Source organism: Anguilla anguilla, chromosome 11 (genome assembly GCF_013347855.1).
Source record: "Anguilla anguilla isolate fAngAng1 chromosome 11, fAngAng1.pri, whole genome shotgun sequence".
NCBI classification, from domain to species: Eukaryota; Metazoa; Chordata; class Actinopteri; order Anguilliformes; family Anguillidae; genus Anguilla; species Anguilla anguilla.
The window spans coordinates 42,496,085-42,638,142 of record NC_049211.1 but is presented as its reverse complement, the minus strand read 5'-3'; the positions used below and the strand labels follow the sequence as shown (position 1 = coordinate 42,638,142).

Here is a 142,058-nt window from a genome sequence, read left to right as displayed (position 1 = left end):
TATTTTAAGGCCTACCTTCAAACTCAGTGTCTGTTTGCTTGACATCATGGGAAAATCAAAAGAAATCAGCCAAGATCTCAGAAAGAAAATTGTAGACCTCCACAAGTCTGGTTCTTCCATGGGAGCAATTTCCAAACGCCTGAAGGTTCGTCTGTACAAACAATAGTACATAAGTATAAACACCATGAGACCACACAGCCGTCATACCGCTCAGGAAGGAGACGCTGTCTCCTGGAGATGAACGTGCTTTGGTGCAGAAAGTGCAAATCAATCCCAGAACAACATCAAAGGACCTTGTGAAGATGCTGGAGGGAACAGGTACAAAAGTATCTATATCCACAGTAAAATTGAGTCCTATATCGATATAACCTGAAAGGCTGCTCAGCAAGGAAGAAGCCACTACTCCAAAACTGCCATAAAAAAGCCAGACTACAGTTTGCAACTGCACGTGGGGACAAAGATTTTACTTTTTGGAGAAATGTCCTCTGGTCTGATGAAACGAAAATTGAACTGTTTGGCCATAATGACCAACGTTAAGTTTGGAGGAACAAGGGTGAGGCTTGCAAGCTGAAGAACACCATCCCAACCGTGAAGCACGGGGGTGGCAGCATCATGTTGTGGGGATGCTTTGCTGCAGGAGGGACTGGTGCACTTCATAACATAGATGGCATCATGAGGAAGGAAAATTGTGAATATATTGAAGCAACATCTCAAGACATCAGCCAGGAAGTTAAAGCTTGGTCGCAAGTGGCTCTTCCAAATGGACAATGACCCAAAGCATACTTCCAAAGTTGTGGCAAAATGGCTTAAGGACAACAAAGTCAAGGTATTGGAGTGGCCATCACAAAGTCCTGACCTCAGTCCAATCAAATATTTGTGGGCAGAACTGAAAAACGTGTGCGAGCAAGGAGGCCTACAAACCTGACTCAGTTACACCAGTTCTGTCAGGAGGAATGGGCCAAAATTCCAGAATTCCAGAGTGTATGTAAACTTCTGACGCACTGGAAATGCGATGAACGAAATAAAAGCTAAAATAAATCATTCTCTCTACTATTATTCTGACATTTCACATTCTTAAAATAAAGTTGTGATCCTAAATGACCTAAGACAGGGAATGTTTACCAGGATTAAGTGTCAGGAATTGTGCAAAACAGAATTTAAATGGATTTGGCTATGGTGTATGTAAACTTTCGACTTCAACTGTACGTTTGTACAATGTTGAAACCTTGCGTAGAGGGTGAAGCTCTACGAAGTTGCAGAGATGGCAGTCCAACTGAGTCTGCAACGTTGCATAAGATGGATGCCGTCTGCGTGCGGCTAGTCTGACTCACAGGATATAGACCGTGGGTATAAGCCTGCCATTGGCCGACTATTTCAGTCGGAGTTCTCCTCCCCTTGTGCTATCTGCGTGTTACCGTTTTTGCAAGGGCACCGTCGCTGCATCCTGGGCTTAGCGCCGCCCAAGACGATTGTGATTGGTTTTTAAAGAAATACAAACAAGCCAGAGCGTTTTTTCCCCCCTATAGCGCAGTGATAATGGGTTGAGCCAGACCTTTCTCCAGCGCTGGCACAATGCTGAAACAAAAGTGTGGAGATGGGTCTGGCTATGCGAGACTAGTGTGCGGCTACATTTTAAAATGGTCAGCGACACAAATCCGTGGCAAATCCCTTTAATAAGTTCATGGAATGTAAACTTGCTGCATTGAGCGAGCTGGGCCTCTTTGTGAGCGGTGTCCTGTACTGAGCTGCCCTGGTAAAATTGAAATAAAGATTAACGACGGCACCGATGCTTGCTCTCACTTAAAAGCACCGGTCAGTCGCACTGTCATCTCACATTTTACTCCTTTTTGAATCGGCCTCTTTAAAATAGCGCCGTTAAAATACCGAATTGATCCGGACCGCCTGGTTTTTGGTCCGGGTTCGTCAGTGTTTCGCCAGCTGCGTTTGCCAAAATGACCAAAATTAGGGCCATCTGACGTGCCTCTTGACCCCAGCGATTGGGAAGCGCGAGGATTAGCCACGGCGGCTAACGTGTCGCTTCCATGTCCACGTGTGCAACGCTGCTTTCCCTGCACGCGTGAGAAGTGAATTTTGAATGGTGAATGAACTCAATGTGAATGTCTGAATCACATTTCACCGTCTGCATTCAGAAGTTGTACTTTTAAAGTAGAGTAAACTCAAGTGGGATTACAGCCTACGTGTATCAGTGCCAAATCTTTGTGCACGTATTTGTAGTTGAATTTCTCATTCCATCTTTGGCTTGTGCGCACGGGGCGGTGTGCGTGAAAGCGTTTTAATGATCTATCGCAGCAAGGAGCGCGTTGAGAGGTTTGAGATGAGATCTGTATTGATATTTCAAAGGACGTATGAGGACTGCGATTGGAACTCGTCACCAATTGAGAATTCGGGAGATATAAGAAGTGGTGTTCTAGTACCAGGAGTTCCAGCTTGTATGGCCTAAAATACATGGTCTGCTGCATTGCCTTTGCTCCTGAAGAAGCTTGCCAGGCAATCTGTTCATTTCATTGTAACACTAGTGAATCTCTACACTTTTTGTTGATGAAGGTAGATTCTGCTCGAGGAAAGTAAAAAAACATTTAAAAAAATTAAATTGCACTGAGAACCGAATAGCACTTTCTCAAAACCCTCAACTCTGACGTCACCTCATATCGAACAAAACGAAGAAGGGCGAACTAGCGCTACACTTTTAACTTCATTAGCTCAGGTGTTACTGTAAGAACACTCGAGAAAAACCTATCTTTAAGAAAGAGGCTTAATGGAAGAGATTGTGTATCCTGTATGAAATACACTAAACTTACACTGATTGTTATAATCAGTGTAAGTTTATATGGTGGCTGTTCACCAATAAGAGTTATAACTCTTTTCCCATTCGATGAAATTGCAGGGTTATATTAAGTACATGATTTGGCTTAAAATGTGATCTCAACTTCCTGGTCTGACAGGTATTCTTTTTTTTGTCCTCTTTCAATGTATTGTTGTGCATTAAAAAAAAACTATTTTCTGCTGAATATGATCAAAAGACCTCTGGGAAATGTAGTCTACTGGCCTCCATTTGATGCTCTGCGGTATCAATAATGCAGACTCTTACACCTGACAGTTCCTGATTCAGTGAGGGAAAGAAAAGCCTGTGTTTTCAAATTAATTTCCTCCTTTTGGGACAGATTGAAACAGAGAATGTGACATTGGCTCACTTTTTAACTTTTATCTGAAATTGAGGTTATGGGCCACATTATATTAACCCACGTGTATGTTAGCACTTGTTTGCCTTTAACATTTACTTATTGCCAACTGCTCTTCATTGGATATACATGATTGTATTCAAATAATTTTTGTGAACAAATGACAAACCAATTTCATTGTGGAATGTCACTGACTTTGGAATCTGAACGAATGTGCTCTTCATATGCCAAAACATATTGTCACAGTCATGGAGGGTGTGTGTGTTGTACTTATAAGCAGTGGTGGATAGGCAGTAATAGCAAAGATGTAATCCACTGCATTGGAACAGAGTTAGAATTCTGCTTTTCAGCGATGCATGCGGGGACAGTTGGTGCAATAAGAGGTGGGGTTTACTCCATTTTGTTAATAGGACAGGAAAGCCTGTCGAGCAGCAGGAGTGTGCTGTGGTACTGCAGAGAGCTGTAGTGACCCAGCGTTGGAACGTACAGTAACTGAAAGTAACCCGCTATGGCCAATTGGTTGTTGTGCAATATTAAGCCAGGGGCCAATATGACTTGTGAGCAAGAACAAATATCATGACAATCAAAGAAGGCACAGCAGTTTTAACCAAGAATGTGGTTCCTGTTCTCTAATTCGCTCCCAGAACCACCACTGCTTATGAATATAGGCACAGCCAATAAAGTGAATCGTGATTACAACACATTTCATTTGATTTTATAAAATGTACAGCTGTTTGGTAATGTATTTTTTTTTTTTGTTTGTTTTTTGTTTGTTTACTAGTAAAGCACTTAGAACATAAAATATGCAGTGTTATTTTCGGCTGTTGGAGTGGAATTCCAAGAATGGCAGTTAAATATAAATTGTGTATTGAAATAACCGCACGTCATGCTGCCATTCGAAATATAAAGGCGCAGATAACCTGAGTTTTCTAACACTTTTCCTGACCTTCATTTATTCTGAAGACTCCATTCATTTATTCATTCCAGTGGATAAAATTCTTGTACTTTTGCTTTTGCCTCAATCACTGTCTTCAGAGTTAAACTATGCACAGTGCGCAAACACATTTGGCATGTATGGGATTTCATGATAAAAATCCTTTTGTAATTTTATGATTTTGGACCTCTTGATGATGTAGTAGCACTCATTGTTTTCAACACACGACAACATCTGTAGTGTCAAAAAACCAGCAAACGCAATAAGACCATATAAATGACTGCGATGAAAAAAGCTATTTTAAACTTTAGTGTTTGTATGGCTTTTTGTTGTCCTTTTTTAAATGGGTGGATGAATAAACTATTTTAAACATTTCTGCTGTCTTCTTTTTGTGTTTGAACATTTTGGTTGCTCAAAAGCATGTGTGGTACTTGGAATTGTATGAGAAATGTGTGTAACCGTGTACATTTACAGTGTATCTCAGAAAATCCATAAAAATATTTTTAAATTGTAAAAAAACGGGGAAAGGTGGGCAAAGATGCACTGTCCATGTACTGCTTAATTAGAACATATATGTGGATCAGGTCAGTATTTTCATAATGTGCTCGCTTAAACCAGTACAATTTGGGGGAAGTAAATCGTAACGGTGGGCAACTTTGTTGTTATAGCACAAAAAATTATTTAAAAGGACTTTTTGCCCCATTATTGGGGCAAGATGCCCCATTACCCGCTGCAAGAAGCCCTGAGGGGACAACTTGCTCTAATTGCCCCCTACTTTTTACAAACTTTATTGCTGATATTTAAAATATTTTTATCAACTGCAGTTGTGCATATCCCACTTGCATCTTTGTTTGATTATTAGTTTATAGCATAAATGTACTGTATGTATGGCAAACAAATACATAAAACATGAGGCCAGAGTAAAGAAAATAAGCCTAAGTAATACAAATTAAAATTAGTGTAATTTGACTTTGAACACTTGAAAATTTAGTCCTACCTCCATTCCTGAAGGGGATGTATCTCTGGTTACTATAATACTGCTTGCTTACTTAGCTGAGCTGTCTTCTGAGCCGTTTTGGGATAAGGCATGTTTGCTTTCTTGATTTGGCTCTGTACTAAATTTTATATTTATAATCAAAAGATGCACATGTGGTTAAAGTGCAGATTCTCAGCTTTTATTAAATGGTATTTTTATACATTTTGGTTTTACCATGTAGAAACGACAACACTTTTATACATAGTCCACCCTTCTTGGTACCATAATGTTTGGGATAAATGGCTTCACAGGTGTTTCTGATTAGCCAGGTGTGATCAGTTGCTTCCTTAGTGCAGGTATAAGAGAGCTTTTGGTATCTAGTCTTGATTCTAGGCTTTTGATTGCCTTTGGAGTCAGTTATCAGCGTTTCTCAACATGAGGATGAGAGTTGAGCCAATGAAGGTCAAGGAAGCCATTATGAGGCAAAGGAATAACAACAACAACAACAAAGAAGTCATGAACATAGGCCAAACCTTTGGCTTACCAAAAGCAACTGTGGAACATCATTAAGAGGAAAGATAGCACTGATGAGCTCAGTAATCCTAAAGGGTCTGGTAGGTTAAGGAAGACTTCTACAGTTGGTGCCCAAAGAATTCTCACCATAATGAAAAAAAACCCAAAACACCTCTCAGAAACGCTCAGATCAGAAACACTCTTCTGGAGGCAGGCGTAGATGTGTCAGTGACTACTGTCCACAGACGACTTCACAACGGAAGTACAGAGGATATACTGCAAGATGCAAGCCACTAGTTAGCAGCAAAACCAGGATGACCAGGTTACAGTTTGCTAAGAAGTACATAAAAGTGCCTGTGGATAGATGAGACACTTGAGACTTGTTTCGGAGTGATGGCAATATAAAAGTGTGGAAGCCAAAAAGAACAGTCCAAGATCCAAAGCACACACCCGCCCCCCCCCCCCCCCCAATCTGTGTGGCTGCTACAGGTAACTTGATGATGTAACTGCTGGTAGCAGCAGCTGAATTAATTCTGCTGTGAACAGAAGCATGTTATCTGCTGAAGTACAACCAAATGCCTCAAAACGCATCAGACGGTGCTTTATCCTACTGCAAGCAATGATCCCAATCATACTTCTAAAATAACAAAGGGGTTTTTTAAAGTCAGTCACCGGATCTGAATCCATTTGAACATGTGTTTCATATGCTGAAGAGAAAACTAAAGGCAACTAGCCTATGAAACAAGCAGGAGCTGAAGATGGCTGCAGTACAAGCCTGGTAGAGCATCACTAGAGAAAATACTTGCACCTGGTGATGTCTATGGGTCACAGACGTCAAGCAGTCATTGCATGAGAATGTTCGCTTGTGACATGTGAATTGTCTAAGTGGACTACAGAGTCAAATAAAAGAAAAAAATGAAAATAAAAATAATATATATATAGAGTCTGCAGCATCTGGTATGGTAAGGGCTGGCACTAGGGTTGCTCAGAGAGACAATTATAAAAATCATTTTTTTATATAATAGCTTATCATTTAGAACATCTAGGTTAATGTTGTTTGTAAAATACAGATCTAAAAATAAATGGTTTATCATATCATTGGTGATATGTGATCACCAAAGTGTAAATGGATGGTTCATTTTAGGTTGTATATATTATTTAAATTTAAGTATATATTTTGAAGAATATTTTAGATTACATACGTTTCTCAATAAACACTAAAAGTGTCAAATTTCAGTAATGAACAATTAGTTATGATTTATGATTTATGCATTATTTCAACTACCATACAAATAACTCACTTTGGAAAGCCCTGTCTATCCACCGTGTATACGGACAGAAATAATCGTCAACGCTGAGAGCGGGGGTAATATTTTTGTGTAGGACAGGCTTGAGCCAATCAGAACAATTGTGTTGCATTCTCAGGAAATTATCAAGACGTGTGACCGTGCAGTTTTCAATTAGAAACAAGAAGGTGAGAAAACAGTGAACAGTTTGTGAATGTGACTATTGCATGCTGTTAACTTTCTACAAACATGGGGCAGTTTTTAAAATCCTATTCTCAACCTTTCGAATTATCTGGCGATAACTGACTAGCTTCACTTTCCGTTTACTGCCTCAGTTAGCTAGCTAGCAGGTTTGAAATAACGTTTACGTACATTTAGTTTAGAAAACCGCTGAACAACTTCGGTAGCTTGGTCAGTTGGGTAGCTAGGTCCAGTTGGCTACATTTCGTTAGCTGGCTTTTGCTAAGCCATAATATGGTTGCTCGTTTGCCAAGTGACATGGTTAGCTGACAGAACGTGGTTAGACTAGCTACTTTGGTCGAAAAACGTATGACGTGATGTATATCAACTCGATAAATAGCGATTATGTGTGGGGATTATAGATTAACAGGATGTACCCTTCCTACTGATTGAGTAAACGTTTTAGTCAGTGATATAATGCAGCTACCTTGATGGCATGTTTACAGTTTTACGACTCCGAGTTTCAAAATGCTCCTGTCGCTGTAGCGAGCGAACTGAAATGCTAAGATGTTTCCAGTACAAGGAAGGCCAAATAAAAAACATGTATAATTAACAGGCGTAATTCAATAATGATCCCACTGCTGTAAAGTTCCCAGCGTCTCACATCCTCTGGCCACCTCAGACTGGCAATTTCTCCTAACAGAAACCTGTCTGAGTTCAGAACACAATACAAATAGGTTACAGATTCTATGGCTCAGATTCAGTTTATCTAGTCGAAGCCACCCCTCCTCCCTATTCCCTCTAACACGCATCAAGGCAACAAGAGAAGTAGTCTAATGGCATTGCAAGCAATTGCAAACAAGTCTTTTGTCATGGGCCTAAATCATATGTAACTAGTGAAAAAATCGCTTCCCTAATACTCCCATTAATATGTAAATAATCTATAATTCTGTAAAATCAGAATATGAGGAGCCAAAGGCCTTGTCCTGTAGGGTTACCTAGATACTGTACACACTGATTCTCTTGTCCTGGCACTTTTCACAGAACTTGAGTCTTACTGTTGTGGTAAACAAGCATTTGTGAAAGTTCGAACACAACTGTACAACTTGCTGCAGCAGACTTCATGGTGACAGTATTAGCGAGTGGGGTACCAGTCCTGCCACCCTGGGTGACCTGACGGTTGAGGTCATGGAGAAAGACACTCTCCATTTTGCCAGTGAAACTGGTGGAAACATCGTCAGTAGACCGCAGCTAGAATCTCGCTTAGACATGTGCAGTGTTAAACAAGCCAAGAAATCAAATCGAAAAAAAAATATATATATATAATAATTTAAAGCCCTAATTTTTCGGTAAATTTGCTGAACTCCTCTCTATAATGTCATTTGATTGTGATATTTTGAGGATTTAAGCCTGCAGGTTGGGAATGTGTTAGATATCATTAATCTGCTGTAGTCTTGATTTTTTCAGCAATAACGTGCCGACCATATAATAAAGGCCATAAACTGTGTCTGAATTTCCAGTAGTTTTAGCATTGCTGGTCCTCCAGTAAACTGCTTTGTCAGACTGCTTGTGTATATTCTTGGAATATTCTTTGCATGTCCAAAATAGATCTGTTGTATGTACTGCCAAGAAACAGTAATAAACCTCAGAAACTGAAAAATTGTGAACCTTTTAAGTGCTTCTGCAGTTTAACTTCAGTGTCTATCTTGTGATGAAATGGCTGACTTGTTCAACAGCATCCTTAGATCTACCCAGTGAAACCAGAGGCTTTCTCCAGGAAGAGGAGACTTGGCTAAATGCTGAAATAAGTTAGCTGCAGAGGAGCTGCTGCAAAGCTCCATATACTATGATATGAATGAATGAATAATTGCATTTAGCACTTTTCCAAACGCTCAAAGTGCTTTACAGTGATGAAGGGGAACTCACCTCACCCACCACCAATGTGTAGAACCCACCTGGATGATGCACGGCAGCCATTTTGCTCACCACACATTAGCGATATGCTGAAAGAACAGTTATTAATCAGTAATAATGACATCGAAACTGCATGAAAGCCCTGTCAGTCAAAAGTGATCATTGATCACAAGGATGCTCTAGAATGCCTTATTTCAATTATTGTCTTCATAATTTAAAACCAATAGTTTATTTTGTTTAGTTAATGTCACATATTTTCAATGTAAGACGGCTGCCATTTCATCAAATATAAAACGAGAAATTTCACCTTTACATCTAGTCAGTCATCATGAGATGTTGTCATGAAGTCTTTTTCACCAGTCAGTGCAGCCAGTCACGCTATCTAAATAGTGAAATCCTAAGGCTGTTTACTTGACCCTGTTCCTGCTAAATAATTCAAAGTATTTTATTTCTTGTCAGATAGCATATTAACTATTGTAAATTGTTTGCCAGCGATTAGGCTGGGCCATATATATTGCAGGATGGGGCTAGGGAAGTGTACTGCAGGATGAGGCTAGCGCAGTGTACTGCAGGATGGGGCTGGCGCAGTGTACTGCAGGATGGGGCTAGCGCAGTGTACTGCAGGATGGGGCTGGCGCAGTGTACTGCAGGATGGGGCTGGCGCAGTGTACTGCAGGATGGGGCTAGCGTAGTGTACTGCAGGATGGGGCTAGCGCAGTGTACTGCAGGATGGGGCTAGCCCAGTATACTGCAGGATGGGGTTAGCGCAGTGTACTGCAGGATGGGGCTAGCACAGTGTACTGCAGGATGGGGCTAGCGCAGTGTACTGCAGGATGGGGCTAGCCCAGTGTACTGCAGGATGGGGCTAGCGCAGTGTACTGCAGGATGGGGCTAGCGCAGTGTACTGCAGGATGGGGCTAGCCCAGTGTACTGCAGGATGAGGCTAGCCCAGTGTACTGCAGGATGAGGCTAGCACAGTGTACTGCAGGATGGGGCTAGCGCAGTTTACTGCAGGATGGGGCTAGCGCAGTGTACTGCAGGATGGGGCCAGCGCAGTGTACTGCAGGATGGGGCCAGCGCAGTGTACTGCAGGATGGGGCTAGCGCAGTGTACTGCAGGATGGAGCTAGCGCAGTGTACTGCAGGATGAGGCTAGCGCAGTGTACTGCAGGATGGGGCTAGCGCAGTGTACTGCAGGATGGGGCTAGCGCAGTGTACTGCAGGATGGGGCTAGCGCAGTGTACTGCAGGATGGGGCTAGCGCAGTGTACTGCAGGATGGGGCTAGCGCAGTGTACTGCAGGATGGGGCTGGCACAGTGTACTGCAGGATGGGGCTAGCGCAGTGTACTGCAGGATGGGGCTAGCGCAGTGTACTGCAGGATGGGGCTAGCGCAGTGTACTGCAGGATGGGGCTAGCGCAGTGTACTGCAGGATGGGGCTAGCGCAGTGTACTGCAGGATGGGGCTAGCGCAGTGTACTGCAGGATGGGGCTAGCGCAGTGTACTGCAGGATGGGGCTGGCACAGTGTACTGCAGGATGGGGCTAGCGCAGTGTACTGCAGGATGGGGCTAGCGCAGTGTACTGCAGGATGGGGCTAGCCCAGCGTAATGCAGGATGGGACTAGCGCAGTGTACTGCAGGATGGGGCTAGCACAGTGTACTGCAGGATGGGGCTAGCGCAGTGTACTGCAGGATGGGGCTAGCGCAGTGTACTGCAGGATGGGGCTAGCCCAGTGTACTGCAGGATGGGGCTAGCGCAGTGTACTGCAGGATGGGGCTAGCGCAGTGTACTGCAGGATGGGGCTAGCCCAGCGTAATGCAGGATGGGACTAGCGCAGTGTACTGCAGGATGGGGCTAGCCCAGCGTAATGCAGGATGGGACTAGCGCAGTGTACTGCAGGATGGGGCTAGCACAGTGTACTGCAGGATGGGGCTAGCGCAGTGTACTGCAGGATGGGGCTAGCGCAGTGTACTGCAGGATGGGGCTAGCGCAGTGTACTGCAGGATGGGGCTAGCGCAGTGTACTGCAGGATGGGGCTAGCGCAGTGTACTGCAGGATGGGACTAGCGCAGTGTACTGCAGGATGGGGCTATCGCAGTGTACTGCAGGATGGGGCTAGCGCAGTATACTGCAGGGCTGGCTAGAGCTGTATGTAAGCGTGCTGTCACATGCGCGTTCACCCTGCAGAGCGGCAGCGGGGTCGCCATGCCCTACTTGGGCTCGGAGGAGACGGCGAGGGAGCTGAAGAGGGCGCTCTCCAACCCCAACGTGCAGTCGGACCGGCTGCGCTACCGCAACGTCATCCTCCGCGTCATCCGGTGAGCCTTCGCCCCGCCCCGCCCCGCTGCGGACGAAAAGCCACGTTCCTTCTGAAATGCAGCCGGGGGGGCATTTTCAGTCTGAATATCTTTGGCACAGTGTACTCGTTTGAGCTGAACCCAGTTTTTGTGTCAGAAGCCACTTGCTGGAGTACATCATCTTGACACGCTGAATGTTATTACTAAAAGCCACTATTTACATATCTCAGCGGCATGTATTTGGCGTGTTTGCCACACGCAACTTTCTCGTGTCCAGAAAGGCTGGACAGGAAGCATCGATTTTGACGTGTGCGTGTCAAAATTTAGTACTTGCAGACTGTGTAAGTAGCTCTGGATAAGAGTGTCTGCTAAATAGCCAACATGCAGAAATGTAAACGTAGCCTGTTATGTGTGTCAGCAGGCAAGTGTGGGTGTTCAATTTTCACCTTATCTTGTTAATGTAATTATAGCTTGTCTTCAGACTGGTGTTGGCGCTGCTATCTCTGCGCGTGTGCTAACGCTCAGACACCCTGAGGAACGCGCGTTTCATTCCTCCCTCTGCGCTGACTGAGACTCTGCCCCCCCCCCCCCCCCCCCCCTCTTTACGGGCAGGTTCATGACCCAGGGGCTGGACATGTCTCCGCTCTACATGGAGATGGTGAAGGCCAGTGCCACGGTGGACATTGTGCAGAAGAAGCTGGTCTATCTGTACATGTGCACCTACGCAGGCCTGAAGCCTGACCTGGCCCTGCTGGCCATCAACACCCTGCGCAAGGACTGCGCCGACCCCAACCCCATGGTGCGCGGCCTGGCTCTGAGGAACATGTGCAACCTCAGGTCTGTCCGTCCGTCTGTCCATCCGTCTGTGTGTCTGTCCGTCCGTCCGTCCGTCTGTCTGTCTGTGTCTTTCATCAGGAACATGTGCAACCTCAGGTCTGTCTGTCTGTCTGTCTGTCCGTCCGTCCATCCTTCTCTTTGTCTGTATCTTTCAACAGAAACATGTGCAACCTCAGGTCTGTCTGTCCGTCTGTCTGTCTGTCTGTCTGTATCTTTCAACAGAAACATGTGCAACCTCAGGTCTGTCTGTCCGTCTGTCTGTCTGTCTGTCTGTATCACTCATCAGGAACATGTGCAACCTCAGGTCTGTCTGTCCATCTGTCCGTCTGTCTGTCTGTCTATCTGTCTGTACATCTCATCAGGAACATGTGCAACCAAAGGTCATGTGCAGTCTGACTCAGCAGATACTCAGCTCCTACATTCATTCCATCCCCTGGTTTCTCTGCCTGCAGGAGGTTCTGCTGGGAACCAGACCTTCTGGTGCTACTCTGCATTACACAGCTTCAGTGCTGCCCTGCATTACACAGCTTCAGTGCTGCTCTGCATTACACAGCTTCAGTGATACCCTGCATTACACAGCTTCAGTGATACCCTGCATTACACAGCTTCAGTGTTGCCCTGCATTACACAGCTTCAGCGCTACCCTGCATTACACAGCTTCAGTGCTGCCCTGCATTACACAGCTTCAGTGCTACCCTGCATTACACAGCTTCAGTGCTGCCCTGCATTACACAGCTTCAGTGCTGCTCTGCATTATACAGCTTCAGTGCTACCCTGCATTACACAGCTTCAGTGATATCCTGCATTACACAGCTTCAGCGCTGCTCTGCATTATACAGCTTCAGTGATACTTTGCATTACACAGCTTCAGTGATATCCTGCATTACACAACTTCAGTGCTACCCTGCATTGCACAGCATCCATTGGCACACTGCTGCTCTTGGGCAATCGCTCTTACTGAGTTTTCAGAGGATGCAGCACATTATAATGGACTGCTTTGTCTCCTGTGGGTTCAGTAATGATGTGGGTTGTGTGTAAAGACAGTTGAATGCAGTGTCAGTAGGTCCCAGGGAAACTGAGAGCAAAGAGTGGTGGAAAAGTGAGAAACTGTATGTTGCAGCACTATTTAAAATTAATGTTTAGAAAACCGTTATTTACAGTTAAATGCAGAAGTACTGGGACCATAACTATTTTTAGGCTCTGTACTCCAGTTCATTGGATTTGAAATGGATTTGGGTTTTGGATTAAAGGTTGTGACCTTATGAGGTAAAAGTGCAGACTGTCGGTATTCATTTGAGGGTATTGTCATCCATATCAGGTGATCCGTGTAGAAATTGGAGCCTTTTTTATACATAGTCCCCCTATTTTAGGGGAGCAAAAGTATTTTTATTTAGACATACAGGTGCACCTATTCCAGAAATGATTGAAAATAAGTAAGCCGTCATTATGCATTTCAAATATACACATTTTATTTGCTTTCAGTAAAAATTTAACACCGCTGTTTTATAAAACAGCCGTTGAAAGTTAACAGGTCCTTATGCAGTTTGAAGACAGGCGTTAACAGAACTATTTCCCTTGAGCATAAACACTGTTTCACAGCCGCGAAGGTTAAAAGCAGCTGGTTGAAGCCTGTGAATTCGGCTGCGGTTGGAGCTAGCCGTGAGCGACGTGCTACGTCCTACATCTCGCGTCTGGAGCCAGCGCACCCCCCCGCCTGGCTGGAAACGGCGCAGATCTGAAAATGCGAATGCGTTCTGAGCGTCGGAGGGAACGGAGTTTGACAGACGAACCCAGCGACAGGTCTCCAGGGGAGACGACGGGGCCCGCCCAATTAAAAGCTCCGTTTAGAGCATCATGGTGGAAGTCTGAAAATTAACATTTTCAAGTTCTGCATTAACACAGTTTTTTTTTCTCAGTATCACTGAAAAAAATCTACTGTAACGAAGGAAGTCTTGTAACAGGCACGGATGTGGTTACATTATTAGCCCACGATGCGTTTCTTTCTCTGGCAGCTGTGCAGCACAGTTTTTTGGGGGTTTTTCCAGGGAAGTCTTTACATCTCGGTGCACCTTTTGTCAAATAGCCGAATGAGAACTTGTATATAGTGATATCTTAAGTTAGAAAAAATGCTAGATTTGAGAGGGAAGATGAGCTAATGAGGTATCAGATAGTGATGGGTAAGGAGAAGGCCTCGTGTTTTTACATTACATTACAGGCATTTAGCAGACGCTCTTATCCAGAGCGACTTACACAACTTTTTACATAGCACTTTACATTGTATCCATTTATACAGCTGGATATATACTGAAGCAATGCAGGTTAAGTACCTTGCTCAAGGGTACAACAGCAGTGTCCTTACCCGGGAATCGAACCTGCGACCTTTCGGTTACAAGCCCAGTTCCTTACCCACTGTGCCACACTCCGTCCTACACACTCCCGTTTTGCTGGGTTTCTGACTGCATAGCTATGTGGGTCAAGAATTAGGAGGAAAAGACTTTGCCTGCAGAATAGAACAGGCCCCATGTTACAGTCACAGGGTGGAACAGGCCTCATGTTAAAGTCACAGACTGGAACAGGCCTCATGTTAAAGTCACAGGGTGGAACAGGCTCCATGTTACAGTCACAGGCTGGAACAGGCCTCATGTTAAAGTCACAGACTGGAACAGGCCCCATGTTACAGTCACAGACTGGAACAGGCCCCATGTTACAGTCACAGGCTGGAACAGGCCCCATGTTACAGTCACAGACTGGAACAGGCCCCATGTTAAAGTCACAGGCTGGAACAGGCTCCGTTTACAGTCACAGGCTGGAACAGGCTTCATGTTAAAGTCACAGGGTGGAACAGGCCTCATGTTAAAGTCACAGGGTGGAACAGGCTCCGTGTTAAAGTCACAGACTGGAACAGGCCTCATGTTAAAGTCACAGGCTGGAACAGGCCTCATATTAAAGCCACAGGCTGGAACAGGCTCCATGTTAAAGTCACAACCTGGAACAGGCCTCATATTAAAGTCACAGGCTGGAACAGGCTCCACGTTAAAGTCACAGGGTGGAACAGGCTCCGTTTACAGTCACAGGGTGGAACAGGCCTCATGTTAAAGTCACAGGGTGGAACAGGCCCCATGTTAAAGTCACAAGGTGGAACAGGCCCCATGTTAAAGTCACAGGGTGGAACAGGCCCCATGTTAAAGTCACAGGGTGGAACAGGCCCCATGTTACAGTCACAGGGTGGAACAGGCCCCATGTTAAAGTCACAGGCTGGAACAGGCCCCGTGTTAAAGTCACAGGCTGGAACAGGCTCCGTTTACAGTCACAGGGTGGAACAGGCCTCATGTTAAAGTCACAGGCTGGAACAGGCTTCGTTTACAGTCACAGGGTGGAACAGGCTCCATGTTAAAGTCACAGACTGGAACAGGCCCCATGTTAAAGTCACAGGCTGGAACAGGCTCCATGTTAAAGTCACAGACTGGAACAGGCTCCATGTTAAAGTCACAGGGTGGAACAGGCCCCGTGTTAAAGGTCACAGGGTGGAACAGGCTCCATGTTAAAGGGCTGCTCTCTCTGCAGAATGCCTGGGATCACAGAATACATCCAGCAGCCGGTGCTGAATGGCCTGCGGGACAAAGCGTCCTACGTCCGCAGAGTGGCCGTGCTGGGCTGCGCCAAGATGCAAAACCTGCAGCCCGACGCAGAGATAGGTAACGTTCCGTTTCCACCGTTCCCATTGCGCCCTGCGTTCCCATTTCCACCGTTCCACTCTCCCATCACGCTTTAGTAAGGCATTCTCCATTCATAAGGCAAGCTGCCTGAATGGAGCGTGTAATATGAGTGTTGGAAGTTACCTGATGTCGCAGTGCCTGTGCTAATGCTGTGCTAATGCCACGCTGTGCCTTGAAGTAGGCCTGTGCCTCCGCCCGAGCGGGTTTCTCTCGGGTGCCGGCTTGATGAAGCGGCTGTCACAGTGCATTATGTTATCAGGAAAGCAGAGTTTTGATCGAACCTGAAATTTGAAGCCGGGTAACCAAGACAAGTTCCAGGACTTCATACATGAAACTTGAGCCCATCACCTAAGTTGGATTCATATTACTCAGTTATCCACAGAATCATATGTACATGTGTCAAAATTAAAATTATTGAGGATAGAAAAACCAAAAATGTAGACATCTGTCCTGACCATGGAGTGTAGCACAGTGGGTAAGGAACTGGGCTTGTAACCGAAAGGTCGCAGGTTCGATTCCCGGGTAGGACACTGCCGTTGTACCCTTGAGCAAGGTACTTAACCGAAATTGCTTCAGTATATATCCAGCTGTATAAATGGATACAATGTAAAAAAAAATGCTATGTAAAAGTTGTGTAAGTCGCTCTGGATAAGAGCGTCTGCTAAATGCCTGTAATGTAATGTAATGTAATGACCTAACAGGGTAACTAGTTTTCAAACTATATAACTATTTTTAGCTCTCAGTCTTTAGCAAGCAGGGAGCCAAGCAGACTTAAATAACACTCCAAGCTTTTTTAACTGATACCCCAAATTACTGCAGTACATATTTGAGTTAGTTGTGTTCTCATATCCCCTTTGGTGCCTGGATTCTGTATTCCTGCCGGACGTTACAGTGTGTGTATGTGCACTGCCTCCACCAGATGGCGCCGTGGTGAACGAGCTGTACAGCATGCTGAGAGACCAGGACCCGGTGGTGATGGTGAACTGTCTCAGGGCCTTGGAGGAGGTGCTGAAGGAGGAAGGGGGCGTGGTCATAAACAAACCCATCGCCCACCACCTCCTCAACAGGTGACATTATTCACCGGCCCGGGACGTGATTTTATTATGACATTATTTGTAGGAGCAGACTGTGTCGTCACGGTTTCTAATTGAACCTGTGCAGTGAAGTTATAAACCGTGATATTATCCATGGTTGTAAACCGTATGTGAGTGGAAATGAATACTCATTATTGATAAATATAAATGATGCAGCTGCAGGGCGGTTACAGTGTGTGTGTGTGTGTGTGTGAGTGTGTGTGTGACACTCCTCGGTGTGTGTGTGTGTGTGTGTGAAAGAGACACTCCCCAGTGTGTGTGTGTGTGTGTGTGTGATACGACCCCATGTGTGTGTGTGTGTGTGTGATACTACCCTGTGTGTGTGTGTGTGACACTGCCCAGTGTGTGCGTGAGTGTGTGTGTGTGACACTCCCCTGTGTGTGTGTGTGTGAGTGTGTGTGTGACACTCCCCAGTGTGTGCGTGAGTGTGTGTGACACTCCCCTGTGTGTGTGTGTGAGTGTGTGTGTGACACTCCCCAGTGTGTGTGTGAGTGTGTGTGTATAACACTCCCCTGTGTGTGTGTGTGTGTGAGTGTGAGTGTGTGACACTCCCCATGTGTGTGACGCTCTCCAGTGTCAGTTGCCTCAACTGTACATGAGGCCCGTTCCTTTGACAAAATGTGTGAGAAAAAAACTAAATCTGGGATAAAAATAAATAAATAGCAGAAATGGGTTCCAAAACCATGGATTTTTTAATTTGTAAAGCAGTGCACATCTCAGTCAATTTACATAAGCGTACGCATCAAGTTGAAGTGATGAGTTGGATAAACACCAGTCATAATGTGCTTGGAGCAATGGAACCAATGACCATGGTAACTGAATGGATGAGGCGGCAGATTCCTGGCACTCAAATATCACATCTAAATATTTTCTTCAAGAAACATTTGCAGTAATACCCGGCAGTCTATTGAGATAGCTCTCATTGATTTTTTTTGTACTAGCTGCAATTTGTCACAGTGTCAATCTATGACTGAGAACCGACTTGACTAAATGATCATTGCCAGATCTAATGCGCAAGTTTTCTCACAATATGTGACAGTAATTGTACCTTTTATCATTCATTATATCAACTTCGGATGAATTAGAGGCACCGCACAGCTGGTAATTATGATGCTGAGGATGTGGGAAAAAAATCAGCTTAATGAGACTTATTAATAACCATTATGACAAAATGCGGAATAGTTGTAACGAGACAGCCAGAATTACATTTCATGCTGTTTTTTTTGAGTTTATGTTTTGACTAATACAGTGCAGTGTTTGAAATATTTAGGGTCTGTGCTGGGTCATCTTGAGTTTAGCAGGTGACTGTGTACCCCTGTCAGACTGAAGGACAAGGGCTGCTGTGGGGTATCTGTCTGAGTTTGGGGGTGAATGTTTGAGTGGGGTATCTGAGTTTGGGGGGGGGGGGGGGGGGGGGGTGTTTGAGTGGGGTATCTGAGTTTGGGGGTGGGTGTTTGAGTGGGGTATCTGAGTTTTGGGGTGGGTGTTTGAGTGGGGTATCTGAGTTTTGGGGTGGGTGTTTGAGTGGGATATCTGAGTTTTGGGGTGGGTGCTTGATCTGGTTGCTGTGTTCCCCTGACAGGCTGAATGACCTGGACAGCTGGGGGCAGAGCGAGGTCCTGACCTTCCTCCTGCGGTACCGCCCGAGGGACGAGGACGAGCTCTTCGACGTCCTCAACCTGCTGGACGGCTTCCTGCAGAGCGGGGACAGCGCCGTCATGGCCGCCACGCTCCGCCTCTTCCTGCAGCTGGCCGCCGCCCACCCCGCCGTGCAGGCCGACGCCCTGGGGCGGGGCCGGGGCCCGCTGCTGGCCGCCTGCACCGCCCACTCGCGGGAGCTGCGATTCGCCGGCCTGTGCCACGTCCAGCAGGTCCTGCGCAGCCTCCCCGCCCACTTCGCCGCCCACTACAAGAAGTTCTTCTGCAGCTACTCCGAGCCCAGCTACATCAAGTTCCGCAAGATGGAGATCCTGGTGGAGCTGGTGAATGACGAGAACGTGCCGCTGGTGCTGGAGGAGCTGCAGGCCTACTGCACCGACGTCTCCCCCGAGCTGGCTCAGGCCGCCATCTTCGCCGTCGGTAAAGACCCGCATGTGCTTCTGGGAAATGTAGTTGTTTTAGCTTTGTTCACTGTTGCAGGTTCTCACGCTGCTGTGATCTGTCATGATTTTAACTGCATTCACTAGCACTTGCACTAAAAATACTGCAAGCACAGTTTGTTTATTTGGAGCTCCACTTCCTGTTTCACACAGGACATATGCACCTGCTTCATACTGAGTATTAGTCGGTTGGTGCATTTTTCAGAAAAACAAGATAGAGAGAAATTCTCGAGGATGGGTTCTTTAGTTGATCATTTGTTTCATAAGGAACACATAATTATGTTCAAATTGCTTATTTATGTCAGCCTTTTCATAGTTAAATACTAAAACTGTTAGTAGATCCCAGAACAGAATAATTGTACATTAAAACATCACTTTGAAGCTATAGTATGTGCTGAGATATACAGGTATAGAATGACGTAGTCTGAGTGGATGCAAGTGTATTCTGCAGAATAATATGCAGTTTAAGTAGAGAACAGAAATAATTCTCAGTTCTGGCACAGGGTGATGAATATTCATGAGTTGTGATGTTCTTGGCCGCTCCCATTAGGCCGGATTGGTCGGACGTACAGCGAGAGGTGCCTGGGCATCCTCACAGGTCTGCTTGGCCTGAGGCAGGATCACATCACTTCAGGTGAGCGCCTTGTTCACACTGGCCATTTAGAACCGGTTTGACTCCGCATTGTCTGCTGTGTGTGGACACAGATGTGGTCTCAGCTCATTTATCTTAAAGTGTCTTAGTATAGGGGAGATTTGTGATTTTTAAACAACCATGAGTCAATGAAGTATGCATAGGTCCAAAGCCTATGAGAGCATCTTTGCCTTCATTTATAAATTAGGAACATGAACTGCTGCCCCAGCGACTGGCTTTTTTTTTTTTTTGCTTAATAAGCATATGATTTCAGAAAGCAGCTTTCCTATTTGCAACCGTGTGGTTTGGCTTGGACCAGTGAAATTGGGTTGCCCTGCAGAGACTACTTCAATTCCAGGGTGGCCACTAGGGGGCGTCTGCTGTCTCTTGGCATATGTGCCAGTGATGCTGGAAGCTTCACATCAGTGATGAAAAATGTGCCCCACACCCTTGAGGCAGAATGTAGTTTTTATTTCTTTAAGTGACTTGCAGCATATTACTTCCGTGTGTCACTGTGACATTAGTCAACTTTTAATATTAATTTGTACTATCGGTGGCACCATCAGTAAATACATTTAACGCACATGCATACCACAGGCTGCAGCTGCAAGCCATAAGGATTTGAGTAGGATGTTCATATTATTTTTGAATATTCTCTTTAGAAAGACGGCAGGTGTACTGTGAATGTAGCATTGCTCAGATTTAGATTTGTTGTTTAAATTTTGTTTTCGGCTTTGAAGTACACTTCACATTTAAATATGCCAGTATGTGCTCAGTGGCCACTTTAGCAGGTACAACTGCTCAGTAACACAAATAGACTGCTCTTCCTGCTCTTCAAAGTGAACCATGTGGCTGCAACTCAGTACATAAGGCAAGCAGACATGGGGAAGAGGTTTAGTTGTCGTTAGCCCAAACATTACAATGGGAAAGATGTGTGATCTCAGCTACTTTGACTGTGGTATGATTGTTGGTTCCAGCATGAGATTTTCACACATTGCCGCCTCTAACACCTTGGTAAAGAGATGGTCAGCGGCGAATGGGCAGTCTCGTTTAAGCTAACGGAAAGGCCACAAATGCTCGAACAACAGCTGTTTACAACAGTGGTGTGCAGAAGGGCATCTCTGAACGCACAATGCGTCACAGTGGCTGGTGGTGGTGGTGTAATGGTGTGGGGAAGGTTTTCTTGGCTCACATGGTCCATTAATAGCTACTGAGCATCATTTGAATGCCACAGCGCACCTAACTGTTGTTGCTGACCATGTGCATCCTTCTATGACCACAGTCTACCATTTATCAAGTGGATACTTCCAGCAGGATAATGCACCATGTCACAAAGCACACATTTATCTCAAGCTGGTTCAGAGAACATGAGCAACCTCAGATTACTCCAGTGGTCTGCACAGTCGCCAGATCACAATCCAGCAGAGCACCTTTGGGATGAGGTGGAACGGGAGGTTCACAGCATGAATATGTGGTCACTGCGTGATTCTGTCGAGCAGAGCTGCCTACTGGCATGAATGGTCTGTGCTGTCTTTTGGAGCCAGGAGCACAAGGTTTTAAATGTTTTTGTTGTTTTTTTTTTGTTTGTTTTTTTTTGTGAAAACTTTTAAATTGAGCTTTGTTCACAGAGTGCAAATAGTGTTTTTGGTACTATTGTTCCCCGGCCCAAGATCGCCAACAAATCCCACTTCCAAGTCTGCAATTGGTTGTCTCCGGGTTGTAGGGCCACCAAGCTCCTTGAACTGGCTCTGCTGTCGAGTCAGCAAGGACCAAATTCCCTAAAGAATGTTTCCAGCACCTTATTGAGACCATGCTGCAAAGAATTCAGTTCTGCAGGTAAAAGGGGGTCCTATTTGATATTGGATAGGTGCACCTAATAAAATAGCCACTGAGTGTAAATTGGCATATCAGAATAAATGCAATAGGATGTGTTTATGTAGAAAATGAAATTCTTTTGCGCATTCAGGGAGGTGATGGCCCCCAGTATGCCAGTCCTGCAATGCAGGAACCCTCCAGAGCAGTAGGCCAGCTGGGCCAGCAGAGTTATCCGAGGAAGTCCCCTGACCCTGAATATGAGCAGCAGTAGGCCAGCTGGGCCAGCAGAGTTATCCCAGGAAGTCCCCTGACCCTGAATGTGAGCAGCAGTAGGCCAGCGGAGGCTGTGGGACGGCCGCGGGCTGACGCTCTGTGTCCCCGCAGCTGTGGTGCAGACGTTTCGGGACCTGGTGTGGCTCTGTCCCCAGAGCTCTCCCTCCGTGTGCACGGCAGTGGCGGGCTGTGAGGACTGCATTCAGGACAGCGAGGTGGGTGCAGCCAGGGCCCCGTCTCATTCCCTTTTTAAAAATGCTTTCTCTGGTTTGGTCAGTTTCCTCATTTACTGTCATTTTCTGCAGTTGATACGCTGTATATTTCACTCTAAATCCCCCCCCCCCCCCCACTTGTTACATGTTTCCCCATCCCAGCACTTCTTGGTAATTTGTATTTGTCCTAATACTGTAGCTTATTCTTCTGCCTAGTTGGCTTTGCAGAGGTTAGGTCTGAATAGAATTCACTGTGTGAACTAAACTGTGTTCTTGGCTAGAAATAGCTGTACAAAATAAGTATTGTACCTTACTGAACCTGTGTTTAGCAGTTGTCTATGACCATGAAATGCACTTTTTGTACGTCGCTTTGGATAAAAGCGTCTGCCAAATAAATGTAATGTAATGTAATGATACAGCCAAATGCTCAGTTACTGACTTGATGCTGGCCGCCTATATTTATAGTTGTCATACAGAGAATATACAAAAAAGAAAGTCCCTTCTGGCTGGTGTCACTGCACACACTGTGTGTGTGTGTGTGTGTGTGTGTGTGTTCTAACATTTTCTTTGGGGCTGTGAATAAGGCCTTTGTGTGTGTGGATGTTCATGTTGATTTCTCAACAGAAAGCGTATTGCCAAACTGTTTTCATCCGAAGGTTTATTGCTGTGGTCACGTCTGGATGTTGTCTGAATGGGGAAGTGGTTAGCTTTTGAAATGCTCCTGTGCCTGCTGTGAACTCCCCTTCAGGGTCACTGATTCTCAAATGCTGGACCATGTGGAAGAGCCAATGAATAATATTCCAAATAAATTTGATGGTTTTCATTTACTCTCTGCCCAGGGGAAGCAGGCATTGATCTGGCTGCTGGGAGCCCACGGGGACCAGATCTCCAGCGCCCCCTACGTGCTGGAGGAGTACATCGACGGGCTGAAGACTGAGCTGTCTCCGGCGGTGAGGCAGGAGCTCCTGACCGCCACGGTGCGGCTGTTCCTGGCCCGTCCCGCGGAGACCCAGGACATGCTGGGAAGGCTGCTGCATTACTGCATAGGTACGAGCGGCTGGCTCCGTACAGGAAGTGCTGTGACATCACCGTGTGTGGGTGACAGCTGTGGTGAGCGGTTGTGCGGTTGCTCGCCGGTCGGAATGTGTGCTTCCGCTCGACCGTTAACCATCGCTGACGACGCCTTTCCCTCCCTGCTGACATCACCCTAGACGCTGTTACCCCGGAAACATAAGGAAGTTTGACCATTTTTGTCATTGATGTTCCCGCTCAAAAAAAAATTGTAATATCCACATTTTTAGAACGCAGTCTATTACCTTCCTACACTTAGGCTCTTTCTTCTGCAGTAAAACCACAGAATCTGGTGTTAACGTGGCCGCTGCAAAGCAGTGGTTGTCGTGCCCAGCTCTGGTCTTTGGCGTGGGTTTAGTTTTATAGCTGATTTTTAAAAAATTAGTGTTTCATACAAGTACGGTAACCCGAATACGAGAACGGGGGCGGAAACACAGAAGGTGACAGAACAGTGAGGGAGAACGTTCCAGGCCTAAACACAGCCGCTCGTTCAGCTAGACACTTCCTCCATTTGCCGCCGCTCCCTCTTAACTCCTCCCACCACCAGTCTACGCCCAATCAGAAGGGGGTGTTCCCAGTCATGCTCCATCATCTCCCCTCCATCATCTCACTTCAACCTGCCGTAGGCACTATCAATCGTAATTAAATAACCGAGTAAAACAGAATACGAGAAAAAAATATGTAAGGGAGAGATTGTCTCTTTCTGTAAGGCATAATGTTGCCGTGACAACGGCAAATTCCCGTATAAACTAATGAACGCCCATAAATGGTCGTGAATTAAATGAGTGGACCATGGCCTGTGAATGAGCTGGGGGCGTGCTCAGAAGAGTCTCCTCGCAGGAAGTGCTCGAACCGCGTAGCACGCACTGTGTTATCAGGGAGGAAGCAGCGTTGCTCAAGCACACATCCTCAGCAGCAGTGACGAGAATGAAGAAAATGTTCTAGAAAAATGTTCTAAATTTTTTGTGTTGCATAGTGCAGTATGTCTTGTATTCAGAGTGGACGTGTTTTAATTATTTGGGCAAATAACAAAGGTCTGAATAAATATATACACAGATGTTTAAAACTTTTAAGCATTAAACACGCATTTAAAAAAAAATAATTTTAATCCCCGTACATAGACTGGCCATATTTCATCCAGTTTGAGCCGCAGGCTGTAGAAAAGCCAGCATGGAAACTGTCTGCAGCTCGACTGTAACTTGCTACATCTTACAGGGATCAGTGTGTGTAAGGAATCTCAGGGCCAGTGGGATTAGGAGTGCTTTATTAGCCAGATGAGGGAATTTTTCCAGCACACCCGGGTGAGAGGAACACGCGGGCTCTTTCCGAAAGATCGCTGGGTGAGGACCTCGGTTTGGTCCCGGTCTGCAGCGGGGAGCCGTGGAGACGGTGAGTGCCCCACCGTCCCCTGTGAGTGACGGTTGTTGGGTGTCCGTTCGCAGAGGAGGAGAGCGACATGTGCGTGCGCGACCGCGCCCTGATGTGCTACCGGCTGCTCCGCTGCGGGGCGGAGGAGGCCCGGCGCGTCCTGGGGGGCCCCACGTCCGACCCCTCCCTGGGCGTGATCTCGGGGCGCCCCGACGAGCCGCTGGACCGCTGGCTCCCCCACTTCAACACCCTGCAGCCCCTCTCCAGCGCCGCCGCCGCCGCCGCCAGGGGGGGCGCCGAGCCCACGCCCAAAAGCTCCGCGGAGCCCCCACCGACAGGTGAGCCCCGCCCTGGTCTGAACTCCGGACTCTAGCCGCTTTTCCACCGCATGGTACCGGCTCGGCTCGACTCTACTCGCTTTTGGTACCAGGTACTTCGTTTTCCACTGCAGATAGTAACCCCGTCAATGTAGCTGGTCGTCATAGCGACGGCGCACGAAACTGCCGTTTCTGACCAATCAGTGGTCTGCGGTGTTTCACGTCACCTTTTGGTATCGCCTCAGCTCCCTTGGAACCTCGACGGAGGTGATACCAAAAAAAGGTACCAGGTACCAGGTGCTATCCACAACTTTTGCCCGATGGAAAAACCACAAAAGGCGAGTGGAGTCGAGTCGAGTTGAGTCGGTACCATGCGGTGGAAAAGCGACTTCTGTCTCTGGTCACGCTGTCATGTGACCACGGACTAGTAAAAACATGGACGAAGTGACTGTGATGTCACCCGTTGACTTTCCATGGGCTTGGTGAAAAGTGTTTTGAAATCGCAGAAGTGCAGTTTTCGTCCGACCGTGTTGTACAGACTGGAGCCATGGACTGTGCAGTAGGGAAAAGCGAGAGTCCTTATATGGTCATGAAGTCCGGTCGAGTCCGTGTCGTCTCCTAAGCGCATGAGATACAGTGACGCGGCAGTGACACAAACTGTCCCCGATTCATCCGCAGTATATTAAAATACTGCCCAAATTCCACTATAGCTTAAGACATCAGACGAAGAAATAAACACCCGTTGCAACATACTGCATTTTCTTGTGGGGAAAGAATTATTGACTTTAGAAATGAAGTCCGGTTTTGGCCGCCTGGTTGTGACGTCAGCCATCTCGGTTCTGAATGCTTACAGTTTCTGGCGTCTACTTCCCTTTGGTTCCTGTTGCTCTGCCTTTTGTAGAAAAGCCAGCCATCGCATCTTGCTCTGAAGAAAAATGCTTCATTGGATAAACGTAAGGTTTTACTTCAGTCCATTCAGCCCAGTGTTTTAGGTTAATTCAGATTTGGCAAAACAATTAAATTCAGAAAACCTAAAAAAAAAAAAAAAATAGGTGTAAGAAATTGAAATGCAAATTCTGGGTTTATTGAAGAAGCATTTTTTCAGTGAAGGGCTTGGCAGATATTGCCGTGGTTGGGCCTTGGTCCTGGAGCACGTTTTCCTTCTCCTGAGAGTTGAAGCTGCTTTCTGGAGACGTGAGCAAGGGGTCTCGCAGTCCTTGAAAACACTTGAAAATATTACCATCCTGCAGCCTTGGACCGTGGACAAATGTCCCACTATCCTAATTAAAAAGAGAAATGTGGCTCCATCTTGCTTGCCAGCTCGGTAGCTCGGTGCCACTTCATAAATCTTGCGAGCCTTGCAGTGTCAGAGTGCTGAAAGTTGAGAGTGGTTCCAGAAGGTACAGGGCACTGCTTTGTCAGTTAATCTCTTGAACAAAAGTCAGTGGTCACACAAAGTAGTTTTGAGCTGGCGTAGCCAAATAATTCAAAGCAGCCCTGACTTCTGGACTTTTGGACTATAGTGCATACATTTATCCATCCATCCATCCGTGATCTATGCCCACTTATTGCTGGTCGGGCTCAAGGGAGGCGCTGGAACCTATCCCAGCATGCATTGAGCCAGAGGCAGGAATACACCCTGGGCAGTTCGCCAGTCTGTCGTGGTTGTACATTTATCTTGCCTAAATTTCCAAATCGAGCCTTGTTTGAATGTGATTTGAGTAGGACCCCTCTGTGAAGGACTCATTTTGGGTGCTGTTCTGGGGCCCTAACCGTGCAGGCAATGTTCTCCTCTCTGTACAGGGGCAGGGGCCGGGGAGGTGGTTGCGTCGGACTCTGCGGACGGAGGGGAGGCCTTCTCCCTGACCCTGGAGCCCGTCCTGTCCCCCGAGGCCTTCGAGAGGCACTGGCTGCGGCTGGAGCCTTCGCTCACCCAGGCCCTGCCCTGCCCGGGGCCCGGCTCTCCCCCAGAGAGCCTGCAGGCCGCCCTGCAGCTGGTCCAAATCCAGGCCCTGGCTTTCAGCAGGCCCGGCGCCGAGCCCTGGAAGGCCTACCTGTGCACCCACGGCCGAGGCTCGCTCCTGCTAGCCGAGCTGGAGCGCGACGCCGCCGCCGCCGACCCCCCCGGGCTCCGGCTGACCGTCAAACAGGAGCCGGGGGACGAGCGGGCCCTGGGCGGGTTTGTGTCGGTCCTGCGGACCGTGCTGCAGACCGTGCTCCAGACCGCCCCTGCCGACCGCTCCTGATCTCTGCACCTCCTCCTCTTAGACCCGCAGGTTCACCTCCATCCGGACGCAGGAGCGTCAAACGCGAGGCTGCCCCCCCCCCCCCCGTAGGTCCCTCTCACAGAGTTCAGTGAGGTCCGCCGTAGAATTTTACTGGAAATGACTTCAGTCCACACTTAAGGATGTTTTAAATCTGCCGTTTGTTCTCATGTGCTTACTATCAGCTTGATAATTGTGATGCCCTTGTGTTTTACATGTGAGCCACATACATGCATTTATGATTAAGAATTTTGAATCATTCTTTGTAAGCCTTAAACCAAGCCGTGATTGAGTGAAACTGAGCACATACACAAGGGTTGCTCTCTCAGCACCTTATCCCCCCGTTCAGGGGGATTAAGCCTGCTGTTGGGACCCACCCCACAGGATTACATGGCCAGCCATGCTCCACCCCTGCAGATTACAGACTCCTGTCGTTTAACCCTCAGTACTGATGTAAATCATGTAAATTAACACTGTATTATTCCTGTATTGTCTTGAAATTGCATAATACATGTAGATTGTATATCTGGTATTATTTTATGGGAATTTATCAAACAGGCCAAGAAAGTTTTTTTCTCTGGGCAACATATTTTATTTGCTAATTGGCTTAAAACTTTCTGTGTCTAAAAAAAAAGGTTGTCAGCCAGTGTAATTATGGACATATTTAGTTTGCTTCGTGTGGACTTGGGCCTACATACAAATAGCGTTTGACTGTTCCTTGTTGTTTTGTGGTATCGTACCTAGGATGTAGGGTACGCTATGCGAATTGGGAAAATCTTGCTGCACTGAAAGCAGAGATGAATTTTCTAATTAAGTAGGCAGTATCTGGCTGGACATTAGCTAAATCGCCAAATGCAGTAGATAGACAAGTGTAGACAGATTATGCAGTTGGGCTCTTTACAACACCACAAGTGTAATGGGGAAAATAAAGGGCTATCCCTACCCCGCTATTCAGGAACATAGTCATGTGCACCTGACATAGGCAACTGACCTCCATATCAGCAGGCTTCTAGGCAACTGACCTCCATATCAGTAGGCTTCTAGGCAACTGACCTCCATATCAGCAGGCTTCGGGTTCTAGGCAACTGACCTCCATATCAGCAGGCTTCTAGGCAACTGACCTCCATATCAGCAGGCTTCTAGGCAACTGACCTCCATATCAGCAGGCTTCTAGGCAACTGACCTCCATATCAGCAGGCTTCTAGGCAACTGACCTCCATACCAGCAGGCTTCTAGGCAACTGACCTCCATATCAGCAGGCTTCTAGGCAACTGACCTCCATATCAGCAGGCTTCTAGGCAACTGACCTCCATATCAGCAGGCTTCTAGGTAACTGACCTCCATATCAGCAGGCTTCTAGGCAACTGACCTCCATACCAGCAGGCTTCTAGGCAACTGACCTCCATATCAGCAGGTTTCTAGGCAACTGACCTCCATATCAGCAGGTTTCTAGGCAACTGACATCCATATCAGCAGGCTTCTAGGCAACTGACATCCATATCAGCAGGCTTCTAGGCAACTGACCTCCATATCAGCAGGCTTCTAGGCAACTGACCTCCATATCAGCAGGCTTCTAGGCAACTGACCTCCATACCAGCAGGCTTCTAGGCAACTGACCTCCATATCAGCAGGCTTCTAGGCAACTGACCTCCATTTCATCAGGCTTGTAGGCAACTGACCTCCATATCAGCAGGCTACTTTATCAAACTGTATCACCCTTCCAGGATCATATTGAAATTATGAGTTTGGAATCGGTTTTATTTATTTATTTTTTGTTTAATTTATTTATTTAGTACAAGAAATAAAAAGAAAAAAAAAATAAATGTAAATAAGTGGACCTATAAATTTGAAAAGTAATCTTGAGTGGTTATGGTCTTGACGAGCTGTGCAAGGAAGACCAAGTTATCCCTGCGTGGCCCCCTTAATGAGACAGACATGGGTTTATGGGTTACACTGCAGACATTACAGTTACGGTATGCAATATGCAAATCAGTTCTGAATTAAGTGACACATTTAATCTAATATTTAATCCATTAAACATATCATTTTTAACTCTTTTTTTTTTCCCCTGTCCATGTTCTATTAGAGAGGCCTAAGGGCTTCCCCATATCATATATTAAATGCATTTCATTTTTGCAAAGTTTTATTGTTCCGTATTTTTTTATTTTAAAAAACTGGGGGAAAGAAAATGATTCAGTTACTGACGTTTATGTTCTCATGTCCATATTGTATCAAACAGGACTTAAAGGTCCAGGCAACTCGAGTCAAATTGTGGTTATATTCCCCAGAACTGACAATTGATTGTCTTCTTAATATTTCTTTATATATTTCTTCTTTTTAACCCAATTATAACCATTAAATTGTAATAAACGCTATTAGATTATTGTGAACTGTTCAGCAGAGAAGGCAGGTTAGGCATGTATTCTGCGCTAATTAACATTCATATCCGTAAGACACGTCACATGTAAACCATTCCTTATCGCTAGCTAGATTAGACCCGTAGCATTGCGCTAGCAGACAAAACGAAAGAACGCAACATAAAGTACAATAACGTTGTAACGCTGAGCTACTGTACACCACCATTAGACTCTATAGCAAACTCCAGACGTTACACCCAAATAACAAAAAGTCTGATTTCACATATCACGTATAGCTATTTAATTGTCACTAGTAAACAGTAGGCCTACTGACCGATTCACCACATTCAGTGACAACTTCCAGGTGAAAATGGGCTCTGCAAATATTATTATTATATTGTAATATTGGTGTGCCCGTGGGCTCCAGAAATAAAACCCATTTCCTGTAGGTCTCTTCAATTTTGTGAAAGGAAAAAAGCGTATTGCTTTCTCTGCGTCCAGAGAAGGGGCAATGCTAAGGCATTTTCAGCATAGCTTGGCTTACCTGCACAAAAGTGGCAAGATATTTACATATTACGTAGAAAAACGGCAGTTATGTAGAAAAGATTAAGCCCGCCCTCTGAAAATCAGGCGTTTAGCCAAGGAGGAAACCAAGCCAATTTTGGCACAGGCTTGTACTTGAGTTGCAAAACAAGCTGTGTTATTCTCTATTGTTTTTAATGAAGTGAGAAATAGGTGGATACTAAATTATTCAGTTATTTTTAAGTTTCCTTTTGAATGGTCATAGTGTAACGACGTAAAGAAGAGAATGGGCCATTCAGCCCAACAATGCTCGCCATTTTCCCAACACTAAATTGTACCTAGTGCTCAGTTCACCTACAGACTAGTATCTAGCACCATATGAAGCCTGGTCTTGGAAAAAACCCTGGAGTTTCTGCCTCCACTGCATGACCTGGCGAGCTGTTCCACACAGTGACTACTCTGTGTGAAAAAATTCTTCCTCATGTCTGTGATAACTTACCTTTTTGCTCATCCTAAATCTATCCTCATTCCTCATTTATCTTTCATACCAGGAACCAATTTAGGTGACTTTCTTTGAACCTTTTGCATATCTTCTATATATCTGTCTTGTAGTACAGGTCCCAGAACTGCACGCAATATTAAGTACAGCTACCTGATAAAGGTAGTGCTTAAGATAAGTATGTTTCTTTGATTTATACTTGATACATTCGGCTATATATCCAGTTGGCCTTCTTTTTTTTGTTTTGTTTACTCTTACAGCACAGTACCTAGAACCTGAAAGCTTTCCATCAAATATGACCTCAACCAGGGTCATATTGTTCATTGTACAATACTTGGAATAAGGTTATAAAAAGCGGAGAATCCAAGTTATCCAGTAACAGTTTTTTTTTTTTGCTTCCTGTTTAAAAAGTGGAAACTAAATCATTCAGTTTGATTGCTTAAGTTTCTCTGTCCATATTCTGTTAAACAGGACAGTGTGATGAGGGTCATATTTTGCCATTAAATCTGTCTCAGTTCTGGGCAGTCTGAACTTATATTTTATGCAAAACATGCTGGGAGACCAACAAAAAAATTGTTTCCCCCTATTTTTCATTTCATTCAAAATAATAGAGAATAATGAAACTAGTCTGGCACTGAGGTGACACTGGGCAGTATGAAGTCATATTTCATGCAATATGGACATGGACACGAAGAAGTCAGACACTGGAGAATTTGGTTTCCCCGTTTTCATTTCATTAAAAATAATACCGAATCATACAACCTTTTTATCCACTTGGGTTTGTCAGATTAAAGAGTGACTTTTGATTTTGATTCCAACCCTGTTTTGGCACATCTGATTATACTGATTAGCAGCTCAACGAGATCCCTAGCTGTTGTTGAGGTGTACATTGTTAGGGTTGGAGTGAAAACCTACAGGACGGTCGATCTCCGGTCTAACTCCTTGCCCCTCCTCGTCGGTTCGAGTGTCTACTCGTGTTCTTTTGATGCTGCGTCACGTCCTCCCGTGGGAAGTTTACAAGTGAAGTTTGCGAGCGCGGAGCATTTAACGGATTGTGGACCGCGGAATTAGGCACGGCACCCACTTTTACTTGATCTGCGGCTTTATCTGTGATGGAGATTCAAGAGCCCCGGTCCTAACAGGTGAGCAAAGACTCTTGAATATTCAATTCAGTTTTATTTGTATAGTTCTTTTTACAGAGACACCGTTACAAAGATGTTTTACGGAGAAAGCTTGAAAAACAAAAAAGATATATATTTTTTGTGGAAACCCCTAGCCTATCCATTACAGTCTAGCGTAACGTAGTCTCTATATATAACAATATTTAATCGGATAATGCATCAGTTTGCGATTATATAGATTTGTCACTGATGTATTCGATGAATGGTTAAAGATGTATTTCTGCTTTGTTTCCAGTTCCCCTTCACTTCCGAGCAATTTGGTTTACAAACTTCCACCTGAGGAAAAAAAAAAGACTACACATAGTTTGTTCTATGTTAAACACATTTTGTTAATTTTAGTCGCTCCCAGTTGATTTATAGCCTGTTTTGCTTTTGTGTGTAACCAACCAACTGTAGACCGGTATGCAGCGAGTCTTCATTCACGCGTAGGCTACCCTATTTGCGCTACCATCGGATAATGCATCAGTTTGCGATTATATAGATTTGTCACTGATGTATTCGATGAATGGTTAAAGATGTATTTCTGCTTTGTTTCCAGTTCCCCTTCACTTCCGAGCAATTTGGTTTACAAACTTCCACCTGAGGAAAAAAAAAGACTACACATAGTCTGTTCTATGTTAAACACATTTTGTTAATTTTAGTCGCTCCCAGTTGATTTATAGCCTGTTTTGCTTTTGTGTGTAACCAACCAACTGTAGACGGGTATGCAGCGAGTCTTCATTCACGCGTAGGCTACCCTATTTGCGCTACCATCGCAGGCTAGACATCGTGGTAAAGTTAGTTTCATTTTGGATGTTCGCCAAACTGCGGCTTTACAAATCTCAAAAGTATGCTAAGGATGGGTACAAAAATAGACTTAAATTAGACTCATTGAAAAAAAGGGGGGAAACTGTATTTTACTCCCATTGTTTTACAGTTGGGACACACGCAATTAGATTTAATAAATAAATGAATAAAAACAACTGAAAGCTTGCCTGGCTGGGGACCACCTCGACCAATTGCAATAAAATGTTAAAGGGACGCAGTCATGAGCAAATTTGCAAAGCCTTTGCTTTCGCAAAGCAAAGGCTTAATTTCTTAATTTCAGTAAAATATCTTAAACCTTCATTGGCACGTTTTCTACATCCGGCCATAGTTAGAGATCTGAAACCTATTTGCGTTCTGACACTCATTTGTAAGGTTCCAGTGTTTGTTTTCCACCAAAAGGCATTCTCCAATTTTATATGAATTTTTATTTTTAACAAATGTTTTTAAAAGCTTTTATTCATGTGTTATTGAGAGCTGAAACCAACTGCAGTGTACTCTGGGTCGTATGCGCACGATTGCTGTTTGTTATCCACAAAAAGTCATTTCTTAATTTTATATGAATTTTAAAAATGCTTAAAATGTAAACATTTTGTTACATAAGACGGAGATAAACAATTCATTGTGCACTCATTAGCCAAGTGTTTTTGTTTCCCTAAAATGCATTCTCCAAATATGTTTGAGTTTCTTTTGTTGGAGACGATAGGCTGTGTGCATCCTTACTAATGAGTCCCAGAGGACGTGAGCATTGGTTTCAGCTCTGCACCTGTAGCATGTGGATAAAACACTACTGAAGTTTGGTGTTGGAGAACACAGACATGGGTACCCTTGGTAATGAGTCCTGACACATTACAGTTGGTTTCAGGTCTCTAGCCTACATCATGCAGGTAAAATGTTACTGAACCTCTGAATGGTGTTCAGTGTAGGACATGCTGTAGAGCGATGAATGCAGTCCTGCATGCTCCCAGCACTGACGTGACAGCGGCAGGCGGGGGTTGTCAGCTGTAGTTTTATTGGCTTAGTGGGTTAGTGTGATTTCAGAATCACAGGAGTTTATGGTTATGACCATGGCTTGTGACGTAAAAATCCTTTGACATTGTAACAGTGCTGCTCTGTACTGTTTTTTTTTTAATTGAAGGGAAAAACTGAACCAGGGTGGCGTTCCCCTGTCCAAAACGCACTCCCGTTTCAGCACAGTGACAGTGGTGGAAATTCCAGCTTGGTTCCAAAGGTGGTTCTTAGCTGATCCTGCAGGTTTGAAGCTGGTCCAGCGGGTTTGACAATGATCTGGCAGGTTTGAAGCTGGTCCAGCGGGTTTGAAGCTGGTTTGGAGATGGTTAAGCTGGCAACAAGAGGTGTGAGATGGCAGCCGTGCTGGCAGGATCATGCCCAGCAGCTGGGCCAGCTTGGTACAGACAACAGACCGTCACCAAATTCCAGATGGTAACTAGCTGGAGCAGAAGCAGATTCCAGCGAAATTGCATTTTAGGCTGGTAGCCCAAGTTTCCACGAGGAAGCATTGCATTGACACTACTTTTCCAAATGTATGTGGACACCTGAACATCACTCCCATATGTACTTGTTGAACATCTCAAGTACATATACATCCCATGGGCATTAATATGGAGTTGGACCCCCCTTTGCTGCTGTAACAGCCTCCACTCTTCTGGGAAGGTTTTCCAGTAGATTTTGGAACATGGCTAGAGGGATTCGCTTCCATTCAGTCTCAAGAGCATTAGTGAGGTTGGGCACTGATATTGGGCGTAAGGCCTGGCTCACAGTCAGCATTCCAGTTCATCCCAAAGGTGTTTGATGGGGTAGAGGTCAGGGCTCTGTGCAGGCCAGTCAAGTTCTTCCCCACTGAACTCAGCAAACCATTTGTTTATGGACCTTTTTTTGTGCGCGGGAGCATTGTCAGACCGAAACAGGAAAGGACCCTCCCCAAACTGTTGCCAAATTTGGAAGTGCACACTTCCTTAGAATGTCATTGTGTACTGTAGCATTGAGGTTTCACCCTTCACTGGAACTAAGGGGCATAGCCCAAACAATGGAAAACAGCCCCAGACCATTAGTCCTCCTCCACCAAACTTTATAGTTGGCACTATTCAGGCCAGTACAGTAGGCCCTATGCATTTTGCCAAACCCAGATTCATCTGTCAGACTGCCAGAGAGTGAAGCGTGATTCATCACCCCAGAGAAGGTGTTTCCAGAGTCCAAAGGCGGTGTGCTTTACACCACTCCAGCCGATGCGTGGCAGTGCGCATGGTGATCTTGGGCTTGTGTACGGCTGCTTGCCCATGGAAACCCATTTCATGAAGCTCTTGACGAACAGTTGTTGTGCTGACGTTGTTTCCAGACGTAGTTTGGAACTGTGCAGTGAGTGTTGAAACCGAGGACAGATGATTTTTATGCGCTACACACTTCGGCGCTCTGTGGTCTCGTTCTGTGAGCTTGAGCTGGAGCGTTTCGACCTACCACTTCACGGCTGAGCGGTTGTCGCTCCTATAAGTTTCCACTTGATAATAACAGCACTTACAGTTGACTGGGGCATCTCTAGTAGGACAGAAATTTGACAGACTGACTTGTTGGAAAGGTGGCAGTGCCACGTCGAAAGCCACTGAGCTCTTCAGTACAACCCATTTTACTTCCAGTGTTTGTCAGTGGAGATTGCATGGCTGTATGCTTGTATTTATTCAAGTGTTATCAATGGGTGTGGCTGAAATAGCCAAAACCACTAATTAGGAGGGGTGTTTGGAAATGTAGTGCAACTCATCTAATAGTCTACTTGGGTAAACACTTGCTATAGCTAATGATGTTACCACAAACAAACGCTAGCACATGTCAACTGGTCATCATTTGATGACATCTTTTTCATGAATGAATAACAGTACTCCTGGGTCATATCAATTTTGGTATGAATAATTATTTCTGGCCAGCTTATAAACTTAAATGAAAATGTAAACAAGTATTGCCTGAGTTTGCGTTTATACGACATCAGCGAATCACTTTACTCAGTCCAAAAATTCAAATTAGATTTTACTTATAACTAAGCAGCTTTAGCCTACACAGCTTTGTTTGGTCGACTTGAGGTAGCCGTGCGAAACATCTTCATATTGATCATTGTTGCTACACTGGGTGGCCTACACACCCGGAGTGGTGAGGTGTGTTGGATTACACCCCCCTTCAGATGATATACGCTGCATATGACATTATAGATGCATTCGGTATTATAGATGCGTCTCGTGCATTGTGGTGGTCAGATTATTTTTCGGAAGTTTGTATTGGGTGGTGTCAGTAATCACATTAAAATGTGTTTCGGGGGGATTTATGTTACCGTGGCACAGTAAGTCTTGCTGTGACGCAGCACCACAGCTGCTTATAACCAGTGGAAACCCTGCATGTTAAAAAAAACCAAAATTCACGTAAAATGTAACATTTTTTGGAGGAAAACAATGACCGTCTAATCTAGCCCGTCCCTGCTCGTGGAAATGTTATTTCTAGCATTTTTTTTGGGGGCGTGAACCTGAACATTTCTTAGTTCCCAACCCGCCAGAATCCCAGTGGAACCTCACCCCCCTATCTGAGGTTACGCACCTGGACAGCCCCTTGGGCCCACTCTCTCAAGCACCACAGGTATCGACAGGGTGATGCTCTCCGCCAAGCAGCTGACTGGAATTTTCCTAATAAAGGAGCGCTTGGCACCTCGTTCACCTGAAGAGGTCGCCGCCTGGCCCCTGCCTTGGAATTCGCAGGTGAGACAGGTTCCGCTTGTGCCACGGCCTTCCGTCCCACTGCGACAGGTGGTCTGAGGTGACACAAGCGGAGAGGAAAGCACATTCCGTAGTGCACTGTGCCATCTCTCACCGCTGATGTGTGCTCTGATCGGCCATCTTGCGTGCGCCTGCACAGTAAAGCAGTGAGACTGTAGTCCTGTGTTTTTATTGACACAGAAGTGAGCGCACTGAGAGAAAGCAGATCCTCAGGGACCTGAGGGACCTGGAACAACATACGCCTCTGCCCGGTTGTCTACGCACTGCCCTCCCATACAAATGCCAAACCGTTTTAATTATGTACATGCTCACTGCTCACTTATTCCTTATGGAGGACATGACATGTCCGCCTTGCTAGCTAACGTACATTCATTTTATAATTGTACAAGATGTCACTTGAGAAATCTATAACTGACTAGTAAGCTGTATATAGAACATGAAGATTTACTTAATTTATGAGCCCAAAGTTCAACCTGGACTCTTTTACCTTTCTCGCAAATGCTCGATTTTTTTGTTAATGAGTTCAAAATGAAGAGAATGGTAAATTGAGAATATTTTTCATTTGGTTTACACTCTGGGAGAGCTGGCTGGTGGCTGTCTGTTTGCAGCATCTAGGGGTGTGGCTGTAGTGGTCACTGATTTGCCTTAATGTTTGAATATTCAGCCTCCATTTCAAGTGATGGAGCTAGCTGCTGTGCCTGCTCCGGCAGTTGGAAATCAACATATTGAGAAGCTCTGCTTCCAAACTAAATATTTGGATTAAAAAATAAATAGATTTTTTAAGGAATCGTACCTTCCCGATACGAACAACAGTGCTCTGTGGCCTGGCCTCCGGGAGGAAGAAGCAGTAGGAAGCCACCGGAGAAAGAATATTTGCTGCTTTTTTTTTCAGAAAAAAGTGCTTTTTTCTGCTTCCCTTGCAGTTTAACCGTGTCAAAGAAACGGTGTTAACTTCCACATAACCATGGCCCTTTGTATTGTGACATTGGAGTGGCTATGTTTTAGTTTGAGATTATGTACCTGTAGATAAGATGTATTTGCATGGGGCACCAAATATAGTTGACATTTTCCAGTTAGTTTTCACCTTGGCAGCCTGAGTAGTTAGCTGAGTACAGGCAGACGTTATTTTCATTGAGAGAAAGCCTTTCCCAGAAGGTTTCATTTCCTAATGCATTTTGCAATTTACAAATTCTTTCCCGTGGACAGCGTGATAATTTCTGTGATGGCTGGATGTTTTAGGTAACTTTTGCTTTTCACATGAAATTGTCAAATCTTGAAATGAGTCCAACTGTCCTACCTTTTTGGCAATCTTTTTGTTTTATTTAAATCAATTAGACATAAGACTAAAATACTTGTCAAAATCAACTTTTTTTTTTTTTTGGTTTTTGCAGTGTAGTTTTGTTGTTGACTCTTAAGCTAGTTGTGTTCTAGAGCATTCAAGCACAGTGCCAGTATTTCCTGTCTACACAAACCATTTTACTCAGAATTGCTTTGAGTAGGTGGCGAAATATTGTGAAGAATTGATTCTAGGTTATACAAATTTAGGAAATTCAGATCACACTCCACACCAGAAAACTGTGGACCAGGTAATAACATTTCTGTGTCCTGGTGATAATGTCAGTCTTGTATACAGTGCTCAGACATAAAACACTACAAATGATTTTGTTAAACTTAAGTAGAACTTCCTCTTGGCTTGTTACTTGACCGAGGAGCATTTTCACGAACGGTGAAGTGTTCCATTTAGCTTCAATGTGATTTTCATATTACAGGCATTTTCACTAATGCTACGAAGAAACCTGCGTGAACCACATCCTTTCAAGGCCTTGACCACGATATTTAGTTTCGTTTCTCTGGGATGCCAGTCGACTCCGTGCCGACTGAATTATTGATAAATGGCGTTGAATCAGTCAGAAGGGGGGGGGGGGGGGCTGCCTCTCCGCGAGAGCAGATCCGAGCCGTGCAGTCAGCGGAGAGCGCCTTGATTATATGGCTGATATGCTGCCGCTTTCAGGTCCTGTTCACTACGTTTCCCTTAACAGGTTTCGCCCGCCATCTCCATCGGCGACCCGCGAGTCATGGTGCACTCGCAGTACGCGCCTTTGCCCTTGATGTTGTGTTGCCGTGGCGTTGAGCAGCGATGAGAATTTACTGGAAAAGGACCTTGACCGCCGCGACGCTATTCTTCACCTTCGTCTTCGCCTACCTCACCATCAGCCATGACAACTCTAAGCCAGACGTGAGTAATAGCAGCACTGCTCTTTCTCCCTTGGTAATACGAGTGTGGGGTGGTTATTGGAGATGAATTACTGATGGGTCAGGGAGTGGGTACTTTTTGTTCGCACACTGTTGTCCTGGGCCCTTGCTTGTTCTGTTCTCACCAGATTTCACTTTTGGTCCAAATTTAATTCTGTTTGCGTTTTCATTGGTAACCCAAGTACAATTTTTATATCCACCACAGGTGGTGGCTTAACACTTAATTCTCAATTTTATGGAATCAGGATTAATTCATAGTTTACTTTCTGGGGTTTATGAACAAAGAAATTTGATCATTTTTATAATTCACAAGTATAAAAATAAATATCCGTTTTCTTGGAAAAAAGTATACTCGTACAACCTCTAGAGGTGTAGCGCTACTATACAAGCTGCTTTGGTGTTATTTGAAATGCTTTATTATGTATGTATTTATTTATTTATTTATTTTGCTTTATTTTGAATACCCCTATACCAGCCACTGTAGTGCTGGCAGATCATGATAAACAGGCTAAAATGGTCTTTGTTGTACCTAAAAACTGCCTGAGCCAACAGAGAACTCACGTTAAACTGGAATTATATTTGGAAAAAACTGTAGGAAGTGAACTATCACTTCATTCAGAATGGGAGCAGCATTTTTCATGTTACAAGTTGATTTAACTCTAGGAGTAAAGTCTGATTGTTCAGATGCAATAAGAGTTACTTCATTGCACTAGCAGTCTGGAATTCGTTATTTTTTCAGTGAGTCTGGGTGTGTTTAGGCCACCGTGGACTTTAGACTGTAATACTGAATGAACTATTGTTTCAAAGACATCAGCTGTTCCCTCCCTTGGTTCACAGCTGAACCTGTTACACTACGGTATTCTCAATGTAACACTGTTGGGAAAGTAAACTGGATAATATTTTAATGTCAGTCATCTCCATTCAGCAGTCATTATTGTGTCACGACCTTGTGGATTTAGCTGAAGGTCAGACTGTAGCATCTCATTATGACATAAGTGAATGCAAATGGACTTCCGTGATGGCAAACACGTGAGCTATAGGATTCCAGAATCTGCTTGTGAAGTAGGTCAAGGGTCTGCACTTCCTGATAAGCAGGAAGGAACTCGTGTTACGGCTGCCATTGCGTGCGCTGGAGCATGTCGTCCTATTAGGTGACAGTGTAAGGTGGTGTCCTGGAGACTGGTCTGGCTCCTCCCACACAGAAACATGTAGAAGTGAACCGCAGAGCTGTAAGTAACGGGTTGTGGGGCATCTCTTCTTGCAGGAGGTGCAGTTGTTGGCCAGGGCGACTGTCTTACAGCAGTGGAATTCAGCCAGGAGCCAGCAGGTGTTCCAGGACCTCCAGAACGACTCCGTGCCATTCAATGTGACCTACCGTTTTCTGGCAGGCTCTACTACACAGACCCGAAGTAAGGGCCCCCAGTATATCCCTGAAAATAGGCCCTTTATGAATGTTCCTTTTGGAAATCATGGATTCTTCTAGTAACTTTGACATTATTCAGGAGTATAAGCACTGCCCGCTGTGTTAAAGATTCTAATTAATAAAGGTATTGATTATGTGAAGTATTCATTAGCTTAGTTCCATTACAATTGCTGGAATATACAGTATGAGGATTTTTGAATCATTAATTGAATTTCATTTGAAAAACCTAATTGAAATTCAATTAATTGATTCAAAAGTCCTCATACATTACTGGCAGGTTATCTGGTGTTATCAATGTAAATATATTGGTAAGGTATGTTTATTTGAATTCTGAAAGATATTGCATCTTTATTTTTGAGATTATTACTTTGACTCTTTGACTGTGCATAGTATATTCTAACCCAAACATAGTGGGTCTAAAATTATTAGTACATTTTAGCTAAATTCCTAAATGCAGAAGTTGTGTGACTATGTGAGCATGAAAATGGCAAGCTTTGACACTGCAGTTTTCTGACCTTATATTTTTCCCAGAATTCCTCACTGTGGGCCTGTGCTCCATAAAGAGGAAGCGAGGGACTTACCTGCTGGACACCCTGCAGTCCATCTTCTCGCAGTCTTCGGAGGAGGAGCTGAGGGACATGGTGGTGGTGGTCTTCTTGGCCGACTTCGACACGGACTGGAACGAGCGTACAGCGCGTGACATCAGCGACCTCCTCCCTGTCCCCGTCCTCAGAGGCCAGCTCCTGGTCATCCACGCCCCCCAAAGTTATTACCCTCCCCTCGAAGGGCTGAAGAGGAACTTCAAAGACAGCCCCGCCCGTGTCCACTTCCGCTCCAAGCAGAACGTGGACTACGCTTTCATCCTGGGCTTCAGTGCCAAGCTGTCCACCTACTACATCATGCTGGAGGACGATGTTACTTGTGCCAAGAACTTCTTCACCGCCATCAGAAAGTTCATCCTGTCCCTGGGGCAGTCCTACTGGGTGACCTTGGAGTTCTCTAAGCTGGGCTACATCGGCAAGCTGTACCACTCCAAGGATTTGCCCCAGTTGGCCAAGTTCCTCTTCCTCTTCTACCAGGAAATGCCCTGTGATTGGCTGCTGAACCACTTCAACAAGCTCCTCACCCAAAAGGACGTCATTCGCTCCAATCCCTCTCTCTTCCAGCACGCCGGTCTGTATTCGTCCTTTGGAGGCACCCTCAACCGCTTGAAGGACGACGAGTTTGAAGAGGATCCTGGGGGCGTCGCCGACAACCCCCCCGCCAGCGTCCTGACGGACATCACTCAGTTCAACGAGTACACCCCGGACAAGGCCTACGGCAACAGGGCCGGCTACTTCTGGGGGAAGTCCCCTGCCGCCGGCAACCATTTCACCGTTGTGCTTCGCAAACCGGCCGTCTTCACGCGCCTCGTAATCGCAACCGGGTCCAAGGACGGGAAAAAAGACATCCTAAAATCTGCTGAGGTGGCGGTGGGCCGGGACCGGGTGGAGACGCCTCAAGGACCCGCGTGTTCAAGGTACTTTAATCTAGGCCACTTGGTCAAGGGCCGGTTCGACGCGAAGAACATTCAGGAAGAAATCGGCAGTTCTCTCTCTTGTCTGAGAATCAAAGTGACGAACACACAGCAAGAGTGGGTTATCATTCAGAAGATAAACATTTGGATCAAGGACAAAAATTAGAGTTAAGAGTTACTGAGGTAATTTGTCTGGGGGCATGGACTGCATAGAGCACATATCAGGGACTTGTCTAAACAAGGGAACAGGGGTTGCATTGCACTAATACTGCCCACACACGCTCATGCTGCTTCCGTGAAGGAATTTAATTTTTCTTGTGACTACTTGTGATTTTATGTTCACACATTATTGTGGTAAATTAAGATTACACTTGTAAAAACTTATGCAATAAAAAATATGCAATACACGCTTAAAATGTATATACACATATTCACTTTTAAAAACTAGATATATCACTGCAAAAAAAACCTTATGTAAGTATGCCTTTTCAAATAGATCGCCTTAACCAGTCAATAAGGCTCGTCATGAAATAATGAATTCATAATTTTTTAGTAATCTGTCATTCATTTGCATATGTGTGGTCCTGTGATTACCATACGCAAGCAAGGACCAGGAGGGTCACTACAGTGTGACTGCTGGCGATCCAGAGCTACGTGCAGTCAGATATCTGTCCTGGTGGAACCCCAAAGCTCTGTTAAAACCTTTAAAGCCAAGGATGTCACAGATGAGCTGTGCCAATCTAAGGCACGGGCGTCGCCGTAGCAACCTGCTTGACTGGAGCTGCGCGTGGGCCGGCTCAGTCAAAATGGCCGAGTTCACGTCTGTCTGGGTTGGGCGATTTCGTCTTTCTTACGGCAGCTGTGTTTGTGTCATAACAGTAACTATAAAAAGGCTCTAAAGTCACAACCTCCAATAAAGCAATAAACAAACAGTGCAGAGAGAGAGCTGCCTCTGAGCCTGGCTAAAACCTATTTGCTTGTAGGAAAATGACATGGAAACATTTCATCCGACCCTTGACAAGGCCGCTTATGATGCGGATTAGAATTACAGTTGGTATGGTGCTTTTCTATGCTTTATGGATTTGCGAAAGCTAATCAAATATGGCATTGTGTTATAAAACACAAGCAGTAGGTTGAGTTGAGGTCAGAAGATTGAGTCCAGTCAGTTTTTCCATGTTTTGAAATATGTTGTTCCAAATTTATTATGGCCTTGTTGCTAATAATGGTGGTCAAACTGTAAATACTAGGGGTGTAACAATATATCGATGTATTGATTCGAAGGGCAACGATCCAATCCAATCTTGTGTTGATTGGATTGGATCGTTGCCCTTCGAATCAATACATCGATTGCATGCAACATGCAATGCAACATGCAAAAATCGATCTATATCATTGTGAATCGCAGCAAAGTATTCGTTTAAATGTCCATAATCTTATGCCAATTTGCTCTCTAGCAACAGTGCCAACATCATTGTTTACGTTTCCAACTTGATGTTGTTACTCGCACTATTGCTGTTTTCCCTTGTTAAATATGACGTCAGCATATATATATATACATATATATATATATATATACTCATCGGATACTTCACTAGGTACTTGCTAGTACCGGGTGTGGTCTTCTGCTGCTGTAGCCTATCTGCTTCAAGGGTCGACGCATTGTGCGTTCAGAGATGCTCTTCTGCATACCTCGGTTGTAACGAGTGGTTATTTGAGTTACTGTTGCCTTCCTATCAGCTCAAACCAGTCTGGCCATTCTCCTCTGACCTCTGCCATCAACAAGGCATTTTTGCCCTGAGAACTGCCGCTCACTGGATACCGGACCATTCTCTGTAAACCCTAGAGATGGTTGTGCGTGAAAATCCCAGGAGATCAGCAGTTTCCGAAATACTCAAACCAGCCCGTCTGGCTTCAACAACCATGCCACGTTCAAAGTCACTTAAATCACCTTTCTTCCCCATTCTGATGCTTGGTTTGAACTTCAGCAGATCATCTTGACCATGTCTACATGCCTAAATACATTGAGCTGCTGCCACGTGATTGGCTTATTAGATATTTGCGTTAATGAGCAGTTGAACAGGTGTACCTAATAAAGTGGCTGGTCAGTGTATATATATATATATATGCACACATACACACACACAAATGTATATGTATAAATACGTATATATATATATATGTGTGTGTGTGTGTGGATTGTTTCTTAATATATCAGAACATTTTGGATCATATTGTGGCAATATTTGTGATATTTCCAAATACGAACCGTATTTGCCTCAAGAATTGAAATCATATCCTATCTTGGTGAAGCCTGAAGTTTACACCCCTGGTAAATGCAGTCAATACTCCATGTGCATTTCCTTGTCCATGAGAGATTCTATAACATGGTTCTCTGAATTGTCTGAATATATATTTGACATGCTGTAGAAAGGGATTCAGGTTGTGCCTAAACGGCCTTTTAAACAGAATGTAACTGTGTTTGCAATTTATCTTTAAAATGACCGAATGAAGCTATTGGCTGTCACACTAATAATGGTGAAGATTTCCATAGCAAGATTTCACCCCCATTTCAAACCGATATATGTCCCAGATAAATTCTGAAGGCTAGTGTGATGTCATAGTGTCATAGAATGTGAGGGTTATTCATTAACTTCTTGCCACTATGGTAAAGACTTACATACTGCGCCAGTTATCTGAACAGGAAGTGAGGAGGGGGTGTGCCTTAACAAAACTCACAAGCGAAAAAAGCTTTTAGTATTTAGTACTTTAGTACTTACTTTTAGTTTACTGACTGTGTGAAATCTCTTCCGTTTCACTTGTGTTTACTCTGTATCAGTCAATCGCCATGACACCACTGTGCCTACTCACAAGCTTTGCAGCGGCCAGTCTGGCCTGTTGTACACTGAATCTTCCAGCATTTCCAGAGAAATGTCTTTCAGTGTGCAGTGCTCAAGTTATATTTAAAATGTTTGAAATAATGGTTGTGGGTGTGTACGGCATAAGACACTGATGTTAAGATGTTACTCAGGCCAGATTCCAAACTGCCTACGAGACAATAATGCTTAGACTTGAACTAAACCAAAAATTCAAATATATAAATATCTAAGATATTTGTTCGCCAAATGAATGTTTATTTTATGATTTTGTTTATTTTATGATTCGGGGTGTGGTTGCAAGATATCAAAGGTGGGGTAATGTATTTAATCTTTGGTTGTATGTATAAAGGTGATTTATAGCATGTGTTGTCTTGAAATGACTTCCATAACAATGTGTTTTTAAAGTGGGAAGGCATGAAGTATTTTTGATCAAAAATATTGTTTTCTGCCACAGATGACTGCATTTTGACTTTTGATGGTATTCTTTTATTTAAAAAATGATATTTAATTTGTATTTATGAAAAGTATCCAAGCTGAAAATGAAAATAAATTCTCAATGAAATATTTTTCTTTGGTGAAATAAGCCTTTGAAAGTGATCAATTAAAACTAGAAATGTTGCCACCATTTTGGGTGTCATTTTGATGTGCAAGCCGTTGATGTAGCAGTGGCTGGGGTGTATTCATGGATGTCAGGCATAAAGCTGACTGACTTTGGCTCTTTACACACCAACATTTTGAGAAGCTGAGGAAGTTTATTGGGTTACCATGTGATTGGACAAAGATTAGCCAGCTACGCAGTCAAAAAATGACTTTTGGTTGTAGTATATGCCATAAAAATAAGCTAAATTTAAATACATAAATAGACTAAAAGTGAACTAATCTGTATTTTTATAATATTTTTCCCCCATCAGTCATTTATAAAATGAAGGATGATAAATTGAAATGGCAAAGTTACAAAGGTAACAGAATGCTAATCTTTTTTATATGCTACACTTTTTAGTAACATTTTCCAACAAAATAATAATTTAATGAACAATTAAGTAAGCTAAGTTAATATTTAATATTAATTTTCTGTAAATTTCCTTTTGCAAAATACCAGTGTTTTTTCTTTACAGTTCGAGAGCTTTTGCTTAAAGGGGATACGTCTCCAAGTGCTGAGGAAGGTTAAAACTAGGGTGTTGAGCACTAAATAAACTGAACTCTGCATATCTATTCTTATTATCCTAATTGGGTTATTTTCTTTAGGGATTAAACAAAACATGTAGATATGCTTTCAACCCTTTCAAATTCGTCTCTCCACCCTAACACTTACCCCCGCGTATGCATTGCTCTCTGGATTGTGTGTCCTGTGATTACTTTGCATTATCGTTTTTCTAAGGAATTTCAAGGGAAGCTAGGCTGGTTATATTTAATGATGTCCTGATTTGTAACATGAATGTTGTAATATGAAATGTATTATTTAACGGGTTAAAAATAAAAAAATGACCTCAAAGTATGCCTTGCCACATCATATTTACACTTGTATATAGCAGACTTTTTTATTCCCACCATTGATAGAGATATAAAAAATCTGAATTAAATGAAGTACACAAGTACTGAGTTATAATTTATGCAGAAAAGTATATATTACATTACATTACAGGCATTTGGCAGATGCTCTTATCCAGAGCGACGTACAACAAAGTGTATAACCATAACCAGGAACAAGTGTGTCGAAAACCCTAGAGAGAAGTACCGTTCCAAGTGCAGGGAACAACCGCATCGTTCAACTTGGACCCTGAAGGTTAAACTGATTAACACTAACACAAACAAGAACAGCAACAACGCAGTCTATGCAAAAATACAAGCAGTAGTTAAGTCGAGTGCATTAACCAAGTCACCTGCGAAACAGCTATCTAGTTATAACCCGAAGCTTACAGTCAACTTATAGATTACAGGGAGGTAGGGAGGGATGGGGAGAGGTGCATCCTGAAGAGGTGAGTCTTCAGTTGTCTCAGCTGTTCTGACCTCCACGGGGAGGTCATTCCACCATCGTGGGGCCAGAACAGACAGGAGATGTGAGATATTCTTAATAATGCACTGGCAAAAACCACAATCAAACGATTCGAAATTGTAATTGTGAACACATTCAGGAATCATAAATATTCACTCTCCTGTTATTAGTATTTTGTGGTTCCTCGCTTGGTTAATATAACAGTAAGTAGTCACCTTCTGTGTTGTCATATGAGGTTATGGAACTTCTTTGGTGGGGGGGGGGGGGGGGGTGTCATTCTCAGGGTAAACCTATTGGGTTGATGTCTGTGTACTGTGATTTTTTTTTAGCTCAGTGGTTCAGTTGGATTCAGATTCAGGTCTAGAGACTGAGGTGACTGAGGTCATATTTTTTGGATTGTTGTCCTGTTGGCAGGTTCATCTGCAGCCAAGGCGTAGCTTCCTGGCAGAGGGAACAGGTTTTTTAGACAAAATGTCTTGGCTACACGCCAGAGTTTATGGTTCTATCCATTGTCACAAGGGCCCCTGTGTATAAAACAACCCACGGCACTAAATATCCTCCACGTTCCACCACTGGCTTGAGCTGCCCTTCAACATTATTTGCATTCTTTGAACGCCTAACATAATGCTGTGCGTGTTTCATCTCACCACCAGACACCATTCCAGTGGTGGTTCAGATGTAGTTTTGCGAATTCAAGACTCCTTTTTCAGTGAATTCTTCTTAAGAGAGGCTTCCTTCCTACAACTCCATCATAAAGGCGGTCGCCATGCAAGCGTCTTCAAATGGTGGCTTTGGACACTATGTAAGCCCTTGTCAGATGGCAGGTCGTTTTGGAGATCTTGACCTGTGCTCGTTGGACTTATTTTTGCCACTTGACCCATCGGTGTGACTATGCATAGGGATAAGACTCTGTCTGCCAGGTTAGCCAGCGGTCTTACATTTATCCTAGTAATTGACACAGCAGTTGAAAGTAGTATCTAGTATTCTGATCTGCAGAAGTCTAGGACCTTTTGTCTGATTCTTTCAGGGAGCTCTGTGTCTTTCACCATGACTGCTGCCAACAGTATTTCAGACTCCTGCTCCAGGTAATTGTGCTCCAGGCATTTTCTGGAAGAAAATTATTATTACTCTAATAAAATATGTTGTTTGATGTATTAGTACATTAGGTTTGGAATTGTTCGCATTTTTCAACATAAAATATACCTCAGTGTTTGTGTACTGTAGACTGTTTTTATTTATTTATTTATTTTTTAAACTTTATCAAGGATGTGAATGTAAAAGGAGCCCACTGCATGTTGCTGGCATGCGTTTTTTGTAAGAGTGGGGTGTGGTCTTTCAGGACTAGGGTTTCTAAGCTCTCAGGTGTGTTGAAGAAGGCCAGGATCTTCCTTTTGAGGGCAGTATTGTGTGCTGGCTTTGTTAGGTACCATCTTTTAATTGTACATTTGGAAGAAATTGCTGCTGGAAGTTCACTGATAACTGGAATTGCCCATCACTTTTGGTGAAATTATTTAATGTGTATTTTTTATCTTGAATTAGCAAAAAAGAAAATGAATGATAATACCTTTTATTTTACCTTTTCCTTGTAGGACTTCTTTTTACAGCTCTTCACAGAGTCGCTGGGATATATTTTCCAAACCCTAATTGTGTGCAAATTTCATTTGCATTTGTCTTTCCACAGTATATATTTTCGTGAGTAGGTTTTTCTAAAAGTCTTATTCTTATTCTTATATCTTATATCCTATTCATTTACATCAGTTTCTTTAGTCTTATATGATTACTTTTTTCTTTTTTTATCAGTTTGGTTCTGAATGTGGGGCTGAACATGTTCACTTCACACCCTGGTTTGGAATGTCCGGTTACCTGCAGCCGCAGCCGTGTCCCTGCGACTGCCACTGCCGGTTCGGGAGCGCGTGGCACCCGCGGTCCTCCTCTGAAACACGTGGGCTCACCAGCTGCTGCTTTTCACACCGCAGGCTGCAGCCAAGGTGGCAAAGGGTGGAGTCAGAGGAGGACCTTTAATATGCGGCTTTGACATGCAGTCACCGGTCCCCATCAGCCAGGGGGGGTCCGACCGAATCCTCCACACCCTGGGAGGTACCATCGGTTTTACGCATTGGCCCATGGAGCTGCTGGCCACAGTCGGCACCAGCGCGGTATAATTACTTTTTCCATCCTTCCATCTGTCCTTCACAACATCAAATACATGGGTGAGTCTCTCCTCTTCCCTTCAAAGTGCTTTCTGATCACGAGATAAGCGGCACATTGTTCCTTTACCATTCCATTATCAACTTTTGCTCTCTCTTTTTTGGTGGTACAACAAGATATTAAATTATTACATCACCCATAATAGGCATCCTCAACCATAAGCACTCACTCACCTTCTGCATTATATGTCCAAACTGCTTTCATGCTCTTATTCTACAGCTGCAAGTAGATCGTTTGAAAATACGGATGGTTGTAAACCACAGATGCAGCACATCTACTTCTTGTTTTTAACAATGTGCACTGTTCCCATTAAATACTCAAATACTCACTAAATAAGTGAATAAATAAATGAATAAATAACTGACTGGGCAACAAAGTGCGGATGTGAAATCTAGCTTCTGTTGCTCCGCCGTGCCATTTGTTGTTCTGGCTGAAATCCAGAGGAGTGTGCAGACAATCTGGCTGAGGCTGAGTGTGCAGACGATCTGGCTGAGACTGAGTGTGCAGACGATCTGGCTGAGGCTGAGTGTGCAGACAATCTGGCTGAGACTGAGTGTGCAGACGATCTGCCTGAGACTGAGTGTGCAGACGATCTGGCTGAGACTGAGTGTGCAGACGATCTGGCTGAGGCTGAGTGTGCAGACGATCTGGCTGAGACTGAGTGTGCAGACGATCTGGCTGAGGCTGAGTGTGCAGACGATCTGGCAGAGACTGAGTGTGCAGACGATCTGGCTGAGACTGAGTGTGCAGACGATCTGGCTGAGGCTGAGTGTGCAGACGATCTGGCTGAGACTGAGTGTGCAGACGATCTGGCTGAGACTGAGTGTGCAGACGATCTGGCAGAGACTGAGTGTGCAGACGATCTGGCTGAGACTGAGTGTGCAGACGATCTGGCTGAGACTGAGTGTGCAGACGATCTGCCTGAGACTGAGTGTGCAGACGATCTGGCTGAGACTGAGTGTGCAGACTGAGTGTGCAGACGATCTGGCTGAGACTGAGTGTGCAAACGATCTGTCTGAGACTGAGTGTGCAGACGATCTGGCTGAGACTGAGTGTGCAGACTGAGTGTGCAGACGATCTGGCTGAGACTGAGTGTGCAGACGATCTGCCTGAGACTGAGTGTGCAGACGATCTGGCTGAGACTGAGTGTGCAGACGATCTGCCTGAGACTGAGTGTGCAGACGATCTGGCTGAGACTGAGTGTGCAGACGATCTGGCTGAGACTGAGTGTGCAGACGATCTGCCTGAGACTGAGTGTGCAGACGATCTGCCTGAGACTGAGTGTGCAGACTGAGTGTGCAGACGATCTGGCTGAGACTGAGTGTGCAAACGATCTGTCTGAGACTGAGTGTGCAGACGATCTGGCTGAGGCTGAGTGTGCAGACGATCTGGCTGAGACAGTGTGCAGACGATCTGGCTGAGACTGAGTGTGCAGACGATCTGGCTGAGACTGAGTGTGCAGACGATCTGGCTGAGGCTGAGTGTGCAGACGATCTGGCTGAGACTGAGTGTGCAGACGATTTGGCTGGGACTGAGTGTGCAGACGATCTGGCTGAGACTGAGTGTGCAGACGATCTGCCTGAGACTGAGTGTGCAGACGATCTGCCTGAGACTGAGTGTGCAGACAATCTGTCAGACGATTAACAGCATGAAGGCAAGTGGCACTGATATGACTGTTCTGACTGATTTACAGGGACGAAAGTGGATTGGGTTGGCAAGCACTTGGAAGCATGGAAGGCACGCACTTCTGTTGGCACGGATTCGCCCACTGGTGTAATATTTTTAATGTGATCCTGCCCAGGCACTGCAGGTGTAAATGAGCTACTTAGCTAACTCTGGTGCAATTACTATATTGTGCAGGTCCCTGTAAAATAAGCCAATAGACTAACGGATTAACTCCTTCTGACAGTGAAAGCGGATGCCATGACAACGCTCTAAATTTTGGCCCTCAACAAGAAATTTGCTCTAGGAAGCCTCTGTAGGTACTGTACAGCAAATTTGGAAGACAAAGAGTCCTGTTTGCTGTAGAGAGATCCCTCTCCAGTTCGAGTATTTGAATCATTCATAAATCACTCGAGTGGCAGCACAGCATCGTATTCCAGCAGGGCTGCTGGCAGAGTGTGATTGCTGTCAAGAGCTATTCAGAAAGCATGGCATCAATTAGCAATGCCCCAGACAATACTGTGTCTATAATTCCATTTGCCATTAGCGTTTTCTCTGTGTAAAACCTGTTATCAGCATCTGGTCCCAGTCTATTCAATCTGCGATGAGAGAGCCTTTTTTTCCAGCTTTCATATTGCAAAAACGAATGTTATCTTCCAAAAAGAATATTTTTTCTGTTTATTTCTACGGTAAAGCTTTGTCAAAAGGGTGCTACAGATGTGCTAAGCTATTTTACTGCAAATGTGAGCGTTGCAGAGACAGTGGTGAAGGAACTGTGGGGATGCAGTTTGCTTGGGTCACCTGCCTCCATTACTAATATTCAACAGCAAGATTTTCCCATGGAGGGAAGACTACCGGAAGTTATCTGTTAGGCTATAGTTAAATGTGAAAGGATATGCAATTAAATCTCTTCCTCAGCAATGGTTAATTTAGCCATCCATCTCTGAAACATGATTATGAAAACTCATTTCCCTTATGAAATTCTTTGTAGCTGGAAATGAGAATACTCAGCTGGGACTCAGTAAAGCAGTGGATCTCCAGATGCCTTTCCTGTACTGTTAGTAATGCCATTTTTCATGCAGCGATTCCACCAAGGGACGTTTGAGTGCCTGAAGGTCAAAATCCAGTCACAAAAACAAAAAATAACTTATCGAACACAGAAACATGAAAAATGATTGTTACATTACAGGCATTTAGCAGACGCTCTTATCCAGAGTGACTTACGCAACATTTTATGCAGCATTTACATTTATCTATTTATACAGCTGGATTTATACTGAAGCTGGTTAAGTACCTTGCTCTCGCGTACAACAGCAGTGTCCCACCTGGGAATCAAACCTGTTTTAGTTTTGCAAGACCAGCTCCTTACCCATTACATTACACTGCTGCTATTTTCTAAGACTTGGTCCCATGAAATTAGCTTTTCCATTTTAGATGAGGGAAATCATCAGTTACAATGCTTAAATTTACTTCAAAAAACTTCAAGCAGCCCGAAGAGCCCGTGGGATTGGAATGTTATGACGCTTTGAATAAACCTGGAGCAATGTCTATGAAAGGAGCAATGGCACGTGTGATCAGGCGTGATCAGGTGACCCCGTGCGCTTCAGTCTCTGGCATCGAAGGGCTGGAAGCTCTGGAAGGTGGGCGCTCCACGGTCCGGGGGCTTCTGCTGGTCCTCGGACAGGAACTCCAGCCTGAACTGCGTGGCCTGGGGCGCGAACGGGGGCGGGTCCAAGTGCAATCCCGCGTCCTCCGCCGCGGAGTTAGAGGTCTCCGGTCCGTCGTAGAGTCCCCCAGATATAACCAGGGTGTCGTCTGGTGGCGAAAATCTGTCCACTGTATTAAAAAGAACAAAATGACTGGTAGCTGCACACTGAGACTCTGTGGTTTGAACCCCAGTGTAAATCGGCCATGTGCTAAAACTAACTGATAGATGTATTGTTATTATTTTTATTGTTATATTTTATTATTATTGCAATTAATGTCATCGGGAAGTTTGTTCTTGCTTCCCAAGAACTGTTGGTGTTTACTGTGGTCTGTTCCATGAGTAAGCCATTATTAGTGTATACAGGGCTCAGTGGTGTAGCCAGTTATATGAATTCATTTTTGGGGGGGGGGGCGTGGAAATTCCAAATCTAACCAATTAATTTTGGAATGGCCAAAACCGTTGCTGTTATGTCATCTTCTGTGTGCTTCTGCATTTTAGAAGGTTTGGCATCCAAGTAATCAGCATGCACGTGTTTTACATATATGTCTGCCTTTTGTTGGGTGGGGTGTGGGTGGGGGGATGTGGGTTTGTTCAAATTTTGCAAAGCCCCCACTCCTCTTCATCACCAGGCAATCCAGAGGTTGCTCACCTGTCTCCGAGCTGTTGTAGAGAGGCTGATGTATGTACTGCGATCTCTTCTGCTTGCATCTGTGAATGCTGTACCCGGCTATGATGAGGACAGTCAGCCCCAGTACCACTCCAAAGAGGATGGTCATGGACGCTTCAGAATCGGACAGTCCAAGCTGTGGTTCTGTTCAGATAAAATCAAGATGCTGTTGCAGGTGTATTACAAATCAGTTCTGTTTAAATCCCCTTCACTTTTAGAGCATATCAGCACCAGGTTCAGTAATGAGAGACTGTTCCTGAATTCATGTGAACAATGAACACTATGATAACCATGCATGGAATACTCACAACCAAAAGACAAACACTCATCTTCATGAATGGGTAATTACAGGTGGCAATTGATGGATACATGCTTTCTGATAAGTCACTGAGGAGAAGACGGGTAATCTGACCTTGTGTTTTGACAGTTGCCGTGGTATTAATGGTCTCTGTGGGGGTCGATATGCTCATGGTTGTGACAGTGGTCTGAGCACTTTGGCTGGTTGCCACTGATGTTGAGGAGTGGAGCGGGGTTGGCTGCGTCTGATTGGTTGGGGAATGTTCTGTTGTATTCCATCCAGTGGTTTGGTTCAGGTCTGTTGTCGAGGGCAGCGGGGTTGTTGTCAAGTCAGTGGAGTTTTCCTGGGTGGGGCTTGGAGAAAGGCTCGTGTCGATGGTGCTACTCTGTGAAAGGCTTGGGGATGCCTCGGTTGTGGTGGTGCTGGGCTGGGTGGAGCTTGTCGATATCTCCATGGTGACGGTGCTGCTCTGACCCAAGCTTGTGGGGACTGCTGTGGGTGCAGTGCTGCTCCCCCCTATTTCAGTGCTGTTTTTGGGAGTGCTGCTGGCGGGTAGAGCTGGAAGGGCTGTGGAACTTAGGGTGATGGACAAAAGCAAGCAGACTGAAAACAGCAGGCTGGGCACAGAGCCCATTTTTTCATCCTCTTGTAACCTGGGTAAAAGAGAGAAAGATTTTCCATGTTGTTCTGAACTTTAAATAAAACCTCAAAATAAGAAAAGGTTTAATTTCTTTTTTCTTCGTAACAATGACACTGATTTTTGTGCATAGTGTTTTTTAGATCAGATATGATAGCATTGCATTCACTTTGTAGACTCACTTTTTTCTGGAACCCAGTTAAAAACACAGAAGGAAGGGCATCCTGCATTGAAATAGGTTAATGAGTTAAGAAGACCATTGTGGCAAACACGCCTGCCACAGGCCACCGAAGTGGCTTTCCAAGGGGCCCTCCAGCACAGAGACACAGGGAGAAGATGTTCAAATAGTCCACATTTATTTGCAAGGGTTTGGCAAGATGTTACTGCCAAGGAGCAGATGTTAAAACACTGTCATGACAGAGGCTCCCCGTGTGAGTGGGGATGGCAGATTTAACCTGTGCGGACTGATTACCTCACAAAGCACAGGTGCAGCCACCCCTGTTCCTGGGCCCAATTAGCCTGGCCAATTATCCAATTCATAACCAATTATCTAACTAGCCAGGTCTAATTAGCTTGACCCAGGGCAGGTGTGGCTGCTTAAACCAGCCATCCCCACACCACAACCATATTTAGCACTCTTAGAACCTTTTACAGTGTAGCGAGAAATGCTAGAATCCCCTGCACCATATGGGATATGCCAATCCTTAATTTTTCAGTTTTGGTTGATTTGGCGACATCAGACTGGTTCACACTCAAAATACCAGAGAACATGGAGCTGTTACTGGGAGCAGCACATCAAGTGCTTAATCAACTTAGTAGATAATGCAACAGCAGCATTTTTTTGAGAAAAAAGACTGCCAAAAGACAACCAACAATGTCGTCTGACACAGTAATATTGAGCAACATATAAAGATGATCACTCAGTATAACTTTGTATTGATTTGCAGTGACCCTTCCCTCTTAGGACAAGTGGATCCAAGCCATTGCAGGAAAATTGCCCCCCACAGCATAACAGAGCCACCGGACCCCCTCACTGTAGAGGACAAGCATTCAGGCCTGTACCGTTCTCTTGGTGTACGCCACACATGCACTCGCCCACTTGTCGTGAATATGGGGAAGGATGACTCATCTGACCATATCACTTTTTTCCACATGTCCGTAGACCAGTGCCTGTGGTTTTTGTACCACTGAACTCTCAGATGTGCATTTGTCTTTGTAATGAGGGGTTTATGCACTGCACCCTACTATAATATCCCTCTCTGTGTAGTTGTTGATGGTCAGTTCTTGCTGACCCAGTCTGATCTCATCCTGTACTGACATTCTCAGTCACCTGAGAAACAGTTCCTCTTCTGTTCTTCCTTACATATCACACTAATGCACTAGCATCACAGCCATCGTATGTGTGCTTTCGATCACAATTTCCGACCCTACTGACTGATGTCTTTCCCATAGATCTGAATGCCGATGTCACTTTAGTCACTGTTCCTATTGAAACACTAGTTAGTTGAGCAGTCTTTTTGGCTGACGCTCCTGCCATTCATGGCCCAATAATGAACCCTCTTTCAAAGTGACTTAGATCTTTTCCTCTTGCCATTTTGAACCAAAAACGAGATCAACTGGACCTGCTCAGCATTTTAATACATGCGACAGAGAATTATATACATGCCACAGATATGATATTAATTGCTTAATTGTATCATGCAGTACACCTGTATGGAAGCATCTCTATTCGTTATGTTTCTCCACTCATTTATTCAGGTTTACCCTTTAATTGGTAGCCTGTCTGTATGGGACTGGGAAGTGCGAGCAGTCGGGGGGCATTCTTGCCTTAATGTCCTTTTCAAAAGGAGCGTCTGCCCTTCCATTTGTGCCCTGCCTTATAACATAAGTCTGACCATGTGGATGTAAATTTTTTCAAGCCTTCACATCAACCACAGGACTGCTGTGTACACTGAGGGCGCCCGTGAAGGAAATCCCTAAGGTAAGCTTTCCAAATCATGTTCTGAAATGGTTTTTCAAACATTTTTAGTTAGCTAGCTACATCGCTATAGACTATTTAGTGTCGATAAATAACTGTTTACTTGGAGTAGACGTTCTTCAGTTTGGTTAGTATAGGATATATTATAAATCGCTAATGTTAGATAGGGTAACTAAAATTATCATTTCTGCAAATAAATGGCATATAAATATTGTGATTTAAATATTATTTACTTTGAATAAAACATATTGAGGACATAAATCTCTGTACACAGAATTTTAATGCGATATAGACTACCAATTGTATTTTGTTGACTTTAAAACTCACATTTCCTTAATATTCCCTCAACAGTAGCTAGGATTTGAGAGCACCAAAATCGGGTTCAACCTTGAGTGAGGAGCTATTCCATTATTCTGGAACATAGCATGTGTGTATGAATGCAGTTTAACAATCCGCTTCAATGACTTTACCCACTCATTTCTGGCAGTTGGTCATCATTTTCCCTGAATGTTTGATAAATCCAGTTTTATAACATAAGTCACAAATTATTGGTCTATAGTTTTAAATGTTTCTGAAAATGTGTTTGTGGTATGTATAAATAAATATGGTATAAATAGTGTTGGTTTAAACCATTGTTCTTGTGGCCTTGGACTGTATGATGGGATAAGTGCTCTACAATGTGTTTTATGGCCTTGATGCCCTCATGTAGAATTTGATTTGGGCCTTACTGCCTTGGTGTCCTGTGAAATTTCAGCTTTGCCGTGGCCTTCCTGTAAGAATGGTGAAATCAGACCACTTCCAAGCTGTCGCACTGCACATTACAGGCAGCCTGATAACTACAGTCACTTTCTGGCCATAGTTTAAGAACAACAAAACACTCAAGGCATATAGGGGATGGGTGATGAAGAAAAAACTATAAAGGAAACTTCTGAGCCTTGACTTAAAGTTCAAAACAATTTACGGTGCCCTCACAGTCTGAGGAAGGTCATTGCTAAGCCTTGGAGCCCTAAGTCAGTTTTAAAGTTAGTAAATGCAGGACTGCATCCTGTGACCCAGGGGTACTAAACATGCAGATTAGGCTACCTGGGGGGGGGGGGGGGGGGGGGGGGGGGGGGCTTAACATGGCATTGCTGTAAAATAGCATGTGTGCTCAGCCAACCTACCCTGTATAAATTACGTTAAATAAACACATAACATACTATCTGTGCATTGTGGTGTGCAACTTCAAATCCTGATTGTGCTGTATGCTTAACATGCAAAATCAACTAATGAAATGAGTCCCTTAGTATGAACTACCTCAGTCATAGGCCACAATACTATTCTGTCACGCTTTAGCGATTCCTTACATGATCCTTCCTGAAAAGGGCATGACAGCCAATCAGCCGGTGCTGTTTAAAGCATGTGACTGTGCAGTCTGAGCACATAGGCAGCCCCACCAGTGTCCTCGAAATTCTGTGGAGACCTCTTAATGCTCTTAGTTTGTCAGCTATAGGTTTATAGCTACATATGGCACATCTGGGCACATAAGATTAGTATCATGTAAAACTTCACACAAACGTATTATTATTATTGTTGTTGTTGCTGTTAATATTATTGTTTTTATTATTACAGTTTGCCTTTCAGTTTCATTTACATTGGAAGTAATAAAAGTGTACATTAGATGTATGAACTGGATGCTGTGGACTCTCTGGATAAAGAGTTTGCTTGCAGGTCTGATCAGGTCTTGGGCTGCTCGCTGAGGTCCAGTGAAATGTGTGATTAGCTTCCTGTATGACTCACTGTTTCCTCATTTCCTTATCACCCAAACGCTACTGTGTCCTAATCTTAGCTGGCTACACCTTTCCAGACTTTGTCCTCTTTAGTAACCAGGAGAAATTAATTTATTTCCAAGACAAATGTCTAATTTCATTAGCTTCAGTAGAGAAAAGAGTGCAGAATCCTTGCCTTTTGTAAAGGTGCTTTTTTCAGATCTGTTAAGAGGTTTGAGCTGGTTTGACTCCACAGGGGTTCCCTGATGTTGGGATGGAGTCGTTCCTCTGCCTGCCTCATTTGAATTGAAGCCATTCTTTAACCAAATGCCCTTTCAGCCATTCAGGGTGCCTTGACCCGAGCCTGAAAATACACTGTCAGCCAATCACAGCGCTCGTCTTTCCTTTTTTCTTTTTCTTTTTTTTACAGCAGAACATTTTCTGCTGCTCCAGTGTAGACTAAACAAACACGTTCTCCTGTTACGCACACACCCGCACACACAAATTCACGGGAGATTGCTCAACGGCTCTCCAGCAGGATCAGGAAGTAATTTTCCCCAGCGTCAGGACAACGGTTCAGGCACTCTCCCTAGTTCTACATTTAACATACTTAACTACATTTAAGTCTGCGCACACACACACACACACACACACAGCTCAGCCCGTTCCCTCACAAATGCTTATTTGGGCCCGTGAAGCCCCCAAACTTGTGGGCTGTCAGAGAAACAGCCCCCCCGAGGCAGTTCGTCACTTACCTGAACTGCATGCCTGAGCGAATCCAGCGAGATTGTGCCGCTCCCGTCTGCCCTCCCTCCTCCCTTGTTTCCATGGGGGACTGCGGAGCTCCCTGATTGGTTAAACCTCTTTTGTCCTGGCAGGTACATGGGAGGAGCAGGCCTCTGCTAGCTTTCCTTATTGCTGCCTGGTCATAAAAAGTACAAACAGATCAGCCGCTAAAGAGTTTCCGTAACGGTTTACCTTATTGGTAAAGTTTAAGGAGAAATATTGATTGAATGTAGACCAGTTAAAATCAGGACGAAGACGTCAAATGGGCAATTCAGTAGGCTACAGCTGGCTGCTTAGGTAATAGGTCTACAAGCTAACGTTTGCTAGTAGTGCATTTAGCTATAAAAACTAAGTCTGAAGGTCAGTGTACAATTGTACAGTGTACAGTCTGTAGTTGCAAGCCATATCTCCAACACTGTTGAAATACCGAGTGCTGTTATTTGATATTAATCAGATATCACCGAGTGCCCAGTCAAGAAACAAAATAATGCTGAGTTGGTATTGTCTTTGCATACAGAATACCACTATCTTTAACCTCTTCTGTAGTGCCCCCTTGTTAAACACAAGCCTGAAAATGACACACACAAAATTAAATGGTTTCTATTAACCCTAACAAATCTGGTCTCTTCTGAAAGGTGACCCTTGGGAGTTTGTTTTACAGGAGACAGGATTACTCTAAATATTACTGAAACTGAAAGTAACAGAACCAAAAACAGAACTCTCCGCCTCCCTCCCCATCTCCCTCTGTGCCTTCTTCCCCATCTCTCTCTCTGCCTCCCTCCCCACCTCCCTCTCTGCCTCCCTCCCCATCTCCCTCTCTGCCTCCCTCCCCATCTCCCTCTCTGCCTCCCTCCCCATCTCCCTCTCTGCCTCCCTCCCCATCTCCCTCTCTACCTTCCTCCCCATCTCCCTCTCTGCCTCCCTCCCCATCTCCCTCTCTGCCTCCCTCCCCATCTCCCTCTCTACCTTCCTCCCCATCTCCCTCTCTACCTTCCTCCCCATCTCCCTCTCTACCTCCCTCCCCATCTCCCTCTCTGCCTCCCTCCCCATCTCCCTCTCTGCCTCCCTCCCCATCTCCGTCTCTGGTCCCTTCTCCACTTCCCTCGCCTTGCTGCTCCCCACCTCTGGCTGCAGCTGGTCTAGAAGATTGTGGAAAATAACATTAGCTATTTAGTTTACTAATTCATTTATTGAGATCCTTTGATTTAAGTTTTCGTTAAATAACCCACCCCAATCAACATGTCAATCACATCCCGCAATTTCACATGCCACATTTTTATTCAAAATCAGGTCTACTCCTTATTTATAAGTGCTTTGAATAAAAATAAAAAATATTTTGAGAACGTATCAAGATGCTCACTGATATATATAGAATCAAGTTCTTCACTGAACATGTCCTCTTATGTGGAGTCTCTTTTCACTGTCCTCCGAAATATTCACTCAGACAAGTGATTTCTTCCAAGGCCTCCAAATGCCAAGTCTTCTGTTTAGACTTAAGCAGTGCAAAATACATTTTGTCGTAAAACAACAACCTTATTAGGTATAACAATTCAAGAGTTTATTTGCCAGCACAGTGTTCTCAGCACATGTACTGAAAAATTATGGTTTATTTATACTGGAGAAACAATGTGCGTCCAAGCCTAGCAACCGATACATTGTGATAAACATAATTGCGTTGGCTTAAATGTCTCTGTGTTGTCACTATGAATCACTCGCCATTGGCAGGCTGTGTACTGGGAAAGTAATACTGTCCATGCCGTTGCTCGTGCACAGCGGGTCACTAGCTGTACTGAGGGCCTGCTTAGTGCTTGAAGTGGGGGTCATCTTATTCCAGAGAGTACGTACAAACCGGAGAGAGTAACATTTCCCATGTACACAGTACTGCTGCCTTGTTTGCAACAGCAAAATGGACAGCAACGATAATTCCTCCAGAGAATTTATTCAGAGATTATCAATGGATATATACAATATTCTATGGATGTTTTTCTGAGTCAGGTATTTTTGGGACTAAAAACTATGAAGTATTTTGTTTGCTGGACCCTTGCTTTGACAAGGACACCAATTTTACTGTGATTTGTGCTGTCTGTGGATTTCCAACATGCATTGGATAAGGAATCGTTGTCACTAAAACATTGGCATCGCAAAGTAGTTCGTGGAGATATAACTGTGAGTTTTTAGAGTAGCTGAGAGTGAAACTCAAAGTAAAGTTGCTGAGGGTGAAACTCAGGTAAAGTTGCTGAGGGTGAAACTCAGGTAAAGTTGCTTAGAGTGAAACTCAGGTAAAGTTGCTGAGGGTGAAACTCAGGTAAAGTTGCTTAGAGTGAAACTCAGGTAAAGTTGCTTAGAGTGAAACTCAGGTAAAGTTTCTGAGAGTGAAACAGGTAAAGTTGCTGAGAGTGAAACTCAGGTAAAGTTGCTGAGGGTGAAACTCAGGTAAAGTTGCTGAGGGTGAAACTCAGGTAAAGTTGCTTAGAGTGAAACTCAGGTAAAGTTGCTTAGAATGAAACTCAGGTAAAGTTGCTTAGAGTGAAACTCAGGTAAAGTTGCTTAGAATGAAACTCAGGTAAAGTTTCTGAGAGTGAAACTCAGGTAAAGTTGATTAGAATGAAACTCAGGTAAAGATTCTGAGAGTGAAAGTCAGGTAAAGTTGATGAGAATGAAACTCAGGTAAAGATTCTGAGAGTGAAAGTCAGGTAAAGTTGATGAGAATGAAACTCAGGTAAGGTTTCTCAGAGTGACACTCAGGTAAAGTTGCTCAGAGTGAAACTCAGGTAAAGTTGCTCAGAGTGAGATTCGGGTGAAGTTGCAGGAGGGTGAACTCGGGTAAAGTTGCTCAGAGTGAAACTTGGGTAAGCTTTCTGAGAGTGAAACTCAGGTAAAGTTGCTCAGAGTGAAACTCGGGTAAATTTGCAGGAGGGTGAACTCGGGTAAAGTTGCAGGAAGGTTTCCACATTCCAAAGACTATCACTGTGTTTTGGCCTCCTCCACATGGATGTTTGCTGATGGCATTAGTTAATTGAATGAGCTCCTCACAAAAGTACAACTCACTTCATATCCCCAATGTGTAGCAGACTATTCAGACCGACCAGACTGCGAGCTGTTGAGATAGGACCTTCTGTCCTACCTACTTAACTACAGAAGAGGCCTACCCAAAGATAGAACAGACATCGGTACAGCATTGTCATTAATCGCTCTCCTCCATGAATTCACAAGACGCATTCATTTGCACTAAACCTGTTCTGGTGGTTGAGAGACATAGCCTTCAGAGCTAAGAATATGGAGCTGAGTATCAGCTGTGGTCTGGGCTGCAAAACATCAATGCTAACATCCCAAATACAACAGTGGCCACAGAGAACACAACAGAGGTGTCCATACCCAGTGACCATATAAAATAGCTGATCAAACCAGTGACTAGGGTGGTCAGCTTAAATAAATGTACTCAAAATGTTGTGTATTTTTACTTTCAGAGTAAAAAATTACATTAAGTAACATCTCTGTTACACTACTATACTGTTGCAGAAACAGCAGCAGATGACAAATGAAAAGGGAGATAGCTCGAGGCAGAGGAACTAATGTATGGTCAGAAGACTTTACTGTCCTGACCGCTGTGGAAAGCGTATCGCACCACTAGGGGGCGCAAGAACAAACGGGGGACATAAACAGGAAGTGAAGTCCTGGAGCGGCCAGATGCTTAGAGGCTGCAGAACTAAAATTAAATTTATGCAGAGCTTGGTGTGTACCACCTTTTAGTCTAAATCCAGGCAAAATGGTGAATGCATTGCCTGATTAGCATTTTTCTGTTTGCCATAATTTTCAACACATGATGCTAGTGAATAAAGGGTTTTCTTAAAAAACCATACAACAGAACATCATGAGGTAACCTGTCACCAGTTCTGCCAGATCAAAGCCAGACTACACCTATTTAAACTGCACAATTAGTCATTTCACTTCTAGCAATTAACTCCTTAAATACAGACTAGGTAAGTGAACTTCTGTAATCTGCCAATCATTACGTATTTGGACTGAGCTGGCACACATTATCTTCCTGAGGAAGTATTAGCAATAAACTGCTTTCCACCAGCAGAGGGAGACATAACGTAATATATAGACATTCAAAGTGACCCAGATAACCTCAGTACTTTTCCTTTTGTTTGAATAGTTGCAAAGTGGCACATTAAATTTCATAATCTTTATCTTTATAATACAAAAATAATTATTTGATAGAGGATATTGCTACATAAATACATATTGGCTAATGCATGAGCATTCAGGATTGCAGATCTTAAATAATGACAGTTGGAGTATGTATTGAAACAAGGATCAGGCTTGTAATAAGCTGTAAAATATTTGTAATGTCTTGTTGCCTGTTGGATATTCACAGTTTGCAGAAATGTCAGCCGTAAGCTCCCTTTTCCCAGGCAGTGTGCAAATATACCGTAGCATCTGTCATCCAATGAAAAAAAAAACTTTTGTGTCACCATGAATAATTAGGAATGATAAAACGGTAAATTGTAAAGCAATTAACAAAATCTGATCCGGAAGGTTCTTTTTATTGGGAATTTCAGTAGGACGCCTTTAAACCAAATGGAGTCCACATAGCCCAGCAAAACTCAAGAAATATATGCACAGTAATGGGGTAACGCGACCTACTGATCCCCTCATTTAAATAATTTCTAATGGGGAATGACAGTCTGGCAGTGGTAACTTTGGCACAAGTCCAGTATGCCCCATTAATGGTACAGTATGTTCATACTTGCACTAAACTGGTGCATGCTGGGTCTACTGGACCTTCCCCGCCGTACATGATTGATTTTTAGATCCCATCAAAAAGGGATTTTTCTGATCGCAGAATCTTGATGTGACTGATTTCTGAAAAGCTCACAAATTCTCTTTGTATACTGTCACTATACCGTGACAGCCTACAGTCTGTCACCTATTCATTATACCTTATGGGGTGTTATTGCCCCACGCATGCAGAATTGTTCTCTTTCTGCTTTTAAAAGGAAATTCCACCCTGGGCTTTTCTTTTAATTGTAGGAGAGTAGCTGTCCTCCTGGATAACATGAGCTCTCAGCCAACTCTCTAATGAGTGCAGAGATATAGCCCCAAACTACTGCGCATGCTCCAGGTACCTGCTTCACTAAAGACCACAACAGGCAGGCGCTTACGCTCTTTGGGTGGGTGTCAGACAACGCCTGTCACAGGTTGCCACTGCTACTCGGAGGGGCTGGGCATTAGTACTTGGCCTGGAAGTCGTCCTTCGAGGAAGGCTAACGTTATTCACTAGCAAGCTAGCCACTAAAGAAAGAAAATGTAGATTTATGGTGTTCACATAAGTTTACTTTCCTGCCTAAATTTTACTGAAAAGACAATTCTGCTTTGCTGTCATGTGGCAAATTGTTTTTTAACTCCAGCAAAGGAATTAATTTATTTTTTATCAGCTACCCCAAGGTGAGGACCGCACCCGCGATTTTGAGGAGAGCGTTTGGGCAGGACTACCGAGCGACCATTTGTTAGCTCCACTTCATGTCAGAACAGTTTTTTTTTTTTTTTTTAATGTAGGGTGCTTCTTAGCAAACTCTAACTTGGCCATGCAAACAGAGCCAAAACGAAAAATGTGTCACTGTCCAAATACTTTTGCATTTAACTGTAGCCTATTTGTCTGGGAAAACTTCAAAGCGCAACCAGTATGCAAATAGAAATATGTGAACTAGTGATGTCACTCAGGTGCATGCGTGTGTGTGAGTGAACATTGGTTTTTATGTCTATTCGCCCACTCGTGTGGTGTACTCACGTTTACTTTAGTCATGTGTTTGAAACTAAATTGGTCTGTTTATCTGAGGCTTTTCAAGAGTTAGACATACAGGCCTAGTCATGCAAGTAGTTCATACATATGCCGCATTGGTATCAGAATATGATATGACAAATCTCTTGCAGCACACATGTATTCTTTGTAGGCCAAAGCAGGCATAATGGTATAGATTTACAAGATGATAACACATACAGAGCAGGAGACACACATTTTCTCCTGCACACGTCACGTTTGCACTCTTCATTGTCACCCTGGGCCCGGGTTTCACAAAACAGTATTAATGAGTTTGCTGGATCTGCTCTTAGTAAAACCCAGAACCCTCCCAAATCTGGATCATGGATTGAAGTGGAAATAGCTGTTCTTGTTTTTACAGTTATCCAGCTAACTCAGTAATCCTGCTTCCTGAAACCACCCCCACCCCCGGCACCCCCCTCAAAACCCTCCCAAAATGCTTTGCAATACAGGCCCCCCCTCACTCTTCTTCATTGATTTAGTTTGGAACCATTCTTAAGTGTAACAGATGGTAAATTTCCACAATCCCTCCTTTGTAATCATTGTCATCCCCCAGCAGTGCAGCGTATGCAGGCCATGATTTCTAAGATGAAGCCTCGCTTTGTGGATTTGTATGTCCTCCCATTCCCAGAATAGCTAAAACATTTGTCAAACAACATCTGTAGCCTAGCCTAATAAAGCCTGATAATTATTGGACAGGAGACGGCTAGCTGTCATGTGATTTTTCACCTACGCTTACTGTCTTGGTGTTCAGTGTGAAGTTTATTTATTTATTTAACCTTTATTTACCCAGGGTAGGTTCACTGAGCAAGGATGCTCTTTTGCAGGAACGCCCTGCTTCACACTCATACACATTCACACCTGGGAGCTGCCCAGCAGCTCCACTGGAGGGAGAGAACATTTTTTAGCCAATTAAATCAGGGGATGATTAGGTGGCAAGTTTTTGTGAGAGCCAGATCTGGGATTTTAGCCAGGACACAGTGGAATCCCCTACTCTTTGAGAATAGTGTCATGGGATCTTTAATGACCACAGTGAGTCAGGACCTCAGTTTAACGTCTCATCCGAAAGACGGCATCTCCTACAGCACAGTGTCCCCGTCACTGCACTGGGTCATTGGGGTTTATTTGACCAGAGGGAAGATTTCCCCCTGCTGGCCCACCAACACCACTTCCAGCAACAACTCAGTAGTCCCTGGTGGTCTCCCATACAAGTACTAACCAAGCCCACGCCTGCTTAGCTTCAGCCAGTCGGCAGGAGCAGAGTGCGTGGTGGAATGGCTGCTGGAAGTAGAGCTGGAGAAAATGCTCTGTGACACTGCTTAACTGCTGTAAAACAGGCTTTTAGGCATGTGCCCAAGTACTAGAGTAATTGCAAGGACAAATCGGCCTGTCATTGTGTAGAGAAAATCATGTATGTCCCACCCCTAGTAAAGAAGGTCTTTACTTTGTAGCTACACCTTTGCAACGTTTTATTTTTTTTAACTCCTTGAATCGATGTCTGTCATGACAGCCACTTGTGATGTCTTTGAATATTTGATTAATCCCACAAATTAAATTATGCAAAACACAGCACAAACTCAAATATATCTACTACACAATGTGCAGAATATTAACTAATGTTTATTTAAACTAGTTTAATTAAAAATGAGCACAGACACAATTTATAGTAATTAATTGTCAATTGCTACTGTTAAACAAACTCTTCTGGGAATGCATGCATTTTGAAATAACCTCTGGAAATGTCCAGACTAGTGCTCACACTATCTTAGTCTCCATCTTGGAATTGTTCCAGAATGACTAATTGTCCCACAGCAAAGCAAATGCAATGCCCCTCTGTGCATCAGGCTTTACAAGTTTAGCAAGTTGTATAGCTTTTAAAATTGGCATGCAACTACAGCACCCTAAAAACTAATATTGATGCATAATTTTACAGTCAAAGCAGGTTTGCTAGAGTACTTTTCAGTTATAATATATGCTGATACCTATTTGGAATCACATGAGCTCTTACTTGCATATACCTTGAAATCTATTCAAATGTATTTAACACTGAGCATTGTACTGTCTTGCAGTGAACTCACTAAAAAACAGAATCTCAGCAATATAATCTCTTTTGCTCAAATCTACAGTATAGCCTCGAAGACAATTGTTTTCCATAACTAACACTATAGAGACCTGCCTTGGACCCAGAAACCTGTGTTGGATGTTTTTTGTGTTCCTTCAGTAATTTATTTATTGAGCTATGTAATCTTTGACTCTTTCTGATTATAAACATATTGATGAACGTGTTTAGAACTTTTCTTAAACTCACCACAGTCCAAAGGGTCACATCAATACCAAAACTATCCCCCCCAAAACATTTTGGTCTGGAAATGGTAATGTAGCCCCATTCACACCTTGCTTACTGGCCCATCTGTGCTTGGAGTCTCGATAGCTTGGTTGGCCACTCCCTCAGAGTTTTAGGGGGCATGTGTGAGCTCCCATCTCTAACAAAGGAGAGGGCTCAGGTTGTAGCATGAGCTTAGTTTTGAAACTTTGAGCCATGAAAGTAGAACCGGAGAACGTCTTAATCAAACCCCTTCACTTTTCTAGTATCATTGATAAGCACATTCTGTCCCTGCATCAAGATATACCAGAACTGGAGACTTCTGCTTACTGGTTCCATGGATTCCTATGGGAGCTGTTGAGTGGCACATGTACCCAATTCATGTAGGCTGCTATGTCTGGCATCTTTCAGTATTTCATATATTTGCAAACTAAAAAAGAGCTCATTTATTTTTGCTTTTTTGCCTGAACAATTATTTCTTCCTAAATTATGAATATGAACTAATATAAGTATTGTAAATGATACAAATGTCTTGCTTCATTTAAGCCATTTTTCAAGTCTCTGTGATGTTCACATCTGGAGTTATAAAGCTTTAAATAGGGTACCCCCTAAATGGGCAAGGACTGGTCAGATTTGGCATGTGCGCTAAGGGGTTAAGAGCAAATTAAATATAGCTATTTATAATTTATGTTGGCGTACTTATTTTTCATATATGATTACTCGTTGTCATCATCCGCACCGTCATCATGCAAAGATATGATTACTAACTAATTATTACTAACAACTTTATTACTAAGCATTTATTTATTTCACGATTCATCATCATGAAAAATGGGCACAAGAAGGTTATGGTAGGTAACATTATTATTAGTAATATTTATAATGATAATATCAAAATAACAATATAATCAAAACAATAATGGTGGATTAATGTAATCCTAGGTCAAGGTTTAATACTCTACGTATTCTAATGCAGCGGTCTGTGCAGGCAACACTCAGTTCAACCCTTTTCTGCACCGATGAGTCAATCACAGCCTCATACTCGTTCATGAGTAGGAGTGCCCATGTAAGCAGTTACGCACACTGCGAGGTAAAACCAAGCGGACTAAATTGGAATGAAACTCAATTCAATTCAAATCAATTTTATCTCTATAGCGTTTTTTATTTTTACAGAGAACTGTCACAAAGACGCTTTACAGAGTAGCAAGGCACGAGACAGAGCAAAAAGAACCCCCAAATAGCAAGTACATAAGGTAAAAACTGCCAGTGGGGAGAAAACTCTCAAACTTTGGTGAGAAAAAACTCCCCAATGGGAAGAAATCTTGAGAGGAACCCGGCTATAGAGGGGGAGCCCATCCTCCACTGGCCAGCCTGGTGTAAAGTAGCAATAGAATGGAATGTGGCAGAAATGCTGCAAGGGATCTATCACAGCGAATAAAATGGGTTAAGCAAGTTACAGCTGAGGAGAAAGCTAACAGGAATAATAGAAGACAAAATGGTATAGTTCAGTACATTGCAGTTAAGAGGAGCTCTACAAGAGAAGGGTCTACCACCCATTGTAATTTTAGATACACATGGAATTTTCACATACCCAGCATCTTGTGAACCAAGTAATCTTGGAGAAGAGTAAGGAATAAGTAATTCACTAAGATAGTCAGGGGCTAAACCCTTTGACAAAATAAATCTTATATCTTCTTCTGTAGGCGCCTGGAAAGTAATTGCTTCAATGTGAAGTAATTTTAGATCTTAAAAGTAATGTCCAAAATAATTTAATTTGGCCAGGGTAAATTCATAGTTTTGAATGGACTTCCATAGTGAAATTTGCTTTTTGGCAGCAGGTTTACTAAACTGCAATACCTTGTGTAACCACTGGAGTTTATGAGCTTCACTCTGCGTGAAGCCAACCGAACAAGGCCTTCATCGTGATGCGCTGCTTATATGTCGAAACTCGTACGAACATCTTTTTTCCCCCGGGTGAGATTTATTGTAACAAAATGTGGTGACACTGCACCTCAGGATAGATAGGTACAGGTAGATAACAGGCAGTGTTGGGGGGATGCATATCAAACAAACACAGCCGCCACTTGACAGGCTGCAAGTACAATGACGACAGATGAACAGGCTGGGGAGGAACATGCTGCACCAGCGCCAATTAATGTGAATGATTATCTGAAAGAGGAAAAAAGCCCAATATAACAAAAATATCCCAAATTATGACAAGCCACCCAAAGACATCACAATAACGTGAAATGGGCGTGAGTCTCGTCCGCAGTTGCACTTTGCACCGTTTGCATGTGTGTGATGTCATATTCCAGGGGTTTACCCATAATGTATGTGCTGTGGCTGTGTCTGGGATCTGGTTGTCATAGTTTCCTGTGGTTTTTGCATTTTAGTTTAGTTGCACAGTGGCCTTGTGGACAAAAGTCTGCATAATGAATTTATGCAATCAATGCAGTGTATGTCCTGATGCTTATTATTCCTACATCAAAAAAAACACTGACTAATGACTGGATAGACCTATAGTGGTAAAAGCTAACCGTATTCATCAAAGCTAATTTTTTTATTTTTTAAAAAGGTTCTGGTTCCCTTTGTAGGCACTAAGCCCTCAAAATTCCTGACATACCCTACCCCACCCAATGTACACACGCACACACTCACTCACACACAGACAAAGCCACATACCTGTTGCACAACCTCCATGGAAGTCTATGTTCAGACATGTTAAATACATCCATTGAAGATTGCTCAATAAGGCTGTTTTTGAATAAGTTCTGTAGTTTGAATGTTTTCTGCTTCGTTTCACCAAATATAGTTTTGACAAAATTCCACCGCTATGGTTCTCTTTGCGTTGTTACTCACTGTAGTGCAGAGATAATTCCAGGGACAACACATTCCACTTTACTTTGGCAACACATCTGTGCATGAAGGGTGGGCATGGTCTATGAGGGGTCTGTAACAATAACAGTTTTTTGTTTGCTTAATTTACCACCCTGTAAATTCTCTGAATAATCAGTCCATTGGCAAGTTATCTGATAAGTCTTTCATCTCATCCAGTAAGAATGCATATTATAAGACATTTCAATTCAGCAAAAGAAATATGACCACTTAAAAAGATCAGGCCATGGCTTTGTTGAACGCAAAGGAAAAATAAAGTTCTCACAGTGTACTAACACATACTGCTTTGAATCATCCTAGTGTACAAAAGCAATGACATAGATTAGCATCCATGTAGAGGTTTTCTAAATAAATCAAAAGTCACTCATTTAATTTAAACTTACAAAGCATAAAAGTTTATTTTTATGAGAATAAAAGACACTTCCCCTAGCTGATATCCTCCCTCTCTGTTGACTGGCCCTGTCTCTGGTGTGGAAGGTTGCATGCTTCCTGTGTGTAATCAGTCTGGACATGGATGATTCTGACACAGGAGTGGAGAAATCAGTGGTCACAGTGAAACCAGATGCATACGCGCAATCGGTTATGTAAAGGGATTATTGTCATGTACCAATGCATGCAACATGAATCTTTACCATTAGATGGTAACTGACACGCGATATGTTTTGAGAAAAGCAGAGCAGATTTTCCCTCTCAGGCTTTGAAAGCTATGCACAGGCAGCACTGGGCGCAGGACTGAGGTCCTTTTAAGGCCCCAATCCGAGGCATCATTAGAAACGTCAGCTACTCCATCACCATGCCGCTCTTCCTCAGCCTGTTCTCGGGTGGTCTGAAGCAGTGCTTGAAGTGGGCATGGTTTCTCTTTGGAAGGCGTGACTCTTTCTTGCGTACAGCACTTATTTTAAGTTACTGGTACTGTTTTCTGCCCCCGTCCAGCCATACTCTCTCCCCAGTAAAGTGGCAGTACCAGCACTTCAAGTGGGCCGGTATGGTCCAGCACACTGTACAGAGACTTCTACGTTTATCTCACGTAGTGCTGGCACTAATTTTTGTTCCACTTTAAGCACTGGTCTGAAGCAAATAATGTAGTAAACACAGGTTTATGGGACCAGAGAAAAAAATGTAATATAGACAATGACTATGAGAACTAGAAACATTTACTTTGTTGATTTGTTTGTTTAGACTTGAAATAATTAGTCTTAAGCTTAAAATAATCACTATCGGCAGAGTATCATTATGAAATTAACAAAATTACCAATAACGGGGGAGAACCGAGTGACAGTTTTCTCACACTTGGATTTGTTTGTTCATACTTGAGTAACAAAATATGTATGACCTGAGCTGAACATTTTTCCTCTCACATACAGTAGTGACTAAAGTAAATCGCATTGCTCTATGTTTGCTTGTTCTCACTGAGACAGGGCAACTCTAGACCTTCAAATACTACTTTCGGACTCTCTGGCTATGGCTAATAACACATCCTGACACAAACAGCAAGAAATATTCTTTCACACTTAGTGGCCTTTCAACAAGGTGTGGGTCACATTACAATACAAGTGGATCTATACCGACATCCCTGCTCAGCTCTGAACCATTGTGATGTATATTTTAGGTTCAATGACAATATGTTTTATTTTTTTATGCACTAGTATGTAGACATAAACACATCTGAGGGGGCTTAATGAGATGTTAAAAGTTTTATTTTATTTTATTTTTATGGTGGTTCATTGCTTACTATGTTTTGATATCTGGGATGTTTATGATATGTGAAATAGACGGTGAACCAATAATAAAATTACATCAAATGACATTGCATTGCATTATGCTCTGTTGGTTTTACGTGCTTCTGTTTTGTGGAGTCTCTGCGTACCCGTACCCTAAAGGCTTTATCAACTTCATCAGACGATTGCAAGAAATGAATTTTGTGTGATTATATGTGCGAAGTAAGTTTCGATAGCACTTTGGGAAACTTGCATCAAAGCACTGGTTATTCAGTTGATGGACAGCATGCTGGAGTAAACGGCGACACATTTGCACCTGAGTAAAAGCACTTGTCTATTGTCGTGGGGGGGTTGTGAAGGAAATAGCTCGAACTGCCTGTGTTTCTTGACTGAGTCAATTTTTTTAAATTTTAAAAACGCTGTTAGTTTAAGCCCAAATATTTAGGAAAGTCGTGGAAGGAGGAAGATGTAGCATCCACGGAGTTGGAGTAATATTAATGATAAAGTCCCCAAAGTGTGTTGGCGTCACTCTGGTCTATCTTGTGTTAAACTTTCACTCGCTGGCTCTCTGCAGGTGTGTGTGTCTAATTGAGAAACTTGGTGTTGACTTCTGAGAGAATCGCATCAAAGATAAAGGAAAAAAAGATTCAAATCAGAATAATATTGGCCAAATGCAGGAGGAGAAAACATTCAGGGAGAAATAAAAAAAATTTCAGAGAGTTTAATTACTTTTCCTGGAGTGACCTTGCCATTAGCGATACACCATCAGGATACAAAGATCGTCTTGTGAGTATTTTTTTTTTACCTTACTGTTATGAAGTCAGAAGTCAAAGTCAAGTGCCACACATCTATTCCAGAAAAAAAAGACTGAATTGGACTGAAGAAATGCAGTCTCTCTGGACTGTGAAGAAGGAAGACAGTTATTCACCAATTTATTGATGGGTGACAGGTCGTTTCTACATGAAAAATAACGATTAATGTTTAAAATTCAATGGAGAGACTATCACTGGGGCTGCAGTGAGGGGGCGTATTTTTGAGCCAGTGGACACGGGGTGCATGCATGATATGAAGACAACACAAAGGTTAAATCATTGAATGCGTAATGGAACATACATGAAAAGATAAGATAACCCATCACATAAAACTCAAATTTATTGTTTTGCTTTGATTGACAGGCCGCTACTTGTTGAAGTTATTGGACATATGTCATTGAAAATACCGTGAAAAAAATGTAAACGATCCGCCTGTCCTGTGTGTAGACTGGAGCTGACCTGTGTATGTCAAATTGCAGATGCTGATCACGGCTATCAAGTGGTTGCCACAAATCCTGTTTACTGAAACGTCTATCATGATAGCCTGTTCACTCTGTCATCAATCCAGTACATGTAATTAGATTTCTCGGGATCCATGGTAACAAATGAAAGCAAACCTGTAAGCATGTGGACATGGATTTTCTTGTAATCATAGCTCGGTAAACGTAATTTTGGCTTTTTATTTCCCAGCATGGTGCAGTAAGGTTTCAGTAGATTAGTGAGAGCGAGGGAGGTTCTGGGGATTGGATCTGAAAACACTTCTCCTGTTCCCAGGTCAGCATGGACAATACATGGAACAAAATAGCCATCAACATTCACTCTTTCAACAAATTAATAACAGACATAATTCCAGTGATTGTACTGGGCTATTACAAGGCTGCTGCATAGTTGGGGTCTATTGTAGACCAGTGTATTATCTGCAAATCCACCGCACAGGTGGTTATTGTGTTACGTCTGAGACATGTGGGATTCACAGCGTTAGTTCAGGCACTGTTGTGTTGGGGGTGGTTTCTGCGACTGTGACTGAAGCATCATGGGAAATATATCTTTTCTCACCTTCTCACCTTGCATTCTCTGTACAACAACATTAATTTTCATTAACGTATGTGAATGCTTTTGTGAGAATAATGTGCATATCTTTTGGGTGCATTTAGGACTTGACAACACATGAAAGTGTCATGAGGTCAGATCTGGGTCAAATACATATTTCAGTTACTTTACTAAGAATGTAGTTTTTTTTTTTTTTTAGATCTGTAAAATTTGAGAAGACTCCAGCAGATCTCTGAGGTTGCACTCAAATGTTACTATCCCCAAAAGTATAGTAATATGAAAGAAGATCATGAAAGTCCACCATAAGTAGCCTTTTGGTAATTTGCATAATATGTAAAACAGTTTTTCTCCAAAAGGCTTTTTTGTTCTTTGTTCGATTTGCACCAAACTTGGTACATAGCAGTAGTGTTCTTAACCATACTTGACAACTATAAACCAGATACATTGCACAATGACTATGAGAGTTGTGAGAACCTTGAGAACAAGTTGTGTGGATTCTTTAGCCAATCAATGACTTGAATATTCTACTAGTGCCAAGGACATTCTGAAAACCAACAGACACTGCGGCCCTCCAGGTCTGGGTTTAAACCTGTAGGCACTGCGGCCCTCCAGGGCTGGAGTCAAACCTGTAGGCACTGCGGCCCCCCAGGTCTGGAGTTAAACTTGCAGGCGCAGTGGCTCCCCAGGTCTGGAGTCAAACCTGCAGGCACTGTGGCCCCCCAGGGCTGGAGTCAAACCTGCAGGCACTGCGGCCCTCCAACTTGACACGTGCTTTAGTTCTTTGTGGGCTTAAAAACATTAACATTAATACTGTTCTGGTGGGGGAAAATGCTCTTGGACAGGCAGAGAACTTATTTGCCTTTAGAAGAGTGTGTCCTAACACTGTCTTCCACGCCACATACTACTTTACCACACATTACTGGCATTTATATAGCTAAAACATTTTTACCCTACACAGGAGCCAAATTGTGAAAATAACGGTGAGTTATCCACAATCGAGTCAGTTTATTTTTGCTGGATTTTGGAAGTAGCCTATCCTGACCACATATCCATAACTACACAGTCACAGCAGCATAAAATTATGAGTGGTGAGATTCATAACCTGTGTTTACAGTAATATGATCATGAACAGATAACCTGTTTCACTGTAAAAAAAAAACAAACCTTAGATCATGGACTGAATATTATACTTTTCGTCTGATGGATTTGTGCTACATAAATATGTAGGTCACTAAAGTCATATTTTTTCCCATGTAAGTTGACCAGCTTGCTAATCAAAAACCTCATTTTCTACAATTAAAAAGCTAGAAGTGGGAGATTCAGACATGTAAGCAGCACCAATGACCTGCCAACATTCCATGGTCATCACCTGCAGGTGCAGCATCAAATTTGGTTCATGAAAGAAGTTGCGCCAAGTGTTCTTGTGGTAAGGAACTACATATCAGAATAATGTTTAGGGAACTGGGCTTGTAACCGCCACTGTAACATTGTACCCATTGTGTATTGAAACCCGGCTTTGAGACCATGTGGACATTGCGCCCAGAATACTGGCGTGCATTGGTTGAGACTTTAACACACACGGTTGCTGTACTTCAGTAGAAAGTAGTTTTTGATCAAACTGTGCACAACAAGGTCTGAGAATGTTAATGAGTAACCGCGTCATTATGTTTGGAAAGAGACGTTGCTGTTGGGTTTTTTTAATGTACATTTTTGGCTCTTTGAACACCACAAACGTTGGTACTGTTGAGGTTTGTTGTATCAGGTTGAGCTCCAGCAGATATGTAGATAACTCGTCAATTTTTTTCCTTTCATGGTGAATGCTCAAATTGTGCCGTGTGCTCTAGAGCTTGAACGACTTCTACAAGCATGGAAACAAATGAAAATTAAATTTTCCGTTTCCAACCAATGCCAATTCTTTGAATTTCCATAAAGTTCATGGAATAGTCTTTCTGCTTCTGACAACTGAGGTTCGGAGTCTTTCTAATCCCCGTTTGGCCTCCCAGTACCTCTCCGTAGGGTATATTGGTGTCTGGACACAGGTAACTCTGATGGGAGGGGCTCGTGTGTCCTCGCTTGTCTGTGGAGGAAGATAAGAGGGGACAGAGATGAACGCAGATTAGCACATCGGTATAAAGGGGAGCACTCACCCAGGTTCATGAAGTCTTGCTAATGTCCTATTTGTGTCCCGGGCATCATCCCAGGTAAGTGAGTGAGGAAATGTGTGGGGAGGTGTGAGGAGTGACTTCTTCACACTTCAATCTGACGTTCCTGTCTTTATTTCTCTCATCTCTAGAGATTTTCCTCTTCCACACTCGGTCCTGCCGACGGGTTCACGCCGCCTGAATTAGCACGGGAAGCTTCGGTCGTGTCCGGATGGCTTTGGATTCGCTCGCCTGCGTTCTCCTCTGCCTGCTGCTGGGCCAGGCGCTCGCCAAATGTGTTCCCCAAAACTACACGCTCTACGTGGAGAGAGAAGGCTGCGAACACTGCGTGGCTGTCAACACCACCGTGTGCAGAGGCTTCTGTTTTTCACGGGTAAGGTCGCATGCCTGGCTGCGCATCATCGCCTGTTGACGACCTATGGCTCCTCTAAGCCCATAAAAATCTGCTTTCAGACGTAATTAGGCTGTTTGATAGTTGGGGTCAGAACGCATCGTTTTTCAGATCTGGGTTAAATACGTGTTTGAAGTACAATCAGGCAAAGTGGCAGCTTCTATGGCAGTGGAGAACATTAACACCATGTCCACAGCCCTCTTGCACTCTTGATCCACGCTAGGTCTACTGGTCCTGGACCACACCTGTTGCACGTGTTGTCGACATTCACTGCCATGTGGAACAAAAATGGAAATAAAGCAGTTTGTTAAATGTATTCAATATTGCATATTCACCTTTATACATTTTCACCTGCCATGCTTATTTTAATTTTTACTGGCATATCCAGCTCATGTATCCATCGCTTTTCTGGTCCTATTGAGGTTGGTTATGCGAGAATTTATGCTTTTAACCCTTTGTGGAGTAGGTTTTTTGGAATGTTTTTTTTTTTTCAAAACTCCAAGTCAGTGTTCTAGAACTCCATTGCTTTCAATTACCAGTAGTGATGATTGTTACATTAGCAATAGAATTTTTCATCAGGATCACTCTAATCAAATTGGGATGGCAAGTATGCCATCCCGCCAAGTTATTGGGATGGCAGGTATGCCATCCCGCCAAGTTACGCCGTGGCGGGGGCATGCCCCATACCTATACAGCACAGAGAGTTTGGCACTTTTCAGGGTTCCCCACAGAAATAACCACAACAGCCACAGACACTCAGCCCTTAAAAACATTAAATTCTGTACATTCTGACCCCATTTCAACAGACATATTTCATAAACTACTTCACATGTCCACACAATAAAGCCCCAAACTAAGGGAATTTTGCGTTTTCTCCTTCTTCTTCTTTTTCTTCTTCTTCTTCTTCTTCTTTTTCTCATTCTTCTTTTTCCTGCCGCCTATCCCACTAACAACATGTCTCCCCATTGGACATTTTACCGACACCAGCCAAATTTTCACCTACACGACACAATCAAAAACTCGCGCAAAATATCTATACCTTTTTACTCTGAAACATTTCCAGTTTAAATAACTGGTCTGCCTGTGGCCTAGTGGGTAAGGATACAGTCTTGGGAACATGGGGTCCTAGGTTCAAGCCCAGCTAGGAACATGTTTCTTTAACCTGCTTTTACCCTCACTAATAATTGTCTACTACATCTCAATTATTGCTTTTGCACCATATCTACCTGCCGTTCACCGAACGTATACACTGCATTATGACGTACCGTCTGCACGTTCAGTTATTAACCGGCTACAATTTTGCAAAGCCATATGGATTCAACGGGAGCTCTTCTGTGCTTCTGTGTTCTTCTTTAAAACCACGGACAGGTTTGCTAATGATATTTCACGCATTGCATAGATATGTCATAGTGCTGCACTAACAAAGTCAGGGACTGGTAAACCTCCAGTTGAAGGACTGAATCTCGCCTCGCCCTCAGGCAGATAATTTCCTCTTTTACACTAACGTTTTCTTACGGTTATATTTTCTTTACCAAAACTCACTCACGGCCACCCATATGCATTTCATGATGGCAAATGTATTCCTTTTATTAAAAGGTTACACCAGTTCACCACTATGCCATTTCTACTAACTATATTTCTTCACTTGGCTACTGTACAAAACCTTCTTATCAGCAAACGCCACGTTTCTACATTCATGTTACCTCGCCCTGTTCTCTATCTAGCCACATACAAACAATTACTACGTATGTACGTTCTGCAACTCCGCATTAAAACATTACATTTAAAATCATGACTCACTCATAATTATAACTACTACTACCGAACATGAGAAAAGCACATCAGTACAATAAATGTCACACATTACTTAACCCTCCACTTTAACAACTAATGTTTTATACTGACTGTTATATATACCGTTTGATAAGGAAACTAAGCTCGCTCATGGTCACTTCATTTACTTCGCACTATAGTCTGTGATCATGTCAACCTTCACCTACATGCCCATTCTGCTAAAAACATATTGTTTCAATTATGCAATTTCATCATTTCTCCTAATCCTAATTTCTCTCACACTGTTGTTATTTTCTCATGTGCAAAGCCTGCTGGGACATATGCATCTGCTCCTATTCTCCACTATCAAGTTTTCCGGTTCTAGCTTAGCAAAACAGCGAAGAGGATTCCTACCTGCAGATAAGCCTATCAAAATGCCTTATAAACCTTACAAACACTAAAAGTGCATCTCCACGAAATAACAGACAACGGAGCAGGACAGAAGGGTACACAAGTTGCGACCTAGGGAGCTCTAATTCTACGGGCTTGCTGATTCTTTTGTCAATCAAGGCTTGTTGGATGGCCGTCAAATCCGTGAGTACATACACTGGCCATATTTCACCTGCGTTTCTGATGCGTTTACACTTACGCCACCGCACCCTTCGTCACAGCCACTGTTTTACATATATAGCAAACCGAAACTGCTAAACGGTACACGCTCATCAGACTGTACAAATTCACACAAGGATAGCCATAATCCACAACCGTTTCTTACAGGGTCACTTCGCATTTCTCACTCTCATAATAAAACGCTTTGCAAAAAGAAACGATATCTCATAAAAAACATGTTTTCAACGTACAAAAATGCCAAGTTACTCACACATACAAGACATACACCGACTATAACTCATTCATTCAGACTGCCAAAATCCATGCCTGCCATTAAAAGTATTGATATCAAAATGACGCAAAGTTACGGTACTACAAACAATATAGGCTATCTTGCCTCACCGAAATTAAAGTGCCAAGTGACTTGAAAGAATTGAAGAAATATTGGGTAGTATTGCTTTGGAATACATCTTTTTTAATTTCGGTGAGGCAAGATAGCCTATATTGTTTGTAGTATCGTAACTTGGCGTCATTTTGATATCAATACTTTTAATGGCAGGCGTGGATTTTGGCAGTCTGAATGAATGAGTTATAGATGGTGTATGTCTTGTATGTGTGAGTAACTTGGCATTTTGTACGTTGAAAACGTGTTTTTTTATGAGATATATCTTCCACCTTAAAGGGTTAATTAATTTTATAAATGGCAGTACAAAAAAAAAAAAAGGGAAAAACACTCCCACCGGATTTGTGAGAATTTTCAGGGAAATACGAAACGTTACTGAAAACCACTCATTCATGTTAGAGAAACCCGTTCCGATAGCGATCTCTCTGCTCGTGTTCCATCGGCTCTGTAAATCGACACACCTGATACTGACAGAGTTGGTGCGACCTCTGTTTGACCCACATAATCTGTGTTGGAGCTGAATTAAGGCTGAACGTTTCACCATGCAGGACACCAATATGAAGAAGTGTGGGTTGAAGGGCTTTCCGGTCCAGCGGGCCTGCATGTACCAGTCGCTGGTCTACCACGCTGTGAGCCTGCCGGGCTGCCCGCCTGACGTGGACCCCCTCTTCTCCTTCCCCGTGGCCCTGCGGTGCCACTGCAGCCGCTGCAACACCAGCAACACCGAATGCCTCCACCGGGGCAAGAGGCTGCCCAACCCATGCGACAGCACCCTCTGCTACGCCAAAGGCCCGCCTAAAGCAGCGACCGCCACCTCACTGACGGGAACATACCAGGAAAATCAAAAAATGGGTGAAGCTGCTGTAATTTATCAGGAAGTTTGAACAAGGAAGTTTGATCAAGGAAGTTTGACCGATTTTGACCTGCGGCGTTGCTACAGAGAATAAACTATTTTTGATTGGTTCAGGCATGTGAGAGGTTGACAGCTCGTAGTAGCTCCAGTTAGTAGCTCCAGCCCAATGCGAGGGCCATTGAATCCTCTCTTTGTCATCACTGCCCTAATTGCACTTGCTAGCTTGACTGTCACTATATTTCACTCTGATTGTTTAGTATGTGAAATGTCAGGTGGCATTTGCACACAGCTGGAAGTAGCAATGAAGTAGAGTTAAAAAGTGAAGTTAACTACAATAGGATATATTGTCTACTATATATCAGTGTTTTCCATTGAGATGAATATCTGTGTAGTTCACTGGCAGCAGCTGCTGTCTTTATAGCCTTGATAGGATGATGAAGTAATCAGGTCAGGTTTTGGTGTATATCGCAGGGACAGTGTTTTCAGACCATTAATGGAAAGCACACACTGTGTCTGAGAATTGTATTTATTTGACCTTTATTTAACCAAGTAGAGCAGATGAGAAATACTGTAACTTCCCTGTCTGTGCACTACTCCACATCTGCACAGTATGCATCTGCTGCTATTATCTCTGTGTCTTCACAAAGTCAGGAATGCTACAAGTGTCCTCACAATGTCAGGAATACCAGGAGTGTCCTCACAAAGTCAGGAATACTTAAATGTAAGCCTTAGCCTTCCTTTGTGTCTGTTCTGTTGAAAGTGCAATAAACTGAACGATTGCTCCATTTTATTTTGCTACGCCGTTGTCCTTTGAGCTCATATGAACTCCTCCCTCACTATCCTGCATCTATGCATCTAGCGAGAATAATGATGACGTTGATTCTGAATTTTTGCTCCACATTTGGAGGAGGTGAACACTTATTTATTTATTCATTTCACCTTTATTTACCCAGGGTAGGTTCGCTGAGCACGGATGCTCTTTTGCAGCAACGCCCTGCTTCACACTCATACACATTTGGAGGAGGTGAACACTTGTAGTTCATATAAATGGCTTGCGTTACACTATATAGTACAGCTCTAGAAATCTGCTCCTCTTAATAAATGCATATATTCATACCACTGTGTTTGTGTTTGGATATTTCTAAACATCTTTCTAAAATATCTTTCTAAATATGCTGTTCAGACATTGAACATGAACAAAGAAGATTACTGTTAAGTTAATTTAGATACGTGCCTCTACACTGTTCTGGTTATGATTGTGTTAAATCTGATGCTTAAATGATATTCAGGAGAACCTGAAAGAGATTTTATTTTTTTAAACCGTACAAAGTCAGGCATTTCTTATTCTTTTAGAATTTTAAAAAAACGATTTCATGATCACTATCATAAACAGATTATTTCACAATAAAAATGTGTAGATGATTTTACTTTTTGTGCTCCTCGTTGCAGTGTACAGATGGGCAAACCTGTTAAATCAAGAGGCCAGTTCGTGCCAGGTCGTGTAATGCCGCGTTCATTTCCGGTGATAGCAGACTTTAACTATCCATCTAGGTCACACTGGCAGAATGGCACTGTGTTTACATCAGAGAGAGAGAGAGAGAGAGAGAGGGAGGGAGGGAGAGAGAGAGAGAGAGAGAGAGAGAGAGAGAGAGAGAGAGAGATCTGACAAACATATGTATGTGTGTATGTATATATGCATATGTGTGTGTGTATGCATGCATATATATATATATGTCTGTATGTATGCATATGTATGAGTATATATATATAATACTCTTATTGGGAAAATACTTTTTTTAAATTAATTTAATTTAGTTAATTTAATAGATAATAAATATTATGTTACTGTCATTTATGCTGTTATTGTTGTTGCTGCTTGTTTTCTTTTTTCTTTTTAATTATATATATATTAATTATAATTATATATATTCTTACTGTAGTTGATTATTGTCACCGCTACACTTTGGCAATATGTATTTATAAATACGTCATGCCAATAAAGCATTTGAATTTGAATTTGAGAGAGAGAGAGAGACAGAGAGCGGGGGCTTATTTTTAAAGTCTTTAACTCCGTGGAGGAAATGCAAGCGCACCGCTGTTGTGTTGGACATCTGAACAAGCAGCCCAGCCTACAGTACTGGCCGATTTCTTCCACAGCAGTTCAGCTACAGGGCTCTATTCTGACTGCACGAGTCATTCTCACCACCATCTGTGTCACTGGCAGCGTGTGACTGTGCGTCAGACAATTAGGACAAATCGGGGAGGTCACATTTTAAATGACTCATAGATATTGAGATTGAACATATATTTATTTCTGTATTTATTTATGTGAATTTATGTATTTATTTTAAAGCACTTCTACAGCTCAAGCCATACAACTTAAAATAAACAATGGTAATTAAAATATTAAAGAACAAAAGAAAAAGAAATAAAGCATTCATTAGACAAATTCCAATGGAGACTGAAAATGTTTGGATGCAAATTATCTGCTTTTTCTCTAGAGTGATATTATACACTAGTTCTAGAACATTCCCAGCACACTCCTACCTCAGTGACGCGCGGAATGCCTGCAGTATGTTGTGTAATGGTTTAACAGTGACTCAGATGTATTTTCATCACCCGATTCAGCGACAACACAATTCTGTACCTCCCATAGATAAAGATCGCATGTCTTTGTAAACAGGCATTCATGAACTTCCTCTGAAATGAATAACTGCGGGGATAATTTAACAGTTAATTACAAAGAACATTACAAAGGCTTTTATAAACAAATACACACCTGTACTTTACCTGCAATCCAAACTCTTGGGAACCACACAAAAAATCACACTCTTTTTTGTTCTTCTTGAAGGCATAAAATTCAAGATTTTCAGCCTTGCTGTGGTCCTGTGTTTACAATTAAAGTAATCTTCTCCTCCTCCGTCCTCAACCCCGCCCACTCATCTCCGGTTTTATATTTTATATCCATTGTATGCCGTTTTTATTTTTATATCTGTGTTTTTTCAATACTTGTTGCTATCGAGGAAAAGCAATTCCAAGACTGACCCTGGTTTTTGAACAAGCCCTGTCAGCTTGTTGTTTCGCTCTGCTGTACTTGTGCTTCTTCACTTTGACCGCCATTGCAGTAGCCAGCTAGCTACAAACGCTCCGCTGAAACCTGACCCCACCCCTCAGCTCTGTAGCCACACCCACCCATCCCCACACAGAAAAGAGCGGCGTGCACAGAAAGGTCCAGAACACATTTTAAAAGTACAGAAATGCAGGCAGAGGTGCATGGATTCAGCAAATGTGGGCAAAGACAGAGATTTCCAATGCATCATAGATATAATTGAGCATGGTTCTTTTATAATATTTTTGAGGTAAAAATACTGCATGGTGCCTTTGAATAACAAAAGTAGTATAGTCTATGTATTATTTTATCAATATACCCATCTGGGTAATGGTGCACAAATTGTATTTATAAGATTGTTCTGTAGTGGGAGCGTATGCACTGTGCTCTCCATGAAATACCTGTACATTGCCTGCTTGGTGATTAGTTTGACAGTCTGTGAAAAGATAGCTCCGATTTCTTATTGAATCTATTTGTACAGTCAATCGCACAACAGCTCTTTCCCATTTTAGATGTTTTTTTGTGTCTTCGCGGCATTCAAGCTGAATGCTAACGCTGTCACTCACAGTCTTTCTGCCACTCAGTGGGTGTAACCGCAGCACTTCCGCCTGCGGTGACGTCATGTGCATACCCTCTATACTCACTGTATGGGCATTACCTACCTTTATGGGTTTTACTCACCTGTATGGTTGTACTTCTTGTGAGGCCTTGTTGCATGGCCCTGGTACAGAGCCACAATAAATGTCTCAGTGCTGGAGCAAAGTAAGTAAGCAAGTAAGAAAGTTGAAGTAAGTAAGTAATTAAAAAGTAAAATCAGTAAGTAAAAGTAAATAAGTAAATAAATAAATCAACAAATGTAATTATATTTACATGACCTCAGGTATTATCCTCATTGCTTGGATAAGGAGACCCATGCATTAGGTTTACTGTGATTACAGGCTTCTGAAAGGTTCAGCCTACACTTAAAAGTGTTTACATTTCCAAATTAAAAATCATATAGTAGACATGGTAGAAACTATTTATCTCAAAATATTTATATCTTTTACATTTTTCTGTTTGACAATTAACATCGCAAATATAATTAACACTGTCTTTATGTTACTATTTAAAGAAAAGGCTAAGTTTGATCTTAGTATAACCACCCCCTTCACTCATCCACTGAAACATGCCGAACAGCCCTGGTTTGGATCGCTGGCAATCTGAGCCATTAAAGTAATTACATAGGAATGGCATGAGTTGTCCAGTTAACAAAAGCAGTTCTAGCTCAATTTTGAAACGCAAAGCCCAGATGTCATAACGGATGAAATAATCGACCTTTACTGGAATTTGTCCCCTCAGCCATTTTAAACAATGAGAGTGGCCTAGTGGGGTTTGCCAACGGCATACCTATCCCTGCTATTTACGAGCACAGGGCTGGGTTATTACTTTGTTTTGTTGAGATTCTCGTGTTACTCTCACTTCTAATCCCTTGCTCGTGGCTTTGTTGCTTTGCAGCTTTTATGAATTGCCCTTCATGATGTGCAGTTTAGGGTGGGCACTGCTTGATGCTATGAATTAACATCAAGTGTAAATGAAGTTTCAGTGATTGTAACTCTTCATAAAACTAAGTTACAGGCCATACAAATCCGCAACTTTAAATACCCATACTTGTCACATGATCTCCGTAGGTAATATAATGTATCGCAGGACAAAAAAATTCCATATAAACAATAAATACTTACAAAGAATTCACATCCACCCGAGCAGTAACAAGTTGGTTCTTGCACAAAAGATAACTTGCGTCAGACATACAGTAAATGGTTCTTCAGTCCATAGTAACCAAATTCAGCCTTGTGCTCTGATGCCAAGTGGAGTTTGCAAGATGAAAGGGGAAAGTTGAACTCAGTTTTAATATTTTTATTTCATGCACAACAGAAACTTTGGCACACTGGGATTAATTACAAATTAATTGCAAATTTTATTTAAAGAAGGGCTTCATCAGACTGTGCTCCCATGCAATAAATCAAAACTCCCAATTAGACCCAGGCTGCCAGTTTATTTTTTTCATATATGCTTTTTTAAATCTTATTTTGTACTCGGACTAGAACTACGGTCAGATCTGCAGGCACTGCTTTTATCAATTCTTATTTTAGACAGAGCCTTATAATTCATGTTTATGTATGTTACAAATTCAGCAACCATACATTGTCCGCTTTTCCAAGCAGAGAATGTCAGCTTTTGATTGGATTGATAATAATAGATTTGTTCATTCACCTTTCTAACATTAGATCATTAGATGTATCATGAGACTCTTGTAACGAAAACATAAAACTTTCAGTTAGAAAATCTGTACACTGACATGGTTGTGTATATTCTGACAGTATCCAGTGCTCATCATAACCCCTCTCTTACCCCCATCGGTGGTTTCAGACTGGGAGTGTTCAAAGTCAGTGTATTCTGTTAATTTTTTTTTTTTCAAAACTATGCATGTGTGTAAAACATGTTCAATGATTTAAATCCATAATATGCCTAAATCCTTAAGATGTACTTACTGTATTATATCTAAACATGCTCCTGAGACAGACATGCATGAGGTGCCATCAAATAAAAACTTTGGAAATTCACATGGGTGAGGTTCTGGGTGTATTGGGTGTGCTTACAGCCCACAGTTGGACATATTTTCAAAATGAAAAACATCAGTATTCATTTGACTATTACTGCCCTTTATGTTTTAGAGTTGTGACTTATATTTTATTTTTCAAGAAACATAACTTTCCATTTACCTTTAGAACAAAACGTTTGGTTTTACAAAAATAATAATAATAATAATAAATAAATAAATAAATAAATAAATAAATAAATAAATAAATAAATAAATAAATAAATAAATAAATAAAATGTTAACCTCATAAGATCATGTCCTGTGCAAGGACGTATTTACAAATGAGCTATCAGGTGATTAAGTAGCATTTGTTTAATGTTAATGTCTATGAAGTACAAACCAAACGCTTACACAAGTAAGCACTTACATGTACTACAGATATACTATCAGATGGAGACATACATCCCGTAAAGGCCATGATTGTATACATTAGCCCACTAATTTTTATTCTTTTTTTTTCATTAGCCCACCCTTCAAAAACTTCCAGTTCTCTGGCACTACGATTCTGTGGAATGTAACTGTTGTCTTTGGTTGAAGATCAGACGAAATGTGAAGCAATGTGTTAACCAACGACGATTGAGTATGCAAAGTATCTGTTCTACGATTGGATGATCTAGAAAGCGGTACGCCCCCCAATGCCGGCTTAATATGAGCGGAAATTTCCACTGTCGGCGAACTCACTTCATTCAAACGATATCGAGAGGAAGTATCCCCACTTCGTGCTTTTCGTCAGTTAGACTAGCTATATTTTGGTAAGTTTTTTAAATTTTATAATTGTTCCAATAATGCAGTGACTCCTGATAAAAATAAAAAATACCCCATTGCAGTTTTGGGTTAAATACCATTTGTTCTTAGAACATTACTCCACTGAGTAGAAAGCTTTACTTTTTGCAAACGCTTGCACTTCCTAAGAAATTAAGATAAGTGAGATAGTGAAGTTAGCTTTGTAAATTGAAGGAAGCTAGTAAATAGTCCCAAAAGTGTGTTTCTGTGTGAATTATGGGCAGTATTGATACAACTACTGATGTAACGCTGGAGAACAATATGGTATTGTTCAAAGTAAGTTACTGGCTTATAGCGGTAAGGTTAGAGTAACATTCAAATGAGGACAATTTCCGGTTTGGGCCCCATCTTAAGTGCACACTAGTGAGTGAAAGTAGGTAGCTTTCACGGTCGCTATTAGTATGTGTTTATTGTAAAAGTTGTGCACGACTTTGTCTAATCTGAGTGGTTGGTTATGCTGTTTGCATTGGTAATAGTTTCTGAGCGCTTCGTCTTCTGAAGTGCCACTGGGATGTAGTAGCTACAGACTGCTGTTCAGCCGATAACGGTCGCTCTCTGCAGCTCAAAGCGCTTTTTCATGACCTTCAATTCCAAGGAAGCCAGACGAACTGCCAAAACTTGATGTGAACTTGGTGGGATCACAGTGTTGATTTACTTTACCGGTAAACGCGTCAGTGTAAATGGTAGATAACGGGTTAGGTAACGTTAGTTTGACAGGCTCCAAGTAAAGTTTAAAGAATCTGAGCCTACTTTGAACTGAAGCTGTTACTCATAGGCTACTTTAAATTGAGTGGTAATGGCCTGCTTTAAACCTCGTGAGCCTCAATAGTAATGGTTCGCTGTTATTCATATCGTGATATGTATTCATATCGAGGCGTGCCGGTTTTACTCTATCGCTAACAGAGCTTTATCTTCCAAACCGCTGACAGCATGTAATTAACATTAGAAGGGGACATTCGAATGTAAACGCGTCTTGGTTAACTGGTTTTTCCCCTTGACTGACAGGTGTGAACTTGTAATTTAGTTTTTCTTCGGAAGCTGTCTGTGAGCCAAATACGTTTTATATTCGTTATATAACGGTAGGCTTATTTAATTTATTTTTTTGTGGAACAATCGACCCCGTTGAAACAAGTCCTGGGCGTGAGAGCCCTTCTTGGCAGATATTCAGCTCTCGAAGGCTGCGTGCAAGGGTCTGATAATTTGCTCCCCTCCCCTGCTTGTGCCGGGCTGTCCTACGACGAGTTGAAACAGCCAGGCGCTTCGCACAGTTTGCGTGGCATGTAGTCTACACATCCACAACGGATCCTCTTTCAACGCGCTGCGCACGGCTCGTGGTCGTGTGCAAACGAGCCATGCCTTCCTGTAAGAGCTTGAGCGCAAGTTGTCGTCATGCGCTCGCGCTCGTCTGAGATGCGGGGAGGGGGAACTGGGCGTGGTTAAGCGCGGGGGGCGGATCTCCAGTAGGTTCTACAGACAGCGGGAGGAGGAATCGCTGTAGGGGGTGTGGCTTGCATGCCTTCGAAGTTAGCGGAGCTGGCCTATATATAACTCTTGCCGTCTCTACCGCAGTGACCCTCCGGGACGCTTACAGACCAAACCAGCTTCTGCGCGCCGCCATCCGCCCCGAAGTAACCATGTCCCAGCAGCAGATCAGGTACATTCAACCCTTTCAGGTTTTCTCTGAAGAATGCCTACTAAGGATTAGTGCTGGCCATTCCTCACATTTCTTATATAACCATTGGACAGACTGAGAACACGCAAACATCCGTCTTCTCTATAATTTCAGGACGTCTTTGTAAGGACTGTTTGGTGCCAATTTAAGTGTGCTTAAAGCAATTCTCTGAAAATAATCATTCATCGAGCTTAGTTGTAATTCCTTAAGTACAGGTATATGTAATTATAGTCTATAGAGATTTTTTTGTGGGGGGGAGGGGGTTTAAAGCATTTAATGAGAGCTTGCTTGAATTAGATTCTGGAAGGGAGGCTCATGTTCTTGTCCCGCTTGGTCCCGCAGTCTTCCAGCCAAGCTCATTAACGGAGGCGTCGCTGGCATCGTGGGGGTGACCTGCGTCTTCCCCATCGACCTCGCCAAGACCAGACTGCAGAACCAGAGAAGCGGTCAGCAGGTCTACAAGAGCATGTGAGTTTTCCCAGTGAGCTACTTTAGGTGGGGATGGGTGGGATTTGGAGTTCTTCGTGTGGAAAATTACCCTCGTTCTCGGTCACGTGACGTGCTCTGTCCCAGTGCCCACCTCCGCCCCCCTGTGCCATTTTGCTGGAATGCGTGACATGGTGGACTCCTCGTCTTCTGTTCTCTCAGTGCACCCGCTCAGCAGCGTGCTCCCCCCTAAACCCATTCTCGTCTTGCTTCCGACCTGTTCTGCCACGGTGTTGGCCCAACGAGGATAGATCTGTGCCCGTTTGGGCTGGGTCTGGGTTGTCGAGTGAGGTTGAAATCCGCTTGCTTGCTTTGGGCGGTGCCCTAACATGGCCGCCTCTGTTTCCCCCTTTTCAGGATGGACTGCCTCATCAAAACGGTCCGATCTGAAGGTTACTTTGGGATGTACAGAGGTAAGATTCTTTTTTTTTCTTTCAGTGAACCCTTTTTTTTAATTTCTGTTGTTGTTAACATCGTCTGTGTTATTGTCCAAAATGTTCAGTTCTGTCGACTATGGTTGTTCTAACTCGTATTGCCAGTGAACTCATTCCACAAAAATGCTCCCTTTGAGGGTAAAAAAAAATGGCTGTTTTGTGTGACGCTTTAATTACCTGTACAAACTGACGTTGGCGTGATGCCAAAGAGACTTGCCCGACGCCCCATTTTGAGCTGCTAAACGCTGTAGTGTCTGAAGTTGTAAAGCAGCGAACCATACGCGCGTCACCTCAAAAAGCGTCAGCCATCTTGTGGGTGAAAGTGGAACCGGTGTCGTGCTGTCTGTTTGCATCTGTGTTTTTCATGTTGCAGACCCCGTGGATATTGAAGGCTAGCCGATTAGGCGCAGCCACGATGGAGGCAAATCATTTAATGGTCCTTATCAAACCACTTGTTGGAACTAGGCTTGTTTGCATTCATTTTCTTGTATACTTATGCTGTGTGTTTCTTAGCCAGTGACCATCTTTCCTTTTCTGTTCTGCCACTGTCCACTAACATTTTCTGATATGTATGGATAAATGTGTGAATTTGCTCTGTGCAGTAAGAGCTATGGTTTGCAAGGTACTTACTTTCTCGTGTACAGTACGTTGCATTGCAGTTTAAACCTTCCCAGACTGGTTTTGGCACTGGTCAATTCCCTAGTGGGATACTTCTGTTCAAATTGTTCTTTTCTTTCTGGATTTCCACTTTGCACTCATTTAAAAAATTCCCTGCCCCTAAACTTTGCGTGACATTCCTCCTTTCCTCCATCTGAACTTCTTTTCTTTTTTTTTTTTTCTTCTTCTTTCTTCCCACTGATTTTTGTCTCATAATGTGGGTGTGTGCAACCCCCCTCCACGATCAAGCCGGCCACCGTTTGAGCAGTCGCTGCCCCGCAGGCTAAACCAGCTGCGTGTTATTACCGGCTGTTTTATTTTGGCATAGCGGTAGATTTGCAGGCATGGTTGATGGTGGAGGGGGATTTATCGCAGAGAAGTCTTTTTTTTATGTCTGTGCCTGGGGCGACGCCCCTTCGTTCCGGCTCACCGGCTAATTCCAGATTTTGTTTATTTTAGGCGCTGCGGTCAATCTGACGCTGGTCACCCCGGAGAAGGCCATCAAGCTCGCCGCCAACGACTTCTTCCGTCACCACCTCAGCAAAGACGGGTAAGGGCGGCGCTCGGGCGGAGACCGGGCTCGGGCGAGCGGGCGGCGCTCGTCAGCGCACGCGCTCTCTGCCAACGATAGTGGAATTATTTTTTTTTTTTGCGGTGCGTCTGCTGCCCCCTCAGGCCTGTTTGTGCATTGCAGGAAGGGACTGACGGTGTTTAAGGAAATGCTGGCAGGGTGTGGGGCGGGCATGTGTCAGGTCGTCATCACCACTCCCATGGAGATGCTGAAGATCCAGCTCCAGGATGCCGGGAGGCTCGGTAAGAACACCGGGCCGGTTGGGTCTGGAAACCCTGTTCTGGCTTCAGGATGTGCTCCACTTGTCTCTCTTAGTATTCATTATATTCAAAAGTAATTATTCTAGTCTTTTGTGTGTATAATTTTATCCGTATGCTTTTATAATGTGTATATTTCCTTCTGGAGTATCACCCAGTCCTTATGGGTTTATTTCCAAACCCGATGAAGTAAAATTTTTGTAGTTTTTAAAAAATAATTTGATGTAGCGTAAACTGACCCTTCGTCCCCTTATAGCGGCCCAGCAGAGGAAGCCGGTCGTCATGGCGGCCACCAAGCTGGGCTCGGCCAACACGGTGCTGAGCCGCTCCTACAACGCCGGCGCCGCCCCTGTGGTCAGGAGGGTGTCTGCATTGCAGATCGCCGGGGAGCTGCTGCACACGCAGGGGATCCAGGGCCTCTACAGGGGCCTGGGGGCCACGCTCATGAGGTGAGCTCCACCCCCGTCCCCGCCCCCCAGAGGGGTTTAACCCTGTCTGCTCCTGGGAGTTTTATACGCGCCGTCAGCGCACACAGCAGTGCGAATGGCCTTTTTTGCTCCACTGGCTACTTATTCACTTTGTGCAGTTTAAGCCTAATTGATTTATTTCTTCAGTGCTCAAGAATTTCCCTGTTTTTTGTTTATTAGTTTTGATTGCCTTTTTTTTTTTTTTTGGGAAATCTTGGCTTTGCTCCACTGTTACGTCTTTGTGGCAATTTTGAAAGAAATGTGTATTTTCACCCAGTGAAGAGAATTTTTCACTCCAGAAGGTCATTTCTTCCGTGAGCTTGTTGCGTTTGGGTAATGTTTGGTCTGGCTCTGCTCTTCAGGGACGTCCCCTTCTCGGTGGTCTACTTCCCCCTGTTCGCCCACCTGAACCGGCTGGGCCAGCCCTCCCCCTCGGAGAACGCCCCCTTCTACTGGTCCTTCCTCTCGGGGTGTGCGGCGGGGTCCACGGCCGCCGTGGCGGTAAACCCCTGCGACGGTGAGTCTGTTGCCATGGAGATCCCCTCAGCCCCCTCCCCTGTTGAATGGGGCAGGGAACAGCAGTAGCCCTGCGATGACTAAGGGATTTTGATCATTATGGATACGTCGGTGTCTTTCGCTTAGCGGTGGCTAACATTCGGTCTATTTCCCCTTCAGTTGTGAAGACGAGGCTGCAGTCCTTGAGCAAAGGAGTGAACGAGGAGAGCTACAACGGAGTGGTGGACTGTGTCAGGTAGGCCCCGCCCCCTGCCCCTCCCCACCCGCCCCAGCTCACGCAAGCCCACTCCTGCCTGTTCCACAGGCGGTGTAGTTCAGTGGTTAGGGAACTGGGCTTGCACAGTGTGTGAAGTAATGTGCAATGTATTGGGTAATATGTAATATGTGTAATGTAGAGTAATATTACGTCTAATTTATTGTGTAATGTATAGTAAAATAATGTAGTGCGTAACTAATGTAAAGTGATGTAATGTATTGCGTAACTGTGTGATGTAATGTGAATGTAGTGCAGTGTAATGTAAATGTAGTGCAGTATAATGCAGTGTAATGTAAATGTAGTGTAATGTGAATGTAGTGTAGTGCAGTGTAATGTAAATGTAGTGTAGTGTAATGTAAATGTAGTGCAGTGTAATGCAGTGTAATGTAAATGTAGTGTAATGTGAATGTAGTGTAGTGCAGTGTAATGTAAATGTAGTGCAGTATAATGCAGTGTAATGTAAATGTAGTGTAATGTGAATGTAGTGTAGTGCAGTGTAATGTAAATGTAGTGTAGTGTAATGTAAATGTAGTGCAGTGTAATGTAGTGTAATGTAAATGTAGTGTAGTGCAGTGTAAATGTAGTGCAGTGTAATGTAAATGTAGTGCAGTGTAATGTAATGTGAATGTAGTGTAGTGCAGTGTAATGTAAATGTAGTGCAGTGTAATGTAATGTAAATGTAGTGTAATGTAAATGTAGTGCAGTGTAATGTAGTGTAATGTAAATGTAGTGCAGTGCATTGCAGGCACTGAGCAGCACCCTCTCTCTCTGCAGTAAGATCATGCGGAAGGAGGGCCCGTCTGCGTTCCTGAAGGGCGCCGGCTGCAGGGCGCTGGTCATCGCCCCCCTCTTCGGCATCGCCCAGGTCATGTACCTGGTGGGCGTGGGGGAGTTCGTCCTGGGCTCCAGCCCCTTCAACCTCTACTCCGCGTAGTTTACCTCAGGCTCCGCCCCCGAGCCCGAACGGGACCGGCGGGAGGAGGAAAGAACCAGGACCGCGGCAGCTACAGATCGCCCGCGTGCGTCCTGCCCAAAATAACGGGGTGCGGTGACCCGGGGGCGGGGGTGTGAGGTGACCCGGGGGCGCAAGGCGTTAATCTTCAAAATGCCTCGGTGCTCCTCTCCGAGCGTCCCAGCGTGGTAGTTTTACACTAAATGTACACCCCCCCGCCTTCTACACACTTCACCGGGTTATCTCACAGTTGCACTTGTCAAACGTGGTTGTGGAGGTGCGCGGAGACGATGGTTTCCATCTGCCGAAAAAGCTCCTCTGAAGTTTTCCCCTCAGTGAGGGAGGGCAGTCGCTGGCCTCGCTGAACAGGAGGCGCTGGGCCCTGCTTACATTCCAAACCGGTCTCTGGCTCCCGCCCCTCTGGGCTCAGAGTGGGCCCCGTCCACACTGACCCCGGCCCTGCAGCTAAAGGGAGCGAGGTTTGGAATTGAACCCTGTTCTCACCCTCCGGTTTATTATTATTAATATTAATATTAATAATTTTTTTTAAATCAACATTGTGGAGGTGAGGAGTGATTCACACTGAAAATACTACTGCCTCCTTTGAAAGGATGATAGGACTGCTCGACCTTTTAGGCAAAACGCCAGTTTTAAACCTTATCATTTCAAATGCAACTGCGACTGCTATGAGACTGGAGTAGTTAGGCCGAAACGATACTATTACAGTAGCCATAGGGCTAACCAGAGTTAAATGGTTGCTTTTAAAAACAAATGGATGAAAGAATTAAGTTGAATGCTGTTACTCCTCTGTGATTTCATTCCTGGGAGAAAGTGTCATTGTGCCCAACTTGAAAAGAAGTTTAGTATTTGTTTAAAGTTGTCGGGCATAGGCCTTGCCACTGTGTTGGTCTGGGAAACGGGGACCAAGCTGATTTTGGGCAGGGGTGTTGGAGTGTATGCAGGTTTTTTTATTTTTTATTTTTATTTTTTTCCCCTAATGTTAATCAGCAGCCTGTTTGGACCTTGGAATCTCAGCCCTACAGACTCATTGACTTCAGTTTGTAGCATAGCTGCTGGAATACACCAGAAACCTGCAGACACTGTGGCCTTCTAGGACTGGAGTCAAACCTGCAGACACTGTGGCCTTCTAGGACTAGAGTTAGACCTGCAGACACTGTGGCCTTCTAGGACTAGAGTTAGACCTGCAGACACTGTGGCCTTCTAGGACTAGAGTTAGACCTGCAGACACTGCGGTCCTCCAGGACTGGACTCAAACCTGCAGACACTGCGGTCCTCCAGGACTGGACTCAAACCTGCAGCCCTGCACTTTTGAGACCCCTGGTTTATGGTATTGCACTTTTTCTTTTAAAGATCACATCCGTTACGTATAGTGCCCATCTGTTTCACCAGTCTGGTTTGGACCTGCTGAGAGTGTTGTTTGCTTTATGCAATATTTGTTTCAGGGGCCAAATTTTTGTAATGCTGTGGAAGTCCAAATGGTTTTGTGATATCACATTAAAATGGACAAGAATATTTATTTGAATAGATCAATTGTAGTAGAGCACTGGTGTGCTGGTTGGTTTAACAACCAGTAAGACTTGAAGTTTATTCAGTGATTAGGATCATAATGATTGAGGTGTTTTTCAAATATGCATTCATGCATGGAACACAAGATGTGGATGCCCAACCACATGTAAAATTTAAAATTCAGAGAATTGCTCGTAGAACACATGACTGTCATTGCAGTCTAGGGAAGGCAACCCAAGTTCTGGAAATGGGACAAAGAGAGAAGATCCAGAATAATATCCAAAATACCTTTTGGGAGACTGATTTAACAATAAAATAAATATCAACAAATTGTGGTCAAATGATTATTAATGGCAAATTGTATTGGAAAGGCAGTTCTGTAGGCTTTCTAGTATATTAAAAGCATTTTTAAAAATAATTGAATTAATCTGGAATGATGACGGGTCTTGTGAACTGGTCACAAAAAATTTGGATTATGTAAAAAAATTAACCAAGTGTGTTTTTTTTTTTTTTGTCTGTTCGTCTTTTTCTTTTTGTATATATTTATATGTATAAAAAAACTATACTGAATAAAGTTCGATCCTGGTTTACTAGCCGAAGTAACGTTGTGCAGTTTCTTTTTTGTTGTTGTTTTAAACAGCTGACTTAGAATATCAAGTGTTGAAGTTAACTGCATGGCTGATGTTACATGCCAGTTGCCTATTTATAAGTCAGTATTGACTTTCTCATGTGGACACGTGGCAGTGGCTCCCATCTGAACAGTACTTCACTTCTCAGGTAAAGCACATTTTCCATGAAACTGCTTTATCTCGCTTCCTGTGAGCCTGAAGCTCCAGCGCTGGGCTCCAGCAGGAGCGCAGTAATTAGTTAATGCCCACTCCTGCTCTTCCGCTTCCTGGACTCCCTTATCTGATGTTTCTGCTGAAGTGTTCTGTGAACTCTCAGAACCAGAGACCTTACAGTGCCTCCGTTTCCCCTACCTTGCGTTCAGATGGAAAAGAAATTTAACTAAATTTAACGCGGTCGCTCCCCGCACTTGGAACTGTACTTCTCTCTAGGGTTTTCAACACACCTGTCGCTGGTTACTGTTACACACTTTGCTGTACGTCACTCTGGATAAGAGCGTCTGCCAAATGGCCATAATGTAATGTAACGTAACTATGAAGTGTTAAAGCTCTCCAGTTTGGAGTTTCACACGCAGGGACGCCTTTCTGAGCTGCTGGTGTGGTCCCGTAGAAGGCGCTGTAATTTTAGCGTTTCCCCTGGCTGCGGTGCCCGTGGCGGCAGTGGCGCTACGTGCCGCGGCCCGCTGGTGTAATCCGGCCGTGGGACGGTCCTGCAGGGCTCAGGGTCCCTCCCCCCCCCCCCCCCCCCCCGCATTCCGGACGAGGCCAGCTGTCTCTCAAACGTCACGCCGGGAATATGAGAGGGGGACAGGGGGGTGGGTGTGGCCCAGCGCTTCCAAACCCGCCGATTGGCCCTCTTCCCCTTTTCCCGGAGGGGCGACACATAGCATACAAATGGAACGATGTACACACACAATGCCTGACGGGAAAACTTCACATCGTTAAGACAATTTTGATGAGATTTTCCATTTAATTTTTAATAAGAAATTTTTTTTTTTTTTTTTAAGAAAATATTAATTCTAGAAAGTTTTTTGAACAAAAAACTTAAGTTGATGGGAAATTTGCCACCTGGTTTGATACATCTAAGAACTATTTTAATTTAACATTTTTTGGAAGTTATTTTTTTCTGTGTGTCCTACCTGCGTTTTCAAAAAAATCTAATGGAGTCACTGTAAGGCATAATTAGTTAACCTGAGTGTCTTACATGCTTGACCGGATTTTAAATAGTGATTATGAAATAGGCCTGGCACCATGTCAGTTCAGTCTTAATGCCAGTGGCACAAATGGGTCAGATTGAAATCATGCTGGGCGGCTGCTAGAAGAGAGCTGTGTCAGCCATGGGTCAGTCAGCTGACATGAACCGAATCAACCAATCGAGTTGCAGAGTCTGCATATCTGCCGGCTAAATGTAGACCTCTTGGTGTAATTATTCCAACTTTAAACCACCACATTTTATGTATTTGTACGATAAATATTCAGACGAATCCAGTTTGCATTAATAAAAACTGTAAGGCTGTGAAATGTGGAAGGCTGTTAAATGTAGAAGACATGTATCAAAGGCATCATAACAGGAACAAGACGGGAAACTGTAGAAAGGTGCATTAGTTCTTGTGCTACACTGAGAAGCCTGAATGCTACTTACATTTTAACTAGCCTATAGCCTTTAAATATATTACAAATAGATCAATCAACAGTTCCAACTTTTTATGGTTGACCTTAAAAATTACTGCTTAAAAATTAAAAAAACAAAATAATCACTTTATTAAACCAAGTAGGCCTACAGTCTGGAACAGCCACAGACGATTTTGTACTGAGTTGAATGGTTGTGGTTTGGTTTAATGAAATGATCAGTTTATCTCAAATTATCTTACGTAAACTCAATAGCACGATGATCTCTATCGGGTTGGACTTGCAAGTTTGCTTCTTTTTGCGATCAGCTTGGTAGTTTGCAGCAGTTTTTAAGCTGCAGGGCATCATGCCTGTGCAAGACTCTAGAAAAGTCTGCCAAAGTCAGGGCGATCAGATGTCGATTTTGTAATGAACATGGTGGGGTGGAGCCTTAATTTATCGGTATGTGCAAGTCAGGCTTTAAAATACCAACGTGAAAAGACATGCAAACCGTATGGGAGCATGTTAAATGGAAACTGAGGAGCATCGAAACTCAACATTTAATCTGTTGAGTTTCCATTATTCAATGTGGTATTTTGTTTATTCCTGGGTTTTCAATTTGCAAAGTGGCCATTTGTTAATTTGTGTATTAGCTGGGATTTCACAATTCCATGTGGTCTTTTGTTGTTTGAATAATGGTATGGTATATCTTCCATACCATAGGCTACTGCATTCTCTTTCACCCAAATATACCTTTGTAACGATGGCAGGACTGATTCTCAGGTAATAACAGGAACACAGGATACAGAAGGAGGTGGTCATGGACGAGTTATCCTAAACCTGCTGAGGACTGCAGGCCATTACAGAAGCAACAGTGTGTGTGTGTGTGTGTGTGTGTGTGTCTATTGTGTGTGTGTGTGTATCCGCAGGTACTGTACGTACGTGCAGTGCCTGATGGGAAAAGTAATCACACTGTAAAGACTGTTTTAAATTTTTAGACAGAGCAATGCATTAATGTTTTTTTTTTTTTTTAAGAAAACCCAAATTCTTCCATTCACTTGAAAGATTTTGTAAACAACAACTATAATTTAGAGCAATATTTGGAGTCCCTTTTCCTCAAAATGTGAGATGATTTGCTGCTGACGCTTTGTGCACATTTGATTGACAGACAGTACCCAGTGTCATACCTCTTAGTGCTTCACAGTGCATATTTCCCAATGGTGACACAAACCCAGAGAAAACTCAACGCCAGTATGGAAGAAATGGAAAAAGATTCTCTCAATGTGCTTGTGCTGCGTCGTGCTTACAAGCAATCTCATGGGGCCTCTTCAAAATGTTATTGGTTAAACACTCAAATTTTTGGTCTAATATACCTACAAGGGTGATTCTGAAATAAGTCTGGCAATGCATCACTTAGTCCTTTCACATAGAATTTAGCCTCAATTTATTTGATTTATTTTTCTTCTTATTATTATCATTATTATTATTATTATTAATCATTATATTTTATTAAATTCATGGAATTGAATGAATCTGAAAGCAGGGAGGAAACTCCAGAGATGAGTGGCAGTTGAAGTCAGAACTGCCAGTCAGATCTTTGGGACAAAGTATTCCAGATTACATTACATTACATTACATTATAGGCATTTAGCAGACGCTCTTATCCAGAGCGACTTACACAACTTTTTACATAGCACTTTACATTGTATCCATTTATACAGCTGGATATATACTGAAGCAATGCAGGTTAAGTACCTTGCTCAAGGGTACAACGGCAGTGTCCTTACCCGGGATTCGAACCTGCGACCTTTCGGTTACAAGCGCAGTTCCTTACCCACTGTGCCACACTCCGTCTCCGTCAGATATTAAACCACCACGTATTCTATTAGTTTTCAAAAAACGTTGTTTTTGTACTGGTCCTAAATATTCAGACAAATGCCCAATGTGTTCCTGAAAACTGTTGGAACACCACTTGGGAGAGACGTATCAGAGATCACAGGACAGAAGCGGGAAAAGGAACTTTAGAAAAGTTTATTAGTTCTTGCACAACTATCTTCCTGAGAAGCCTGAATGCCACTTCAACTCAAATTATATCAGCCATTAAATAAATTAACAAGAGATCAATCGACAGTTCGGTCGTACTGCTTTTGTTCATGCGTGCAGTACTTCAAGTCTTCATTCTGGTTCACCAAAGTATACATCTATGGTCATGGCCAAATGAACCTTTCGAGCAATGCCTAGCAAAAAGGTGCGTATGGGAGGTGAAATCCATAGCTGGAGGTCGTGGTGTACTTCAAAACTATCTTTGGACCTCACCTCTCATTGGCACATAAAAAGTTCCATAACGTTGCATTTTTGCCTGTACAACTCACACCTGAAAAACCTGGACAGAATACAATGCTAAAAGGTGTTATATTCCCCTATCAGAAGTACGTACTGAAGTCTAAACAACAGTCACTTTTTTCTTCCAATATTCAATCTGCACATTACTTTCTCCAAATCATTTGTATCCAAATGTCTTTTGCAAGCACAGTCATGTTCTGCAAACCTTTTATGTCCGCATCTGTCTTTTGGTTAAATTTGTTTGAAAGTTGAAAACCCAGTTACTGCTGATGCCTCGATTTGGTATGACCTACTTGTGAATTAACAAACTGGTACATTTTCCTGTCAAATAGAGCACTGGAAGGCTTCTCTGCGCACTTGGAGAACTGGTTATACGGTACAAATCTCAAGTTCATGCCTATGCCTCAGGTCCTGACACACTATCCTAAATAAGCTGGCCTGTCTTACTCCGGATCTTTGATCACATGGCTTTTGATGGGTTTCTGGGAAGGTGAATAGATCTCTCTCTCTCAACCTACCCTTACAAAAAAGAGAGAAAAATTTACAGCACTTCACCCCTGGTCAAAATCCATCAGAAATGAACAGACATTTTTGAGATGAATTGGCTGCCATCGATAGAAATAAGTGTTTCCTAACGGATAACTGCTGCAAGGCCATAGCAGATATGATCATGTAAGCAGCTTTGCACTTTAAGTATTAAAGCCAATTCACACGTAAAATCTATTATATAAAAAGACCAATAAGAGGGAATTGTTTTCATTTTAAATGACTCCTTAATTTTGGAACTTTACTGCTGCTTAGACTTGCACTGGAAGCCACTAGCCTGATTGACTCTACACATCAGCACAGTTAAAAACTTTCATATGCAACGTTAAGGTTGTTGATTTGTTTTCTTGTGTATGTTTAAAAAAACACCAAAGGCACATTAAGTATGGACATGCTGTGAAAAGCAACAGTTTTCTTCGTTTACATTATTACCAAACACAAGTCTACACAAGCTGCCTCTATAGTATACACATCTTGACAGTACATCCCAAATCAGCTATTTCATGAGCTACCAAACAGACACAGACAAAAAAACAAGTAAAAAAAAAATTAAGAGACAAATTACAAATTCACACAAAATGTACAAATCTTCAAAGCTCGGGCGCAAAGTCGGTTGGGACACGCACAAGAAAGGCTGCAGGGGGCGGGGCTCCGGCGCTAAGCAACACACACCATAACCACATCTGGTCAATGCTTTTTTTGTAGCATTCTGGCGATTCGCTTGTTGGCGGACAACTGATGCCCTCTAACTGAAAAGAGCCGGAAGAAAGAATCGGTAAAGCCGTCTAATATCTGTGATTTTTTTGGTAACAGCCCGGCTTGCTACGCCAGTGTCTAGCTAGCCATCAAACTAGTTCTAGTCAAACTAGTGTTATAATATACTGTGATGACGGCAACTGCACCATTGAAGAACCCTTCCTCCGAGGAAGACTATAGAGGAAACCCATGCTTGGAGCAAAATAAAGTTCAGCCAATACGATACACCTGGCGTCAGAAAATCAGATCTGGCCCTTGATGTTCACTGCCCGTTTCTTGTGAGCGACCCAAGCCAATTTGCCGCTAGTGCCGTCCGATATTGAGCAGAAGGGGGGTTCCTGGCGGCTTGCCCGCAGTGCCGTGTCTGGGGCAGGCCGTTAGCTCTCCCAAACTTCCACAGGCACACGGTTTCCACACAGTAAGCACTCAAAAGTTTACAGTTTGGTCAGTGAACTTCGGGAATGTTGCGTATTTGCATAGCAACCAGGCTGGCTGAGGGCTGTGGCTCTGAGCGTGTGTGTTGGTGTTTCTCTACGCGTACGAGGGTGTGTGTGTGTTGGTGTTTCTCTACGTGTACGAGGGTGTGTGTGTTGTCGCTTGTGTGTGCGTATGGGCGTGTGTATGTTGGCACTTGTGTGTGCGTATGGGGGTGTGTGTGTTGGCGCTTGTATGTGCGTATGGGTGTGTGTATGTTGGCGCTTGTGTGTGCGTATGGGTGTGTATATGTTGCTGTTTGTGTGTGCGTATGGGGGTGTGTATGTTGGTGTTTGTGTGCACGTATGGTGATGTGTGTTGGTGTTTGCATGTGCGTATGGGGGTGTGTATGTTGGTGTTTCTGTGCGCGTATGGGGGTGTGTGTTGGTGTTTGCGTGTGCGTATGGGGGTGTGTGTTGGTGTTTATGTGTGCGTATGGGGTTGTGTATGTTGGTGTTTCTGTGCGTGTATGGGGGTGTGTGTTTGTGTTTGCGTGTGCGTATGGGGACAGACATCCATATCCCTGAGTGTGTGTATGTTGGTGTTTGTGTATGCGTGTGGGGGTGTGTGTTGGTGTTTATGTGTGCGTATGTGGGTGTGTGTTGGTGTTTGTGTGTGCGTATGGGGACAGACATCCATATCCCTGAGTGTGTGCATGTTGGTGTTTGTGTATGCGTATGGGGGTGGGGAGACCATATGGATGTTTTGGGGGCCTCTAACAACGACCTCTCAGTGTCAAATTACATAATATTTTTACCTGCTGACACCAGAGGCTGCTGCTGCTGACATTTTTAGAACAGAATGCCCTCGCCTGCAAATATCTTACAAGGACTTTACGGATGCTATTTGCAGTTATAACAATGTGGACTGTGAGAATAAATTAAGTTTAGTTAGGAAAGTCATCAGGAGAGTTAAATTGTTTGGTCAATAACTCAACACACTTCTGAACAGTTTAAAGAGAAATTAATTGAGGATTTTAACCCCTAAAAGGGAAAAATATCTAATCTATAATTTCCATTGGTGGAAATGAGAAAAAGTCAATTCTGCAGGAGTACCGCTTTTGCGTTCACACAGAGAGCTATCAGTGTGTGGAACAGCTTGTCAGGTCATGTGGTCGGGGGAGAGACACCAGAAGTGTTCTTGTCCTAACTTGACACAGTGCTGGACGCTCTCCAGTATGTAGGTACAGGATGAGCCTAGACAGGCCGAATGGTCTGTTCTCATCAGTATGCATTCTTATGTTGTGTGTGCTGAGCACTAGTCAGCGTGGACTCTGAACAGCGATGAAAACAAATGAAGTTTCTGTGTGGAAACCACTGTGCTGTAAAACAGGTTAATTGGATTATAGCGAATGAGGAAGAGAGAGATCAGACTAGCGCCCGAACGACACTCGCTAATGACATCATTAGCGTGTACCACGGGCCCCCCTACAGAGCCCACTGTTGACTTGGTACGTGTTTTGGGAAAAAAAGGGAGGGGGTTGGACGGAGTGGCTTCCTGGATCTTTAAATGGCTCTCCTGGACCAATCCCGTCAGAGAGGCTCCGTCGCAGACGCCGTGACGAGTCTGGAAAGATCCGATGCGGGTCGGAGGGTTGGAGGGGTGGGGTGGGTGGGGTCAGGGGGCGGGGCAGGGCGTAGCCTAGATCACCTCCCTGCTATTCCTGATGGCACAGCACAGCACCATACTGAAGATCATGCCGATGATCTGGGGGAAAGCAGAGGACGACGTCAACAAAGGCATTCAAATATATCTCCCCTTGATTTTCAAATGCTGGGTTAAATACGTATGGAAAGACCTGCAGTTTCCGAATGCACAGACAGGGGGAGCTCTAACGCTGTCATGAAGCTTTAGTCCTGGACTGGGATGTGTCACTAATGGACTGCAAGAGCCATCAGGCCCCTCCAGCTCACACTGAATGCAGCTGCTCGCCTCGTACAATCAGCCAAAATACAGGTACTGCATGCCACACCTCTCCTCCTCTCTCCTCTCCTCAGTTACTTGAATATGCAAATCTCTTGTCCCGGCCTGTGGTGCAGCAAGACGAGCCATGCCCTCTTACCTGTTATATACTATCAAACCTTACCTACTATCCCCTCCCTAAAAGGGCCCTCCTGTCAATCATATTTCTTCCCCACACTGCCCCCTGGTGGAATGAGTCCCCTCTACAATAAGGACAGGTTTACCTTCTGCCGCAAACTAAAAACACACTTGTTTAAGCTGCACCTTAGCTCGCCTAACGCTGAACTCTTATTCTTTTAAAATCCTCACGTGCAGGCATTGTTCTGGTGCCTCTAAAGGGTTCAGACATTTTAACACGATTATGTTACGCTGGTCTGCTCATGACGCAGGGCCATGTTTTGGGATCTGTCCACCTGGGCCTGTTTTTCACACTAAACCAGTATTAATACCGGTAACACGGTATTAAAACCAGCATTCGTTCAGAACGTCGGATTGTTTCTGTTCTGGGCTTTACCATCACTCCGGCGATGCCGATTCCCACGTATCCGATGACGTACAGCTTATTGTTGAAGAACTCCGTTATGGCTGTGGTACAGTCCTGGAAAAGGAAAGGCAGAGCTTAGCTGACTCAGATCCGTCGGTCGCAGCAGCGAGAGATACGGCGCAGCCAACGTCAGGGAGCAGGAAGGACCTGCTTCAGTAGAACGTGCGCATTACGAGGTCAGAAATGCCGAACTTCTCTCGTGCACTTCTCAGTGCACTTTCACATTTGCAGGCGGGGTTAATTTGAAGCGGAGAGCGTGGGGCGCAGCGTGCTCGAGAGCCACCCTCTGTGCCACCCTTTGCCAGCGGGCTAAATTTAGCCTCTGGAACCCTCGGGCTGCTCCGTCAGGCGTGCCGGACGCGTCACGCAGGGGCCGATCGCCCACGTGAGGCGGCACCCCTCGCTCTCTGTTTCACTGCCCGCCACTCAGCTCTGGGTCACGGGCGTCCGGTTTCTCCGTGACTTTGGGGAATCGGGGACGTGCAGTCAGCCCTGCTGCAGGTGACTGAGCAGCTCTATTTCACACGGGGTTCGAGCTGCAAGACGCGGCTGCTGGGGGCGGAGATGCTAGCAACCACAGAGCTCTCTTCGTTTCGAAAATCTTCTGACAAACTGAAGATACGCTCAGTAAAACCTTTAGCATTAATTAAGTTTCTGAGTTTCTAGAAGGGTTTACACTCGATGAAAGGTCCACTCCATGACCGTAAAATGTACTTTATGAAAGTTGGTTTTACACTCACACGCATTTTGAAAATTAAAGCATAGATCTCACTTGGTTGAACCTTCTGCTTGAACAAGTACTCTTAACCTGGCAGGCAAGAGTACTCACTCAGAGTAGCTATGGACACCCGAGCTGTTTTACCTTGTCAGTAGGCTCATCCGCGCAGAGGGTGGGGTTTGGAGAGTCTTTTGTGCCACAGCATTCCAGCTACAGGTGGTTTGGAGAGAAAATAAATGGGGTTAGAAGGGCATTTATTCTTCATTAGGAGCAAAGTCCCGGCTAAAACAAACGACCGAGTGGCCCAGAAACCTTTGGGCCATTCAATTGTGCCGAGTTAGGGTTAATTCCATTTTCATTCAGTGAATTCAGGAAACTGACTTTTTAAAACTGAAAAATCCTCTCAGAATGAAATTTTAAATCAATGAATTGAATTGAATTTCCTGAAATAACTGACCCCAAATAGAATTAGGGAAAGACTACCTAACCACTGCACAGCGCGTTACTTTTAAAGCGTGAGTGAAGTACTTAGAGAGTGTAAATTGATTCAGGAGATCGAATGTGACCGAGATAAATATATCGCAGGCGGTCGAATGTTGGAGAGGAGAGAGGAGTGAAAACTGAGACCATCAGCTGCAGTGTGATCTTTGTCCGCAGCGTCAGGTGGCTTACAGTAGCGAATGGCGGAATCGCCAGGCGTGCAGGGGTCGCGGATTCACGCTGTGAGCTACTGCACTGTACCACCTCTCAGCCTGAAGGCTGCAGCTACACACTGCGCTGTGGGAGATGAACGACTGCACCACCTCTCAGTCTACCGTTGCCTGAAGGCTGCAGCTACGCACCGTGGGAGGTGGCGACTTTCACATGCGCCTTTAAAGCGAGAGGCAGACTCACTCTGCTGATTAAAGGTCCTGCTGAATTTACTGCAGAGTGGGGGAGGGGGCGGAGGCGGGGGCGGGGGAGTGGGTGCGTGACCAAATTTGCAAATCCATCTCTCGCAATCTGGCCACTGAATCATCCTCCAGTTGAACATGGCATAATAAAATTCTGTCTTCTCGAAAACAGCTGATGTGTGGTGGGTGTTCGGTTCCAAAATGGCTGCCGTGAATCACCCTGGTGGGTGCTGGACATTGGTGGGGACTGAGATTAGTCACAAACCCCCCCAAGTACTGTAAAGCATTTTCAGGACCATGAAAATTGCCATTATTAATATTATAATATAATATTATTATATTATGACACCCTGTTTGTTCCCTCAAGTTAGGAACAACAAACAATTTTTTTTCTAGGCAAAAGTTACAGCTGTGGGAATGTAAAAGGTAATTTTGAAAATTGCTATTATTATTATTATTATTATTCCCAAAAGTTGGACACCCTGCTTGTTCCCTCAAATTAGGAACAACAAACCAATTTTTTCAGGCAAAAGTTACAGCTATAGGAATGTAAAAGGTAATAAAAGAATATTGCTCTGGCTGTTTTCCTGAGAAAATAAACAACAGATGTTATATCATGCTCTGTCCTTTTGCTTTCTCACAGATTTTTTGTTCTCAACACACATTCACCCACTCATTATTGCTAAGAAAATGTGCATTGGACAAATAAAACAATCCTAAGTGTGTTTTCTTATTTTGACAAATTTCAAAAAGTAACTCTTAAAAACAGAAAATGTGGATGTTTTCAAGCTGAGTGCATATTTTAAAGAATGGGGTTATGTCTGATTGGCGGCTGCAAACTGAATTTTGAACTTATACTCACCACTTTGTGGTAAACGGATGCTATCGTAGTGCCGTTGTTGTTCTCACTGGCGGACTTACTGTAGAAACTCTGGACCTCTTCAATTATCTACAATGGAAACAAACAAAAAAACAAAAAAACCAATGCAACAACAAGAAATGAGATTCCGCTTGAGATATCCAAACTATAAGTTAGTGTCAAGACAGTACCAAAAATACTTTGATGACCATGCGCTTAATGATAAATTTAATGTAAACTTCAAAGTCACATAACAGCAGTTTGTATCTATGTTTCTCTACTTCTGTATATGAGAGAGCTGGAGCAGAAACACTGTACCTTGTCTTTGTTTAAAAACCCAAACACACCGGCAGCAATCTCAGCACCAAAGATGACCAGGAGACAGGCGAAAAACTGGAACAGGAGAAACTTATCAGCTGACAACAGAAAACATTTTCCCTAAACAAACCACTGAACCTTCAACTGTTGCCTAAAGCATACTTTTAAAACTGACAACAGCAAAGTGTTATAATCTGTCACATGCAGATGCAGGTGTATTAGTATTAAAATGACTGCTTGTTTCTGTAGCACATTAGCTTGATTCTAAAATATATTTAAGAGTATACAATGTACAGATATCCCAAACAAGAAATAAAATCTGAGCTGCAGAATTCATGACCTGCTCCTATTTCAGTGACATAACACATAAGTCCATGTTCATGTAATACAAAATTAATATGCTTCACATCCCAGATTGAACTCACCGATCCCAGAAGGCATTGCGATTCCCGGACAGCGCCGCAGCAGCCGAAGAAGCCCACAAGCATCATGAGCCCGCCAGCACCAATGAGGATGTACACACCTACAAGCAGACAGAAGCGGATAGAAATATGATTTATAAACATACACAAAATTGTATCTGTCTGTATATATGTACACAAGAATGGAAAAGTTAAAAACTAAAAACAGATAATTGCATCACTACAATAATTATTATTTGTATTTGTGAAAAAATCATTTCATGCTAACCAAATTACGCCAGCTGCACCTGAACCCACAGGCGCACGTGAGCACGTCTCCATGACAGCATGCAAGAGCTTATGTGATGGTAATGAATGTTTTAAAATACAAATTGTTTATTTGGCTTAAACCAATCTACATGGAGGCAATTATATTTCGAAACAACCATTTGCGCAAGTAGCTCGAACGAATGCAAGGTAAGTTGACTAGGAAAAGAACTTGTCAAAAATTAAGGCCTAGCTAAAGTAATTAACTTTCCATTTTCCAAATGCCTACACTGAAGTCATGATGTATCGTTTATTTATTTATTCATTCGTTTATTTATGTAACTGTTGGACGCATCCAACAAACTGACTTGTTTGTTAGCACGCCAAGATAAAAACATAACGCTATTGTGCAAGGAAATGTAATTAAATGCATTGCATGGAAACAGAAACGTGTAAGGAAACACAATGCAACCACGTAATATTTTTTGTGTATATGACAATTAAATGTCAAGCAATATTAGACCTACGTTCATGTAAAAAAAAGACAGTTTGCTGGAAAATCGCAACTTCTCAATAAGAAATTGACATTTTAACAGGGGCGATGCAATTCGCAAAGTCGACAGAAGATGACGACATTTTACAAGATTCTACAGCCAAAGGCACGAAAAGGGACACGATGGAGAACAGTCTGAAGGTAAGCAAAAACCAGTCAGCACTTTTTAAGGAAATCATATTGTAAAGTTACATTTTACATTGCTATTAATTGCCTGTCAGTTCATATAAGATTTATTTTAAACCACAGTCACGCAGTGTAGGTATAATTGCATGTTGTTAATGCATCGACGACGTTACGCATTTAACATCGATACTAAAGTGGACTTCTTCCCGATTTTTTGAGATCATTCGTCCGCAACACCATAAATCCCTTATTCTGAATGTCTTTATCTTACTGGTGATTATGAACCATAAACAAAATCAAATCACAGATGCTTTGCAGACTGTGTGCATTATGCCTGAACAAAAATAAAAACTCCATGGTAGTCCATGGCCTTCGAATGGCACTCAAAACTCAAAGGGCAGAGCCAGATGTTTACAAAAAACAACCCAACGAGAACAAACACCAATAACAAGTACTGGTCTTGCTTAAAGGGTAGATAGTCTTGACGCTCTTACATCTCATTACTGTTAACAAAATTGCTGTTTGCCAGGTTAGCATCATACTTATTGATTATGAGTGGGTCTTCTGTTCCTTTGCGGTGATAGTGTACTTTTGTATTCCTGAGATTAATACTGATGTTCTCCATTTCCAGACTGCTCTGAATAAGAGTATCTGCTAAGTGATTGTAATGGAATACTGTCTTCCATAAGTGCTGTAAGCTTGTACAGTAAATTCATAATTTCTGTGGCAAACATTTCCAGTTCAGAAATGGCTTCATTCACTGACTTGAAATGGGTTGTGTTTTAGATAGTAGTGCATAAATTCACATATATGTTTCAGGTACTGTTTGTCTTCAGGGGTTACTGGTTTGCTTCTGTGTGAGCTTCGACTGTGCACTTTGATCCAAAGGTAACTGCTGCAGTCAGCAAAAGCCATTGGTATACATTAGAAATCTTACTAAACACTGTTTCTTGTGTGCTTTTAAAAATGAGCATGTATTCTTCCCCAGCTAGTGCGCTACTATGTTTAATAAGGCAAGTGCCAATATTAACCTGCTTGAAAATGAAACCTTGCTCACTGTTTTTTTTTTTTTGGGGGGGGGGGGAGGGGGTCATCTCTGAAATTTGAAACCACGCTCAAACGGAGCCTTCATGCTCACTGATTCTTTTTTGAAGAACTTGCTGAAACTGGACGCTGTTTCAGAATAAAGGCCCTTCTCTTCGCTTCCTTGCCGAACAGACAGGCGAGTTTGTCCCGCAGTGCGTAGTTAACAGACAGACACTGGGATTGGGATCCTGTTCCTCCTGCAGTGCGTAGTTAACAGACAGGTGCTGGGATTGGGATCATGTTCCTCCTGCAGTGCGTAGTTAACAGACAGGCGCTGGGATTGGGATCCTGTTCGTCCCGCAGTGCGTAGTTAACAGACAGACGCTGGGATTGGGATCCTGTTCCTTCCGCAGTGCGTAGTTAACAGACAGGCGCTGGGATTGGGATCATGTTCCTCCTGCAGTGCGTAGTTAACAGACAGGCACTGGGATTGGGATCCTGTTCCTTCCGCAGTGCGTAGTTAACAGACAGGCGCTGGGATTGGGATCATGTTCCTCCTGCAGTGCGTAGTTAACAGACAGACGCTGGGACTGGGATCCTGTTCCTTCCGCAGTGCGTAGTTAACAGACAGGCGCTGGGATTGGGATCATGTTCCTCCTGCAGTGCGTAGTTAACAGACAGACGCTGGGACTGGGATCCTGTTCCTCCTGCAGTGCGTAGTTTAGCATGTCACATGCTTTTCGGGATGCCCTTCATGGCTGCCCACTGCCCTCCAGAGCGTGCTGCACCGGCACGGCCTCTGTGTACTTAGAGAAGTCGTCCATGCAGTCCCATGGGAGGGTGAGGGGGGTGAGGGGGGTGGAGCTCTCCTTTGTCGCGCCCTTGAAGGAAAGAGATCGTCTGACGCAGCAGGAGGAGTGGAGAGGCCTGGAAGACAGGCCGGTGTGAGACTGCATCATGTGTCGGTGTGGGTTACCCTAATGACTGTCAGAAGGACAAGATGGGTCACACGCTTCGGGGCAGTGGGGCATACACCCCCCCCCCCCCAACCGCAAAAACACTTTACCTCCGCTGGTCTGAACGCAGGCCCCATTCACAACCAGCTCTCTCCCCATAAGGAGCATTGTTATTTGGCTTTGGAGTCACAGACTGTGGGTCAACCCTGGGCATCAGCCTGGGTGTGGAGGAAAACCAGGGACAGACCAGGCCGGACGGCTCTCTGTCTCTCTCCGTCTCTCTCTCTCTGCCTGTCTCTTTCTCTCTCTTTATTTCTCTCTCTCAAGTCTTTGGAGTCATGTGAACCGTGGATGTAAAACATTAACGAGTGCGTTTTTGCTCTTGTTTTTCATGTTACTGTAACTGGACTGCAAATCAGCACATACACTGCAACCTGTGTTTAATATGTCTGTCATATACACCTGTGTGCAAAAAGTTGCTTGTGTCTCCCTGCTTATTTAGCGCATGCCAAGTGTGTCATTGAAAATGTCACTGCGAATAAGAGGAGGAAATGAGATGTGAGGTGGGCAGTTAACGCAATTAAGGTAATTTCTTCAGGTGACATTACTCTTGTTGATGTTCCGTGTGGACCAGCTTCTGACAATGGCTGCTGCGTCTGATGTGGCAGAAGCGATGTCTGTTGACAACACCCTGTTTTAGTAACAGGAAGGATGGCTCTGAAGCAGATGACACACGATGACTGGTCCTGAGGGCAGTGATCCGGTTACACCGCACGTAATGTGACACTGAGCCGCACACAATGCCATCTGTGTGGAACGCTTCGGCAGGCTCCAGTGTCCAGCCTGTGTTGGGTCTTCAGTGCGTCAAGATGGCAGCGGCGCCAACACGACCCAGTCCTTCCACTGTATTACTGTCTTTTCATTACAGTGTCTACTTATCGAACTGCACACTTTACATTACAGGCATTTAGCAGACGCTCTTATCCAGAGCGACTTACATTGTATCCAATTATAATATGGATTATATATAATTATGGATGTATACTGAAGCAATGCAGGTTAGGTTACCTTGCTGAAGGGTCCATCGGCAGTGTTCCCTACCTGGGAATCGAACCTACGACCTTTCGGTTACAAGACCAACTCCTTAGCCTTATATACTACACTGCCGCCCGAAAACACACTGTAGCTGGTTTGGGTTCAGACCTACCCTTTCTTATCTCACAGCGATGTTTTTTGGTTAAAGCACCAAGCTAATCAATGTATCGAGCTGGGAGAGTCACCACAGTGCCGGTACTTATGAAGGCACGCGCATCCCGGCAGTACGACTACGTCTTAACCGGAGTGAAGCTTTGCTCCATCTCCCGTGACGCGCAGGACAGGGGACCAAAAGGCGCACACGGTGATGAGGAAAGTCCTGGTTCGGCTCTTTCACCCTGCTTTGACCCCTGACTGCAGCTCTGCGCAGAGCCGTGTCTGTACTGCGGCGTGGCTCTGGTTAGCATGCTAGCGAGGCGACAATGACAGCCATCAGCCCTTATTTACACTGTGAATGTAAATGGTAAATGGACTGCATTTATATAGCGCTTTTATCCAAAGCTCTTTACATTACTTTACATTACATTACAGGCATTTAGCAGACGCTCTTATCCAGAGCGACTTACACAACTTTTACATAGCATTTTACATTGTATCCATTTATACAGCTGGATATATACTGAAGCAATGCAGGTTAAGTACCTTGCTCAAGGGTACAACGGCAGTGTCCTTACCCGGGAATCGAACCTGCGACCTTTTGGTTACAAGCCCAGTTCCTTACCCATCTTTACAATTGATGCCTCTCATTCACCTGAGCAGTTAGGGGTTAGGGGTTAGGTGTCTTGCTCAGGGACACTTCGACACGCCCAGGGCGTCTGGGCCTTCACTCCTAAAGGCGTGGCCTGTGAGGGAAGAAACGTGCGCATTTTTCCTTTTCCAGCTGACACCGTCAGCGACGCGCTATCGGTGACCTCACCCTCGTTCGCGTTTAAAGTCGGGAGCAGCCGCGACGTGCCTTCGTCTTCCCGTCGAGGAAGACGTCTGACAGGTAGGCACAGAATTTCGCTGCTTGTCGAACACGGGGACGCGTTCCGAGGGTGACGCGGGGCGCGTGTGATGTCACCGGCAAAGTGAGGCCGCGGTCACGGCAAAGCAGCGAGCCGATTGGCTCTCGGTGCCAGGCGGGTTCGGCCGAAAGCCGCCCGCGCCGTCGAATCTCCGCAGATCGCGCGCGGCGCCACCAATCGAAACGATCGATTACCCGTCGCTAGGAAGACGTGCGAGTGGCAAACGCTGATCAAAAAATCAATTGGCTAATACATTTTTAATACGCGCGCTACGCTATCGCATCGCACAAGGGCCTCAAACAACATGCGGCTGAAAGTGCTCGGAAAGCCGAGTGTGTACACCGTGTGTGAAGCGGACGGGTTCTGTATGCATTTTTAATGCAGCCGCTCTCGTGAGTGACAGCACTGAGTAATAGCGCACGGGATTTATCACTCTGGGCCGCGGCGTCTCCGGCTGGATGCCGGCCCGGCGGGCGTGCCGGAGGGCCGAACGCGAGCGTCTCGCGGCGCGCCGTTAGCTCGGGCTGCGCTAACATCACAGAGGAGAGGATGACTAGCTCAGCGCTGAACGGTCATCAAAGAGGCTTCTGGGTAAACGCCACGCCCCGATGTGGCTCGGCGTATGCGGCCGGCTCAAAGTGGCTTTGGCCCTGCTAATGTTCTTCATAAAGAATGCATTTGCCATTCCTGGTGCGGTTTTTTCCTCCGGGCCTGCTGGCCTCTCTCCTGTTTTTTGCCCCGTGTTTTTAACGAGCGTTTGGCTGGCGACTCCGCCCCTAGCCTGTCTGAGCCGCCGCAGCCCGGTGTTTACGGGCCGAGCTCTCAGGTCTGTCTGCTCTCCCCGAGCAACGCCGACCCACACAAAGGAAAGGAGGAGAGCCAATGGGAGCGGAGCGGAGGGGACGGAGGCGGGGCTAGCGCCGGAGTAGGGGGGGGTGGGGGTAGCATCTGCTCGCGCGAGTCACAACACGGCCGTGGTGCTGGCGGTGGGGGCTGAGGGGGGGGGGCGGGGCCTCCGGACCCCCCCGAGGCCTCATTACCGCTCTCATTAGCAGCAGGAGGAGGAGGAGGAGGAGGAGGATGCTACAGGGACCCGGCCGCAGTCACAGCGGCCCCCCTCCTCAGCGCCGCGCCCCGCCCTGCCCCCCCCCTCCACGATCTCCCTCCACACCATTGGCTCCGGCACTGCTGCCAGGGAGACAGGGAGGGTCCGCGCTCCAGTTCGTCTGCAGCGGGAGGAAGCAGTCCCTGGGGAGGGGGGGGGGGTTGGCATCATGGTTTCATTACTCCCCCCCCCCCCACCCCCGCTGTTTGGCGGTCCGACGCGCGCCCCCGCGGGAGCTGCAAGACGAGCGGCCCGCCGCGCCTGCAGGTTGCCTGGCGACGGGTCTGCGGCAAGGCCACGCCCGTTTCCCGCTGTCAGCCGGCAGCCTGTGGGACGGTGCGGGGCCAGACGGGTCTGGCGAACACCACCCGGCCCTTTGTGCCAGATTTAGCGCACAGCGCGTCGAAACGCGGACGGGAGAGAGCCGTCACACCCAGCACAATTCAGTAATCTCGCGCTACACTGCCAAACCGTGTCTGTCCTGGCAGTGTAAAAAAAAAAAAATGCCTTCATTTATTCCTGTTTTCACACTTCTAAAATAATTCCCTTCTAAATTTAGTTCTCCAACATCCCCCGCTGTTGAAATCCCACTGTATCACCTATTGACTCTCATCCAAAAATATAAGCAGTTAGCTGCCGATATGAAAATGAACCTGGCTGCAGACATGGCTGACCTCTAGCCCTCAGTCCTTTCCCAGGTGAACCGAAAGTCACAGTAGTAGAGGTTTGCCATGAGAAATTCAAAGAAGTCTCCATTTCTAAATACAAACTGCAGCCTGTAATTTTCCAATTACATTTGTTTTTTTGTTTAACTGCCATTTTGTGCTTTGTCTAGGCTGCTTTCGAGCTTGTTTTTGTATCGTCTGCTTTTCCTTGTTGAAAAATGATCACGTTATGAAAATGCTACACTACGAAACTGCAGCAGTTGTCATGGTTGTAGCTTGGGGTGGTGGTGTACCTATCATTTGATTGCATCTTATTTATTTCTGTGTCTGTGGGCATTATCATCTTAAGCAGGGGTCCCCAATCCTGTTCCTGGAGAGCTGCAGGGTCTGTGGGTTTTTATGTTCACGACCAGATTAGACCCAAGAAACCAGGTGGGGTGAAGAAATTGCTTTAACTGGTCTGGTAAAACCAGCACACCCTTCCCCACAACGTTCAAGGACCAGGGCTGAGCACTACTGAGCTGTAGTGTGTGGACCCCATCACAAGTGAGAACACTGAGACGACAATGAGGGAGGGAGAGGGGGAGAGGGGGAGAGAGGGTGAGAGGGTGAGAGGGAGAGGGGGAGAGAAGGAGAGAGGGAGAGAGGGACATTACGGACCCCAGAAGATACAAGCTGCTCAGTACGGTAAATTGTTTGAAGCTGAAGATAAAGACTCCCCTCTGCAGCAAGACACTTAGCTTCACAGTAGCAAGTCGCTGATGGCCCCCAGTCCTGCATGCTTGGCTCTCCCATCATTACCCCGAGTGCAGCTCTGGGAGAGTCTAGCTGATTCTGATAAAGCACCATCATGCAGAAGGGGTGTAATCACCCCAGCGACCGCTCTCCTGAAAAATTCAGCTCTCTCCCTGAAACTTTGCAGCCTCTGCTTGCAACAGAAATAATCAAAGTTAAGAGGAGCCAAAACAAAAAGCAACGAGAACTACTTCTCATGTTTGCTTCTTGCAAGTCCCGACCGCAGTCAGCCACAGACAATATTTATTCTGTTGGCCCAGCAACCCTTGAGGACATACCACAATGCATTGTGGCCATCTGACATCAAAACTTCCCAGAAGCATTGACAAGAATGTTTAACAGCCACTGTCCCCCAACCCCAACTTCTTCTTCTTCTTTTTTTTTTTCTCCCCCAAAAACAAGTTAGAGGTTTTGGCCTGAAGCGGCGAGCTTCCTGAATTGTCAACACCGACTCTGCACACTTAAAGGTTTCGTGGCTGGTGGTGACAGTCGAGGACACACGGGTTTGATTGCAGTTCACTTCCAATTAAAGTCTAGAAGCTTCACGTAGAGGGGAAGTGCGATTCGACAGGTGCCCTGACGCGACCTGTTCCGAGGCATGCCGTTGGTATTTTAAGTGTCATGCCATGCTTTTGTGCTTCTATAGCTGGCTCAGAGCTTCAGAAACACGATTTGTTATCCAGTGGCTGGTGCTGACTGAAGTTTTAGTAAGCTGTGATAAAGGTCATTGTGGCGCTTTATCATGTATTTAAGTCGAGTAGTATTAGGCTATGCATTGCCCAACAGCCAACATCTGTAGAAGTACAGATTATGGCAGAACTTTTCTGGATGCACATATGGGACTCTACTGTTCCCACAGCATTTTTATTTTTAATCTGGCTTAATTTAATATTGTCTGCATTCTGGGAGTGGGCAGCACGATTAAGGCTGAGGTGAAAATGACTCACGGCAGTGGGATTGCATGGCATTGCCTCAGTATTCCTCCCTCAGGTTTAAAAATAGCTGGCCGTCTGTAGGTTTGTATGAGTAAGCCAAGCTGACACTTGACGCCGGTCTCCTCAGCAGAGTCGACGCTCGCTCCCCGGTCACGTGATTGGCTGCCCTCTGCGGGTAAGTACCAATGGAACGGGGCCTGTGTGAGTCGATTGTGACATCACCAGCCGTGATGCTCCCTCTCTGACACCTCTCCCCGTGCCCGCCTTGCCCTATCGGAGGGGATGTACAGATTTCACACGGCCTGTTGTCTTGAGCTCCCGGCTGCAGCTCTCCTTGCCTGTTGTGTTCCAAGTCGCAGACCTGCCAACCTGCACGCATTTTATGTACCAGCCACGCAATTCTTGGTCAAAATACGCAGGTACGAAATGCCAGCTGAAACTACGCAAAAAAAAAAAAAAAAGGTAAATGGACTGCATTTATATAGCGCTTTTATCCAAAGCGCTGTACAATTGATGCCTCACAATCACCAGAGCAGTTAGGGTTTAGGTGTCTTGCTCAGGGACACTTCGACACGCCCAGGGTGGGGATCAAACCAGCAACCCTCCGACTGCCAGACAATCGCTCTTACCTCCTGAGCTATGTCGCCCATGTATATTTATATATATATTATTGTAATTTAATTACGGAAAACAATCAATTAATACAAATCAATACCGCACATTTATTCGGTATTTAAACTACATTCCTCGGATTGAACCAGATGCTACGACCTTGTGGTTGTGGTTCTGTAATCCCTCCCCGACCTACTCAACATCCACTGATACGCAATGGTACTTTATTATCCAACGAGGCGTAACGCTGCATTGCTGAGGTAAAATGGGAAGTGGGGAGTAATAATCAAGCACAAAAATGTGACCGTAATGTTAACATATAAAACGTTAAAACATGTTCCTTAACTTTACGAGACGATGCATGTCAAGGGGTATATCCTAATGAGATAAATCTGCGTATATAGTTAGCCGTAGTAGTAGCTCGCATGCGATTTAGCCTTGTTACGAGACGTGTGAATAACTGATGGAGTAATTTAGCTGCAGTAACTCAAACGCTACGGAGACTCCCTGTTCAAACTTTGAATCGCGCACGCTCTGTTGGAGCAAAGTGACCATTGCAAAGGTGTTTGACTATAGACTGCTAACGTAGCAAATAATTCCTATTATTGCAGCCAGTCACCTGACCAGCCTTGTAGTTATAATAAAATAATTATTAGATGACGAGAATACTAAGGAGAGAGAGAGAGCAGCAGTCATACTAAAAAGAAGCGAGTCCATGCCCCCCGGAAGTTCCTTGCAAAATATCAGGAGCAATGGCCGTGCCTCCGCCCCTCAAAACTTCCGCACCATGCATTTTGCACATTGTGCAATTATGATTTTGACATTAGCCACCAAGGAGCTTCAGGTAATAATTTAGCTAAACCTCTAGTTACAAAAGCCTACATTCCTAGATAATTTTTCAATTGAATACTTTTTTTTCATTAGGCCTATATGATGTGTGTCTATATAAGCTGATTCAATTATTTAATTATTTAAAAATGGAAATCATTAACAGAAATTTGGTTTTATTCATAATTGACAGTGTTTTACATCGCAACATAAGTTTTTTTTTTTTTTACATTACAACATAAGTTTCTGTAAATACTTGAAACTGAAAACATGTTACCATATACAAAATAAATTATTTCCATTTTTATGAAATAATTGAATGCAATTCACTTATGGTTATCAGTTTGTATAAGCACACATATCATATAATGAAATATTAATCATGAAAAAATTGTTTTAAGCAGGTGTACTCAAACTTTTGACTTGCAAGTATATCAAAATATAGCCCAGTGCAGTGCAAGTGATATTTTAGAATCAGGTCAAATTATACAATTTTGCCTGATCACTTTAACAGTCAAAACTAGAATTATGAAGAAAGGCTTGTGTGTGCGTGCAAAGCGAAGTGGTGCGAAAGCATGTGAACTAAGCGTTACACTGACTATTCTGGTACTCAGAATATTTTTGGCAGGTCTGAAGTCGCGACGAGGTCGTCGGTTGCCCTGACGCTGTACTCTAGATTCTCTGTGTTGTTATGTCTTGCGGTCCGCCAAACATGGGCGGTTTTCTCACGACTGTTTGTGGCGACGCAGAAAAGGCCGTGCGAGGAAACGCTGTCAGCTCCGCCGGTTCACTGCTCACGTTTTGCCGTCCCCAGTTTAACCTCACTTCCTCCGTGCCGCAGGGCTCTCATAGTCTCAAAAGCAGGGCCCAAATTCACATCAGTGTTCTTTTCACTTCAACGTGGGAAAAAACAATTTCAATAACGTTTACATTTCAAGTTTGATTTAAGTGACCGTTTCTCGCAGCTACACAACACAATTTGCAGGCAATAAAAACGGTGTACTCTCAAGTATATAAGAAACAGGTTCGGAGTACTTGGCCTTTTAACTAACATGGGGAAGTCCCAGATAGGTGTAATCCAGAACTGCTCTGGCATCCCACCGAATCCGGGCCTGGGGTACTCCGGCGTGGAGCTTTAACCCAGGCAGGCTGCGCTCACCCTCCTGTGGGCCATGTGGCGAACCTGCAGCCCTGTGTTCCCCCCCCCCCCACGTGTTTACATCCGGAGCGTGGCTTCCTGTTTTTCTACACGCCCCGCCGTTCGTCTGTGCAACGGCCCGCTCTCAGAGACTGCAGCTGCGCTCGGAGGCGTGACGCAGAACGGAAACACTCCCCGCCCAACGCCGGATGACCTGAGCGCAGCGCCCACCCCGTGTGCCCCCTCCCCCCCCACGCCCCCTTTCCCGAAGACGCCGTCGCCTCCTCCCACGGTCTCCGCATCATGATAACCATGCTGTAATTAGGAAAGCTTCTGGGGACAGCCAGAGATTAATTTAGCAGATAGCCCCAGATTATCATACATCACAGACGAGACCCTGCATTAGAGGCACCGGCAGCACAGCCGAAGACCCTCCGGTCTCCTCAAACGGAAAGTGTTCCCCGTCGGAGTCCAACTGCCTTCTTGAGTGCGCGCTCCAGCGGAACATTTTCAAAGGGCTTTTAGTCCGTTCTCTTCTGAGAAATCCGGAGCTTTTATTAGTTTAATGGACAAGATAGATGTTGGAATTGATCATTTATAAACTTGTATTATACTCTGCCATCAAAGGAATCCATTTAAACGTTTGCCTGGCTTTCTACCAGTCCTACCAGGTCTGCACACCACTTTAGCCGAAGAATATGCCTGACATTTCTGTTTCTGTGCTATCAAAATCGTACTGCAAAACTCATTTCTTTTATTCCCATTTCTCTCCAGACTTTGTGACCTTGAAAACCCTGCACAATTTACATTTTTGCTTGCAGTTAAAAAACTCATTAAGCCACAATACAAACTTGTATACTTTTTCACCTTTTGATGTAAAGTATGATATTTTGAAACAAGAGCGTGTCCATTCTGTATTTGTTCCAAAGTCACTTCTGATTGGCAGGGCACTACAGGAAATGCCACTGGCTGGTAAAAATGTAAATTGCCATGGTAATTATGCAGTGAACATGGTCTCTAGCAAATCGCCCTGTGGTATGAAACGTACTGAAAACGTGCAGTGGCATTCAGCACGTGTGGTCTGTGGAGACTCGTGCCCGTACTCACCGATGAAGAAGGTGTCCGGAGCGCCCTCTTCATTTAGGAGCGACACGGTGTCTGTGTCGAACCTCAGCCACAGCCCCACTGCCAGCACCAACGAGCCCACCAGCTGTGGAGCAGAGGAAGAGCACGGTGAGGGTTAGGGAGGAAGAGCAGGGTGAGGATTAGGGAAGAGACTCTTATGACTGTGAGGAAGAGTATGGGTCTATACATATCCTTGTCTGCAGGAGAGAATGTAATTGGAATTGCACTAGCAGTACATAGCAGTTTGAATCATTTCAAATTTTACAGAGAACTCATCTGAATGCTCCCTCTACGCAACGCTGCATACTCAGTAAAAACAAACTGCAGAAGTGCCTTTGTAGTTTCTTCACGAGGACTATTCATTTTTTTTTTTTTAACAAAATAACAACAGCAATCCAGTCATAACAATGATTTCAAGTGATTACTCTATTACAAGTACAAACAAATAGCAGTGTTTGCGGGAGAAAAGTGTGGTGGTGTAAACAGTTCCCATTCCAGCGGAGAGCTGTCCATCGTTGGCCTGGTGATCTGCCATTTCGGGCGTCAGAGTGAGGAGTGGCCCTTCCTGCTTCCCTGCCCCCCCTCTGGATGGTGAGGTGTGCCAGTGCCACTTTCTAGCACCCTTTACTACACCTTCCCCTCGCGCCCCCGCGGGATGCCCGCTGTAAACAATGGGCACCTGACGCCCAACCCATCAGCCACTGCTTTCGGCCGCACAGTAGAAAACGTCTCAGTGAGTCATCGGCGAAGAGGATTTTGGGGACTGTGATGGGACGGTCTTCATACTCTGTCTCTGTCGGCCCCAGGCCTTTAATCCGCACGCCCAGCTCCAGATAAAAAGCAGAGCGGCGCTCATTTAGATAAAACACTGACCCTGTCGGTTTGTGCCATGTGGCACGCCAGTGCCCTAGATACGTCCGCTCGGCACAGACACTCACTCTGTTGCGAAATGGCTGCTTTGTCAAGAAAGCGAAAGTAAGTCAGAAAGGGGAGGAATAATTGACCTGGGTCTTTTTTTTTTTTCTTTCTCTTTTTGGAGAAGGTGAATCCTAACTTAAGATCCATGAAAAACTTATTTAACCGAGAGAAGAAAATTTCCAAAGCGGTGACATTGAGTATTCCATCGTCGGTGTTGAATACTCAACACTGATGAAGGAGCGATTATTTCTGTGTTTTGAGCAGGCGCATGAGTTTTTTAAGCCAAAGCAAGGCGCCATGCATTTAGCATGGTTAGAAGCAGCCCTTGGAGCGAGCGATGGAACCTGCCCAGCTCACGCTATGGGTTACAGACGGACCATCGCTCCAACAGGCATGCGCTCACAGCATCGATGCAGCGAAGGAGTCGTTTCTCATTGTTCTCTGATTGTGGGCTGAGGAAGAGGTGGACTGGTATGAGGTGAGCCGGGGGGGGGGGGGGGGGGTAACAGTCACATGATCTTTATGGGGGGGGGGGGTCTCTGAGGTAACGTCCCAGCAGGATGTCTCGGCCTCTCCCCGGGGCTGGTGCCCCCCTTCCCCCCCCCCACGTCGGGGGCCCCCGGCAGAGCTCCGGAGCTGCCCGCGGTACCAGCCTCCCAGGCCTGGCGCCCGCGCCCGTGACGTCAGCCTCGCTGGCATCAGCCGCCCCCTGGCACCGTCTGTACGCCATTACCGCCAGCCGCAGACCCGCCCCGCCCCGCCAGGCCCCGCCCCCCTCCCCAGCAACAACGCCCCGACTGTTTGTCCCCCCGAAACAAACGGGACTCCTGTCTGAGGGGTGACGCCGCTCGCCGGGCGACGGGCGGGAGCGAAACCCGCCAAAGCCGCGCAGCCCACTCGAAAAGAAGAAAGGGAGAAAGGGAGAGGGCAGCCAGCGGCCGAGCTCGGGGTCCCCGCTCCCCAAGCCATGTGAGCCCACTGTGTACAAACACCGCAAAACACTCATGAGGCAGAGCTACTCTGGACTGCCCGGCTAGGGAGAGTGACTGCCTGCCTCCCATTAAAACCCGGGATCTGATTTCCGTCAACAGTTAGCTCTGGAGGAAATAAGCTACATGTCATTAAAGACTTTACGGACTCTGAGCATTGCGTCAAACTTTAAAAATGTAAAAAATTTTACTGCTTAACTGCTCTGTTGAACACATCTTTGGACTACTGGACTTTCTTCGGTTATTGCACTTTAACAGGGACCCAGATTAAAAAACAGAAAGGAAGAAAGTCCACAGAAAGTTTCACTTTGATGTGTCTTGATATTTATTGACAGAGTCAATGAGGTGAACCTGGCTGTAAACGCGAAGAAAATGGCCTTTAGTCTGTAATAAAAATGGCAATAACAAGTCCTTAGTTTTGGCGCCCTATATTTCTTTCTTAAAGGCAGTCTGTGCGGTTGTAGCCTTGATCAAGGCGGAGCACGCATGGAAATATACGGTCAATGCCAGTTTTATGGGGGATTTTTATTCCGCTTTTAATCGACTGGAAGGTAGCCTAGATGGTAGTTTCAAGATGTGTCCTAGATATGATTTTCTGCCCACGGTGCCTGGCTTTTGGTCTTTTGGTTTAGGCCTTTGTGAAAGCCCTGGGATCAAACGGTACACCATGAATGGCAATACACACAGAACTGAAAAACAGAATACACACAGTGTTATGGCTACGCTCAATACGTTTCCTTTGATGAGGGAAATCGTTAACATTCCAAAATTTTACAACGGCAGAAGACTCAATGGGAACACAGTAAAACGCTCCTCCCATTTTCACATAAGTCACTGACTTTTAAGTATGGATGGAACTTTGGGAAGTGATCATCTCGCACCCTGAATCTACATCTTCAGCAAACAGTGAGGAGAAAAACACGCTGAAAGCCCAGGACGGGTCATTCCAAAACTCTACCAGGTGTTCTCCACCTTCTTACCAAGAGACATGCTCAAAGGTAGCTAAACAAAAGAAAAAAAAATCATCTTATTCTTTTCAGGACGTTTTTTTTGTCCTGGTCATATTACTTGGACTAAGAGCACAGCAGCTTGTGGCCAACACCCACTAATAAAACCTGAAAAGCACTTGAGCGTGAAGGCAAGGGAAGCTGGGTTCTCCCAGAGACCAACACCAGCGAGCTCTGTACAATGAGCTCCTCTGTAGAGCTGAGCTGGAGAGGTCAGATTAGCCAGATATGCTCGTAATATATGACAGATGGACCTAAGGGTATGTTCAAATGCATTGTTTGTAAGGTATTTTGGTAACAGTATTAAGAGTGCATTTACCATATTACAGTTTGATTTGAAAATGGTTTCTTCAAAGCATAACCCAATGTCTTCAAACAGCAGAAAGAGACAGAAGCCACTGTGGAACCATATTTTTGCCATGATCTCCAGTCCTTGTGTAAGTTTTCCAATAATGGATACAGTTGGTGGGGGTGGGGGAGGGGGCATGTTTTTGTCAGAAGATGCCTCCCGCGTTTCCCTCCGCTCTGAACATGGTGGTGCTATGTTCACATTAGCCCCTGAGTTGGGAGGGGGGGGGGTGCGCTTAATGGCATTCCATTCAAATTCTTGGTGCACATGTGAAGGTATCCTAACTGGGAAAAAAACCCGGTGGACATTCCCAGACCCCACTGCAGGAAAGTCGCATTACAGTGCCAAACTAGAGAGAGCGTCGTCCGAAAGACTGGGTATGCACAAAATGTAGATGTAAACTGTAGTTTGCTTTTACAGCAGGCTTTGTGAAATGTCTCACAAGGAGAAGATGGTGCCGCTGTAAGGAGCCACTTTATTCGGCTACATCTGGCTGCTTTTACCGTTAAAACGAAAGAAAGACTGACGAAAAAGATGCAAAAAAAAAAGGTTTGTTCGTTGAGCATTGCTGGTAATGTGGCCAAAGAGGACATGGAAATTCAGCCATGAGCAGTGCAGTCGTGCGCGGACGCAGTCGTGCGACGCATAATTTCTTCTCCTGCGGTTTGTGTGTAACTGCACACCGCTCCTGGGTTAGAGGACTGAGCGGCGGAGAGTGGGTGAAAATGGATGCTGCAGTTGAGACGTAAACATGTCTATTAGCGCTCCCAGAAGACGCTGAGAGAGCGGGGAGAGCGAGCCGTTTGGGTGGGGGGAGGGGGCTGTGTGTGAGAGGGAGAGAGAGGGATAGAGAGAGAGAGAGAATGGAAGGGCCCATTGTCTCTGACTGTGGGACGGGAGCGGTGGCGTACGGACGCAGCCACGGCGTCTGCCACCTGCTGTGCCTCGCTCTTTGTGTGGGTCCTCCCTGAGACTCGGGGCCTCCCGTACCCCAGTCCCCTGCCCCCCCCCTCCTCTAGAGCCCAGACAACAGGGCCTCCACAGCCAGCCTCCCCCCTCTCCACCCCCCAACACCCCTGCTCATCTGGGGTGCACTGTGTACAGGTACAGACTTATGAAGTTTCAGACCCAAATAAGGAATAAGTCCTGTAAAGCACCCCAGAAATTTCTCAATTACATATGAAAAAGGAATGTCTGTAATTGGTGAAAATATAAGTTTCTTGTTGAAATGATGGGTGATCTGCAGGGAATCTGTACTCTCTAAAGCACTGAAGTGTTTCAGATACGTTTCTCAGTGCCAGCTGTAGCAGGCTGGCCTACAGTGAGACACACAATTGGCCTTAGAGTCGCCCGAGGAAGGGAGGGTTTCGGCTGGCTCGGACGACGGCGCCTTATCGCGCACCAGCAGCCCCCGCCGGCGGGTCGAGCGTCTGAAAGTCCGCCCATCGGGCCGAACGCGAGGAGTCTTCCTCCAACTCACGTCTGTGCGAACGCAGCTGAGTAACTGCAGCGAGACCAGAAGAGGCGTTTGGCACCGCTCGCAGAGAGGGCACATGCTTGGCAGCGTTCTCCCGGGTCGATGGTGTAGGTGGCGGCTAAAAGTACTGATGCACATGATTGGGCGGTTCAAATTTGGGACAAAAACAAGGAAAAGGAATGAAAAAGTGGCTGGTCTGTGACTTTGGGCAACAGGTGACATTGGACAGTGTTCCCTCTGCTGCTCCCCGCCCAACTAACCTTACCGCTATCCTTACTGCTAACCTTACCGCTAACCTTACCTCTAACCTTGCTCCTAACCTTACTGCTAACCTTACTGCTAATCTTACCGCTAACCTTAATGCTAACCCTATCGCTAAGGCTCCCCGACCTGGCTGCTGCAGCCCTTCCTCCTGCTCACAGTCCACAGGCTGCTGCTTTCCTCTCTGGAAGGTTAAGATCTGATAGCTTCCTGTCTATTGTTCCCATGACAGCCTACTAACGGCTTGGCAATATCATTAATGATTTATGAGTTCTCACTCATAATGGATTATGCTCAAAAATGTAAATGCAATATGAAAAAAAAAAGTTAATGTAAACCAACCCAAGAATCCATTTAAAAGTGACACAAGACCTTGAATGTGTATTCTACAGTACCGTGCGTCTAGAGATATGCAAATAACTTTCCAGAGAAATTAATGACCTGTATTGTTTTCGTGTGTATTACATGATGCTGTAATCCTGTTCTTCCGGACTGTTTTCCTGCCCGCCTTGTTTACAGGGGACCCCTGTGGATTTATAAGTGCTACCTGCTTAACTACAGCAGGCCCCAAACCTGAGATTACAGCCAGCGTCTCAAGTGTTTGATGTGTCAATATTGGATTCGGGCATGATGATGTACAGCTTCACAGTTTACTGTGACTTAAACACACTTTGTCTGCATTACTACAAGGTGCGTTTGAAAATGGCAGTCGTGTTCAGATGGCAACATTACACACCTTTTCTGAAAAGGGATTCGTGTTTAGTCAGTGATTATGGGGAACAAAAAAAAACAAAAAAACAACAGTGCTAATTCCTGGTTGACTGGTGAACATGAGATTTGATGGTTCACAGAGAAAGTTAAACATCCTGGGTCATCTATTTGCCAGTATTGTGGATTTTGGCAACCTGGAAGAAATAAATCACAAAGCTGTGTGAAGGAGGTAATGTCTGCAAAGCCTGGCTGGGCAGTATTTTCCAAAGACAGACCGTGGTGCTTGTAAACCCCTGTGTTCCAGTTAACACTGTGTCAATTATAAACACTGGTCATGGAACTGCTATCACTCCATTAGTTACTAAATATGTCTGGCTAACGTGCGCTGGTGAAGTTCATCGTTCTCAGAGTGGAGAAATGCCCGCAGGCCCAGCATGAGATAGTGAGCCTGACTGGGACAGGGCTGTGCGGTGGAATCGCGCACGTCCCCAGGGCTACACCTGGCACTGAGAGAGCCGCCTCAGCGAACGCAGGTATCTGACGCACCGCCACTGCGCTGAGGTTGCCACAGGTAACCCGGAACCAGGCAGAACCAAGAAGACCTCTGTTTTCCTTACTGTTTTTTTTTTTTCTTTTTGGCTGAAAGAGAACCGGCGAGATCTGGAATTGCTTGAGCTGTATAAGTAATCTGCTGCTAGCTGACGAGGGCCAGGGCCACAGGGAAAGCTTCTGCAAAAGAGGGCATGCAGCCAGTTCAGAGTGCCCGGCACCATATTAGAGCTTAGTTTAAAAAACAAAATGGCTGAACTCCTGCTGGTAAAAAAACAAGGCTGTGCTCAAAAGATATGTTAGTTATTGAATATTATACCTTTAACTTCAGACTAGCCAGCTGAAATTGAGCTCATGGCCTGATTTGAAACAAACGGGTATCGCTTGCCATAGATATTATTATTTCCAGTGCTGGCTAGCTACTGCTGCCGGGTTAGGCCACGTCTGTTTGAGCTAGTGGTGAGTGAACACTGACACTGACACTTTGAGCAGAACTCAGATCAACATGGGAAAAAAACAACCGCCATGCCAGCAGTCGTGTTAGCCAGAACAGCACAAGCGCTTTCAGCACAGTTTAATCTTTCCTTCATATGAGCGCATATTTCATCTGGCAAATCTCAGGACAGATAGAAGACAAATATTTTCAGCAGCCTAAGGGCTAATGCTCCTCCAAGAAAAAACTTTACCTCTTTGCTTTCTGTGCCAGTACCTTATTAATGAAATGTGTCACCAAATTATCATCCGATTGGCTGGATCTGGGGGTGGGAGGGAACAGCTCGATGACAGAAATTGTAACCATGTTGCAGAAAGGTTGGGCTCTGGACGAGGGAAAGGGGCTATCGTGACAACAGAGGTCGGTTCTGTTTCCTAAACATTTTCAGGATTAAAATCTTATTTGAGTATAAAAAGAGATGCTGCAGTTTGTTGACTGTTGCTGTGGCTCGTTTGTTTCTGGTGAGCTGAGCTAGCAGGGTCTACCGAGGGAATGATGTCAACAGGGCCCCGCCCCCAGACCCCTCCCTCCTCCCTCCCTCCCTCCCCTATCCATTAGCGGCAGAATAAGTAACCTTCCCTGGGGAAGTCTTTAATGATGACGAGCGCGAGCGAGCCAAGATGGCGAGAATGAACCCCCCCCCTCGCGGTTACCAGCGCGGTGATCATCAGAGCGGAGAGTTAAGCCCGGAGCATCGCGGTCAGGCGCAGGCTTCCGCTGACTGAGGAGAAGGGGATTCTGGGTGATGACGGCGCTCTGCTGACTGGCCACGCCCGTGAACACACCGTCCGCACGGCTGCTGGGGAGCGGGCCGGAGGGCGTGGCGTGACTCTCCCAAACGGCGGCTTAATACGATCACCAGGCACCACCGCTCGCGGCTAGGCTATCGTGTTTCCCTCCCCATCTATCTAGGTCAGGATTGTGCTTACTGCCTCTCCCTCTCTCATGCTCGCCAACCTCTACCCAAACACGCTCTTCATCTCCCCCCTCTATTTCCACTCTTACTCACTTTTTCTCAGTCCCTTCCCAATTTGCCTTTTCCTTTTCTCTCTCTCTCTCTGCCCTCCCTGTCTACTTCTCCCCCCCCCCACCCCCCCGCCCCCCCCCCCCCCCCTCGCTCTGTGCGGGGAGCAAGCCAAGCCACGGCAGGCCCCGTCTCCTCGTGGGTCTTCCAAGTGGCCCACACTGCACTGCAGACCAGCTCAGATGAGCTGTGGGAAAGCCCACATTGCACTGCAGACCAGCTCAGATGAGCTGTGGGAAAGCCCACACTGTACTGCAGACCAGATGAGCTGTGGGAAAGCCCACACTGCACTGCAGACCAGCTCAGATGAGCTGTGGGAAAGCCCACACTGCACTGCAGACCAGATGAGCTGTGGGAAAGCCCACACTGCACTGCAGACCAGCTCAGATGAGCTGTGGGAAAGCCCACACTGCACTGCAGACCAGCTCAGATGAGCTGTGGGAAAGCCCACACTGCACTGCAGATCAGCTCAGATGAGCTGTGGGAAAGCCCACACTGCACTGCAGACCAGCTCAGATGAGCTGTGGGAAAGCCCACACTGCACTGCAGACCAGCTCAGATGAGCTGTGGGAAAGCCCACACTGCACTGCAGACCAGCACAGATGAGCTGCGTGGGAAAGCCCGCACCGTGCTGCAGACCGGCTCGGATGAGATGTGGGAAAGCCCACACCGTGCTGCAGATCAGCTCAGATGAGCTGTGTGGGGAAGCCCACATCCTGCTGCAGACCGGCTCAGATGAGCTGTGGGAAAGCCCATACCCTGCTGCAGACCGGCTCAGATGAGCTGTGGGAAAGCCCACACCCTTCTGCAGATCAGCTCAGATGAGCTGTGGGAAAGCCCACACCGTGCTGCAGATCAGCTCAGATGAGCTGTGGGAAAGCCCACACCGTGCTGCAGATCAGCTCAGATGAGCTGTGGGAAAGCCCACACTGCACTGCAGACCAGCACAGATGAGCTGCGTGGGAAAGCCCGCACCGTGCTGCAGACCGGCTCGGATGAGCTGTGGGAAAGCCCACACCGTGCTGCAGATCAGCTCAGATGAGCTGTGGGAAAGCCCACACTGCACTGCAGACCAGCTCAGATGAGCTGTGAGGGAAAGCCCACACCCTGCTGCAGACCGGCTCAGATGAGCTGTGGGAAAACCCACACCCTGCTGCAGATCAGCTCAGATGAGCTGTGGGAAATGCCACACCCTGCTGCAGATCAGCTTAGATGAGCTGTGGGAAAGCCCAAACCCTGCTGCAGACCAGCTCAGATGAGCTGTGGGAAAACCCAAACCCTGCTACAGACCAGCTGAGATGAGCAGTGGGAAAGCCCACACCCTGCTGCAGACCAACTCAGATGAGCTGCTCAGTTAGCCGGCTGCCGCTAAGCGGCAAGAAAAAGCCCCACAAATGCTGTTGGTGCTGTGTGACATTTATGTTTCACGTTGGCCCTGGTTTGTTTATATATATATATATATATATATATATATATATAAACAAAGGCAGTACCTGCCTTCACATGCTGTAGGGTAGATTCACAACTTGGATGCTTAGCAACAGGGAACAAAAGAGAAACTGAGACCATTTTTTTGCTCAAACCTTTGTAGCGACACCTTTGTGTTCCTGTTGAAATATTTATTTAGGAGGCTGCAGAAGATTCAGACCTACGTCAGCTTTTTTTTTTTTTTTAATCAAAAAAGAAAATCACATTTCATATGATTTTATGTTTAGGGTTAGCAATCAATTTTCATAAATTTGCGGGAGTTTTTTTTTTTTGTTGTTGTTTTAATTTAAAAAATTTATGGGCCTCTGAAGAGTATTTGAAACCTGTAATTGGCCCAGACCTGGGTCAGATTCACCTCACGGTCTCAGAAGGCAGATTATTGCTGTATTTGGCCCTCCCAGTGTTTTCCACATGACCAGCACACACCAGAAAAATGATCATTGTTAAATTAACTGTAATGTAGTTTATACGAGTCCAACAGGGACTATATGTGCCCTATCAGAGTTAAAGTGCTCTGTGAGTGCTTCTGTGTCCTCACAGACGGTGGGGGGACGGGGGGCCGTGAGGGGGGTGGGGGGGCGCAGTATGACACTGCGCTGCTTGTGTGTCAGCAGGTCAGTTGAGGCTGGGGAGGGATGGCTAATACCACCATCTGTGTGCTGCATCACTTTGCCTCTGAAAGTCTCACTTGCCCCAGGACACAAGCACACAGTAACATTTCCAGTGTTAATTCAACACCTGCAGAGTACATATGAGTTCGACAGGGACCATATGCACTCTGTAAGAGCTGATTTAACACTGAACATTTTACTGCGTATACATCTTTCTCCCACTGATGATTAACAACATTTTTTATTTTAGCCGAGGAAGCACCTTGATTATACATCCGCGTCAGTTTCCTCCTCCCTAGCAACATCTAATCTAATAAAACATTTTAACTTTGGGGGGGGGGGGGGGGGGGGGGTGATGGGGGGAGCATAGTGGTTACTTCAAACTCGCTGCTTCTGCGAAATCACGTGTTATGCATCATGCAAAGTGGTGAACAGCAGCGAGGCAGCTGGAATATGACTCTCTCCACTTCCACCGTTCAGAAGGAAGACTTTCCTCCTTGAGTTTTAATCATTGCACACCTTAATGGACACCGGACTGGCAAGCACTGTAGACAGACAGACTGAGGACTGCAGCTCTCAAACTGAGTGACATACATAATCTGACTCTCTATAACGCTGGTCCTCAGAGACCAGATACTTTGAGAGGTCGGAAAGGCTGTGAATGAAAATGAGAGGGAAATCACGATCGGAAGCGGCATCACTGGTCTCTGGCTGAAGTGGTCATTCTCATTGACTCCACTCAATACAAATACCATTTATGGGAATGTTTTCACGAGGAATGTTAATTTGCGAATGTGGCCGCAAATTTCAATGACTTGCGTTCGTGTAAAATAATATTACAATTATTATTCGATTATTTTTTTTATTTTGAAGAGTATGCGTGGCTTAGCCTACATCCAAACAGAAATACTCGGGCTACAAGCTATAGCCTAGGGAAACCAGCTATAACATGATTCATGTAAACAACCAAAAGGTTTCAAAGCTTTTATAATTTCAGAATTGCACAGAAAATACATTTAACGAAAGAAAGTAATTATATTTTCACAATCCATACATTATATCCATACATACATTATATACGGATATGCAAACTAGTTTGCTATGGAGAATCAATGTCGCACATTGGCTTTTAGGGTAGTATATGGCTATTACTGTACATGTGCGTTTGTATTTGATATCTATATGGCCTATTTTACGAAAGATAATCAACATAAGTAAAAACCAGATTCAGCCAGCTAGTAGCTTATCCGTGTTTCACAGACCAGCTCAACCTTCCTTTTAAAAACACGCTTCATGAAGGAAAAAGGGGCGTATTTTCCTCAGTGGAAAATCTGATTTGAACCCCGCGAGCCAGAACTCAACCTCCATCCTGTCCCCTCTTCCAAACCCGGTGTGACAACCTGAGGCAAATTCAACGTATAAATCAAGAATACAGCCGGAGTGCACAGTGGCAATATATATATATATGTATATATATATATATATATATAGCCTATATGATAAAATAACGGCATGCACAAATATAAGATGATTCACTAGCCTGAAAAGCAAAAGCCGTTACAAGCGTGTGGCTACAAAAGCGCCGCACATAAAGCATGCACTTGCTCCAGCTCGCTAACATATCTCCTGGCTAGCTATCTGTAAAGTTGAGAATCTCATACATCGTTTTGCTTATTTTTATCCATTCCGTTATTAAATTATTTATTTAGTAGGCTACTGTAGAAAATAGCGACACTTACCCAAAATATGAAGTTGAATACGAACAGAAGATATTTGACACATTTCATTCCGCCTTGAACTTTTCCCATTTTCGCTTTAATGTTTGTGGCGTGATTATTTGTTTTCGGATAACCGGTGGATTATATGCTTGAAATCCAGGACACTTCCCCCAGTGAAAAATACAAGCAACAAGCACTGTCAATTTTCTGCTATAGAAACGACAGGAGGCTTTCTACAGAATCTTTCCAGACCGCCCATTTCAATAATGTAGGGGGGAGCCAGGGGGGTTCCCGAGCCACAAAAGAACCGTTATTACTTAGGCTATGCAGTAGCCTACAGAGGATTGGCGTATTTAACATGAGAAAGGGGTTTTATGTGCTGCGTACATTTTAAGCACTTTGTGAACTGCGATATTAAAAAAATAAATAAGATACAATTTGCGCCTGTAATCAACAGTTTTAGGATGTCGACCGTCGTCGATAATTTAATTTGAAAATTTGTTATAAAGGAATGTGTAGAATTTATTTCACTTTTGCATGTTTGGGGCACTGTGGATTGTTCATTGAGGTGGGACAGTAGCAATTTGATTAAACGACTAAAAAGCCGCTTTAAAATAACGGCGGTTTTCATAATATTTTATATGCTCCTCTGGTGGACAAATTTTCATTTATCTTATTCTTAACAAAGGACACGCCCATGTTAGACAATACAGAGGCTACGATGCTTACAAGACCTTAGTACCCTCCCCCCTCCCCCTTTCACAATAATTGTGCTATTCTGGCGGCGGTGGCTGTCCTAGTTTCAAGTTTCAAGCCTTTGCATTCACAATACAGGTTATCCCTCTTAATTATTAACGTAATTGCCTTCAAACACGTTTGAAAAACTGCCAGCAATTAAAACGAAAGGCTCCATGTACTGTGTGAAACCGATCTTTAATCTTTACCTTTACCTTACCTAATTTCAGTAATTTTTTTATTCAGTGAGGCTGGGTGATTTATTTATTTATTTATTTTTATTATTGCATAGGTCTTGCAGTTTTTGTCTTTAGTAAATCCGTGTTTGCAGCATTTATAACCAATAACTGTGTTTTTGTGCTGCTATTTAAGTGTTGGGAAATATGTGCATACTATGAGTTAACTGTAGGCTAATTCAAAAAACCTATTCAGTAATTGTAAAAGGCAGAAATGGAAGGTAGAATTTTCATTTTGAACCCGAGCTACCGGCTATAGCGAAATGTTTGGGTGCAATGAAGTGCAAATAACTTCACGGCTGCCAAACTCTCTTGTAAATCACAGGAGGCAACGGATCTAAATACACACAGATGCCTCGTACTAGACTAGAAACACAATAACAAACAAACATAATATTAGTCTTAAGTGCAGACTGAAGAAATCCATTTATTTTATTGTCTTCGTGCAATTGTTATTGTGATCAGTCGTGCAGTCGTGCTGGCCTCGCAAGACCCCGTGGTTCCCCTACCAGTTGGGATCTGTGATTTCATAAAAACAAAGGTCCGATTTTACTACACTGTACCGTGATCATACTAGCAAACGACAGTGCTGACGGTATTAAGAGGACTTTTTATACCCAAGGTTCATGAGCAGTTTGCAGTGGCAGTTAAAATATAAATCTAACTACTACGTAACCAAGGCATTGTCTATGAAGCATATTGTTACAAATGTGAAATGCACTATACAAATAAATTTTGATTTGATTTGATGATGCCGCATATCGTGCTACAGGTGCAGTATATATTTTTTAACTAGTTATGACTTCCCATTTTTAGTATCTGTAGGTGCAAGCTGTCGCAATTTGTCAGTGTTTGATTTCTGCAAGGTAGGCTATAGGAACAACGGTCTTTTTAAACAAGCATTTTAAAGAACTTGTGTACATTCTGTATTGTGTTTTACTTTTAATTATTATTAATATTTCCCCGATTCTTCCCCTCTTTACTATTAATATATTTACTTGTCATTTAATTTTGTTTAAAATGTATCTAAAGCACCTGCAAGAAAGCTGCCGGATAAAAGTTTAAAAAATATTTTATATAACATTGTGTGTGTGCTGAACACTAGTGAAACACCAGGTTTTCCCAAACAGAAGTGGCCAGTTTTGTTAGAGTAGCTCACATCCTTGAATGTAGAAATTGCTGGAAGCTTCCATGGGGGCCAAAAATATAACCAGCTACAGTGTTCGCAACGTGTTATAAATGACTAGCAAATAGTGTAAAATAGTCACAGAAAATGTCATTGTTGCCTTGTAAACAGCTTTTCAGGGTTTTGGAGTGTTTCAAACCTTCAGTTGCTTTATGTGATTACTTTTTTTCTGAGATTTCTTTTGAAATAATTTTTAAGTGTACTTTTCTGTCTAAGCCAGCAGCTGACTGTTGGCTGTTTACCAAGCAGCATTCCAGAAGACAACGCCACACTGTCACCCTCCACTCATTCCCCGTGCCAAACAGTGGTCTGGGAGAGCAAAACTGGGATTTCATCCAGGCCAGGCTCATTTCTTTCCCATTGTCTTTTCAAGTGATGGCCTGGGGAGTCAAAGTGGCTTGAGGATGCAAGAGATTGTACAGCCAATCAGATGTAAGGGGTGATTATTGTATATGCAATCAGATGTAAGTGTTGATGGCCAGATGGAGGGAACCTGTTTTTGTGGGAACTTGACTAGAACCCTGGGCTTAACACCCCTGCTCTTTTATAGTAATACAGAGCCTTCCAAAAGTATGGGAACAGCTGAGTGAAATTAATTATTTTTGCTGTATACCTAAAGCATCTGGATTTGAGGTCAACAGATGAGTATGAGACTAGAGTACAGATAATCAGCTTTTATTTCATGGTCTGTAAATGTTTTAGCTCTTGACAGATCCTAACTGCTTTTGTGTTGAGTCTCCCCATGTTCAGCTGTGCACAAGTTGATGTGAGGTGTTAACTGTTGCTCCGGTGTTTGCTTTTGTATGGATTGTTCACTCGTAAAAGAGCAGTGAGTTGATTTTAACCTTTGTTTCCGTCTGTGGAGAGTGCATTTGGAGTCAGCAGGCAGACCTCATCATGAAGAGGACTAGCTATGGCTGAAAAACAACTAATCTGTAAGCTCAGAGGACAGAAAAATCAATGAAGGATAACAGAGAAACTGGGTATATCAAGGATAGCAGTTTGGAAAGTCTTGAAATGAAACCATTGGTGAAATTAAAACAATACAGGTTGGCCAAGGAAAACGTGGCCAACTTCAGTTGTGTTTAGCGATGCCGTAACAATGGTCAGTGACATCACCAGCAGTCTCCAGAGGGCAGGGGTGAAAACATCACAAGCGACCGTATGCAGAAGACTTTGAGAGCAGGATCATAGTGGCTACACTGCATGATACAAGCCTCTCATCAGCAGCAAGAATCAAAAAGGCCAGATTAGAATTCATTTAACAAAATAAAATAAAATCCTGCAGCAAGACAGTGACCCCAACCGCACGGACTACGTAACCAAAGCATTCATTGATGGAAATATTAAAGTTTTTGGACAGTCTCCTGATTTAAATCAGATTAATTATGTATTTCACAGAAACCCCCGAAAACAAAGATCAGCTGAAAGCAGCTGCAGTGAAGACCTGGAAAAGCATGTCTAAAGAAGATACGAAATGAATGCTGATATCAATGGGTCATAGACTTGATGCAGTAACTGCATTTATGGGGTATGCAGCCAAATTAGACTTAATTTCTCTGATTTACTTTTAAGTTTGTCTATTCACTTTTGCACAGCTGAAAATGGGGCACTCAACACAAAAACAGGTGTTTCTGTTAAGTGATAAAATATATATGCAGTATATACACAAAACTAATGAAATGTCATTCTACTGTTCCCATACACGTGGAGGGCACTGTACATTTTTAGAAAGAGCATGCCTGGTGTCAGTTCAATCCAGGCAATGGTTTTTGGTTGGTTTTTGTTGAGGGTCAGTGATTCTGCAGTTCTTTTCTTTAGCAAATGGCCTGCTCCATCACTGGAGTTGGGGGACCAACAAGTTATAGGGACGAGCAGCACCAGGGCAAGAAATGGCCACTTCATCACTTGTTGGCAAGTACATGAAAGAAGTGGAGAGTCAGGCTTTTTGATTTACTTTCTCATTTCAGTTTATATCAGTTTTTATTTGTTCTTTTTCCAGCTTCATGCCTTTATCTCACTGTGTATTCTAAGAGTGCCTCTTATCGCCGTGTTGTTTCTTTTAACATGTCCATTTGAGTAAATCTGTCCTTTATTTGTTCTCTTTCTAAATGCATACGAAGCTCTGTGAAGCACGCTGGGTGGCCTATGTTTGGAATTCCTTCTCACCCTTGTAACCTGCCCGCAATTTGGGAACACTACTGCACTAATGCTATATTAGTACTGCACTAATACTAGCGAACAAATCCTCCAGAACAGCCTCCATTTCTTTTCACTGAGTTCATTAGCTGAGCTACTGCACTGTGGAAGAGGGAAGAGATGGTAAGCACCCGCTCCACCTGAGGTGTGGAGCGATGAGACGGGGGATATTCAGCTGACTGTAACCCTCCCTCCTTCGCCGGCACTTGCCAGTTATCCCTCACTCCTCTGTAACTGTGGAGAGCTGAACTGGTCAGCTGTGTAGTGCTGTGCAGGGACTTCCTGAAAGAACTGCAGAGAACCTGCCTAAGCATTGGAGACCTGTCTTGTGGAGCGTTTTTTTTCTGACTACTGATTAAACAAGCAGGAAAAAAAATTAAATGAAAGAGATGCTTTTCTTTAACAGCACAGAAATGAAAAACGAATTATGAAATGAATGAAAATGGATACTTCATTACTGTCTGATTTTGTAGGTTTTTGGAAATATAAAATATGAACGTTCAAGTGTGGTTACTCAGTGAAAACTACAATAATTAGCATCAAAGCCGGCAGTTTGCATGTTTGCTTTAATCACTGTTCTGTGGAAGTGGGCAAAATGAATCTGAGTGGTTTTGTCGATGGAGTGCGTGATTTGTGGGAAACCTCCACCCCTTTCCAGCCAAGCAAGTAATTAGCGCAAGGTTTGAATGCATTTTCCTCTTGTTGAGGATGATTTGTTCCTTATTTGATTTCACTAATCAAATTTTCTCTCTTGAGCACGAGCCTAAGAGACTTTTTGTGCTTATCTTGAATCTTTCTCCTGTTCAGAGGCACTTCTTCATGTAGCCAGAGGTCACTTCTGACAGACTTGTCGTTTCATGTCTTTCTGTTTGTGTTCGAAATATATGAAGTGCATGCAAAATGTAGTTGAGGCTTAGACGTATATCTCTGTTTGTCCTGCTTGGAGTTCAGTTCAGTTCAATTTTATTTGTATACTGCTTTTTTTCAGAGAACAGTCACAAAGACACTTCACAGAGAAACACCACAGAGTTTAATGCATGGATTTGGATTTGCACTCTCTCAGTGTTAATCCTGGCAGTAGTCCCAGTGAGGGCGTAACTTTAATTTTAATATTGGGGGTGTTGAAATGCACGGACCCCGAGACATGCAACCCTCTAGGGGGGTGCAGTGGCGTGCCCAAACATTAGAAACACCGCACGCTCAAATTGTATTGCTAATAAAACATGGTTACTGCGTGTCTGTACAATGTGTTGTGCATTGCAAGGTTTGAGGCTTTGATGAGAGCCTGTTATCACTGATGTCACCATAATGGGGGAAGGAGCAGTAACTCTGTTGACAGGGCTGTCAAACATCTGATAACAACAACTGACAAGGACGAGAATCTTGATTGCAGCGCATTTCAGAATCTGTGTACGTTGTCACGCTTTGCTTCTCCCAGCATTTGGCAGTAGACTGTTATTAAAATGCATAGGCCTATACGAATGTCACTGTAAGTGGTGAGGTTTACTGTTACCATCCAAAACAGCTGAAAAAATCATAGAAATGGCAAAAAATGGAGAAAGTCGTGAAATCCGCAGCACGTGTGACTTCCGTGACAAACACGAAGCCCTACTGCTCAGTAGGCCCATATTCCTATTACATCATGAAATCCCCCGTCTTTATTCTAAGGAAGTGTTTTTCTTATCATCATGCTATATTATGGGGAGGTTATGTGGCCTGTTTTGTAATATTGGGCGGTTATAACGCTACTGTTCCCCTGTAAATTTCGCCCTTGAGTCCTACAGTCCGGTGTTCTTTCAGAGCTCCACGATGTGTGGGGAAGCATGTTGCTCTCTGGTGCCCTCTGCTGGCCAGGCTGCTCTGGGAGTATTTTGCAAAGTCAGGTTGTCACACACTCCTTGAAGATCAGCTGATCCGCTTTTTTATTCAAAGCTAATTGACCACTTTGGAATTGATAACAAAATGACTTATCAACATGTGCTATCCACAATTTTGCAACATGATCAGTTTTGTCTTTTTTCTTAATTTTGTCACGACATATTTTTACATAGACCTACCTGAAATGTCACACACTGTATAAGACTTTGTTGACAAAAAAATCTCACACCTTTGAAAATAGAGTGATCCTGCTATTTTTTTTTTTCCAGCAGTTTGAGGCAAAATCGATTGATTGATTTTCAAATGCCTCATCTTGCAGTCAACAAATGTTTCACATATTTGGATTTCACTGGATTTTTCACTGAAATTGGAGGTTACTGGTGATCAGGCCTGGATATTTGTATTTGTATTTGATAATGTATGCAAATACACATTTTAAGTATTTTCAAATACATTTACACATGAAATACTTTTGATTTATTTAAATTCTTTTAATGGAAAACCAAATACTTTCACAAATATTTCTTTAAATAAATACCCTCCCAGGAAACCAAATATTTTTCAAATAGTATTTAGAGTCTTTTTAAAATACATTAAAATACAAATATGTACAGCCATATGTACAGTTCCGTCTTTTACATTTTGTAAGGTTAAACACTTATAAAGTAGAATTCAGCCATGCATATTCACTACCAATTAATAATGTAAATCGGTACAATTGGACTGGGTTCGTCAGCAGTCACCTGACGCGTTCTCATCAAAATACTGTCCTCTAATTAGACAAAATGCTCAACTTTCAGAGCTGATAGGTTCCCGCATATCCAGTGCTTTTCAAGTCTTTCAACAGCTTGGTGCAATTGCACATGTTGCACCACTGGCCTTATGTTGTGATAGTATTTTCAAATAATTCCATTAAATCAAACACTTTGTATTTGAAAATTCACTATATGAAATGTTTTTAAGACATATTTGAAAGTAATTGCAAATGCTTCTTAAATGTATTTTCAAATACATATTGTAATTTAAATACACTATTTTTAAATGCTGTATTTTAAAAAAGTATTCAAAAGTAATTAAAATACTTTAAATACATATTTTACCCAGGTCTACTGGTGATTTTATTGCGTTTTTCAATATTCTCGTATCCTTTGCAATGCTCCCTGTGATTTGTTGGTCTAATTTTACCTTGTTACTTTGGTTTATTTTATCCTCTGTTTTATTGGTTTGGAAAGTACTTTGTGCGCCATTTCCTGAAAAGCACTATATAAATAAAGTTATTACTAGGTAGGTACAGGTAGGTATGGACCTGGTTGAGGCTAGCTGGGATTGTGGAGATTAAGCACCAGTTCTGTAATCTGCAATTATGGCGCATCCCAGCTGCAGCAGCTGCAAGGGCAGTCATGGGACGTTCGGAGTCCCATCCAGACCTGGGTCAAATACGGATTTTTTTGGGATTCAAATACTTTTCTACGCTTTACTGATCATGTCTGGTGTATTGGAACCAATGAAATATGCTCAAAAAGTGCAAACTCGGCCTAATGGTCATATTGGCTGGCTCAATTACACCAGGCAAGATCAATAGAGCACAGAAAAGTATTTGAATCCAAAAAAGATGTGTATTTAACCCAGGTCTGGTCCCATCCTGATGCAGCGGGCCGGTGCTGGCTGGATGCTGGCCTCACAGCGATGGAGACAAAGGGGGGCTTTCATGTGGCACCGTGTACCCCCTCCGTTGTCGTGGACTCCTCTGCAGCTCCTCCGCTTGCTGGTTAGTATAGTCAGCTAACAGATCTGGGTTTGTGTGCGATTGCTTAAAAAAGATTTGGGAAAACTATTTTCGGTCTACTGCTTTGTTCATTGTACTGGTTCCAGACCTGGCTTACTGTTCCGTACGTGTTCCGCACTGTTCCGTACCTTTGTGCAGCTGTTCTGCACTGTTCCATACTGTTGTGCAGCTGTTCCGCACTGTTCCGTACAGTTGTGTAGCTGTTCCGCACTGTTCCATAGCTTGTGCAATTTCTTTCTCCATAGGTGGTTTTTTATTGTCCACAGATGAGCTATTTCTCTGTCTAACAGTGGCGTCTGTCCAAGGCTGCTCTTTCTCCCTCGATTCTGGTTCCAGCAGTGGCAACAAAGACAACTCTATGTTCTCCATCCCACAAGACAATATTCTCAATCTTATGTAATCACTTCAGTTAACCATTTGCTTAAATTTCTATTCTAAGACGTCAGAGCCATATTAAATTCTACATTTTAGGTCATTCATAAAACTACATTTCAATGAAATTTGACACAATATCAGTCATAACTCACTAACCTTGGAATTTTCTGATAATAATTGCTGGTAGTTATGTGCTCATGTTGTGCACGTAATGTTTTTATTGATTGATGTGTAGTAATCTTTTAATTCTTTTGCACTTGATTACCAATGTCCAGCACATAGTTTGCTGGATTAAGCTTTGTTCGGATCACATTCCTGCCGATTACTGTAAGGTCTGTAGGTTTGTTTATTGGTTGGCTAACTTTCTGAGCCGTGAGCAGGCAGTGCATGGCTTTATGAAAACCATAGAAAGCCGTGAGACCCTGAGCGGGTCCAGCCGTAGCCAGCGTTTGCCTAAGCAGATTATCCTCCTCTGTAAACAGCTCTGTTCTGTGGCAAAATACTGTTGGTATCAGGCGTGCCTGTGCTGACTCATTTTTGTGAGCTGACTCATTTTATAATAATAAAATAATATAATAATGTAATAATATAATAATAATATAATATATATATATATATATATATATAATATAATGTATAATGGGTAGGGAACAGTGCTTGTAACCCGAAGGTTGCAGGTTCCATTCCCGGGTAGGACACTGCCGTTTTACCCTTAAGCAAGGTACTTAGGCTGAATTTCTTCAGTGTAAATCCAGCTCTAAATGCGGACACTATGTAAAAATGCTAACAAAATTGCTCTCGATAAAAGCATCTGCTAAATGCCTGTAGAGAAATTTAATCTTTAACCCTGAAAACAAATCAAATAGACATAAACATCTTATATTTTTATGTCCTGATTTCACTGGTATGTGTGCTTAAATGTTGAAAACATTTCTGGAACAATACATACACAAGAAAAAAATAAATAAATGAATTAATAAAAAATCAAGGGTGTTGGGTCACCAATAAATTGTATGTTTTAGTGCTGGGCAAGTCTCCTGCCATAAGGGATTCCCAACTGTATGCACAGTACAATGTCCAGTGTTAATTCAGCTCCTCTGTGACCAAATGTTATCTGTTAAGAGTTGAATTATCACTGTTATAGTTAAATTAACACTGGATGTTTTGCTGTATGAGTGGACTGCAGCAAAGGGGAAAGCGCTTCTTCCAGCCGACGGTGAGCCGTGCTGGTTCTGAGGGGGCGGAGCTTACCCGCCTGTAGAGATGCACATCTCTGGCTCCTTCAGTTGGACGTGGAATTGCTTTACATTTGGGCATCTCCAGGATACAATGCTAATGCTAAGCGTGTAGCCACACCAGCGCAGGCAGTGCAGACTAACTCCCTCTAAGCCACGCCTACTTGGCCCTGGGAGGAAGGGCTTGCACTGCTATTGAACTGAGACGGAAAGAAGTACCGGCACAATATAAAAACTCCTTTTTATGTTTATTATTGTGAATAAAACAAATTAATTTGTGCATCCGAAAGGGAACTGTTTTTGTCTTCTTGCCAGTGGCAATGCTGCCTCTTTACATCACATTACATTTATTTAGCAGACGCTTTTATCCAAAGCAACGTACAAAAGTGCATATCAAGGTCACTGGAACAACTACAAAACACAGGTTTGATAAGGTACAATACTCGTTTCGTACAGCTATTTATAGCCAAGAACACAGTTCAACATTATTCTGGCCTTAACCAATCCCTTGTTGTGAAGTGCTGATGAAAAGTGTTGAAATGGCGCCATCTGTTGGTTGATAAACTGCTGTCTTTCAGCTTGTTATATGCAGTATATAAATGACTACAAATTGTCAGCAGCAGCAGATACACTACATTGCCAAAGGTATGTGGACACCTGACATCCATTTTCTCATCCAGAATTATGGGCATTAATCTGGAGTTGGTCCACCCTTTGCTACTATAACAACCTCCACTATTCTGGGAATGCTGTATACTAGATACTTGGAGCATTGCTGCAGGGACTTGCTTCCATTCAGCCAGAAGAGCATTATTGAGGCCAGACACTGATTGGGCGATTATGCCTGGCTCGCAGTTGGCTTTCCAGCTGATCCCAAAGGTGTTGAATGGGGTTAAGGTCAGGGCTCTGTGCAGGAAAATCAAGTTCTTTCACACAGATCTTGACAAAACCATTTCTATATGGACCTCACTATGTGCCCGGGGGAATTGTCATTCTGAAACAGGAAAGGGCCTTCCCCAACTGTTGAGGAAGCACATAGTCGTCTATAATGTGATTGTATGTTGTAGTATTAATATTTGCCTTCACTGAAACTAAATCTAGCCCAAACCATGAAAAACAGCCCAAGACCAAGGGGTGTCCAGATACTTTTGGCCATATAGTGTATTGGGATTTAGTTGAATTCTCATAAATTCTATAATCCTAAATTAATTATGGGCATCTTCTGGGAATGTCTCTTGCTTGTCTATAGATTAGCCAGTGTGCTACACAACTGATGTAAATGAGAAAATTTTTTGTTGTTGTTGTGGCCCTTCATGAGCTTACATTGTGCCAAAGTTGTGTGAGGAAAGAGATGATACTGATAAAATATTGCGGTCTTGACAGTGCTTGATAGGTGCAGAGAAGGATTTTGTAAGGACCTCTCCGTGTCTGTGTGTGACCTCTCCGTGTCTGTGTGTGACCTCTCCGTGTTGTGTGACCTCTCCGTGTGTGTGTGTGACCTCCGTGTCTGTGTGTGACCTCTCCGTGTCTGTGTGTGACCTCTCCGTGTTGTGTGACCTCTCCGTGTGTGTGTGTGACCTCTCCGTGTGTGTGTGTGACCTCTCCGTGTCTGTGTGTGACCTCTCCGTGTGCGTGTGTGACCTCTCCGTGTGCGTGTGTGACCTCTGTGTGTGTGTGTGTGACCTCTCCGTGTGTGTGTGTGACCTCTCCATGTCTGTGTGTGACCTCTCCGTGTCTGTGTGAGACCTCTCCGTGTCTGTGTGTGACCTCTCCGTGTGCGTGTGTGACCTCTCCGTGTCTGTGTGACCTCTCCGTGTGTGTGTGTGACCTCTCTGTGTCTGTGTGTGACCTCTCTGTGTGCGTGTGTGACCTCTCCGTGTCTGTGTGTGACCTCTCCGTGTCTGTGTGTGACCTCTCCGTGTCTGTGTGTGACCTCTCCGTGTGTCTTTGTGAGACCTCTCCGTGTGCATGTGTGACCTCTCCGTGTCTGTGTGTGACCTCTCTGTGTGTCTGTGTGAGACCTCTCTGTGTGTGTGTGACCTCTCTGTGTGTGTGTGTGACCTCTCCATGTCTGTGTGTGACCTCTCCGTGTGCGTGTGTGACCTCTCCGTGTCTGTGTGTGACCTCTCCGTGTCTGTGTGTGACCTCTCCGTGTGTCTGTGTGAGACCTCTCCGTGTGCGTGTGTGACCTCTCCGTGTGTCTGTGTGACCTCTCCGTGTCTGTGTGTGACCTCTCCGTGTCTGTGTGTGACCTCTCCGTGTCTGTGTGTGACCTCTCCGTGTGCGTGTGTGACCTCTCCGTGTGCGTGTGTGACCTCTCCGTGTCCGTGTGTGACCTCTCCGTGTGTGTGTGACCTCTCCGTGTCTGTGTGTGACCTCTCTGTGTGCGCGTGTGACCTCTCCCTGTGCGTGTGTGTGTGTGACCTCTGTGTGTGTGTGTGTGACCTCTCTGTGTGAGTGTGTGACCTCTCCGTGTGCGTGTGTGACCTCTTTGTGTGCGTGTGTGACCTCTCCGTGTGTGTGTGTGACCTCTCCGTGTGCGTGTGAGACCTCTCCGTGTCTGTGTGTGACCTCTCCGTGTACGTGCAAACAGCAGAGCACAGAGACGCATCTGCCACAGCTTTCCCTTTCCGAGTACGTCCTCCAAATCCAGGAGGTGAGACAGAGAGTCTGTTGTGTTTGGACTGTTGCTTTCCAAACAAAGGGGCTTCAGTCTTAGTTTCATTGGAGCTTGCCGCCAACCAAATAGCTTCATACAGATTTGGAATTACTTGTGTGCTCTCAAGTCTTTTTCCCCTCTTCAAAACACTTTATCTGTTTAGGCCTCTTTGTCAATAGTGTTCCTTTGACTCCAGTTTGGCAGCACTTTTTTTAATTAAGAAAGGAAATGACAATGAACAAATATCAAATGTTGGCCCACGGATCTCGTAGAGTTCGTTTTGAGTTTTCCTGTCCCAAACAAACGTAGCGTATTATATAAACTATAAAAAAGCTATTATCTCTTACGAAACAATAGGCATAGCCATTGGTGTGTCTTACTGTTAATTTTTAAATTATAAGGAAAGTTACTAAGCTGTATGACAGACATTGTTGTCTCACCAAATATGATATTGTACATAATATGCAAGTTAATACAACATTATGTACAGTTTCGTAGAGTGGAATTCTGGCTCTGTGCAAGACAAAAAAAGTGAGAACGTTCAAACTCATGTTTATAAACAAAACAGTATTGTTAAGTGCCTTTCTGAATAGTATTGATAGCAATGAGTCATTGAAATCAGATTTGTTTTAAGGGCTGCAGTGCAAACGAATGCTAATAATATTCAAAGAGATTGTTAAACTGCGTAATTGTGAATTTGGGTGCCGGTTTATCAGTGCTGATACCTGATATTGATGCTTTGGATCGTAACACCCTAAATACGTTCCGCCTACCATAGGTGGCTGCCCATAATTCAGCAGTTGTCTTTAAAATAGAAAATCCCTCATAATGACATTGGTTGTCTCTGTCACTGATCAGGTGAAATGTTTTC

The 142,058-nt window shown here is 44.1% G+C and overlaps 6 protein-coding genes across 8 annotated transcripts; 4 read left to right on the top strand and 2 right to left on the bottom strand.

The window, feature by feature from the left end:
* Positions 1-6,920: 6,920 nt before the first annotated feature.
* ap4b1 (adaptor related protein complex 4 subunit beta 1) lies at positions 6,921-27,648 on the top strand. Its single transcript, XM_035381404.1, has 11 exons — positions 6,921-7,097; positions 11,189-11,319; positions 11,911-12,135; positions 15,700-15,830; positions 16,771-16,918; positions 18,528-19,024; positions 19,595-19,678; positions 21,875-21,978; positions 22,815-23,022; positions 24,489-24,752; positions 26,535-27,648. Exons 2-11 carry the CDS (start codon positions 11,207-11,209, stop codon positions 26,975-26,977), a joined length of 2,217 nt encoding a protein of 738 aa, XP_035237295.1. The 5' UTR covers positions 6,921-7,097; positions 11,189-11,206; the 3' UTR covers positions 26,978-27,648.
* Positions 27,649-28,703: 1,055 nt separating this feature from the next.
* Positions 28,704-41,736, top strand: LOC118207630 (alpha-1,3-mannosyl-glycoprotein 4-beta-N-acetylglucosaminyltransferase C-like). Its single transcript, XM_035381405.1, has 4 exons — positions 28,704-31,515; positions 38,168-38,364; positions 39,646-39,790; positions 40,336-41,736. Exons 2-4 carry the CDS (start codon positions 38,266-38,268, stop codon positions 41,484-41,486), a joined length of 1,395 nt encoding a protein of 464 aa, XP_035237296.1. The 5' UTR covers positions 28,704-31,515; positions 38,168-38,265; the 3' UTR covers positions 41,487-41,736.
* An 8,424-nt stretch (positions 41,737-50,160) lies between these two features.
* On the bottom strand, positions 50,161-58,005 carry LOC118207823 (mucin-5AC-like). Its single transcript, XM_035381903.1, has 4 exons — positions 57,851-58,005; positions 52,847-53,385; positions 52,417-52,578; positions 50,161-51,895 (listed from the first exon to the last, which is right to left on the bottom strand). Exons 1-4 carry the CDS (start codon positions 57,922-57,924, stop codon positions 51,663-51,665), a joined length of 1,008 nt encoding a protein of 335 aa, XP_035237794.1. The 5' UTR covers positions 57,925-58,005; the 3' UTR covers positions 50,161-51,662.
* LOC118207825 (thyrotropin subunit beta-like) lies at positions 55,282-79,476 on the top strand. 3 transcript variants are annotated; one of them, XM_035381907.1, is made up of 3 exons: positions 55,282-55,350; positions 74,797-75,038; positions 78,390-79,476. In XM_035381907.1, exons 2-3 carry the CDS (start codon positions 74,877-74,879, stop codon positions 78,723-78,725), a joined length of 498 nt encoding a protein of 165 aa, XP_035237798.1. In that variant the 5' UTR covers positions 55,282-55,350; positions 74,797-74,876; the 3' UTR covers positions 78,726-79,476. The 3 variants fall into 3 exon arrangements, with proteins under 3 accessions (XP_035237798.1, XP_035237796.1, XP_035237797.1); XM_035381905.1 differs by lacking the exon at positions 55,282-55,350 and adding an exon at positions 73,853-73,929; XM_035381906.1 differs by lacking the exon at positions 55,282-55,350 and adding an exon at positions 74,675-74,704.
* A 5,620-nt stretch (positions 79,477-85,096) lies between these two features.
* LOC118207824 (mitochondrial glutamate carrier 1-like) lies at positions 85,097-92,257 on the top strand. Its single transcript, XM_035381904.1, has 10 exons — positions 85,097-85,196; positions 86,797-86,881; positions 87,242-87,367; positions 87,743-87,798; positions 88,936-89,026; positions 89,171-89,289; positions 89,561-89,753; positions 90,134-90,288; positions 90,447-90,522; positions 91,318-92,257. Exons 2-10 carry the CDS (start codon positions 86,862-86,864, stop codon positions 91,475-91,477), a joined length of 996 nt encoding a protein of 331 aa, XP_035237795.1. The 5' UTR covers positions 85,097-85,196; positions 86,797-86,861; the 3' UTR covers positions 91,478-92,257.
* Positions 92,258-99,676: 7,419 nt separating this feature from the next.
* On the bottom strand, positions 99,677-129,169 carry tspan2b (tetraspanin 2b). Its single transcript, XM_035383450.1, has 8 exons — positions 128,920-129,169; positions 117,286-117,388; positions 105,095-105,192; positions 104,670-104,744; positions 104,355-104,441; positions 102,744-102,809; positions 101,852-101,935; positions 99,677-101,082 (listed from the first exon to the last, which is right to left on the bottom strand). Exons 1-8 carry the CDS (start codon positions 128,986-128,988, stop codon positions 101,017-101,019), a joined length of 648 nt encoding a protein of 215 aa, XP_035239341.1. The 5' UTR covers positions 128,989-129,169; the 3' UTR covers positions 99,677-101,016.
* Positions 129,170-142,058: the final 12,889 nt, after the last annotated feature.

What these genes read in the sequence shown, in the direction of transcription:
- ap4b1 (XM_035381404.1), top strand. Translation starts at nt 11,207, where the DNA reads ATGCCCTACTTGGGCTCGGAGGAGACGGCGAGGGAGCTGAAGAGGGCG. An exon ending in GCAGGATCACATCACTTCAG is followed by an intron (nt 19,679 to 21,874) that starts GTGAGCGCCTTG and finishes GTGTCCCCGCAG; the next exon opens with CTGTGGTGCAGACGTTTCGG. An exon ending in GCTGCTGCATTACTGCATAG is followed by an intron (nt 23,023 to 24,488) that starts GTACGAGCGGCT and finishes GTCCGTTCGCAG; the next exon opens with AGGAGGAGAGCGACATGTGC.
- LOC118207630 (XM_035381405.1), top strand. Translation starts at nt 38,266, where the DNA reads ATGAGAATTTACTGGAAAAGGACCTTGACCGCCGCGACGCTATTCTTC. An exon ending in ATGACAACTCTAAGCCAGAC is followed by an intron (nt 38,365 to 39,645) that starts GTGAGTAATAGC and finishes CTCTTCTTGCAG; the next exon opens with GAGGTGCAGTTGTTGGCCAG. An exon ending in CTCTACTACACAGACCCGAA is followed by an intron (nt 39,791 to 40,335) that starts GTAAGGGCCCCC and finishes TATTTTTCCCAG; the next exon opens with AATTCCTCACTGTGGGCCTG.
- LOC118207823 (XM_035381903.1), bottom strand. Translation starts at nt 57,924, where the DNA reads ATGGAAACAAGGGAGGAGGGAGGGCAGACGGGAGCGGCACAATCTCGC. An exon ending in CGCTCAGGCATGCAGTTCAG is followed by an intron (nt 53,386 to 57,850) that starts GTAAGTGACGAA and finishes TCTTTTACCCAG; the next exon opens with GTTACAAGAGGATGAAAAAA. An exon ending in CTACAACAGCTCGGAGACAG is followed by an intron (nt 51,896 to 52,416) that starts GTGAGCAACCTC and finishes TTTTTAATACAG; the next exon opens with TGGACAGATTTTCGCCACCA.
- LOC118207825 (XM_035381907.1), top strand. Translation starts at nt 74,877, where the DNA reads ATGGCTTTGGATTCGCTCGCCTGCGTTCTCCTCTGCCTGCTGCTGGGC. An exon ending in GAGGCTTCTGTTTTTCACGG is followed by an intron (nt 75,039 to 78,389) that starts GTAAGGTCGCAT and finishes TTCACCATGCAG; the next exon opens with GACACCAATATGAAGAAGTG.
- LOC118207824 (XM_035381904.1), top strand. Translation starts at nt 86,862, where the DNA reads ATGTCCCAGCAGCAGATCAG. An exon ending in TTACTTTGGGATGTACAGAG is followed by an intron (nt 87,799 to 88,935) that starts GTAAGATTCTTT and finishes TGTTTATTTTAG; the next exon opens with GCGCTGCGGTCAATCTGACG. An exon ending in GGAGTGGTGGACTGTGTCAG is followed by an intron (nt 90,523 to 91,317) that starts GTAGGCCCCGCC and finishes CTCTCTCTGCAG; the next exon opens with TAAGATCATGCGGAAGGAGG.
- tspan2b (XM_035383450.1), bottom strand. Translation starts at nt 128,988, where the DNA reads ATGGGAAAAGTTCAAGGCGGAATGAAATGTGTCAAATATCTTCTGTTC. An exon ending in TCCGGACACCTTCTTCATCG is followed by an intron (nt 105,193 to 117,285) that starts GTGAGTACGGGC and finishes GTCTGCTTGTAG; the next exon opens with GTGTGTACATCCTCATTGGT. An exon ending in TCGGCATCGCCGGAGTGATG is followed by an intron (nt 101,083 to 101,851) that starts GTAAAGCCCAGA and finishes GCTTTCCCCCAG; the next exon opens with ATCATCGGCATGATCTTCAG.